The following is a 143662-nucleotide window of genomic DNA, read 5'->3' on the forward strand; positions in this document are numbered from 1 at the left end:
AATCAAGGAAAGGGTGATCTGTGGAGGCTGGACTTCCGGCTAAAGGCAGCAGGGCAATCAGGAGGAGCTGGGACCACTGAGGCACAGCACAGGGGCTAGGAAAATGATGCAGGAGGTGGGTCATACATGGAAGAAGAGAAACCAAGGAAATGGCTTAGCTTCAAGCTGCTGAAACCGGTGGTAGCTAAAAGGCTTTTAGTTCTGTTCTACCCCAACCAGACAGGCAGCTTTGGCAAGTCTAGACCTGCCTCAGGCCTCTGCCTCTGAATACTGGGCCTGAATCCATCACTGGAGATGGCCAAACTGTCATTTGTTATGCTTTGCCCACATGTCCTGGGACAATGGTCCAGTCCACTCAGACCACCCTAGTAGCTAGGACATGAATTTGGGAGAGGCTCTGGAACCTTGCTAGAACCGGTTCTCTTGCACCTTGGTCAGCCAAGGGCAGCTATGCCTTTCCCACTGCCCAAGGACACAACAGAGCCAGGTGTGATGGTCCACCTTTATCAACAACTTGACTGAATTTAGAATCTCCTAGGAGGCACACCTCCAGGCATGTCTGGGAGGATGCTTCAGAGAGGCTTACCTGAGAAGGGAAGACCCACCAAGCATATGGCCATGAATTTGAAAAGGTGCAAGGTGGGGTATATGGCAGGGTTTGAAGGGAAGAAAGAAAAGGGGAAATGATGCAATTAATCATAATCTTGAAAAAAATAAGAGATGACGATGATGACGATAATATGGGTGGCACTATTCTATGGGCTGAGGAACAAGGATGAATATAAGAGGCCAGGTGGGCAGGAACTTTCACATTATAGCCACTGCAGACTGAACCCTAGACTGTGGAAGAATAAACTCTCCTCTAATTGTCCATCCTGTCACAGCGAAAAAGGTAACTGACACCAGGCCTGGATGTGTTCTCGCACACAGGTTTTACCCATGTGGTGATCAGGAGAGTTGTATGTCCCTTGACATAATAGGATATCACTCTGTCCTAAACAAGGTGACAGTGAGGCCATTCGGAGCCGATGGCAGCACCAGCTGTGATGTCTGCTGGGCTGCTCACGAGCTGCAACCTTGGGAGGCCACTCCCCCACATTCAACACCTTTCAGCGCCCTGTGACTGACTGATAACAGAGAGGAGACTTTGGGCACTATGGCCCTGAGGGGTTAATTTGGATTTGCCTTCAGCTGCCCTGCGTGTGTAGGAGGGTAGTCTGGGAGCTTGGTCAACTTTGAGGCCACAGGGCGAGTGTGAATCCAGGGTCCGGTGGCAAATCCATGTCGGCTGACTCACCCCTCTGACCACACTGTTCCTCTGCCTAGGTCCAGTTCCCACAGTGACCACTGGGGTGGCCAGAGGTTTCCAAGGCTGCACCCTCTTCTGCAGGCCTGCTAATCCAGCCAAAACGTCCAGGACACACATCTTGCTTGGGAAGTAAACCAGCAAGGCCAGCATTTCCCACTGCAGGAACGCTCTGGGATATATATTTTTTTGAATAATTAAAAAAGGGCTAATAGTATATATTAAATGACTATTTTATTTACACACCCTATTCATAAATAATTGCATCCTCTTAGACTGCACAACGGTTCCTTGACAGCTAACAATTACAGAGTGTACATCTAAAAGTGGATGGGGGTGTTCTCTGGTTCATGACATGGTCTCTCGGGCGTACACTCACTATGCACACCCAGAGACTCAGACGTGCACCAGACGGGGCGGCTCCCAGGGCCTCCTGGGCTCCCAGCACCAACGGGGGGGGGGGGGGGGGGGGGAAGACGGACCTTGCCCACACACTGGTGAGTTCCTGACAACTGGAGAATGGAGAACAAAGAGATGCGGGCCAGGGCTCCGCCCACCCGCCGCTGGGCCCCGCCCACCACTGGAGCAGCTCCACCTTTGTTCACCCTGGAAGGCATCTCTTTGGATTGCAAATAGTTTAATTCACAGAAACTCGAGAAGGGGGTGGGGTAGAGGCTGGGTGCTATGACGGCAGGCTGCCCCTCTTCATCCAGGCCTTCTCCAACCCTGTACGTGGCAACAGCTTCCTAGGACATGCAGTGGTGTGCGAGTACCATACACACGACACACACTGGACACCACTGGCAACACGGAGCTGGTCGGTGCCCTGCCAGCTCCTCCAGGTAGTGGGCTTGGTCACAGAGCAGGGTGAGGCTGGTCTTCTCACAGAGTCCGCACAGCCACTGGGTAGAGGAGGGACAGGTGCTCGGCCCCTTTGATGGGCAGCTTCCTGGTGGTGTAATAGTGGATGACTTCCGGGACACTGTCGAAAGGGGGGCTGTTCTGACCCAGAACATACTTCTCTTTGGTCTTGGCCAGCTTCATGTGCATAAAGCCCTGGTTGCTCCTGTGGACAAAACCCAGAGGTCAGAGCATGTACATAGTCTTGAGGACCGAGGCACCGGCGCGGCCTGCAGTGCTTCTGCTCCGAGTGCCTGTGCACTCCTCGGGAGCTGGCCTTGGGCACTGGGGCAAGGGTGCCAAGTCTCCCAGCTGTCTAGATAGTGGGGTCCCAGCCACACCCAGGAGCACCCTCCACTCCAGCGGCTGACTGGGGTCCAGGGGTAATTATGTAAAGACTTTTCACCCAAAAGCTTCTGGGAGGCCCCAAACTGGCAGGTGGCCTTGGCCAGTGTAGTATATGGCAATGGCAGGCAAGCTGTCCTCTTAGACAGAGGGTAACTATCTCAGGGAAGGGGCAGCCCAGCCAGGAACTACATTTCCCAGCTTCTCTTGGGTAGTCAGCCACATGACAAGCTATGGCCAATGGGATGTGGACAGAATTATGTTCCTTATCAAGCACGTTTTAGGTAGGTGCTCTCAGGGCGGAGTGCTTTCCTTCACGACTGACTCCGTCTGCACTTTCTAGGCTGTGATGACATGTGCCCACCCCACCCGACACTCAGTTTCCCCAAGACCCTATGCAAGGGCGGGGCCAGAGCTCTCTGCCTGCTCCACCTGGTTTCAGTTCTGTCCTGGAAGAGCAACTTCTGAGAAACTGGAAAAAAAAAAAAAAAAAAAAAAGGCAGTGGCAGATCCTGACTTCTCGGAACGTGTCCTGGTCTGTGGTAACCCCAACTCTGTCAGCATGCCAGATGGGAACAGGTCACGGATGAGGACGGCCACGTGTCTCAGCCGTTAGTATTGTGCCCCAGAAGACCTCGAGGCCCCAACCTCCAGCCACACTTTAGCTCACACATAGTTCCATCACCCTGCCTTTGTGCAGGCTGCCACCTCCTGGTCACTTACCCGACCCTGACCTGTGCCCATTCCTGTGGCACTGTGCAACTTTCCCAGTGTCTGTCCTTTGTAAAAAGCCTAAGATTTCTGACACCAAGTGTGCCACATCTCGGGGCCCATCCATGCTAACTCGTGAAGAGCCCTAAGGACCCAGCAGCCAGAGCAACCTAGGGAAGCTGAGAGCCCCCTGTGGACTCTGAGGGCTCTGGGTTTCCTGGGGCCCAGGTCCCTTTCTGATCTCTTTGTTCCAATGGGGGTCTTAAGCTTTAGCTGTCCTCCGGGTGGAAAGGACCCCCAAACCCTGCTACGCGCTCCAGATGGGTGGGGAAAATGCTTAATGAAGTGCGGGCCCAGAGCAGAGCATCTGCACACAATAGTGCATTTAGAGATGTCACCCCGGCTTAAAGGAAATCGTTCAGAGAGCAATTACATTTCGAGAGAGAATAATTCTTGTGGAGAACTGAAATTTAAATCAAGAGTCTTAAGGCTGCGATGTTCTAATTACAGGGCCTGTGGCAAGCTCTGCTCTGCAGTGGAAGGGTCACTGGCCCCTACAATCACCTCTGTGCTGGGGGAGGCGGGGAGTGTAGGAGGAGTGCTTACTCAGGCACCTGGGAAGGCCGGCATGTCACACGGAAAACAAAGCCCAGTGTGCTGAGGACTCATGCATGATGCAGAGCCTGCCAATGCCAGCCAGCCTGAAAAGGACCTGAAGCTGCCGTGAAGTGACACCCAGACGATGTCCCAGAGCTTGCTCAGCCTGGCTGGAAGAGGGATGCTGAGTGCACTTAGTTCTGGAAACGAAGCGCCCTAGCTCCAGGATCCTTCCACAGTCACATCAGAGGGAGCAGAGTAGAGGATCTGTAAGACAGCACCGCTGCGGATCTGAGAGGCCGACAGAACAGCTCCTATCACATTTCAAGGGGGTCTGGAGGAACTCACAAGGTTAAGGGTTAACACTAGATTTCCACACTAGATTCTCGTGCCATCGAGGAGGCAGCAAGGTTGGCAACGGCTCTAAGGAGCCACAGGTGGAGGGAGGTGTGCCTCTATTCCCAGGCGGTGGGGGGGGGGGGGGGCAGGGGAATTGCCCCTTCATTTCCTATGCACACGAGGGACTTGAGGTCCTCACAGCAATCAGTAGCAAGGCCCAATCTTCTCCCCAAATACCTTCCAGACCCTTAGTGCTCCATATAAAATCAGGCGAGGTAGCAGGACTGACAGGATGGACTAAGCAGATGTCCTCTTCATGCAGAGCCTCCATTCCCTTGACCAGAGGGGCAGGCCGGAAGGCTACACACAAAACTGTCCCAGGAACTGTGAATGCCTTTCCCAACCAGTGAAGGCCCTACGCATGAATGAGCTTCCATGTTTTTGTGGGTTTTGAGGCAGGGCTTTCATGGAGGTCTGGATTGAACCCACAATCCTCCAGCCTCCGGAATGCTGAAGTTACCAGCCTGAGCCACTTCGCCTAGTCGGCCCTAGCCACGAAGACAGGGTGGTAATCCTACACCAAGAGGTTCTTGGCTCCTCAGTCACTTCAAAGGTCATGTGATGCCCCGTAGGCACGTGCACACATATTGAAGCATTGTGTGGTATCACAGCCTAGCTGGTCATGAGAAACATAAAAACACCAGCTGGGATGTGTTAGCACTTGCAGATGGCCCCAGGTGTCCTGGCTCATTTACTGCCTTCTTGATATAACCTGGGATCACTAGGGAAGTTTCAATGGAGAATTGTCCAGATCAGGTCAGCCAGGGCTGGGGAGGGGTCCATACTGTTTATCGTCCTCTGCTCCTGACTGTGGATGTGGTATGACCAACTGTTTCAAACTCCTGCCTCGACATCCCTCAATGATGAACTAGGACAGTAAGTCAAATAAACCCTTCTTTACCCAAGTTGTTTTTTGTCTGGGTTTCTTTTTCCCTTCTTCTAAGACAGGCAGGCTCTCACTGTGTAGCCCTGGCTGGCTTTGAGCTTGTTAATGCAGCTCAGGGTGGCCTTGAACTCACAGAGCTCTGCCTGCCTTTGCCTTCCTAGCGGTGGGATCAGAGGTGTGTGCCAATATACCTAGCTTGGTATTATCACAGCAACAGAAAGCCAACTGGAATAGAAAGGAAGGTGTTTATATCTCTGTGGTGACCCAGCTGGCGCATCAGACAAGGGTATGTACCAGAAGACCATGGCTGCTTAGAACAAGATGATTTTGCAGTGAGAAGTAGCCTGTAGTCACTGCACCTTCACCCTTTGATACACTGGAGGAAACAGGCCAGAGAGGCACCCAGCAAGGGGGCTGCAGCTGCCATCAGAGCTCTGTGCTCACGTTCAGGCAGAGCCTGTTCCTATGCCTGGTGCAGGGTGCCATGATGGTTCTGGGACCTTTCCCTGGGAGCCCTGACAGGCTCCTGCCAACTGTTCCTTTGTTGGCCCTGTCTCCTTTGATAGGACATCTTGTGAGAGCGAAGTCACAATCAGGGGGCGTCTCTGGTGGTGACCTGTCTAACGAGTCTTGTAAGGCCCAGGGAGGCGGGGTACTGGGGCTGTCAGGGCACTCAGATCGCTCATTACCATCACAAAAAGCACCTCCTTGTCACTGTCCCCAGGATTAGCAAGCGTGCCTGGTGTGTGCTGGCCTAATAACAGGCCCCACCTCGCCTTCTAATCATGAGCTTTAATAAAACATCACTCAGCCTACAGCTGGCCACTGCTGAGCCAGGGTGCAAGGCCTCACCTCTTGCTTTTAGACCTAATTGCTTGATGCATATTTCATGAAGAATCCTGGGCAATAGTTATGTTAAATCGTTTCTTTTCATGATGAAATGACTTAAAAACACTTGCATATAATATTTATGTGGGAGGAAGAAGGAAATAGCCCAATGGGACTAGCATGGAGAAACCGGGCACAGGAACCCTCATAGGAGGAGTTTCTGCTTCGCCTTGACCTGAAAAGTGATGGGAGCCGTTTTGTTGAGTCACGTGCTTCACATCCTTGAGCTCTGGACCGTCCACGGTCCCCAGTGGCAATTCAGAATGCAGGATACCAGGCAAAGCTCAGCTGACATGACTAGCATCACTTGCAGATGGGGAAGCTGAGGCTCAGAAAAAAGACCATGTGCCTTATTTCATGGGCAAAGACAAGAGCCAGGATTTGGATCTGAAGCCTTCCTATTTCTCTTCCTCCAGGGGACATAGCCCAGGCTGGCCTCAAAGTTGCTGTGTAGTCAAGGATGGCCCCTGGGCCAATGATCCTCCTGTCACTTCCCAAGTGGCATTAGGTGCCTTCAAGCATGCCCAGCTTCAGTGCTTGGTCTAAGCAGCCTGAGCTCCCTTCTCAGCCCTCAGGAACTGCAGCTACCACTGTGACCTCATCTCTGCTCAGCCACCCAACTGAACAGATTCAGGCAGGTCTGAGACTATGCTCTGTGAGACCCGAAGGTTGGTCACTCTATCTGCTGTGTGACGCTTCCCAGCTGAATGCACTCCCAGCTCTGGGCTCACAGCACCTGCCTGGCCTGTACCAGGGCACTCCAGGCTTGCCCGCCTTTCTCCATTGGCTGCCTACTCAGGCCCGCCTTTCTCCATTGTCTGCCTAGAGCAGGGAACTGAGGCCCTCTGAGTCCTCCCCTGCTGTAAGCTCCAGAAGATAAGCTGAAGAGTGAGCCCAGAAAGGCTCCTGCAGAAAGAGGGGGCTCTCAGAGGAACAACCCTGTCAGGTGGGTACAAAGAGCCTGTTAAGCCAAGAGATTTTCTACAGTGGTCAAAGTGCTTTGTTGGAGTTCAGAGCTCACGTGTGAGATCCCTAAGCTAGTCACTGCCCTTTGCAAGGGCTCACATGCACGACCCACAAATATAAGCCCAGCTTTCCTCTGAACTTGGTCTTCCTGAAGGACATAGAGCAAGCCTCAGTTGGGGAACTTCCATGCTGGGCCCTGAGGAGTTGCATTTCTTCTTGTTAGGTCATTGTTAAACATCTGAATCTGACCATGGAACCCAGATTCTGGGGCAGATCAGTGAAGGGGTGAAAAGAATGAGGCCATACTAAAGTAGTTTTAAATGCAATCCATGACTGGGGGAGAGGGAGGGTACAGAGTTCCGTCCTCTACAACAGAGGCCAGACGTACCATCTGCCCACGATGGACAGAACATTTGTGCTAAGCCGCTAAGTCCCTGCTCTAATAGCAAGCCTCTATGGCCTTGGCAAAGAGCCTGGCTTGGAAGATGGCCATGATAAAGTGCCTCCATGGCCGCACCAAGCTGCAAACAGGTAGGTCACTGTGGTAACTGCCTCTTCCCTGGCCATCCCACCTCTGAAAGCCAACAGCTTTGTGACTCAGACCTCTACAACCCTCTCACCTCTCCAGACAAGTTCCTGCTAGGTAGCGCAGGCTGGCTTTGAACTCATGATCCTCCCAAAGTGCTTGGGTTTCACAGGGGTGAGTCCAGATAGCCTCACCTACTCTGACTTTGTGGGAAATTGAGGAACACTGTGCTGGGACCACGTCTCAGGGAAACCGAACCCACACCTGGACAGCAGGTGCTCTAGCAGGTGACTTGACAGCACAGGGTCACCAGTCATCCACTGCCTGGATGTCCTGCAGGGGTCTCTATACCCTCAGAGCAACCAGAGGAGGAGAAACAGTCAGCTCAAGCTAACGGCCTACTACGTGAGACTGAATAGTAAGTCATTACTTCTGGTGACACCTTGGACTAAAGTGGCAGAGACTGGTCCCTGTGACAAGATAGCCTGATGACATTAAGTAGATAAGGCCTCAGGGTTTGGGAGGAGGAGGAAACACAGAGTTCTACTCCATGGGAAGCCATGAGGATCTCTACATGATTTCTCTATGGATATCTCCAAAGCGTCACAGCAGTCCCTTTCGATTTTTTTTTTTTTTAAATGGGCTCTTGCTATGTAGCCCAGGCTAGCCTTGAACTTGACACCCCCCACACATACACCCACACGCTGGGAATTACAGGTGTGGTCACCACAGTAGGCAGTGCTGCCCTGACCACCCGAGAATATCTTAATTCTTCCCAAGATTCATGACAAAGGTAGGGGACTGGCAGGAAAGGCAGATGCCTATGACACACATGTGAAAAGCAGATGTCCAAGTGAGGGAGAAGCAATCTTCTGGGTCACAGGTCAAGGACCCCGGGGCTTCCCAAATGTGTGAGCGAACAGGTGACCCTCACTGCGGACTGTGATCTCCAAGCCTACAAGCTGGGGGCACCAAGGCCCTTTACAGCAGAGATGTCCCAGGAGTCCAAACAAGTGGGTGGGCAGAACAGGCTGACAGAGCCACACACCGGCAACCCGCCACCTCCAAAGAGCCGTGAGAAGCTGGACCAGTGGTAAACAATGCCCAAATGGAAATGCTGACAGCTTGATTTACAGCTGAATGGCTACATTTTCAGTAAAGACACTGGCAGGGGTCAGGCTTCGGGAGGTGCCCGTGGTTCCAGCTCTAAGGGACAGCCCGGGGTCTGAAGACCTTCTGTACATCATGATGCATCAACACAGTGCCATCTTCAGAGGGACACACAGGCAGGTGGACACAGAAATAAAAGGCTTGATCTCACACACAAAGAGGAGGTAAGGCCAGATGAGACCATTATTAAGGACAATCTTCTTAAGGGTATGAAGTGTCATCCCAGCAGCTGTTGAAGACTGAGCCCTGGCAGGAGTGAGCTTCTTGTTTGCTGAGCTATGTACAGAGCAGGCTAGGTCTGACAGCGTTGCCCCCTTGGGTCAGGGTTCCCCCCACCCTCCGGTTCATTCGTGAACATGTGAAACTGCTGGAGGGCTGGCAGCGGCAGCGGGCACCAGCCCACACACTGACTCAAGTCACAGATCTTGGTCAGCGTCTAATGCCACTGACATCCCTGCTTTAGGATCCCCTCTGCAAAGGTGGAGGAGACCATTCCACTGAAGCTCTCAAGCCAGCGGGGGTGCTGCTGCACGGTGGGGCAGAAAAGAACGGGCACACTCCTGTCCAGCACCATCCACATGGCTCTCTGGGCTTGGAGACAGAGACACAACACAAAGCAGGAGTCTGAGCCTGTGCCAAACAGGATGGACAAAATCCATTCAGGACAAAAGGACAGTCTCTGCTTACATCCTCCTTAGGAGACTGCGACTCTCACTGGGCCCATCACCCCACCTTCCCTGAGAGGGATTTGCCAATGTCTGGAGGGTCCAGGGCTTAGCGTCCAGCTAAGGAGCCAAGGATGATTCTAAGTGGACAGCAACACATAGAACAAAAACCTAGCCCAGAACACCAGTAGTGTCAAGGGTAAGGGACTCCAGTCACCAGCACAGAAATCACACCTAACTTTCTGCCCAGATATTTCCAGGATAAACAAATGTGACCGCTGGGCTAACACAAGGCCACCTGGTTCCTTGGTAAAGGCTCAAGACGTAACACAGGACCTGCCAAACAGTTGGTTCCCAAGGCTTCTTCTAGACTACTTCCAAGAACCAATCCTGGCACCTTCCCCTTCTATTCCCATAGCCAAATTCCAGGGACTATATCTCATACGGGGGAGAGTACTGGGCCTGGGACCGACTATACTTGGGAGACAAGGATGGATACAAGCCAGAGCCCTGGGCCAGCCTGCCCGGGTCAGAGGCCCATGCTGCCCCTCTGAGCCCTGTGCCCCTTTATATTCGTCTCTCACCTGAACCAAGGTGTCCTGAGTTCTTGAGGTCTGAGCTGTGTAATGCAAGTTTTGGTTTCTTTGTATGTTAAGCAAAAATTATTTTATTTAATCCCAAGTGTGGGATTTTAGTTGGGTTATAGTTTGTCCACACCTGTTAAGTGTCACGTGCGGGGAGTCATCTTTGCCAGCTGGTAATGCCTTCCACGTGCCTCATGAAGGAGGGTGTGGTCTAGGACTCAAGAGTATAAATATAAGAGCCGAGACAGAGAAGGTGTGGTGATTGTGGAGTTCGGTGTTGGTGAGAGACCAGAGACAGTCTGGCAGTTTGGAGCGCACAGATGGAGAGATGCTTTGGGGTGCAGCAGCGTGGAGGAGCTGGCTAGCTGTGTCTGCGGTTGACAGAGATTGATATAGAGTCCTAAAAGAACCCCTTGATGCTAACTAGCCCGGAGAAGTAAAGGGGTCTGGGCTCCCTCTCCTCACTAACCTTTTCTCTCTCCTATTTAAGGTTGGGGTTGGTGGAAGGGAGGTAGAGGCCTAAGCACCCCAAATGAGGTAGAGTGTTTAAGAAGATGGCCACAGGTGGCTTTCCACTACAGAGCCGGCAGGTGAAGAGCAGGCAGGTTCTCTTGGTGCAAACGCAAGGCCCAGGGCTGCGCCCTCAAGTATTAGCTTCATTTCCCCTGCTGGGCAGAAACTGCCACACAACTGCTGTCCATCTGGTCTGTCTGTTGGCTCTGGTCAATCTGGGCCCAGAATCAGCATGTACCCCCCAGCCTGTCTGGTCTGTTGTTCAGGGCCAAATTGGCAGCCTCAAACCCATGATGGCCACGTTGCCCTCTGGCGGCAGCCTCCATAGTTAGCTGAGAGGCCTGGGTGTTGGCCATAGCTTTGTCACTGAGTATCAGCGGGCAGCATAGGTGATACTGGCAGGGTGTTCACTAGCCTGAGAATCACTTCCCCACACTCAAGACACTCAAAAGAACACACACTCTTTCCACCCAGCTAGTGGCTCAAGCCTGTAATTCCAGCTGTTTGGCAGGCTGAGGCAGGAGAACCACAAGTTCGAGGAACCCTGGATTAACCCTGGCTCTGTAAGGTTAAGGTCACCCTAGGTAACTTCACGGGCCTGTCTGAAAAGAAAAAGTAAACGGAAGGGTGTGGTTCGGTGAGAGAGCACTTGCCTACTTGAGGCCCAAGGTTCCCCTCCCCAGACTGCAAAACCAAACCAAACCACACTGCTGTGTGAGGCAGTGTGAAGAGTGGTGGGAATTCCTGGAATCCCAACATCTGTGAGGCAGAGGCAGGAGGATCAGGAGTTTGAGGATAGCCTGGGCTACTCAGTGAACTCAGGGCCAACCCAGGTGACCTAAGATTCTGTTTCAAAAAGCCAAAGAGATCTATTTTTTAAAAGAGCCATCTCTCCAGCACAAGATCTATCAATAAAGTCTGTCAGTACACATGCCCTCTAGCAGGTGTTGAGTGCTCGCTTGGGAGGACTACCATATTCAGAGATTCTGAGAGAGAAGACACCACTGAGAGACCCAGCAAGTGGTAGGGCTGAGTCTTATAGACCACGGTGATCCATCCAGGCCATCAGTGGTAAGGACCACAGTGACGGAGCCCTATGAGGTCAAGTAAGGAAAAGGAGGTGCGAGAGGAAGTGGTCACTTTCTCGAGGTCTGGAGTCTGGGTTAGGTTGGGCTCAACAGCCTTCTAACCTCAGGATGCTTTTCTCCTCCCTGCAAGTTCAAAGGCCCATGGTAGATTGCCAATAGCTCAGACACAAGAACGACAGTGATTGCCAGAGGGAAAAATCCCAGCTGCCTTCAGGACCAGTCCACAGGCCCTCTGAGTGTTGAGAGCTCAGGGTCCCAGCCTGCTTCCTCCTCTCAGGCCTCAGTTTCCCCAATCTGTAACAGTGAGACAGGAGCAGATGACCATGGAGGCTCAACTCATGCAAACTTAGCAGCCTGATGTACGATCAAACACATGTTGAGAAATGACTATTTCCATACAGAAAAATCCTCACAGGTACCTCATGCCCCGGGCACGAGGGCAGGCTGGGTCTCAAAAACAGTTTCTTAGGGCGTGTCCTGAAGACACTTCCCAGCTCTCTGGGCCTCTTTGGAACCAGAATGTGCTTCTGGTGTGTTTTTCTGGGGACTGGCCCACTGAAGCTTGAGACCCACCTTCCTCGTTCTCTCTGAGGAGGAAGTGCCTTTGTGGTACAAGCATTTACCGTGAGCACAGCATGCTCTCGCTGCTCACCTGCAGCCCCCGGAGCTCTCCGGCCACATACCTCACCGTCTAATCTCAGCTCTACACTGCCCTCTGCACTCTGAGCTGAAACATACCTACTCCAGCCTGCTGGTGGGAGCTCCAGCTCCAAGCTCTGCTTCCGCCAGGCCTGGAGCAGTGTTCTCCTCGCCCCACGGCGGTCATTCCTGTGTTCACAACCCAGCTGGCGTGCCCGGTGTCCCTGGTGGATTTGCCTAGCTGGGTCCTGCCATGTGCACTTACACGCCACCATTAGCGGCGGAGCCTGCTGACCTCCTGAGGGCATCTCTCTCCTCTCAGTCTCTAAGGACAGGGCTCTACTGCCTCCCCATTGGCCATTAGGTACAGTTAAGTTCTCGCCTCCCAACCCAAACTGAAGGATACATGTTCAAAACTGCTAACAGGCAAAAGTCACATCTCGGGTCACACTCGGAAGACTGACAAACAATTCGGGAAGGTCACGGTGACTTCTCAGTTGTCTTGGCTCTGGAGGGGAAAACTGCTTACACTGGACATCCACTCTTGGCAGCTTCCTGACAGCCTCTTTCCACAAGGTAGAAGACTTTCTCAAAATTAAATCTCTAGCTCTGTGCTCCCTAATGAAATTGATTCCTGCCTTGATACACAACAAAGCCTCCGTTTTATGATTTGGTCAGGGCTTGGCCACATTAATTATGTTTTTTTTCAGCATGGCTGCAGGTAATTAGTTACAGTTACTCACCATCAGAACTGCCTGCCTGCCTGCCTGCCTGCCTGCTAAAGCTTCGACTCCCACAGACCACAGAGTCAATCCTAAATGGTGTTTTTGGGTTCAGAACCATCCTGGGCAGAAAAGATGACCTCTACAGCCTGGAACTCCGAACTCATAAGGGGCATGCTGCTCTGTGGAGGCAGAACACATGGTCTAGGTATCACAGTCCAGGTGTCTGAGTCACCATCCCAAGCTTGTAATCACTGTTCCTGGCACCGTTCCACCTGCCTCAGAGGACACTGTTCATAGCATGTTCAAGTTGGTTCCCAGCGCCAGTGACCAGGCACTGCACAAGGCTTCAGGGTGCAACGTCTCACTTCACAGAGGGCTGTCTCCAACACATCATTTACCCTTTGGCAAGCTAAGATGTGGTGGAGAATTGTGCGAAGAACAGGACTATGACTGCTTGTTGGAGGTACCCTGCTGGTTGAGGTGGCAGTTCTTGCCTGGACTGGATGGCCATTACGAGCTCGGTGCTAAAGGCAGATCTCCCTCCCTTCTACAGGGTCCCCTGTTCTCTGCCTGACTTTATCTGGAAAGTGTCTTTAGACACAGACTCCCCTAGCCACACTTCACAAACGGCCTCTGACACAGCTCCCTGCTAGCTCTCCCCTCCCTGCGCCTATATTAAGCACTGATTGGAGGGTGCTGTAAAATGCAAATCAAGCATCCTTGAAGTGCCCAGTTTCAACCAATTATGTACACCTATTTTTGGAGCCTGCTCACTCACTTGCTTAGGGGTATATAGCCTTTGTTTTCTGGTATGAAAGTTGAACTAGCCATCAGCTGTTCCTGGGGTGTGTGATCTCTGTACAGTTCTTGCTGGCCATTGCAGACACACTTCTCGTCTCCTGACCCTCCTGACTTCATGGGCTGCTGAGAGGCAGCCCCTAGGCAGGAGGCGAGCCACAACCGCTGGTGGCTGGCCTAGCTACAGGTGAATAATCCGACTTCTCTGAACCCCTGATCTTGAGAGGCAAAGTGTGTGTGTGGGGGGGTGCGATCACTGGGCAGGATTGCCTACTTCCCCAGTTTTCTCCTTTCAAGTCTCACGGTTTGAGTCTAGAATTTGTCTCTCCCCACAGGCTCACGCTTTGAACACTTGTTGCTCAGCTGGTGGTTCTGCTTTGGGAGGCTATGAAAACCTTGGGGGTGGGGTGGGCAGCTGGTACCCGGGAGTCAGTCTTTGAAGATTACACCTGTCCTGGCTCTACCTGGCTGTTTCCTAATCTGCAATGATGTGACCAGCCCCCACCACACGTTCCTGCTATCATACACTGAGCTGCCCTGCCCTGCCCTGCCCTCTCTGCTCTCTCCCTCGAGTTGTTTCTCTCAGGCGATGTGGTCACAGCCACAGGAAGGCTAAGACACGCTCTGTACATCCTACAAGGCCCTGCCCACATGTTGTCACCTTCAAGGAGTCCCCTAACACCCATCAGGATTCTTCTGCCTGCTTGTTTGTGCACCCGACCCTAAGCATCTGGGCTGGGAACGTGGCAGGATGAACCACACACCTGGAGGCCATCAGCCACATGTGGATTTTCAAAAGAAAAACTTCCAAAGGGGGTGGGAAAAAAGATACTCTATTTAAAGCATTCCTAAAAGCCAGCTTTGCCAAACCTAACTGTCTCTGATTGTCCTCTTGGGTGACGTAATCTTGAAAGAAACAGAGAGGAAAAAAAGCACAAGTGTGGTTAGTGCTTTTTTGGGGGATGAGGATGCCCACTAGGGACCTACCTGGACACGAGCAGTTGGAGAGCGAGTGCCAGGATGTGCGTGCTTGCCAGAGGCCCCCTTCTCATTCATACCCATACATAAACCCAAACGGTGCTTTTATAGCTTTAGCATTTGAGCAATGGGAGCAAAGATGAGAGTTGTAAAACCTCACGTCTGATTTCATAAATCTGCCTCAAATACCAAGAACACTTACAAGGAAAACAGAAGGAAAGAGTGCTTGTGGGCTCTGAAGGGATACAAGCTTGCAGAGCCGGGAAGTGGGACAAGACCTCTAACTGCCAGGAGGCCCAGGAACAGTTAAAACCTGTACATGACCTGGCGTCTTAGTGCCTGCAGCTGTAGTTTGAGAACCGCTAGATGCCTCTAGTTAAGGCTGATTGGGTTTGCTGTGGGAGCTTTCAATCGTTTGTAACACAGTCTAAAAGAAAATCCTCTACCACACAGCCCTCACCGAGGTCGGCACCAAGACTAGTGACCCTTGCATCTGGGCAGCATCTCAATGCGAAGGTGAGGAAAATTCTATGAAGTCCCTGTATGCAAGGCCTCAGAGGCACAGAGGTAGGACTCCACTGGTAGAAGATGCCTGATCTTCTCCAAGGCTCTTCTTCCTCATGGAGACATGCTCTGCGGCTGTCCTCATGGACTCTCTTTCTATAGCATCCCATTCTCCCTGAAGGCAGCAAACAAACCTTTCCTGGATGGCTCTGGGAACAAATTTCATTAAATACATTATATTAACAAGCTGGTACAAGGGTGATTAGAAAGAAGTGTTCTGGTTTGGAGATATCAGCCAGCACCTCCAAAGGGAGGTGTCCAGGCCACAGAAGCTTCCTGGTGACGAATGGGCAGTTGGAATGCCTTCCCTGGTGGCCGAGTCACAGTCAGATGAAGCAGGCTGATAGGAGATAATTAAAAGCCTGCTGGAAATGTAATCGGGGTGGTTCAGATGCTGGGAAGGAACAAAGGGTAACACTGTGCCTGGTGGAGGGGAGGATGGAGCGAGATGGGAGGGGGCAGCCACCACCTTCTGGTACAAATGGCATGCACTGGCAGTGAGAGGCAGAATAAGCATACTGCCTCCAGGGCCTGCACAATTGGAGGGAGCAGGGAGCTGCATCTGGAAGAGAAAAATGTTTTCCTTCCTTCCCTTTCTTCTTCCTCCCCCCAACCTCAGACAGGGTTTCTCTGTGTAGCCTCAACTCAATCTGTAGATCAGGCTGGCCTCAAACTCACAGCCTCTGCCTCCCAATGGCTTGGTAGGGGCATTTTCTAAGCAGACTGTACCTGATCCCTTAGCTGCTCAGAAACCTGGACACGGCTCTCAACTCTGCCCTTCCTGCTTTGTCACCCATCTATTGACCGTCCTGGTCCTTCACTGAGCTGATGCAGCTACCTCCCAAGTGGCTAGCTCTTTCCTCCTGATCTAGCACACATCTATGCATAGAAGCACTCCTGAAATCCTATGAAGGTACTCCAGCCTGTGAGCTGGCTTCAGTTTCTGTCTGCTACTGGACACCCCCAGTCCCTGTGCAGTACCTCCACATTTAATTGGAGTGAAGAGCTAAGGGGGTGTCAGGAAAGAACAGAGCCTGGGGTCAGGCAGACTGCTTGGCCCTCCCCTAGCTACATGACTTCACAGAACAGGTTTCTAGCTTCTCTGAGTCTTGGCTTCCTCCGCTGTAAAGAGAGAACAATGGCAGCTGGTGGTTTGAAAACTGGACTCAGAAGAAAGCAGAAACCCCCATGGGTTAAGAGCCCTACTTTCAGGTTCCACCTTAAATCCCAGGACTTTTATGTCTTCAGGCTTTTGACATGTCACAAGTGCCTGGGAAAAACTGCCAGCGGATGCCTGACCTGGGTCCTGCCAGCAACATCTGGTGCAGTCCTGGTGGTAAGGAAGTGGGTGCCTTCTGCTCAGACGGACCCCACAGGGCAGAAGGAATGTCAGGCTGCATTAAAATCTGAGCTTCACTCACAGCTGTGGCATCACATGACCTCTGCTATCTGCAAGAACAAAAGCATAGTTCCTGCTTCTCTCCTAGCAGTGTCTCAGAGGGAGAGCTAAGTGCCCACCCCCTTCTGGTGCTCTCCAGAGCTATTCACTGCTGGATTTGCTCCACCTGCTTTCCTGGGGAACTCAAGCTGAGATCTGCTTGAATCCCTTTCCAAAGGAAGAGTCAGGACAGCTACAGGATGCCATCCACCCAGGGGCAAGGCAGGATTTGAACCCATGCTTTCTGAACTTGCCTGGACGTTTTCTATACTACCTACCTACCTGTCTATCCCCACATGGCTGGCACACAGGCTTTAGAACCCAGAGAGTGGCTGGCTGAATGCTGAGGGCAGTGGCCAGGCAGGCAAGTGTCTGCTGGCTGGCAGGTGCTTCTTACTCCCGAATCACAACTGTCAATGCATCCTTCATTCTGCAGGCCATCTGCACACTTCAAACTCACCCTCAGCCACTGGCGAAAGAGCGCTGAGGGTCCCTCTGCCTAAAGCAGCACTTTTTAATTATCACACTTCCTCTAACCTCCGAGAAGGAGAAAACACAAGGCACACTAATTGAGCAGAACATTTGTCTTTTCCTTTGGCAGCCTTGAATGGTTAGGGGTCCTTTGTGTATGGAGAGCCCCATCCTCAACCCAGCCCAAACCTACCTGTCTCAAATGCTGACTGAGGTTCAGGATGGGGGTGGAGAACAACTTCCTGTCTACAAACCCTAAGGATATGGTTGGAGAGCTGGAGGGGGGCCAGGGTAGTGAGGAGGACAAGAACGAGAAAGTCAGCCTCCTGAGACAGCTATCAACTACAGCCCCCAAGGAGTACAGCTCATAGAGGTCCAGTAGTGTCTCCACGCTGGCACAATCCAGAAGAGGGCAGCCCAAATCTGACCCTAGTTCTGTGAGGCTCAAGTTCTCAGTCATGAGGGTAGAGTGTCTGCTCTAGTCATAGTCACATAAACCTTTTTCCTTTCATGTCAAGATTTGTCTATTTTTCTGTGTATGGCTGCTATTTGCCTGCATAGCTCAGAAGGGGGCGTCAAATCCACGGGAGAGAGAGTTACAGAAGACTGAGCTGCCACATGGATGCTTGGAATCAAGCTCTCAACCACAGAATCTTCTCTCCAGCCCCCACACCGACTCTGCCGCTCCTGTAACAGCATGTGGACATGGGCAGAGTCCTCTTTCCCTGCAACCTGTGGCTTTACACAGTTTGCAAGGAAGACAGCTGAGCATTAACTAACAAGGTGTGCACGTGAGACATCTATTCACGCTCCAGGAAACATGTCACAGATGAGCGAAAACTGAGGCTCGGACATTGTACACTGCAGGTGCTCGAGGTGCTGTCTCCTGCATCCCTCCTCCAGCTTACATCCAACTTAGCGGCTCAGAAGACCACAGGGCACACGTGGCCCTGCGGGAAGAGCTGGGTAGGGTGGGGTCCCCAGACAAGGAGCAACTGTGCTCGGGCTGGACTGGCACACAAGCTGCCTTCCTTGGGAGGTTGCCCTTACAGGGGCTGATCATGCTCTCAGAGCCCTGCTGGGGACCGTGAAGGGAGTTCAACAGCTGCGGAGGAGCCCCGCGGCATCTGGACACAGGTGGCCTGAGAGCAGGGAAGCTTTTGGAGCCTCCCTGGTTATTTTTTTTTCATTTTGTTTTAGGGTCCCAGGGGATGAGAGTCCCAGGGGACTCTGCACAAATTGGACAGGCCCTACAACGGGAGCCCCAGGCCTGGAACTCTGATGTTGACTCCACAGAAGGCAGTGAATTCCGCACTCCCCACTGTGGGGTGCAATGCTCAGCTTCTTCTCAGCCCCTCCCTCCTCTCCTCTCCCTGCAAACATTTATTATTTCTTGCTCCTGGCTGTCAGCAGCAACAAACTAAGATTAATCACTTGCCCGCCTGGCTAGACCCGGACATGCCTACTGTTTGAAAACTCCCTCCTTCACCGTACAAATCAATGAGGGGAGAGAAGAAAGAAAAACACCCCTAACTGAAATGCATCCCTAAGCTCTTCCTGGACCATGACACCCACCTACCCTCCCCTGCAGCCCAGGGGGCATCTGCTGGTTGACACTGGGAGTCTAGCAGCTGACACAACCCACTGCTCCAGGCAATGCGAAGGGATGTCCCTAAGCAGTCGGAGGCCTTTCTGACATAAACTGCCCACACCACACCACAGGATGCAGAGGGCCCTCCTTGTCCTCAGACTCAAGGAAAGCCCCCACGGCCTCACTGCAGGGCCACAAAGCTGGAGGCAAGTGTTGTGACTAAACCTCAGGCCCTCACCTTATTATCACTGTTTGCAGTGACAGCATCTATTTGCCACCCAAGTGCTAAGCGCACACTCGCTCACCTTAAGGAACAGAGCACAGCATGTCCTAAATTCCTACTGTGTGCCAGTGCCATGCCCAGGTGAGGCTCAAGGGGGTAACCACTTGCTCAGAGCATCAGATGGCTGGTGAAAGACAGAGCCCGAACTCCCAAGGTGCCTCTGACTGAGCAGCCAAGGTTTTCCCTCTACCTCTGAGCTCCTAGAACATCCTGCCCCCAACCTGTTCACAGCAGGTCCCGTCAGTGCCGACAGTGCAGACTCAGGTGATGTACGCGTGGCATGTGGGACACAGGGGACGTGGCAAGGGCCTTTCCCTTTGGCAACACTCACCATGTCTCCAGTTCACTGACGATTCTAGAGCCTGGCTCAGAGAACATCACTGTACCCCGGGCACACCCTGCAGGGACCCCTCGATTCTCTAGGAGATAGAGTCCCATCCTGCAGCCAGGAGACTGGGGCTGTGACTCCCCCAGCTCAGTGTGGGATGCAAAAACCTGCAGAATCAAAACTCAGAGAGCCTTTCACAGTCCAAAGCGCCTGAAGAGCCCTATTACCGAGACTGCTCCTCACTCCTCACTCCTTTCCCCAGGCCTGACTGCCTTTCCAGGGAAAACAGAAGGTGACATCGAAAGGCTCAACTCCAGCTTGCCTGGCTGGAGTCAATGTACCCAGTAAACCCAGCACCAGTGGTGGGCGTGAGGCTGGTTAGTACATGTCACGCTGAAGGTGGCAAGAGAGACATCTGCAGCCAGAGAGCCTGGAGAATGATAAAAGCCATTTGTAGGATCTCTGAACTAGCTTCCAAGGTGGGCATCAACCACGGAAGGGGTGTGACAGACACATCTGAGGTGTGATGGAGGATGGGGTATACACACTGACTTGGGTCACCCACAGGCACAGGGAGCTGCAGGGAACAGTGTGGTCACAGTGGTCAAATATGCGCCCAAGAACAAAGTTAGGTCTACTGTGAGTCTCTACTGGGGCCGTTTCCTCACTTAGATAAATCCTTAAAATTCACTTCCACAGCTGACACCCTAAGCCTTCTGATCAAATATAAGGGCATGTTCATGTGTGTGTGTATGTGTATGTGTTAGCCACAGCTCCGACCTCAGCCTTACAGAGACCTTGCAGGCCATTCAGACCTCTGAGGAAGACCTGGAAATATGTCCTAACCCCTGCATGAGGCCATCCTAGCAAAAGTATCTAGGCCACAAATGCCCATCTGCTGATGAGTGAGGGGATAGAACTCTGGCCAGGGCCTCTTGGCCAGGGGTCTTGTCACCAAAAATTTGATAAGCTCTTCAACATACCACACCTTTGCCTGGCTTCCCCCTAGCATGCCCTTGTTACCTAGGCACCACTAGCGTTTTTTAAGGGTAATGGGCAGCTTCTGGCCCTTGGTGGCGGTGACCACCCCATACAGGTCACCTCTGGGCACCTAAAGCCCTTGCTGCTTGTGCTGTAAGCAGCAAGGCAGTCAGAATAAGCAGGGTGGGAAGCTCTTGGAGCTGGGCCTGGCTGTCTGTGTTGGCACTCTCTCTACAGAGTCCAGTGCCAGGTACAGAGGGTTCCCACAAAACTCTTCCAAGGAAAGGACGGGGCAGGTAGAGGGCCCTGTCCTAGGGGGATAGGCTTCCCCAAGCACATTCTCCCATCTCGGAAGGACCCAAGGTCCACTTGAAAACGGCCAGAGACTGAGCAGCAGCATAGCTGGAATTCCAACGTCAGCTTACAACTGGTGTATGTGTGGCTGTCACTGCCCACCCAGCTGCTGGCAGCAGGCCTGAGGATGTGAGAGACCACATACTGCACACAGGCTGCCAAGCTGGTGCTTGTCCCAGGCAGCAGGACCCACAGCGCCAGGGCGTTCTGGGAGATACCAACCCCCAGTTCTCCTTTCTGCAGGGAAGGCTGCCTAGGGGAGCAGAGACCTCTGACCACCACAGTCTCTAGTGGCTCTAGATGAACACAAACCAACCCAGCTCCAGCTCCCTGTGCTAGAAAAGCAGATGCTGCACAACACTCCTGTGTGACCAGACAGTACGGGTACACCAAAATAGACCCCGGGCATCTGGTGCCATGGTGGCCTTGTCCAGCACGCTGGACACCACCGGCTGCAGAACTGCAGTTGATCTAGCCAGAGAAGACACCACAAGCTAAGAGGGGCTGAATCCCGGGACAGGGACACACGGGGAGCCAGAGACAGAGGTGTCTATAGTGTCCAAAGTCTGACTCCTGCTGCTCACATGCTGAAGGCATACACGGAAGAGGGAAGGACTTGCCAAGTTGTACAGTGAGCGGTGAGCGGCAGGAAGAAGGGACAGCTTCTATCATCTCGGACCACAGAGACTCAGGATATAATCCCAGCTGGCCTGCAACCTGCTTTGTAGACCAGGTTGGCCACAAACCCACAAGATTCACTTGCCTCTCCCTCCCAATGCAAGGATTTAAAGGAGAGCGCCACCATGCCTGGCCAGGACCACAGGTCTATAAGCACTCTTCAAGGCCACTGGCAAGAAACAGGGAGAGGGTGTGAACTACACAAGGTCACATGGGCAAGGCTCTGACTGGACTGGATACTTGTTGCTTAGAAACAGATCATCATCATACCAGTGCACAGATGAAAACAGGGAGGCCTGGAATTGTGAAAGCTACAAATAAGCCAGGGAGGGAGGTGGACTCTCCCCCCCCCCCGCCCCCAGCTACCCCACAGTATCCAGACCAGCTGAAGCACAAGCCTATCACCATAAAAGAAACACCAAAGTATTACCTCCCCAATGGGTGGCCAAACCAACGAATGACACACAACAGGGATGGGGGCCACGCCTCTCCTCTGGGACCCACCTGTGACTTGGTTTCTATGCATACTGGGTAATGAGGAGACGCTGCTCAAGGGATGGAAACATGGATGATGCTAGATTCACTGGAGTCATTTCTTCAGCAACGGGTTGAATCTCCTTCAGTACTGTCTTGGTCCTCTAGTCCTGGCACATCACACGTTCTCAGTTTTTCACAGGCAGAACTGTGCTGAAGTTCCCACAGGGTCCCAGCACCCAGGAGACTATTTGCTTTAGAGGTAGGCAAGTCTCCATGTGACAAACCTGAAGGCTGGTATCTGACAAGACCCTGTCCTGGCACACAGAGCTTCTGTCCCTTCTACTGAGCATCTGACCAGGTCTTCTGTAGAGGTCTCACCAGAGTCCCCAGATAAAGGAGGTTCTAGCAGCAACAAGCCAACACTCAGTGCCCTTGACTGGCAGCAGGCTGTCTGGAACTGTGGGGAGAAGGCTAGCCATGTGACACAGAGTCCATCCTGCCAGCATGTGTGCAAGCTTTCCTGAAAGAAGTGCCACCAAGCCCTCTCTCACCGTGAGCCTCTGGCAATGATTATGGCACCACGGACGCAAGGCTTCACTCCTACCCAGTATGTCTGGATGCAGGATCTGCATTCACACCCAAATTATGTTACTAATTCTGTACTCTTAGAGAATTACCTTCCTCTAAGCCTCAATTCTCCCATCTATACAATGGGTTCTATAAGATCTCTTGGGTCCTGTCTAGCAACAGCACTGAACAATGGAACACTCAAGCAGGAGAAAACAAAACAACAACAACAACAAAAAAAACCTCTTTTTTTTTAATTTCTAAACCTGATTATTTCAACAGCTCATGGATCAGAAGGACCTGACCAGTGGGGGTCTTTCCTGTTCATCGCATTCCCTCCCAAACTTTGTGGGGCATATGAAAAGCAGGTCTGCCCTGAAGACAAGCTGGAGAATAGAAACAGGTTCTCACAGGCAACTATCTAGACCATGGAGGGTCAGACAGACACTCACCCATCACCTGCCATCTTAACTTGAGGTTCCAAGTCTACAGAGCGAAACAATACACTCCTCACCTGAGAACTGGCAAAGATGGGCAAGATGTGCCAAGAGCCAGGTACAAGCCTGGGCTTGTTGCACCTGAAAGCTATTCCTAGCTAGTGGCTACACTTCCGGGGATAAGCCTTTCCTCCCTAAGAAAGCGGCCGTGGCAATCACCACAGCTTCTCTGTGTTTCCAGGATGGGACTAGGTTAAAAACCAAGGTTGAAATAACTGGTAGAAACAAGTTTCTTGGGGGAACTGAGTATAGCCTTTCTGCAGTAGACCCTGGCAGGCATGCTTACTGTGCCGGGGCAGTGGCTATACAGTACTTACTTCAGGGAGAGGGAGTAGTCATGTTTGCTGGTCTGGCTGTTCCGGACAAGGTAGCTACACTCCTTACAGAGTCGCAGCAGGTTCTCGGCATCACTTCTGCTGATGGCTCCATGATACCATCTGGGGAGAGGACAAGAATGCAGTTAAAGCCGAGGGGGAACAGGGCCCCAGGGTGACCTCTGAGGAGGCTCCAGCCTCCTGTGAGGAGGTTCAACAGCTGCTCTGCCAGTGTCTGCCACATGTCAGATTCTAATGGAAAAGAATGAACACACCCCTGGGTGCCTTCCCAGGGAAGGCTCACATTCCATGCAGACAGTCCAACACCAGATACTCAGTGATCATCAAGTTTGCCCCATGGTGACAGGTGCTAGAGAGATGAAGGTGAGGCGGGGTCACATGGCTGGGGCACAGGAAAGCCTGTGGGGGGAGAATGATGTACTGGCAGACCTAAGGAGGAAAGAGAAGAAGCTATGAAGAACAGATAGAGGGAGTATAGGTGAGCGACGAAAGGGTGATAGATAGTCATAGGCTGGAAAGCAGCTGGAGAGAGAGAGCAGGAGTGGGAGTATTGGGGACAGGAGCAGGCAGCATGACCCAGGGGTTCCTGAGGTGGGCAAGCGCATTCCTCTCCATAAAACGGACTCCTAGGACATGACATTAGGAAGCCTCGTATGGGCGATGCCCAGGGCAGCTCTCTAAGCTGAAACAGAGCAGCTGGACCTTGATTCTGCCAAATGGTCCTGGCACTAGCTGGGCACATGAGAATCACAGCATCACATTTCTGGATGTTACATGAGCCAGAGAGGAAGGAGGGGAAATGGGTGATACAGAGGACATACAGTCCCTCCTGGCCACAGTATGAGATGAAAGCCACATTTCTGTGACTGGGTAAGCTGGAGACAAAATCTCAATGGGACAGCAAAGGCCTCAATGGACAGGAGGAGGTATTCCCAAAGCCCCTCTGTGTCTATACTGGGCCCATGAAAAGAACATTGCAGCAGAAGAGACTGTGAGGAGGAAAGACAGGTGTGCCTCTGTACTGGTGTATGTGTGTGGGGGGAACGACAATGCCATGGTATCAACTGCCAAACTGCCTTTCTACAATTACACAGAAACACAACTATGGATTGGGAGATGCCTAGGCTGCCATAGTGAGAGCATTTCCAGGGATGCCAGGGCCCAAGGCAGCCATGGAGAGAAAGCCACACTAAAACAAAGTCGGCTTCGTAAGTAAGCGACAGCAGATGTGGCGAGAGCAGGCTCAGGAGGGGTGGCCTGAGCAACATGCCCTCAGCTAGCTGACAAAACATTTATTAGGAACACACTTTCCAGCCGGCTGAAACTGAACAGTCCCCAGGGAAGTGCTGCCTGCTGTCTGCCCTCCCTGAACACAGGGGCTGGCAGAGAGACAGAGAAGGATCTCCAGAGGCCTTGTTAAGGGTAATCCCTGGCAGTAAACAGGACAGGCTGCTACATCCTTTCCTGGCTACTTCAGGTCAAAAGAAAGGTGGGGTCTGGAGTGGAGGATCAAAAAGCAGGGCAAAGAGCGCTGGTTCTGGAGCTGAGAGGCTAGCAGGCAGCCTGTTGGTAGGAGGCTGTAGGCCACAGGCTGTCTTGGGTGGTCCTCTGGGATCGGGGGAGGGGAGGTTGGGCCTACTGCTGTAAGTGAGCAGGAAGCCACCCTGGGAACACGCTGGAGCCTGTGGAGGTGAGAGCAGGAAAACACTGCCATTCATCCCATCCAATAGCAACTGTTCTCTCCAATATTTACTTAATATATGACCCTGATCTCACAGGAATGACATGGAGAGGGAGGTTCAACAAAGATACAGGCATTCCGGAGAGCACAAGTGTTCCACAGGAATACAAGAGCTGTGATGAGGCCTTCTTTGGCATGAATGGTCAGGGAAGCCCTGGAGAAAGACACTGCCTAAAAACCTGTATCACCCAGGCCAATACTGGTACAAACTCGCCATTATAGAAGGAATGCTCCTGGGAACTGTGCCAGCATTACCTATCTCTCACCTTATGAAGACCTACTCTGTGCCAGCATCAGCACTTTCTCACTTTATAAAGACCCACTCTGTACCAGGTACATTCTCTGGCTGGGAATAAAGAGAAATCCAAAAGGAGGTGACAATAAAGAGAGGTGGGGTCAAGGTTATGAGTCTGGGCCTCAATTTCCCCATCTGGGCAGGAAGGGAGACCTTTTACTGTACATTTACTTGGTAAGCAGATGATACACCTAGAGAAATTCATTGTCATCCAAATACTGAGGTGGTAAGAAAACCAAGGGGGTTGAGGCTTCATCCTGGATAATGAAGTCACGGGAGGTTTCTGAGCCGAACAGGGACCTGGTGTAGCAGGGAGCTGCCAGCATGGTCTAGAGGAGGGGTGGTGAAAGGGCCAGTCCTGGCACAGTGCTCAGAGAAGGAGTAGGGTGGCATGGGTGGGCCTCGGATTGTGATAAGCAGTGGGAAATCTCTGGAGAAGGGGACCGGGGAAACCCAACCCAAGCTTGTCAAGGCCTGAGCTGATGAACAGCAAGCAGACTTATGTAGCACAGAAGCCACACAACTGCTGGAGAAGAAATCGAACTTCCACTGAGGGCAGGTTTAGTGGAGACTTAGCAACTAGGATGAAAAATGAGGTAAAATGATAAGATTTTTTTAGTCCCTCCTGCCAGCCACTGAGTGTCAGGGTGACAATGGTGTGAATTGACCCAGCCTGGCCAGGAGTCAGGAGCCCTGACTTCCCAGAGCCTGTCATGCAGGGCCAGCGATCAACTGTGTTCTTCCAGTAAAGACCCGGAAGAGGGCTCATCAGCTAGAGGAGGCAGGGTGGCCCCTGGTGTTGCATCAGTGACTTACATCTGTTTCTCCAGTGGGATGGTGGGATCTACTCTCTCTCCCAGGATCCCACAGAACTCGGGGCTCCCGTGTTTGATGGGCTTGAAGCCTCCTCCAGGAGCACGAAGTTGGCGCCGTCGGTCCCGAGAGGGTGAGGGGGATGACTGCCGCTTCTCGCTGCCGTTGAACTGGGCTGTGGGAATGGAGAGAAGAAAAAGGCACTGTCACCTGGGGCCCAGCACTTGACACTGTATAAGAGAGAGAGGGGTGCCAAAAAAATGCTGGATTCCCCCCCCCCAAAGTCCCTATGCTGGATGAGTCATCGTTAGGTGGCAGGACCTTAAGGAAAGTATTTGTATTGTGGGCATCTCAGGAATAAATGCTGAGCCAGGCAAGGTGGGACACACCTTTAAACCCAGCACCGACAGAGGCAGGCAGGCTGCTCTGAGTTCGAGGCCAGCCTGGTCTACAAAGCGAGTCTAGGACAGCCAAGGCTACACAGAGAAACCCTGTCTTGAAAAAACAAACAATAACAATGAAAGAATAAATGCTGAGCTCTCAAACTAGATCAGCTACCATGAGCAAGGTCACCCTCTGAGCCCCCAGTTTTTCTCTTCTCTTCCACAGCTGCCAGATTACCCTTTCTTTTCCTGTACCAGGCTCTTGGAATTGCCAGCATCTGGAACTATAACCACATAGAACCCACTTTTCTTTATAAACTACCTTGACCCGAGCACTTTATTATAACATAAAACGGGGTAAGACAGCTTCCCAAGACAGGACACACAGAAGCTGTCGAGGTCTGGCTCCATGTCTGAGGGGCTGGTAGCATCTGGGTTACAGAACCAGCCCTGCCCCAGGTGAATCTTCCTGCAATTTTTAGCAAGGCTCACGGCACTCACACAGGGCCTCTGTCCGCTAAGTGGTTGGAGCAAGGATGGGGAGAGTTCTGTCCCCTTCTTTACTGGCAAACCCCACTGAGCTCCACTGGTGCCACACTGCTTCCCGAGTCTGTTCCTCTTCTTTTAGATACTGTGCATGGACCGACACAACTGAATAAACAGCAGAATGTTGCATAAAGGGACAGGTTGTCTCATACAGACCACAACCAAGGCTGTTCTTAATCTGTGGGCTGTGACCCCTTTGGGGGGTCAAGTGACCCCTTCACATGGATTGCCTAAGACCATCAGAAATACAGACATTTACATCATGATTCATAACAGTAGCAAAATTACAGTTATTAAGTAGCAATGAAATAATTTTATGGTTGGGGGTCACCACAACATGAGGAACTGTATTAAAGGGCCACAGCGTTAAGAAGGTTGAGAAGCACTGCTGTAGGAATCTAAGCTCTAAGGTGTATGTATGTATGTGTGTGTGTGTGTGTGTGTGTGTGTGTGTGTGTGTCCACACACCTGTGCAGTGCATATGCCCTTAGAAGACAGAAGTGGGTGAGGGACCCACCAAAGCTGTTATAAGCATCTCTGAGCCACTGAGACCCTGCCTCTTCCTCTAGAAGACCAGACAAGCGCTCTTAACCATGGAGCCCTGAACTCAAGCTCACTGCCTGCTCACTGCCTGCTCAGGTTCAGGTCTCATCCAACGCCACCACCCTTAGAAGCCGCTTCTCCAGGAAGCCTTCTCAGAACTCCCTCAGCCATGGCACCTTGCCTCGCTCCCGTGAGACACCGAGAATGGGCTGCAGCATAGGTACTATCTGTCCCACACTTCATATAGTACCTGCAAGGTAACAGGTGCTTTAATGCATGACTAAATGAAAAACTTAATGAGCTGATGTTTTGCTTTGCTGGGAAAAAAATATTAGGGTTTGCTACCAGATAAATTGGATAAAACCTAAGAATATCCTAGCTGACATTGTGATTCCTTACTGAATTAATTTATACATCCTCTGGCATGCTTAATACTGCAGCCATATATTTTAGTAAGAACAGGTGGTGATGAACGACAAGCTTAATTAGGCAAATCATTTCACCTAAAACACAAATATACAAACTCCAAGTGCAGTGATTCGACAGCCAAAGAGGGGAGGAGGACCAGAACAAAAGCCCTTCATACAGCGGCTCCCATCCCTTCTAATTAAGCGTCTCTTTAATCTGCAATTTAAAATGGCAATTCTTTTAATTTAGTGATTTTTTTTTTTTTTCTGCACGAGATAAAGACACAGTTCCTCAAAAGAGTATCTGCATTCAGAGGAAAATATACTGCCCCCATGAGCTTGTTCAAATGACAGAACTTAATGAGTCCCACCGACAGGCAATTAAAGAGCGAGTTGGAATCCTGAGGGAGAGACGGCAACTCGGCTGTGTAGACCAAAGCACTGAAGCACGGAGCATCTCTGACTTAGGGTCAGATGGAGACTAGCCCTGGTGGAACAGTATCTTGAGGGCCAGCAAGTCTGCACCTTACTTGACCCTCAATGTCTACCCGAGGCTGTGGCCAGGGGACAGGCCTCTCTGCTCAAGGGCTCCTGCCCTCATTTTTACTATTAGGCTTTCTTCTGGACTGTCTCGGAAGCCTGTGGAAACCTGATATCCATATCTACCGAAAGTTGTTCCCTTCTAACAACAGAAGATGCATCTAAGGTATCTCATCAGCACTGAGCTCCGTAATACTCCTGCCACGGTGTACAGAGGCAAGTGTGAAGAGAAGAAGTACTCTTTCAAGGTCCCAAAGCACAGCGGCAGGGTGAGGTTGAGCCCAGGACTATAAGTCCACAGGGCCAGGCTTACCCCAATCGGTCTTCCTTCTTTACAAGCTGAGGTCTGTGGGCAGAAGCTGTGGTCTCCCTCACCTGGCCAGCTGCTCCGTCTAAATGGCATATACAGGCCTCCCAGGATTGACATGAATGCTGACCACAACTTCCTAGAGAGCTGGCCTCTCTCCATGGCTAGTCCTTGGTAGTGTGTCTGCTGCTCCAGGAACTTCTATCCGCTCCTCCCAGCCCTCCAGTGTCCTGTGGAGCAGCACCTGAGAAGGTTTTCCTTCTGCCCTCTCCAGTCTCTCGGCTTCTCACTTTACTTCACAGTGCTTCCTGGAGAGGAAGCTTAGAAAATGCCATGGGTGGCTGCAGCTCACATATAACCAGTACATTTCCTTCCTGTCCACTGCTGAGAGCAGGCCAGACAGCAGCCTCCACAGCACAGCCCGTGACTGCCGCCCCAGCGGCTGGGTTCAAAGACAAAACTCCTCACCAGTGCTCACGGTCCTTAGCAGGCTGGAGGCAGCCTCACCACCGTCTTCACCTTATGTTCTACTCACTGGGGCTAAATCCATCACCGGCCACCTGCCTTTCGGCCTTTGCGTTGTCTCTGTCTAGCCTGTGGAATGTATTTCTTCATTGTGCTGGAAAAAAATCCTAGCTATTCCGCAAAGTACCTCCCGCAGTAGCTTTGCCCTTGGCCCCAGGTAGAATTTCTTTAGCCTCCTCCAGCCCTGAAGTGCTTTGTCTACAACCCCAGCATCTGCCCGCATTACAGGAAAGAATGTAGCAAATTTCCACAGAACCAGATGTTCTCAGCCTTGCAGCTGGCTCCAGGGAATGGCCCACAAGGCCAGCGAGGAACAGCAGCAGCTCTGCAGCCCACCTTGAGAGTCAGGGACACCTGGCTTTTGTCCTCCTGCGCCATTATTCACCATGACGCTGGAGTATTTTTAAACTATGCTAAGCCTGGCTGCCTCACCTACTAACCAGGGCTGATAACAACCTAAGTCGTGAAGGGCTATAGAAATGGTTCAGACAGGTCCTCAGTCAGTGGCAGACCCCTCTCTACGGTCACTTCACAAGGGGTGTGTGTGTGTGTGTGTGTGTGTAATGGTCACATAGTCACAAAGAGAAGGTACCCTGTGTTAGAGCCAGCTTCTTCAGGACAGCCATCTTGCTCTGTACTGTTCACCACTAAATCTTCAGTGCCCACAGGACCTGGGGTGCAGGTGATGACTAATACCTGGCGAACGAGTAGTCTTTCCTAACCACCATTCATCCCTTGAGAAAAGGCACTCTGGTGGGCCGCTCTCCGCTGGCTTGGTGCCCGGTGGGTTCTGGGGACTGACATCAGGTCTTCAGGCTTGCAGGCAGCGCCCTCACTCGCCAAACCACCTCACCAGTCCTAATCAGGTTACTTTAGACTCTTCTTGGAAATGGTTTCACTCTTAAGTATTTAGCACTTCTCCAAAAAGGGTGGACACTACAGAAGATCTGGGGAGCACATCTTCCTCTAACCTGTGAGGTTCATGCTTCTATGCCATGTTTTTACAACCCAGGCACGTGTGGCCACAGAACCTGGCCCAGTTAATGAGGCAGGCCGCCATGCTGGGCTACTGGCTAGGCCTCAGCCCTTGAGCTCTCCGCTGGGCAGCCTCCAAACTAGGGCTTCCCAGGTGGAATTGGTACTGTTCTCCCACCCCTGCTCCTTATTTCTGGCTGGCCTGCAGCCTCTGGCTCTCTGTTCTCCAGCACAGGGTTGAGCTACCCCTACCTAGCAGAAGCAGTGAGGCTGAAGAGAAGGAGACAGTGTTTAGGACTGATGGGGGCTCTCAGATACCATAGATCCCATCACCCTCTCAGTGGATAATCAGAGTTGAGCCCTCCCTGGAAACCTTCATGGGGTGCACAGGAGGGGCTGTGACTGTCCTGGGTCTGTGGCTTGCCTGGATACTGTGTCCAGGAACCTCTTTTATGCATGGCTCTGCATATAATCCCAAATGCCACAGAGAGCCAGGTGGGTGTCAGCAGAGAGAATGGGGGGGTGGGGTGGACTATCTACCCCAGGGCTATGAGCTTTTGCACCAATGCATTCAGGGCTTGTGTGCTACTATAACTTCTCTTCTGTGGTAACAGTCCCTGGAAGCTGCTCCAAACAGTGTTCCAAACCTGAGCACTACATTATACCACTGGCCCTGGCTAGACACCCGAGAGCTCCCATTTCACAGACGGCGAGACGGAGACCCACAGAGTAAAGTCCATTCTACTCTCTATGCACCCCTGGGCCCTCCCTCTAGGAGGGATATAAAGAGGGAGCCTCACAAAGGTTTGCATTTCCAGGATCATGAAGAGGGCTCTGACCTCACTTGGAGGCCCTGGGGCACTAATGCTGCCCACACAGGATGTTTGAGGACAGATTAGGAGTGGGGGATGGTGACTTTCACAGGCTCAGAGGCAGGCCTTGAGCCTCAGAGGTTCCAGAACACCCACGGCACAGCCTGGGAAGGTGAACACAGGGTGGCGGAAGGTGCTCACCTCCGTCCTTTGATTTGTGATTTCCCCTAAAGGAAGGACGGACACCAGAGCTGAGCGCTGGCTTCGGAAATCCTGTGGATGAATGAAGCAGTGAGGGCTCCACAACTGAGAGTAGCCGTCTCTTCACTACAACTCATCCCACAGACGAGAAGCATGGGGCTAGACCCAGGGTCTCCCCTGTCTGAGTCTTAGCAAGTTCAGCACGGTAAGGGTACAGGGTAAGGGGTACCCACAGCAGTAACAGCAGCCACCACCTACCGAGCTCTCAGCAGCCCGAACTTTAGTGCCTAGTGTCACCCTCCTGCAGATGAGAAAACAGACCCAGGGCCCTAGCACCTGATTCCTTCCTGGGCTCACCTGTCACCTGTTACTGGGAACTGCTGCAGGCTAAGGCCCTGTGTGATCTCTAACCGGTTCGTCTGCAGACACCCACAAGACTCCTAGAGCCTGAGGAAAGTGATTATGCCTCCGTCTGACAGTCCGAGGAGTGGCCGCACAGGCTGGGCACTGAGGGAAGTCAGCCCACAAGCCGAAGCTCCCGCCTACCGTGTATGTTTGCACACTGACCACTGCAGATAGTGAAGGGGGAGAGAGACAGGCGAGACAGGCCGGTGTTGGCCACATGACACAGCTCTCACATAGCTCCAGGCAGCGGCTTCCTCCTCAGACAGGAAGAACACACTTTCAGTTTCTTAGATGGAATTCAGACACAGGCTGGAGGGGAGGAGGTCAGGTCAGCAGCCACACAAGTGCTCTCCAACTGCAGACTCCTCTAGCCTCACGTGGCGAGGAGACAGATGTCCAGCACACAAGAGGAATGAGAACACAAAGTACCTGCAGGCATACAGCCACGGGTGGAGCCTTGCCTGGCAGAGTGTGTGGGACCTGTGTGGCCACTGACTCAGTAACTCCACAAATGGCCCAAGACTCGCTGGGCACCAGGTTCGGTGGGGGCCAGCTGTGCACAGGGCAGGCAGGGCTTTTACATGCAGCTTACAGTCTCCATCCCCCTGGGGACCTCTGACCATCCAAGCAGAAGGGCAAGGCCACTCACTGAATTCCACACAGGAAAAGGCATTTGCAGGGATATTTCTATCAGCACATAATAGAGGACCCAAAGCTACGGACATGCTGACGCTTTCGTTTTTATTTTTTTAAAGATTACTAAGTGAACTCATTAACATGTCAGATGGAAATTTACCAACCGGAGAAACCTGTCCCTCAGTAACGTTTAGCCAAAGAAGGGAGAGATCCCATGGCTCTTGCCGAACCCCCGCTTCCCTGGGTAGACCTGCTGTTCATGCGCATGTTAAACATTAATTACGGCTGTTACTCATTACACAGCAAAAACCTCCCCGTACAAACACAACTGTTAATTTCCTCACAGGCCCAAGGCATTCTGGGAGGCTATGAAGAAGACAGGAGGCATTGTGGGACTGAGGGGAGCCTGCCGTGAGGCAGCCTGTGGCTGGAGTGCGGGGACCCTCCCTGTGGGACCCTCGGCAGACTCTGGGCCTGTTTACTCCGAGGCCTCCCCTACCCCAAGAGGCACAAGGAGCAGTGAGTGTGAGCAGCGCCCACACAGCCCCACAGCACTAACCGCTGGAACCTGATCTCGGGGCAGGAGTGGGGGTAGGGGCAGTGACCAGTACTAAGGCCAAAGAGCAAGCGGAGGAACTGCCTCTACGCCAGGAACCTCCCGAGCTACCCCACAGCAGGTTCAAGAAAACCTTTTCCAGACGAGAGCAATGCAGCAGTGGGGAAGGCAAGCTCTTTCCACTCAGACAGATCCAAGTTTACGGCTACATGTCTATAGGCAAGGCACTGAACTTGAGAGTTTTCATTTATGTTATCACAGTGAAACAATGCCCACACGGCAGGGCTTCACAGGGTAAATTTATCCAGGTTCCTAACTCTACTCATTAAAAGCTAGCGCCCTGTCCATTCCTTCCAATTACCATCCTGGGGTTTTCTTAAATAAATAAGCCAACTGAGCTGGCTGAGGTGGCTCTCGACTGTTTAGGGAACAGACATACATAAAATGCTACTTTTCCTTTTTCTGTCCTTTCAAATGCCCTTGATAATGTTGAGATGTCAAAGCTTCAGAGGGTCTACCTATGGGGCATGGCACTAGCACCCCATGAGAGGGCAGTACAAGTGCGTATCCGGCTGTTCCAGAACGTTGACAGGAGGCTCAGCCCAGTCTGGAGGGTGAGAAAGAGCTGTCATGTTAGGGTAGGCTTTCTGGAAGGGCCGACACTGGTGTCACCTGAGATGAGCTGTGATGCCCTCCCCGGCTCCCTCAGCCCCTCACCTGTTACACAGTATGTCATGGGTACACGAGGTTCTCCTCATGGAGTCCCCCAGAGAACCTGTGAGTTCTCACACCGTGCCACAGTCAGTCAGAAGTGGCACCTGGTGCTGTGACACTTTCTGCAGTGGCTTACTTGCAACTCAAGCTCAAAATTCCTATTCTCGGAAGCCCAGGCACATATACCCCGTCTAAAACGGGGAGGGCGGAGGACCGCTCCCTCTCATCCAGACTGCTGGCCTGAGCCTCAGCAGGGATGAGCGGGTGGGGGCTGGGTGGGGGCTGTGGACACTGGAGTGGAGGTTAGGGTCCCGACAGTAGTCCTGCTCTCCAAGCCACCTGACCCTGTGTCCCATTGCCAGGCAAAATCAGGAACAAGCACTGTAAATGAGGCCTCCAGGGCTGCTGAGCGCCCCTTCATGCAGCACTGTTTTTCTTTTAAATTAAGCTTTATTTAATTTAGCAAGCCCTTCCAGAACTCCAGTAATAAAACCTCACAGGCACAGCCCCTTAGGACTCACAAAGTCTTTCCATCCAAAGGTCCAGTGGGCTGTTCAAGAAGCCCACACTGCATGACAATCACCACTCTTCAGACAGGAAAGGTAGAGGAGCAGCCCAGGTCCAAGCTGATGAGCGAATGGAGAACATGTCTGACTCCTGCCACTGGTCTTCGCAGATAAGACACACTGTCCTAAACTTTCAAAGGCAGATCAACGTGCCAAGGAGCTAGTATGGGGTACAGACAAGGGCCCCAGGGTAATATACGTGATATGCCCACCTGAGTCAGGTGTCTGTTTTCCACTTCTGCCTTTGGCAGAGCCCAGGACACTGTCTGCAAAGTACCTTGAAGAGAGACGATCTTGAGCTGGTGGGTCACAAATGAAGTAACTGTTTCTCACCAGCCCACTGGGATCCTTCTCAGGCTTGCCCACCAGCTGGCTCCCGCTGCCAGACCCCAAGCTACAAAGTGCCTTCATTAATTCTCAGACCCAACCACCGATTTTCCATTCTTAGAACTGAAAGGGCACAGATCTCCCACACCCATGGACTGCCTAATGGCTCTGCCACAGGGTCTTTTTCAGTTTTCTTCCCCTCTGCCTCAGTTTCTCTAGGACAGGGAATGAGACTGTGTAACCTTCGGGACCCTCCCTGTGTTGAAGGAAATGAGGCATGCAGAGGGTGGCCAGGAGAATGCAACAAGACAGAAGGTGTGGTTGACACTAACAACGAGCCCACATTTTTCTGGATGGGAGGCTCGGTATGCTTACCAGGGCTTCAGCGGGGCCGCTAAAATCCTAGAACAGGAATACAAGCCCTTCAGAGGTGTGGCAGCAGCAGGTGTCTGCCATCCAACTTGAGTGATCCTCATTCCCAATCCTTGGCCCTGGCCACAGGCCGCCTTCTGCACAGGGCCTGTTCATCTTGCAAGCTGTCACACTAACCTCGGTAGTATAGGGTTTAATTTCTTTAAAAATTCAGCTATGTTATGTAAACAGGTTTTCATTTTAATCCCAAGTGTGGGATTTTAGTTTTGTCCATAGCCGAAAACAGCCTAGTGCCACTCAGAGGGGGGCATGGTCTTTGCCAGCTGCAGTTGGTCTAATTCTGAGAGAGTATAAATACCAGGGAAAGGGAGGGAGGACGCTTCAAGGAGACGGACAGAGAAAGAAGAAAGCTCGCTGGTTCTGATGGACTGCTGGCTATCCTGACAAATGAGATTGGTATTTTCCCCAAGAACCAATGACCCCAACCAGCCGGAACTAAGCCTAATGAGGTCTACGTCCCCTGTTCCTTTTAACCTTTCTTTCCTACCTAGTGTTGGGGTGTTGGAAGGTATTGGGAGAGATAAGGGGTGGAGAAGGGAGGTAGAGGCATTAAGGAATCCCAAATAAAATAGTTTAAAAAACTAGTGCCTATAAACCTACACTACCTCAAAACACTTGAAAGGAAATAAACAGCACTGGCTTGCTAAAGAACTGGTAGGATCATTTAACTACCCAAGTCCTCATCTTTAATGAAATGTGCTCTGTAGACTTCTGCTAGTCCCTGGGATCTAGGGCTCCCTCATCCTCTCGCAACAGCCTCTACACAGCTGCAGAGCAACCATGGAATCTTCCTGTGGCTTAAGTTCTTAAGTTCCCGGTGAGACAGGCACAAGAAGGAACGAACACGAACACACACACACACACACACACACACGGGGAGGGGAGGAGCAAGGTGGGGGAAGGAGCTGGGGTCTTGGCTGAAAAGGGCCTCCTGTCACCAGCTCAGACCAGTTTGGCATCCTACAGGCTATAAAGCACCTCTGTTTCACAGACTGGGACCAGCAGCCTATCTGCCTACTCTCACTGGCATGCTGGGGTCCCAAAGGGATATGCATGTACCCAGAACGGCCTACAGTCCATGCTCCTGTTGCAGAGTAAGTCTCTGCCACCCACCTTCCTCACTGCAGCCACAGCAGCCTCCAAGACTTCAGTGTCCATCTCCACGTCAGGTTCTCCAGAATGCTTACCACTCTCTGGATCCCAGCCTCAGTCCCTCCCCCTTCAAGGGTCCAGTTCTACGCCATTCTGGAGTTTGAAAGCATGGAAAGTGGTCCCCACTCAGGTTTCTCCAACCAGGCCGAGCATGCAGAGTCACAAAAAATAGAGCAGTGAAGACAGAAAGAAAGGGGCAGATTTGCTCAGCAAACTTCATCTTACTCAGCTGTTTCCAGCAAGCTCCTGAGAAAAACTAGGGCTGTTTCCGGAAGACACCACAGCAAGGACAGGCCCTAGGAACACTCCGTGTTCTCTCTCTCCGTGCTCCAGGGACTCGCTGAAGCATGAGCGCACACACTTGTACATGCAGACCCATACTGGCACTCCCGCTCTGCACATGCACACTGAACAGCCACTCAGTGGGGAACTGTACCCTCTATTCCAAGCAGCCACACTTGAGGGATGGCAAGTGGAACCACGATGACTCTCAGCAATCCAATCAAATCGATGCAAAGCGTCATCACTGCCTGAGAGGTGGCCTACTGGCCTCCCACCCACTGCTGCGTGGAGAGCCTCTCTCAGGCTGAAGGTTGGTGCTCACAGCATCCTCCAGCCCTGGGATGATGCAGCCACCTCCTCCTTCATCCCAGGAAGTGAGGAGGGAAGCCAAAGCTGCTTGGGACAGGGATAACCAGCATCTGCTCTGGAGGGTACATGTAAAGCCAAAATAACAGTGACAAGAACCAAGACCTAAACAGATACGTGTGGGTCCGGAAGCTTCCTGCCAGCTCGCTCTATCTGAGGCCTTATGAACAATGACTCATACAGAGTACTCAAAGTGTCTCCAGGCATGAGTGGGCAGGTTCCAAACAGACAGCCTTCATGTCCTATGGGTTAAGTGCTCACTGGAACGTCAACACAGATCATATGGGGGCTGGCAGAACACACTCCAACTGTGTACGGCTGGTATAAAGATGGCACGTTTCTGAGCAGCTTACAGGCAAAGCCAACACTGCTGGTCGGAGAGCACGGTGAGGAGTGAGGTGCCAGACTATACCAGAGCATCCCAAGCAACAACAGCCTTTGAGGTCCCTGTGAGGAAACCCCAAAACCTGCCACGGTGCTGACTCACGGATGCACAAAATTTCTCTGAATAACTCTTGTGTCAGGCATTCCAATGGCCCCAATTTCTCATGAGAGTGAACTGTTTTTCTCAGTTTTAGAGTCTCCGGAGTGGAACTGAAGTCAAAGGGCATGAGCAACGGGATTCTGACTTGTGACATATGGACACACCACTCTGCAGAAGAGCTTTGGTGGGGCCACTTTGTTTCTAGAAAACCAGGCGAGAGGAGCCTAAGCTCTGAGCATGCTCACAGCACAGCTACAGATGGGAAACACAGTAGCCACCTAAGCTGTTCAGGACTGAATGGGACCACAGGACTCCAAGAGGCCCCCGGGGAACCAGCTCTGAAGGTGGGGAAAGTGGACTGGGAACCCTCAGTGCCAGAATGGAGTTACTCTTTGACCTGGCCTCTTTTTCCTCAGGAACCCATGTCATCTCTGCAGTGCTTGGCCAGGCTAGACCCACTTGTCTTCAGTTTACCTCAGGTGGTGCCAAGTGCTCTCCAGCAACTGCCTCCCAAACAGGGGCGCTGCTCCTACCTGCCAGGGCGGGGATGGTGACCCGGTTCCATTCCCATGGCTGGTCGTACTCATCGGCTGGCCGGTCATCATCCTGGGGCAGCTTGCTCTCCCGTAGCCGAAGGCTCACAGTGCTCTCTGAGTCTGAGTCCACGCTCTGGCCTTCAGGCTCATAAGGGGTGTCATACAACTGGATGCCTTTGTGTTGGGACCGGACACTCTCTTGCCTCTGGAATTCTGCAGGCAACAGGGAAGGAAGGAGACACGTCATGGATGTGCAGTCCCCACCAGGAAACAGTCTGAGGTCAGAGCTACTGGCCAGGGAGGTGGGGCTGCCCTGCACTGAGCATCTCTCAACTATGTGGGTAAGGACCATGCTTCCCAAGACTGAAACTTTCAGCCTAACAGCAGCTTCAGACGCACTCTGTTCTCTCACTGTCTTATCCGTTCAAGGACTTGGGCCAGTTGTGTGCAGAAAATGGCAGGTGTGTTCTGGCCCTGCGTAGCCCTCATACTTGGCCATCTCACCACTGCCACCTTTCCATTTGCACAGAGCCACATTGGGCCAAATCACCCTCTGTTCCCACCCAACTCAGAGATTAATTTAAAGAACCAACATGCAAAGATTCTCCTGGAGAGGATCTGGCCAGGCTACTCTTCAGCCCTTGCCTCCCTGTACTACTACACCCCAGAGCCCATTCTTTCAACCCAACCAAAAATGTCGGGGATTTGAAGGTATGGGAATCGGAGTTAGCTTCTTCTAGAAAGGGTGACAGGAATGATCTAACTAGCCATCCCTGACAGTTGCTGCTATTTCCAGGAGACAAAACACCTACATTACCATGACACTGACTTGTCGGTAAGGGAAACCAGGCATTGGGGTCTGGGAGGACCAGGACAAGAGGAAAGAGCCAGCATTTGAACTCAGACCCCAGGTCAAGAGGAAAGAGCCAGCATTTGAACTGACAAATGGAAGCAGAAGAGGATGGCATGAGCCAAGGCTCCGTGTACAGAATAAGCCCACAGTTTGTTTGCTTTTCCTTTTAAGGGTCTCACAATGTGGCCCATGAAACTTCGATGTGGTCCAGACTTGCCTTGGACTCATGATTCCCTGCCTCAACCTCTCCAGTGCTAGGATTATAGGCCAGAGCCACCACACCTGTAGGTAACAACTCTCCATATCAGCCATTATTGCCTGGACAGTCCAGCAGCATTGAGCACATGTACCCTTGTGCAGGATCACCATTTTTCATCTCTAAAACTTTCTCGTCTTCTCAAACTAAAACTCCGTACCCATTAAGCACTGCTCCTCACTTTCTTCACCCCCCGCCCCCAGCCTTTAGAAAAGTCCATTCCACCTTTCTCTCTGAGCTTGACTACTCTGGCTGGCTACCTCCCTCAAGAGATCAGCATTTGCCTTTTGTGGCTTGCTTACTGCACGAGTCACTGTGTTTTCAAAGTGGAGTGCAACTTTCAAGGCAAAGGAATGTTTCACGGTGTGGACATTCACTGTCCCCTTCTGCTGTGGTCCCAGGTTCAAGGAGGGAGTAGGGGTGAGGGTGGAGGCAGGGATGTGTTTCATGGTATGTGTGAAGCACACGCCAAACCAGGGGTCAGATGCATAACTACGGAGGAGGCCACGGCCTGCAGAGCAGCTGCCTGAACATGTGTGAATAGCGGTGCCTTCCCAAGGAAGAGCGGCTCCTGGCCTCTGCTTTACAAGCCTCCTCAGCGACACAACAACGCTGCTCCTCCTGTGCCCTGATGAAACAAGCCAAGGGCTGTGCACTGTCCTTCAGTACGCATTAAACCCTTAGGCCCGTATTTCCTAACCTTCACCGAGTCCCATCCTGACCTCACGACTTTGGCTCGTTCCAGTGCCATCACTGGAATTGTTGTTTTTATTTTAAAAGGAAGTTTCTGTAAACATCCTAGAAGCCATTACCTTACCAAAACAAAAAGCAAAGCAAAACGAAACAAACAAAAAACAGCTGCTAACACACAAAGACTGAATGAGAAACAAACCCATGTGCCAAAGGTTAGTGTCCTCCTGTGCAAAGGGGGGAATCTGCAAGTATTAAAGGGAGACAGGCACAAACTACTAAAAATAAAAATGTTGTTCTCTAGAAAGAGAGAGAAAGAACAGGGGAAAAGGAAAACCTTCTGATTGTGGTTTGTAAGCCATGTAAAGTTATCTCCCAAGAGATTTTTACCACACTTTGGTAAAATGTGGCTTTTGTTGGGTTCTGCGAGACTGTTAAGTTCTTCCCCTTTTCACACAGTGGGGAAGGGCACCGACTGCAAAGCACCACAAGCAACTCTGTAAATCACCTCATGAACCCAACTACCAACACTACTTACTGCTTTGCAGGGGACCTTGACATCTCCTTCTGGCTCCGAGGAGGACACAGAGCCGGGGGACACGGGGGTGCAGCCGATACAGCTGACCTGGGAAACCACCCTTTCCGTCACTGGCTCACACCAGTGGTTGCCACTCAACTCTACGGCAGGGCTTCTCAACCCTCCTAAAGCCGCAAACCCTTTAATGCAGCTCCTCACGCTATGGTGACTCCAAACCGTAAAATTATTTTTCGTTGCCATTTCATAACTGTAATTTTGCTATTGTTATGAACTGCAATATAAGTACCTATGTTTTTCGATGGTCTTAGGCAACTCCTGTCTAGGGTCATTTGGCTCTCCAAAGGGTTGCGACCCATAGCTCTACGGGCATCAAGCAGCTCAGATACACTTCTGTGGCAGCACCTTGCTTCTTCCTCCAGACCTTCCTCCAGACCACTGCAGACATTCACGTAAATGGGGAAGGTATGTGAACAAGAACTGACAGGCACACACCACTCTCTCCCCAAAATTCCCATTAACTTGTTAAAATCCCAGATTCTAGTGATGAAGTGCCTCGAAATGGCACCTGCATACAGTTTAGTGTCAAGAAATACGGATGAGAAACAGGTACACGACATAAACAGCAGCCTTAAGGAAAATGCACTGAGAACAGATCAGCGACCCAGTCAGAGACCTGTATGACAACCCTCATGCAGGATTGTTCCGGAAGCACCTACACCCTACCAATGCTGAGTTCATAACGGTAGGTAAGGATGTCGGGATGCCCCCGTGGTCATTAAAACCACAGTGTACAGCTTCCCTCTGCATTACAGATGGGTTCAAATTCTCATTAGGGCTCAACAATAGGGAACAGTCAAGTAAATTATCACATGTGAACTGGATGGGATATTAAGCAGTCATTAAAATAATAAATAGGAAGATAATGTAGCTACATGGGAACACGCACATCAAATTATGTTGAGCTGAAGAGTAAAATACAGAAATGTTACGTGTTGACAGCCAAGGAGTGTAACTGAACTTCCTAAACAACTCCTGGCAAGGTGAACACTGCGAAGGGAATTCTGCTCCCTGCTGAGGAATTGCTCAAAATGAGCATGGCACATTTTGCCCATAACGTCTAAACTGAGATGACAGCAATGTCCCAAGTACAGACACATAGGAATAAAGAGCTCAAAACCCTACAAAAGAAGGTAAATAGCTGCTGTGGAGAAGGACCATTGCTTAATTAGTTTTCAAAGTTGTTGTGAATAACGGATAAAGACGCTAGTAAAGAAAAAGATGTAATTAAGACAGGAGCATGTGAAAGCAAACACTGACGCGTTAAGCAAACTGGGCTCTTCAAGGCTGCCTTGCCTGGAAGCAGCCATCGGCCCTAGCCCCTGGGACTGGGGCTATGGGGAGCAGTCCCTCTCCTGAGAGGCTGCCAAGAGCGCCAGCAAGTCAAGGGTCACCACGCCAGGCCACCTGGCAGGACGTTTTGTTTCCTGCCTAATGACCATGGCACCTCCCTCTTATGAGCCAGGCCCACTGGGGACAGGCCCCAGAAGAATCTAACGGGGGGAGTCGGTGCCCATATGTTCTAAGCCACACGTTATCTAGACATCACCCTCCAGTCCTTTGAGGAAAATGACTTTTAATACTGGGTGGCAGGCTGTGATTTCATGCCTTGTAGGCACCAAGTAGAAAGAAACATTAAATTGACAGTGTGGGATTTCTCTTGAGCTCTAGAGTAGAAAGGGTTAAGTAGAACCAGGAGAAAAACAGAAATGGAAACAAATGCATCCTATATGCCACAGAACCTGAGAATGTCAGACCTGGAAGAGACCTTAAAAATTCACCCACAGCATTTACAAAGAGGGCCGGAGATCATAACTGCTAATCAAGGAAGGAAGAGAGGCAAGCAGGACAGGCCGAGTTTGCTCAAACCACAAGGCCCTTGGAATGGATGTGACGAGGGTTAGATCTGAGTGCTGGCTGACAATCTACACTTCGCCCTGTACTCAACAACTCTGCCTCCTACCTTTAAAAGTAAGACTATGTAGGCTGGGCGGTAGTGGACACCATTAATACCAGCACTGGGGAGGCAGAGGCAGGTGGATCTCCTTTGCGTTCACAGCCAGCCTAGTCTACAGAATATGTTCCAATATAGCCAGTGCTACACAGTGAAACCCTGATCTGAAAAAACAACAACAAAAGCTTTAGATCTGCTCACAACTGCACAGAAGGTGGCGACATCCCATGTATCCTGCGCCCCAATCACACAGCCGTCTCCATCATCAGCACAGCCCAGCACAGCCCAGCACAGCGGTTGCAAGAGCTGATGATGCTAGACTGATGCAGAGACCCCAGCTTACGTGTGGGTTCACGGCTGGTGGCGGACCTGTGGATTTAGACAGCCGTACAATGCAGTACAGGAGGCATTGCCACTGACACTGAATTATCTGTTCTTTGCCTGGTCTCGGCTCTTTCCCCCAACCTCTGGAAATCATCTATCTTTCCCGGCTCCATAGTTTTGCCTTTTCCAAAATGATATATGGCTGGAGTCAGGCAGTATGCAGACTCCTCAGATCTGCTTCTTCCTCTAAAACACATTTTAATTTCCTTTATGTTTCTCCCCCTCTGAAAGCTCATTAATGGCTTGCTTTTTTTTTTTTTTTTAATTGAACTGGCTTGCTTCTTTAAAAGAAAAAAGATTTTTAAAAAGTGTCTCTGTGTGTGTGTGTTGCGTATGGACGTCAGAAGAGGGTACTGGATCCTTTGGAGCTGGAATTACAGGCAGTTTTGAGATATCTGATATAGGTGCTGGGAATTAAACTCAGGTCCTTTGCAAAAGCAGCAACTGCTCTTAGTGGCTAAGCCACCTCTCCAGGCCTTCCCATTTCTTAATACTTCAAAAGCATTCCACTGTCTAGATGGTCTAGAGTTCATCCAGTTACCTACTTTATAAAGGACATCTTGCCTGGTTCTGGGCTTTGGCAATTATAAATAAAATAGTTGTAAATATCCTTGTACAACTTCCTTTGGTAAGGACTGCGTAGTATGATTGCTAGATTAAGTAAAAGCATGTTCACTTTTGGAAAGAAGTGCTAAACTTCCCCCCCAAAGTAGTTGTATCATTTTGTACTGTCACCCTAATTTCTGGTACATACATCTTCCTTTTGCTTGGATGCTACTGAAGGGCTAAAGAAGCCAGGGTCATAAGAGATAATAAAGGAAGGGAGGGGACGACAGAGAGAGGGAGAAGCAGGGAGCAGGACCTGCCAAGCTGGGTGCAGACAGGAGCTTTGTGGAAAACGAGTGTTTCTTGATGTGTAAACTCAACAACTATGTTCATATAGGTGATGAGCAGATGTGCTCATGTTTTCTGTGTAGACTTGATTTCTAGTATAGTCATGATACATGCATTCCTTTCTAATATAGACAGCCTTTAATCTGTATATCAAAAGTAGACATATCTAAGTAAAAAACCCTGAGGGATATACTTTGTAGTAACTTATCAGTTAGGAGACAAGAATCAAATAATTCTTTTGTTGTTTGTGGGCAACAAGGTCTCACTATGTAGCTCTGGAAGGACTGGATCTCAGAGATCCGTGTGCCTCTGCCTCCCTAGTGCTGGGATTAATGGCATCCCAGACCTAAAACAGTTCTTTTCACTACCTTTTCCCTACCCTTGAAAAGACTGAGTAGCAGCTGGGCATGGTGGCACACACCTTTAATCCCATCGCTGAAGGAAGGGAAGAGTCAGGGGGATCTCTGTGAGTTCCAGGCCAGCCTGGTCTACAAAGAGTGTCCAGGACAGCCAGGATTACACAGAGAAACCCTGTCTCAAAAGCAAAAAAGATTGAGTAGCTTCACTTTTGAGCTCCCATCTCAGATGAACCCCACCTTCTTCAGCAGTACCAGCACCCACCTGTCTCCAGTGTGTCACACTCAGTGTCTCTTGATCCTTAGTATGGGAGAAGATAGTGCCTGGGGCGGGGGGGGGGGGGGCAGATGCCCAATCCATTGAGGCAAAGCCCAAGTCCTAGTGAGACCTGATGCTACAGACAAAGAACAAAGAAGCAGCTTTTGGCTGAGACAACCTGTAGAAGCCTTGAGGAATTCATACCTTCCCTCATACACAATGCTGTGGCAGGGAAAACGAGCACAGGATAGAGGAGACAAGCCCGGGGCCTGGAGAGTCTACAGATCTGCAAGGGTAGATGGAGCTGTGGGAAGGCGGAGTGGCTTCTGGGGGGCCTTGAGTACCAAGTCCAGCAACCCTGAGAACAGACATTGTCTTGGAGCCTCTGGACAAGGTGGGCTGGACAGAGTGGTGCAGGCTGGGGCCTCCCTGAAAGAACAGGCTGGGCAGCATCGCTCGTCTCTCAGCTTTTCCACACAGGCCTTTCTGAGAATCCACAGCAATTCTCAAGTCATAGGATGGCAGAGCTCACTAGGAATATGGTTCTGAGAGGCCTACACTCCTCCCAGCCTAAGAAACCTTTCCTCTGCCAGAGATGGGGACACCGGACGTTACCAGCACCCTCACCATATAACCTCTCTTGGCTGTATAGCCACGGGGACACAGCCGGTGTCCTGAGGTGCTGGGGCTGAAAGAGGGTGAGACCGAGTCTCAGGTAAGGTTAGCAAAGGCTGCATTACTAGAATGATATAAGCTGCTATGGACCAAGCTGCCCCACATGGAGCCCTTGGAGAGAGGTAAACCTTAGGTTCAGGAGTGAGAAGGCCTGCCACTTAGGCTGGAAGACAGAACCAGAGTCAGACTGCCTGGACTGACAGAGGCCTTGTTTTTAGCACTTGCTTGGCTTGGGACAAGCTGTGTCAGCTTCCTCATCTCTGGGCAGGAGACAACTGCACCAGCTTGGAAAGATGTCATGAGTATAATAAATCTACATACCCCAAATGATGCCTGGTGCAAAGAAAGCATCCAGGACCATCGCTGTTTCAGTTACATGGGCTTCCTTGGAGCCCCACTCCAAGACCTCTTCTCCAAGACTGCCCTCTGCCCCCAGCTTCAGCAATCCGCTTGCTGCAACTGGACAGTCAGTCCTACCATGTAATCTTGAAAGAAATGCTTCAACACCAACCTCTGAACCTGTTTATGACTCCACAACTTCCATTTTTCAGCAGTCACTTTGGTCATCTGAGGGCCCTCCCCAACCCCTGTGTGGAAGCCAAGCTCCTGAGGCACTGTGTGAATGGCATGAAACATACACATACACAGTATGTCTCGGTATATCCAATGATCACAGTGCACACAGGGAATCGGAGGCCCAGAGAAGCAGAAAAGAGGCCTGAAGAACCCATACTCCTTGACCAGGGTTCCTCCTGCCTCTCCCAGACGCTTTCTGACATCTCTTTTATCGGTTTGTCTAATCTCCAGGAAGCAGGGCAGGCCTCTGAGGTGTTAAAGCACACTCAGTACTTCCAAGTGAGGTCTATGGGAGTGGCAGGCGGTTGCTCCTAATTACACACGCAGCTGAAACCTGGCCTGGTCCCAGGGTACCACATCAAAGGGCTAGAAGGCTTCCTCCTCACCTGAGCTGTGTAACACCTGCCAGAGAAAGACCCTCCCCCTAACTGAGGCACTTGCTGAGGCGTTTTGAGCTCAGGTGCTCTTTGGAGGCTGCAGGTGAGCAGCCTGAGTCTTTTGGGGTGTGAGTCAGATAGGGCAGGCGAGCTCAGAGGCAGGGCCTGAAGACAATCTAACCCTACACACAGGTCCTGCATCATCCTCCTCTATCTCGTTCCATTTCCAGAGTTGTACAGAGCCAGGAAGCTGATAGATAATTAGGCTTCTTTTGGCATCTCTTTCATAGGTGTGCACAGAAATACCCAGCCAACAGAGGCTGGGCTTTGCAAAGCAGGGGTGTGGACAGAACAATGACCTCCATGCAGCCAGCAAGCCTCTACGTGTTCTTTTGTGCTCATCCCGGAAGAGCCAGGGTGAAGCCAGGAGGAGGTCCACTCTGCTCCCATTCCTTGGCTTTGTCCAGGGACAGGGCCTTTGTGTAAGCCCCTCTAGAGAGGGCCTGAAGTACTGAGCGTGTGTGCCAACATGCTTCCCCTTACAGAGTCACATGAACCTCACCACAGAACTCATGGGTGTTCTGTGTCATTTCTGCTGTGTCCTTGAGCCCAGTCCATTGCTCTGTATCTTCTAGTAACTGCCTTTATGGGTAGAGCCTATGCTAGAGATGCACGGGGGAGAGGAGAAATGAGAGATGGGATTCCTTTTAAATGGACCACTGTCTTAGGAGATAATGCCTTCGTTTATTTTTTTTTTTTTTTTAAGATTTGTGTTTGTGTGAATGTGCATGTTCATGCATGAGTGTATGTGTGTATGTGTGTGTGGAGGTAATGCACCTGTACCGGAAGACGGTATTGGCTCCCTCTGAGTTATGAGTTACAGCTATCTGTGGAACGCCAGAGTTGTCACATGGGTGCTGGGATCCAAACTCTGGTCCTTATGAGTGTGTATCAAAACCTCTTAACTGGTGAGCCATCATCACCCCAGTGAACACATTCATCCGGAGTCTGCTGTGAGTTCACACGCAAATAGCAAGCCTACACCTGCTTTTCTTTTCCCAGCACCCACTGACACCCCGTTATGCACACCACCTCCCCCTCCACCAGAAAGGTGTTAAGACAGAGCTGCCAGCCCTTGACGAACCCATGGCTCAGCAGGGGAATCAAGATACTACCATCTACATTATTTAATTGAATAAAGGCTATTTGCTTCTAGCCCCTGCTTAGTATTACGACGGGCACTACCCTGGGAGTTGGGAGCAAAGCGATCCTCACCCCACGACACAGAGAAGAGCAATACATGTCCAAATCTAAAAATTCAGAGTCCAGAACTTTTGAGCGCTGACGTGACTCCATACCTCGGCCTCACGTTATAGGCTGCAGTCAAAATGCAGGCACACTGAAGAATCCTGTACAATCACCTTTTGACTATTGCCAGTAGATATTTATAACACTTGTAACTTCCATGCTTACACATGGGTCCCAATACATGGAAATATCGCCAAATCCAAAAAACATCCCGAATCTCCAAACTTTCGAGTCCCAAGCACTTTGAATACTCAACTCACAGTGCACTGCATAGTGCAGGAATGGAGCCTCAAACTGATACAAAGGTGGTCCACACACAAGGCCTAGGGTCAGGTTGGTGGGGTGACTAGCATCCTCAGGCCAACCCTGAGAGGATGAGCCGGGCATCCCCAGGTTCCCCATGCTGTAAAAAAGAGGCCAGGGCCCAGCAGGGACTCACCAGCCTCTGCCAGCAGAGGCAGACATAAGTCCATCAGGACTGTCCTGGTGCAGAGGGCCTGTGTCCCTCTGGGGCAATCTTCCAGTCTGCTAAGCACAATGAAGTCTGGCTTTCTCTGGGACATAGGGCCACTTGCTAATGTGATAAAGCCATGGGGGATGGGTTTTAATGCCAGATCAGTCAGAGCTACAGCTCTCACCCTTATGGAGCAGGTCCTCACATGTCATCAAGGAGTCTCAGAGCCAATGTTAGAAGAGCCAAGGGGCCATCCTGAACTGACCAGAAGTCTACAGCTTCCTGTGGAACACCAGGGCGGGTGTGGAAGGCAACGTGCAGTTACACAGTAATGGCACTCCGAGTCTGCTGATCACAGTACACTCAGCTTCTCTTTTAATTCTAACAACTAGGAGGTAGTAATTCACAGACGTGCCCGTTGTACCATGGCCATGGAGTGAGGGGTAGGTAGATGCAGGCCAGCTACCAGAGCTCATGGTCCCAACACTTGGTCATTTATACAACCCTTTCAGCTAACGTCAGTGTCCCGTGTGTTTACTCCCCCACCCGGCCCCCATTCCACTAGGCATAAAAAGAGCATGAACTGAAGTCAGCAAAGGCCACAGGCCCCGGAAAGCAAGGGTAGTGTCCTGAGATAGACCTGTCCATCAGGGAGCCACTCACTACATCCTGGCTGCCACACAGGCGGCCAACCCATGTGCCAGTCCCCAGTCCTGCAGCCCTAAGCTGGCAACCACAAACTGACAGCAGGTATGGAGGCCTCCTTCCCAGGGCTGCCAGGATCCTCTCCTGGCTGCTGGTCCCAGTCACCTAACTGAGGCACCCTGCCAGGCTTCCCAGGCACACTGATCAAACCCCAACTGCCCTTTGGCTCCTTATAGGGCCATTGCCTCATGCTGAGGGAACATTGCTGGCACTGTGCCCCATGCCCAGTGCAGCTGTCCAGTGGAAGCAACCTGGTGAGACCTGGCAAGAACTCTACCTAGCCTTCCTCATGAAAGAGGACTTAATCCCTCCTGGGACTGACAGACAACCCCAGCCTTCTGGACAGAAGCAATGAGGCTGCTGGCCCAGGACCAGCCTGGCCCCTGCTCACCAGTCCTTTGAAGCTGAGATTCCTCTCGGGCGAGGCAAGAGAGATGAGCAGACGATCTTAGGGCCTTTCTTACTTTGGAGTTCCTCCGCCTGGTTTCTAAGGGTACCAGAGGCTCACAAAGGATTTCCTACTCTAGAGCTTCAGCCCAGGAGACCACCAGCCTACCTACCCAGTCAGGATCCTCACCCAGCCAAGGTTCAACCTAAAAGAACTTAGTAGAACAGGCTATGGAGAGCCCCTTGTTCTATACAGCACTCAGCTCAAAACAGCCTCTGCACTGCTGGGTTCTTACAGCCACCACCACAGCAGGATCCTGGCAGGCAAAGCTGCCATGCAAACTTAATGGGGAACGGTGAAAATCAGAACGAAAAGGACGTGCAAAAGTCCCACGTGAGGTCACTTTCTGAGTGAGGGGTTTTACTCTCCCTTCCCTCGGCTCCTCCAGCTCTGCTGTTACCTCTCGTATCTGTCAGTGTGACAGCACAACAGAGCCAGTTGTGCTGGGAGGGGAATAGGGAGGTGGACTGGAGAACCAGGAACCTGAAAGCTGCCACTGGCCAGTTATTCACCAGTGGGCCCAGCTTCCACCAATGGCTCATACAGACCACTCAATACACACAGCCATCTGAGAAAGGAAGAAGAAACCAGCAGCAGCCCAGCTGTGTGTGTGTGTGTGTGTGTGTGTGTGTGTGTGTGTGTGTGTGTTAGGGGCGGGGCTTGAGACTGTTGCCATCTTCTAGCAAAGAAGGAGCAAGCTCAGATCCTAGCCCCTTCTGCTTCCAAGGGCTGGGTTCAAGTCTAACCCATCTTGACAGGCCCCCGTGATTCCCAACACTGAATCTTGCTCTGCAGATGCTCCAAAAATACTAGCTGAAGGAACAACATAAACAAACAAATCTGCTACAAATTCAGAATTTAGCACAGAAAAAAAATTTTTTTAAATTACTTGTCTATTCTGGAAAAGAAATAGTACTAACAGATTGCTAGAGGGAATATAAACTGAAGATGGCCTCTACAGAGGTAAGCTTGGTAGATTTAACAAGACTCCAACACCATATGGCCTGAAGTTTATTTCTAAAAATACCTAGACCTAGAGGCAGAAAAAAATGGACTTGGATGCTCACGTGAACAGAAAAATGGAAAGCACTGCATCACCTGATAGAGGCATCTACAGGGACTAATCACCCCAGGACTCACGAGCTAGGGGAGAATCACTTGCAAGTTGTCCTCTGACCTACATATGTGCACATACATGGGCACACCCATACACGCACAAATACAGGCGTATGCACCTAAACACACATACAGATAAGTAACAGTTTTTAAAAGTAAAAATAAAGATTTTTTTTTTTTTTTTTTTAAAGAAGATAGGCTTAGACTGTAGAGCTGGCAAAGAGCATTTGCTTTGCAGGCGTAAGGACCGCAATTGGAGCCCTTAGCACCTATGTGAAAACCGTGCTTGTCACCCTAGCACTAGGATGCAGACAGATGCACCCCTGGCCAAGCTTCAGCTTCAGTCACAGACCCTGTCTCCAAGGAATAAGATGGAAGATACCCTCCTCTGTGCTTCTTGCGCTGCAGAGGCATGCACCTTGTCCCAGAAGACACAGTTTTCATTTTTCACTCTATGTCTGAACTGAATTTTTTTACAATAGGCACACACCATTCTTTGCCCACCCATCTCTGAGGCTGAATGCCACCTGTGGCTGTGTTTTTTTAAACTCTATTTTATTTGGGGTGTTCAGGCCTCTACCTCCCTTCCACCAAAAGGTTAGTGGGGAGAGTGGGCCCAGTCCCCTTTACTTCCCCAGGCTAGTTAGGATCAAGGGGTTCTTTTAGGGCTCTATACCAATCTCCATGAACTGTGGACACAGCTAGCCAGCTCCTCCACGCTGCTGTGCCCCAAAACATTTCTGTCTGTCTGCTCCAAACTGCCACACCATTTCTGGTCTCTGGTCTCTCCAAATTGCCTCATGCCACAGGCTAACACCAACACCAAATGTCCATACCTTCTCTTTCTAGGCTCTTACTTATACTCTGAGTCCTAGACCACACCCCTCTCTGTGGGACACATGGGAAGGCCGTTACCAGCTAGCAAAAGCCATGCTCCACACGTAACAATTAACAGGTGTGGATAAACTATAGTCCAACTAAAATCCCACACTTGGGATTAAAACAAAAGCATTTTTACATAACATGACTGAGTTTACAAAGAAGCCAAAACTTCCATTACAAATCTGTAGGCCTAGATCTTACTAGGCCTAACTGCCCAACCGGCTTAGACACAATCCTCCTGCTTCAGCTTCTTGATGAAGCAGTCTTCATTACTGGTCCTGCCAACACCTGCTCCTGTCTATACTGAGACAGGTACTGTTTGTTGTACCTGAGCCCTGAGGCAGATGGAGAAACTGAGGCCAAGATAAGCAAAGATGCCCAAGCTTGCATGTGGCAGCAGGAATTTCCCACATCTGCTTTCATCAGAGTGCCGTGGAATCCCTCCTCATCTACCATGTTCTGCTGGGACAGGCTTTGGACCAACAGCTTCTGTCCTGGTGATTATTTCTGTACAGTTTCCACTTCATCTGTTTACATGTCCAAAGCCTGAGATAGGAAGCTTGAAGTGACCGGTTTTGTCTTTATTTACATTTGAGTTATTTTCTGTGCACAATATATTGCATAAATACATTATCTGTGCACCATGAGTATAGCTGCCGGAAAACAGCATTGGATCTCCTGGAACTGCAGCTGTTACAGGCAGTTGGGAGCTGCCACTGGGTGCTGGGAATCAAACGTGGGTCCCCTGGAAGAGCAGCCAGTGCTCTTTACCTTTGAGGTATTTTCGGAGATGGGGTCTCTCCCTGCACCTGGAGCTCGTGATCTGGCCTGGCTGCCTGAACAATGCATTCCAGGTACTCACCTCTCTCTACCTTCCCCACTTCACCACTGTAACAGACAAACATCATCGTATCTGCTTGTTACATGAGTGCAGGAGTCTACCTCAGGTAGGCTGAGCCATCTCCCTGGCCCTTGCACTTTTTTTGTTTCTTTGTCTGAGACAGAGCCTCCTCGTATAGTCCATGGTGGCCTGTACGGTGGCTCATTTTAACTGTCACCTGGGATAACACCTGGAAGAGAGTTTCAGTGAGGGATTGTCTACACTGGGTTTGTATGTAGGGACTGTGTCAGTTAACGGACGTGGGAAGAGCTAGCCCACTGTTCGTGGCGTCAGTCCCTGGGCAGGGTGTCCTGCACTGTCAGAGTGTAGAAACTGCTGAGCAAGAGCAAGAGAGCAAGCAGGTAAGCATGTGTGCTCAGTTCTCTCAGCTCTTGGTCAGGAATATAATGCGATTAACTGTCATAATTTCATAAATTATAATTTTGTCTTATAATCTGGAATTATAAGCTAAAATAAAACCTTCCTACCTAACTGCTTTTATCAGGGTATTTTATTACAGCCACAGAAACTACAACTTTTTCTGCCTCGGCCTCCCCAGTGCTGGGATGGCAGCATGTGCTACCACACCCTGCCCCACAGTTCACACAAATGAAATGACGAAATGTGATTAACTCATCAACTGTGGTCTGACGGCAAGTGTCATCTGTGGACTGCCTCTGGCCAGAATCAAATGTCGTGAACACCAGATAGGTTTAGGGCCTAGGAGCATCATCTATGCACACACAGGCTAACTCTAGGTTCTCCAGCAGCCACTGTATGCACTTGTACTCAGTTCATGTAGAGTGTCTCAGACCAGAACTAGAGGCAGGAAGGGGTGGGTGACAGGTGAAGAGACTCATAAACAGACAGCGGTATGCAGTGCAAGCTGATCCTCAAGACATGCTGAAGCCACTGCCTCTTCCCTTCTGGAGTTAGACGAAGCTTAGCACTTGCCTCACGGATGAAGTCCTGGGACCTAGTGAAGAACGAAGGGTAGGGTGGAGAAGAATGCCTATTTGAGTATTTGAGAGAGAGTGTGTGTGTGTATGTGTGTGTGTGTGTGTATGTACGCGCACACGTTCTAAATTAGAAGAAAAGGAAAGTCAGGGGGAAAAACAAGCTATGCTAAAAATAAGGCAGCTCCGGCACCACTGCCAGACAGAAAACATATGCTCAGCTTGGGGAGGGGGCAGAGCGGGATGGACACAGAATAGGAAGTTCCCACCTAAAAATAACTGTGTGGCTGGATGTGGGCTCAACACTGAGAAAGGAGGCGTTCCGGCTGTGAGGTTGGGGCAGCAGTTACTGGCTCCTTCACTCTGCAACCTCAGCTTCTCCTCCAGCTTCCCGGTGACAGCGAAGTGGGGTCAACTGTCAGGGCACGCCAGGACTTACAGAACCTCACCACACGAAGGTCTGTCTGAGGCTGAGAACTACTGGGTGGAGGATGGGCTGAGGGAACACTGTGGGAGTGCGGGCTGGAGGTCAGGAGGCCTCTAGACAGCACCCTGCCCTCAGGCAGGTATCTTCAAAGTGACCAAACTTAGGGACCTGCTAAGCTCCTGGAGCACTCATTTACTGAGTGGTCCTTTTTGAAACTCTCGTGTCTACATGTCTATTGACTGTACCAACGCCACAACACAAGCAGGCAGAAGGGACCGGACACGTGGATTGACCTGTTGGCCAGCCCCCTTCTAGCTGGTGACCCTGCAAAATCTTCAACCTTTCTGGGCTTCCAGGTACATGACAGGCCTTAGCAACTAAAAAATAAGGCACAAGAGGCATATAGGCATCACTATCTTCCGTTGCTGCGTCCTCACTGGGTATGTTCTGCTCTGGGATCTAAGCCAAGGAAGGCCTTGAGCATGCTAGGCAAGCACCACTCCATCCTACCTCTCATTCAGCCTTCAACCCTGTTCACAACAGAATGAAATACAAATCAAACAACTAAGTACTCTCTCTCTCTCTCTCTCTCTCTCTCTCTGATTTCGGTCATGGACTATGGAGGCAGCTCTACACATCCGTGGGCACACTCTGGAGCTGGGTTCAACCCTTGGCTCTGCCATACACCAGCTCATGACTCATGACTGGCCGGTCCCAGCGGAGTCCTGTCGGCTCAGTTGTGGAGTGGGGAGAAAATTAATATCGACTTCGCGGAGCTGTTATAAAGTAAAACCAGACAAAGGATATAAAAGAGGCTTGTAAACCATAAAACCCCGTGCAGATGTTACACGTTAGGGAGGGATACACACACACGGGCAGGGTCCCACAACCTCATTCCTAGCTGACATCTGGTACACATGACTCACAGGCAGTCGGGTTGGTTCAAGTCCACAGGAGAAGGCATGCCATTCTATACTGGACAAAGTCAGCTTCAAACACACAATTCAGTATTTTCCATAACACCTCCCTCCAGAAAGGCAATTCCGTTTGAGCCTAACAAGACACACTCGTTCTATGGATTAAGAAGTTTGACAGTCCTGCACCAAAGCAGCCACCAAGCCCACAGGAAATAAGCACCTTGGCGCGGCACCTCAAACCTGCTGTCTGGAGCCAAGCCTCTTCCTGGGTGCTTCGCTAAGTACATCATCTGCTGGCGTTTGGCATGTTTCCCTGAGCTGGAAACTACAACCACTTATGTACTTTGACAGCTGAGTGCTGCTGCCAGACAAGCTTCCTCGCAGCACTGGGGGAGGCAAGGGCTGGCCAGAGCCCGAGGGGAGGGCGGCAGCTGTCATGGTACAGCTGCCACCTCACAGACACTCACAGACTCACTTCAGATTTCACTCACATCCCCCTGACAAGGAGGCACTGCCCAGAAGCCACATGACCTAAGGCTCTGGCTCACCTCCCTGCTGCAGAGACAGAGGTGAGACCCCCTCCCCAACACACACCCCTCTGTCACCAGGAGTCTTTAAATTCCTGGGTGCAGAATGCCTTTTATCATGGGTACTTGCTGCCACCAGACCCAACAGCTCAGCTATCTACCTCTGCTTTTCCAAATCTTACCTCCAGCCCTGACAGAGAGCTGGCTGGGCACCTGCCAGCCCGCATAAAGGCAGTGGTCATGGCATGTGCCAAGCAAGCTTCAGGGACAGGCAGAGCCTCAGAGAGCTTGCTGAGGAGCCTTCCAGCATCCCTCCTCCACTGGGGAGGCCCCTGTCTACTTTGCTTTTATCAATGATAACGTCAAATACGTTAACAAAAGAAGGCATCACAAGAGAAGCCAGGGAGCCAAGAAGTGGAGGGGGAAGGGATCTAGAAACCTCACAAACCCATGCAAGGGGCCCACATCACAGGCTGACCGCACTGGCCAGTGCCCCACCATCCCTCCCCACCTCACAGAGGAGGTCACTACTACCAGGTTCCCTGAGTGCACTCCTCTCTATCCTCCAGAAGGAATGGATCAATTGCTCTAAGACCCAAACCTACATCTCAGGCAGATGTCTTTCAAAATTCCAGTTGGTTCCCATCCAGCTGTTCCACACAATAGGTCAAATCATTCTGGTTCCTAGGGCTTTAATTTGCAACTAATTCCTCTTACAGGCTCAGCAGGAAGGTCCTACTGCTTAAAACAGAACCTATCCTCCCACCCCCACTGCCTGGAGATGTCTGTAAGTCAGACAACCCGAAATGGCTGTTTTGAAAAGTGTCCAAGCTGCCATGTTGTGTGCCCAATGCTAGCTAGGGAGAAAAGACCGGGACAAGGCAGGGCGGCCACCCAATGAAACTGTGGGTCCCCAAGTAAAGCTTTCTGAATTTTATAGGCTCAGCTGGACTCATGTTTAAGTCTGCTCATAAGAATCAGTTTCTATGGATAGTGGTCTTGAAGTTTTTCTAATTCATACATGGAGGGTCCCAGATTCCAAACCCCAAATCATGCAGAATCCATGAGCAGACTGCATGGGCCTGTGTAACTTCAAAGGCAGTACTTATATAACATGGCAGTTGGCTGAAAATAAATGTTAAGTCAGTAAATACTTGCATCTGAATCCCTTATCTCCAGGACACTGGCTGGCTCCCCAGCCCTTGACACTGCACAGATTAAAAGTGACAACTTCAGGGCGGCCACTGATGGGCTTTCTTGCTCTAAGTCAAGGTCAGCACCCTGCTCCCACCCACCGACAATGACTCTCCTCTTTTCAACACTCCAAGGCTTCCAAAGCCAATTTAGACTTCACCTCCAAGTGCCACCCCTGACCCTCTTGGGGAAGGCCAACTGGCCCTTTGGTTCCAGAACTAGCACTGAGAGAACTGTTCCATTTAGTGCCACTTAATCATCCAAGGTTCTAAGACGTTTCCAGTGCCGGCTTTGAAAGCTGCCACGTGACTGACTAGGGCGGGGCTGCAGCTTGCAGTCCTGGACGAGTTCTCCACGTGGACCTCGGCTCTTTGGGAGTGGAGGCTCTATGTGATGATCGTGCCATGTGGCCCAGAGCCCATCTGCTATCAGCAGGATTCCAGTGAGCTTAAGAATGCAATCCAGAGAGAGATTAGTCGAATGAGTTGTGGGAGTAGGGCAGAAAGATGAAGGTTCAGCAATTTCAGACTACCTCAGGGTAATGCCCAAACTTCTGTAAAGGGGAATTGGAAAGTCCTACTCACTGGACATGCTGGCAGCCATATGTCCTCAGAAACCTGTGATGCGATAGCCACACTGGCTCCTTGGGGTGGCGCAGTCCACCTCTGGCTACGGCTAGACTGCTGTCACTCCTACAAACCTATCAGTTTTCTTCTCCCGTATCTGCATGATGCTCAAGACCCAGCTTTGAAACCAGTTCAGTGCCTATGAAGACAAGATGAGTCCTGATGGTCACCATGCTGGTCCATGGAGACCCCAGAAAACCGCTTCCCTTTTACCTGTTTATCTTCTGGGGTTTGATTCAAATTCTGACCATTCAAAAGCCTTTCATGTTCCCTCTTTCCTGGAATTTTGGTGACCACACATCATCCTTGCAGGGCTCCATGACCAGAAAAACCAAACTTAGAGCCATGCTTGACCCCCTCCTCCCTACACAGGGGCACGTGTCTCATTTATACCAGTCCCTTGTGCCCAGCACAAAGTACAGTATTGCTGCAGAATGAACAGTACCCAGGCTGAAGAGCTGCCACCCCACCCCTGTGGCTCTCAACCCCGACAGTCCAGCACCACCATCCTCAGGCCTCCTGCAATCCACCCCTCTATTCCAGGATAGGCAGCCGGGCTATCAAACAGCAGGTGTTCAAGTAGACAGTAGCATCCAAGAGCTGGACAAAAGCAGGGGCGGGGGGGGGACACGGACAATACAAGTTGGGATCTGAATTGCACACAAAAATCCTAGCTAGGGGAAAAGGCCTTGGAACAGAATGGAGACAGAGAGGAGCCAGAATCACAGCGCCAATGGGGACAATAAAGCAGGTAGGGGCCCCGGTGACTTTGCTGCTATGGTGGAGCTACATGACCTATAAAGCAGTTGCCTGGCTCATCTGCCCCATAAAGGTGAGCACAGTGGAGATTAGAGCATTCCTGCTGATTGGAGCTTTTACTATTACAATTCCAAGGCAAAAGGAGCAATAATGACCAGTAGCAGGGCAGCTCTGTGGGAGATGGTAGGAGCCAGGGCCCTAATAGTCAAAAGACCCTCATGCTGCTGGCCAAGGGTTCCTCACCACAGCCGACTCCACTTCTGTAAACTCCCCCAAAACACATACACCCCAGAGCCTCAGGACACCCCTCAGAGCCAGACAAATGGTCTTAGTATGGCCTGTTTTCAAACTGCTTGGATAGTCTCCAGTTTTGGGATGCTCATTTTTTTTTTTTTTTTTTTTTCCCCAGGACAGAAAAAGAGATCACACAGTTCAACTAGTTACTGTTTGTAGCAATACAACAGACTTCAAAAGCAGGCAAGGCTTGGATGGCTGAGAGAAAAAGCCATAGTCACCATGCTCCATAGGCCCTCTGCCGTGCTGCTGGAGAAGCCCTGAGGATGGGAGGGCATGGCTGGAGGGAGACCTGGAAGTCTGTGGATCCGTGGCACAAAGCAAAGGCTTCCAGCCAGTGAGTGACAAGATCCATGAGATCACAGACCTGGGAAACTCCTCAGGATAGTGAGAAGAACCTGGAAGTCCAAACTAGCAACTTGAGTCGGGCCACTCAGCCCTCACGCCCTCCTTCCCTCTCCCCACAAGGGGTGGGAGGCAGTGAAGGGCAGCCAAACCCCAATGGCTTCACCCTTCACCTCTTCTTGTGCTCCACGCCTGTGTGCAATTAAGTACAATTAAGAACAATTAAGAAGCCAGGAGCAGTGGTGCATGAAGGATCTCTGAGTTCCAGGCTAACCAGGGCTAAGTATGAAACTCCGTCTCACAGAGAAAACACAATTTATCCCCTAGGGAAGCAAGCGTGTCTTCTGTTCACAAACTGGTTTCTGAGGTGTTGAGGGGAAGCTGCTGACAGCACGCATCACATGTTACGTGGAGGTCTGATAGCAGCTGGGCACCCTGGAGACCAGCAGCCAGCCCCGGAAGGTATCTGTGTTTGAGAGATGGGTGTTTCTGAGCTTGGTAGGATCTGCATGCGTCTAGTGCAGTGCATCTATCGCTACCACCACTATTCTGGGCCTCCTAATACTGCAGTCCCCTTAGGGTCAGAGCTTTGACTGGAAAGGCAGGGAAAACTGAGACCCCAAGATAAGCAATGCAATGTGCAAGTCAGACCAGGAGAAGGGGGAGGGTTGAGCCTCCTGTCCTCTTTCCAGGCTGGCAAGGTTCTCTGTGTCAGAACTACAACTCTGCAAGGCCCATATGTGGCTGGCACCACCACACTATGGTAGGTGGCTTCCATTATTCTCTCAGCCCAACTAGGTCCTCAGACATACATGAGGATGGCAAGGAGGCACGAAAATAGACACACACACACACACACACACCCCGCAGCAGAGAGAAAAACAGGAGGACAACAGGGAGAACTCTGAAGCTTGCTGACAGAGCACAGCAAAGCCTGAGATGTTTCAGGAGACCCTCTAACCATAGAATCCTGGTCTCAGAACCAGAGCCATGCACCAATAGGGGTCTTTGAGGAAAAGGGCCTTAAGGTGGCTTGCCCCTCAGTATGACCTGGAGTGACTGTCAGAGAACCTAAGCAGCTAGCACAGAGTTCCTCTTTGCAGTGTGCAGAGTTAAGCCTATAAAGTCTTTGTGCTCCCCAGATCTAAAAAGTATGTGGCAACCAGCCCCCAGCAGCCTGGGGCTCAGGGGCTTTATTTGCCACAAGAAGGTCAGAGCTCAGAAAGCCACTCACCCAATCCAGCCTGGACTGCTTTGCCTGGAGCTGGACTCCAGTCTTGTTTGCCTGTGAGACTTCCACTTCCAGGAAATCCTTTCGTTTCTCCGAGCCCTGGAGACATTGTCCTCTGTATATGCACTGTTATGAAAGTCAAAGGAGCAGGTATGTGTTCAGCGTGGAAACACGGAGGGGCTTTCTGACCCCCGCCCTGCTGCTTAGTATCAGGAAAAAGCTTGTTCTTTTCTCTCAGCTTCTTAGACTGAGCCAGCATGCAGCAGCAACAGCAATAAAGCTCTTGCTTGGTTCTATGTGGCTCACCCTTTCTCCTAGCGAGGAAGGCAGAAGCCCTGGGGAAGGCAGCTCTGAATGGCCCTTTCACAACAGCAAAACCTCAAGTGAGCATGTGTTCCTGTCGTTGCTTACACTGGAGCCGGAGCCACCCTGTCAGGAGAGGTGATTGCCAAGCCTGCCTCCCTGGCACAGCAACGCAGAGTAATTAAAGACGGTAACTCCAGCCCTGAGTCTAGTGTCAAAGCCAGGGCTCTTTCCAGACACGACTATGACTCTCCTCTCCCTGAGTGTGCCAGCGTGCGGGCTCTGGGGACTGGGAAGCCTGGCTGCTCTGTGCTATGGCTGCTGTTGCTGGATGCTCTCACCTACTGATTCATCCAGGTGGGCTAGGCTGCATGCTCCCGAACTGGGTCCTCTGCAGTCCTGCCCGACAGGTCCACAGGCAGCCCTGATAGTGGGAAGGTGGGCGCTCTGTGGGTTCCAGCTAACTCCAGTACAAGCTACACATTCCTGGGCCTGCACACTGGGCCCAGCCTACTTACTGCAGAGCTTCGCCTGCCTGTACTTACTTCTGTGGCCTCGCAGACGAGAGGTGGGAGGAGACAAAGAAAGAATAGGAAAGTATCTGTCTCCCCTCAGCCTTGAGTTCTGAAGGACAGGAGTGGTGACAAGCAACCCCTCAACACAGGACCCGAGGCTTAGGCAATTGTCCTGGGTAGACAGACACTGCACAGGACTGAGATCCTATAGCAAACCATGAACAAGGGCTTCTGGGGTTGCTTTGCAGGACAGACCCTCTGGTGACCTTTCCAACCCTTGCCAGCATATCACTTGCCTCTGAGCCCAGTATTTCCTACCTGTCATCAGAGGAAAGAGTCCACTGTCATCCACCACAAGCAGAGTGGATCACACCAGGCCCTGCAGACCCATTCAAATGAGGCAGAGGTCTATGTGCATACTGAATACAACTACAGGCCAGCCACACTGGACTGCTCCCCTTCAACCAGGGCCCAAGTAGGCCACACCTTGCAGCCTAGTGCCGCAGCTCTCAGAACAGGAGGATGCTCCACAAAACCAGAGCAGGCAGGCAGCCCTTTCTCTATCTTACTGTATTCTCATACTGTCCCACTCCATCTGTCCCAACAGCAGCTCTAGGTTCCCAGGACACACCTCAAGCATTTCAGCAGACTCTTGGAAGAAGCCTGTGGCTCCTGTCCTCATTCATTCATTCATTTAACGGAGACAGGAAAGGACTGGCCCCAAGGGTCCACTCAGGCTGACCTCACAGCTACCCAGCCCCATCACTACTACCCCCAGGAACACAAGCTCCCCTCAGGTCACTGTGGCCTCCTTGTCTTGCTTCTGTACAACCCCTGGAACAAAATTCACGGTGGATTCTCTGGAACTCCCACAGCCACACAGCCTCTGCTCCAGGCTCTCAACAAATAAAAGAGGAACTAGGCCTTAGGGACAGAGGAGGGAAGCTGTGAGGTGAAGTCAGTGAGCACACCAGAGCAGGTACTAGAGCAGCAGCTGTCAGAGGACTTGAAAGACTGTGGGAAGCTAGGGAAAGCTGCAGTTTGGCAGGTGGAGGGCTTCAAGGGACAGTGAGCCTAAACTAAGCAAGCCATGAATCCCAACCCCCAAATTCAAGTCTAGAGTGAAGGTCCCAGACAAGAGCACAGCAAGGAAAGTATCTGTGTATCTGCTGAGGCAGTAAATTCTCCCCCAGACCCTTCTTGTGCCGGGCCACAAACAGGGGGTACTTGGGAAGGCCAGGTAGCATAAGATTGTCCACATGAGAAAGATGAGGACCCATGCCCATGGTTAAGGGGGAAGGGCAGGATTTGCCAAGGGCTGGAACACTAGGGAGGGTGGCTTCATGAAGGGGACACATAAGTAGGGGAAAGGGGACATGAGGATATGTGCTAGTCCCCACACACACACCTAAAGCCTGGTAGGATGGCGAGCCCTCCAGAGCTACAAGGCAGCCTCAGAGAAGCAGAGTGGACACTCGCAGAGGAATGAGGTGGCTGGAGACCATGTGGCCTCCTTCCGGGATCGTCTACTTTCTTATCATCCCATGACATTCCACCTAAACCAGCTCTGACCACCTCAGATCTTACCTTCAGTATGGCAAAGAAATGGGGTGAGGGGCTGGGGAAACAGCTCAAGGTTAAAGTGTCAAGAGTGAGGGCTGAACTTCAGGTCCCCAGAACCCACATGAATGCTGAGTGGGCACGGTGGCCAGCCTGTAATTTTAGCCTCAGAACGGGGGGTGAGGGGTGAGGGATGGGGGGTAGGGGGGTAGTAGTCCACAGAGCAATCTGGCTAGGAAACAGGGCCATATTGAGACTAGCCCTGGTAGCGGCAAACTGGGTTTGACTGAGATACTGCTTCTCTGACTAATGGGGAGTTGTGATTTGAGGACAGTTCCCAGCATCAACCGTGGGCCTTTGCATGCATTCACCTATATTCATGAGCACATGAAGATGGAAAGGGGGCAGGGTGGGTGATATTTAAGTGCCATTAAAACCTGCAGTGGGGGTGGGGGAGTGGTGAGGTGACTCAGCAGATAAAGCTCTTGCTATTCAAGGCAGTCAACGTGAGCTCAATCCTCAGAACCCACGTAAAGGTGGAAGTCTAGAACTGACTCCAGAGTTGTCCTCTGACCTCCATACGTGTGGCAGGAACACGCCCACCTTCAGGTGTCACATACACATATTTCACATAAACAAACAAAAATACCCCAAAGCAGGGTGTGGTGAGGCTCCTTCTCAACATCCAAACCCCTGAGGGGTGACAAGCTGTCAGGGAGCCCCCCACATCATTTTATGTGTTCATACTCAGGGTGCCTGCTTCAGGAAGACCCAGAGGCGGTATGCTACAGTGAGACAGACCCGAGGGAGAGAGCCAGAGCCAGAGGCAGGTGCAGCGCCAGTGTATGCAAACAGCCAAACTTGCTGCCCCCTGTGTCCATCACCAGCCAAGAGAGCCCTCCCTCAGAGCCGCCTGGAGAAAACTACTGTCCCTGTGACCTGGCTTTCTCGTCCATACAATGGAAAAAATCCTCCCAGCTTCCTCCCAGAGCCCTAGGGAGGTTCCTGGCCAAGTCTATTAAAAAGCACCCTTTAAATACAGACCTGTCACCTCCAAGTTTCCAGAAAGGCCACTTGAGCCCTACTGGGGCGGGGGGGGGGCAATAATTACTTAGTCAAATGATAGGGTTTAGGGCAACCATTGATCCAACCCTTCAAGCTTTAGTGGGGCAGAAACTGGCAGTGGTGTTCTTGGTGAGCCCTGTGGAAAACCTTCTCTCCCCAAACCACGAGCCCCATCCTCCCTGCTGGCCCAGGCTTCTGTGGTACTTTGACACCTACCTCCTTCTCCAATATACCAACATAAACTGGTCTCTCTAGCCCCAAAGGTGTCTACATCTGAACTCTATGACTCCTGCCAGGAAAGTGAAACTAGCATCCTCCCACTCACAGAGGACCCACTGACAGTCACCTGGCTTTCCCTGTCCCTTCTGCACTGAGCTGCAGTGGCCGGCAAGCTCTCCCAAGCCACTGTCCAGCAGTACCTGCACGGCCACTGCCAGGGTCATGCCTCAATTCTCTGACCTAGATAACTGACTGTCCTGCCACAGAGCCACAGAACCAGTCCGCCAGCTACTGTTCCTTGCTGCTCTAACCAGTCCCGTACCCAAGCAGACACATTATCCTAAACAACTTCCGAAACACGTCTCTCCCCTGCAGGGTGTGCCCAGGGTAGCAGGAACTCGGCTGCAATGGACCTGAGTTCCTGAGAACAGGACGGGTCTCCACTCTGCTCTTGATTAAGAAAAACCCCAAGTTGCCGGCCTCAGGAACCATGGCCAGGTGACAGTGGCTCCTGCCCTCGTCCTGAGCTGCCTCCAAGCCCTAGTACTCTGAACAGTGCCAGCACCCAGCAGTATTTAGAACCCTTAACGACTAAACTGATAAGGTGTGCCTTCACCGAAGCCCTGTGGTTAAAGACAAGCAAGTCCTTACCAAACGGGAGGAGCTATCCACAATGATTTGTTTGTTTCCTGTTCTTCCATGTAGTCTCCATTCAGACTTACATTCCAACCTTCAGTCATCCATTTTAATAAGTGACTATCTACTGAATCCAGATGAGAAATGAAGATGGGTTCAGACCAGCCCCAGGCCCTTCCTCCGAGGAGCTTTCAGCTCAGGGAGGCAAACTGAGGGAGAAGAGGTGTAATTGGGCCTGATACAGTCTGCCAAGAGACAGAGCTGGCCAGGGAACACCAAGGGGCTCTTCTCACCTCCCATCAAGAAGCTGAAGCTACCCACAGCCTTGTGTGTGGCAAGGCCTGAAACTCAGACTCGGCAGACTTGGCACTCCTCAGAGGATGGGTCACTCAGCTCCGAGGGGCACCCAGCGCTCTGTAGGCTAGGTCCCCTAGGACACTCACTCATTCAACCAGTATGTACCAAGCACCCACTTCACATCAAGCGTAACGGGGAACACAGATCGCTCCCCCAGAACACGATAAGAGGTAAGTAAAAGAGAAAGGGCAATAACGCTAGGTGTTGAGACGATGGAGCAGAGAAAGAGGGGTGAAGTATCAGACAAGATGCAGGGGTCCTTGCTGAGATGCAGCTTCCCTCCAGCACCACTCTCTGCGGGGCCGCCCTGTCCTCTCAAGACCAGATTATCTCTCCACTGTCACTTTTTGCTTGTTTTACAATAAAGATGATCACGTGCTTGCAGGCAGACACACTGCCCCCAGGAAGACAGGGTCTTGCTATATCACTGAGACCGGGCTCACACTTGTGAGTCTTCTGTCTTGACCTCAGATGTTTGGGGTTACAAGTGTACACCTCTGGCTATGTTCTGGTCTCGCTGATCTTTCCTGAAAAAATCTGGATGTACTCAGAGTTGGGGGTTCCATGGGAAAGGGCGGTGTGGGAGAGAGCAGAAGAAACAGTTCTGGAGGGTCCTATCACCATGGAAACCCAGCTTCCCACCGCTCTACCCACCCTGCAGCTGGGCAGATGAGTCGTACCAGGCTGGGTGTGTGAGCTCCACTCTTTCTCAAGAACAGGGAAGTCATCGCTGACTAATACAGAATCTATTTACACTTGATTATCTCCTTCCTGTCCGGTAGGTAGGTTATTCCAGTAAATGACAGACCAACAGAGAACTCTGTGCCATCCCCGACAGAGCCCTCCTGCCTACCACATGGGAGGAAGCCAGGCCAGGCTTCAAACATTTCAAAACAAGGCCCAGGAGTGCTGTTCTCAGACTTGTTCTGTTCTGAGTCTGTTTCTGTGTGTCGCTGTAGTGTGACCTTGGCGGGTGCATGCCCATCTGGGTCCCAGGCAGAAAGAATGTTCTTCATCCTGTTACACTCGAGGGAACACTGTGACCACCAGGGCAAGCTAAAGCATAAACCCACCTGGGGAGCTGGGGACAGAGGGGCATGAGCAAGTCCAGGGACATTCTGGGAAGCAGAACTGTATAAGGTCAGGACGGGTGAGAATGAGTAGCAAATGAGGACATGCTAGGAGTGGAGTCCACAGCCCTGTGAAGCGTGGGCAAGGACATGAAGGCCCCGAGCTCTCCAGAAACCAGACCAGCTGCCCAAAACAGCAGATGACTGTGACTCTCAGGAAAGGCCCAAGGCTCTCCTCTCAGAAACATTTACTGAGTCTAGACCAGATAAACAGGATAAACAGCAGGGCCAGGGGTGTTCTACCTGTCTGCCGCCTGTCAGAGACTTGGGGGTGTTGCACAGGAAAGGTCTGGAGATTCGGGACTCTCAAGGGCAGTGCCTAGAGATGACTCCAGAAACAGTACCCTAAAAATTTATAGGCAAGCCAGATCTGTTACCTTATTTGGCTCCTTCTGACAGCTGGTCATAAGAAGCAGAATCCAGCTTTACGGATCAGAGAAGCAACCTGCCCAGGGCCACACAGCCAGTCAAGGATGGAGCCAAAATTAGAAGCCCCGATGTTTCCCCCTTTTCTCACTAAAAACACCATTTTTGATACATCTGCTATTTCTGCAAAGCACACCGCCACCAGAGGAGGCTACACAGGAGGAGGCAACACCACAGACGTCCCTCCTAGCCTCTGGACAGCACAGCTACTGCATATGGAAGAAGAGACAGGGCAGCAGGGCTGTGTGGAGGACCTCTCTTAATCTCTCTTATTATGCCATAAAGCTGATTTATTAATAACAACAGGCTAAGGGTTTTTAATGTATAATTGCTTACACATTAAAAAGTATGTGAAAACGCTTTCAATTAATACTGAAGTGAGTCATCTTATGAGCAGACACTGAGCACTTTCTGTAAAGGGTGCTGAAGGCAGAGGTTAGAGATGTTAGATCTGGGTGCTCCACCAGCCTCCACCAAATGCAACCCATGTACCCTTCAAAAAGCTCCCAACATCAAGGCCTGCTCCCTCATTTTCTTTCTTGCTCTCTGTCTTTCTCTTGTCCCTGCTCCAAGGTGGCCTGTCACTGCCCCCTACAATAAATCTCTTTCATTGTGATATCTGGTGAAATCACGGTGTGATTTCTGCAGCATCCCTGAGCCCCAAGGTACTTCTGCTGCATAAGCACTAACAAGAAACACTGGGAGGGGGCCCAGTCTACTTCCTCAGACCCTCTGGGAAGAGCTATGAATGGTGTTGAGTTATGTGCTGTTAGCAACCATGCAAGGACTGGGGAGGTGGGGAAGGGGGCAGGATCCGGGATCCTGGAGCTTCTGCTTTGGTCACTACCACAGACTCAGAGTGTTCTCTGCAAATGGAGAGTGCTTGTACCTCACAGGCCTCAGCAAGGCTGAATGGGTGAAGTCTCAGAGAGTGCAGGGACAAAAGGCTCCTATGAGTGCTTTGCTCAAGTAGTCCTCCATCCCCGGTTTACATGGAGCTACAGTCCCAGCCTTTTAGAACTATTATTTTAAAACACTTTGTGTGTGTGTGTGCATAAGGCAGTCACAATGAACCACAGCATCCTAAGGCTTCAGGGCTAACATGGACCTCAGAGGTCACTGGAGCCAATCACATGTGCGATATCTAACAACCCTCCACATGGCTCACAGTATTCTCTGCTTTGGTAACACTGAGCATGAGCAGATTAGTGATTCATGAAATAGCTTCATATTTAATCAGCAGGTGAAAAATAAATCTCAAAAGGATTAAGTTGTTTTTGCTTTCTTAGCCTCAATTTCCCAGTTCACCAAGAAAACTGTTGAACTGGTCTCTGGCTCTCCAGCTGAGTTCTTCTGTTGTATGGAGCGTGGGGAGTGAGGCAGGCTAGGGCGTCCCTGGGCTAGGCAAATGCTCCCTTACTGAGCTGCATCTTCTGATTGTCTGTAGTGTTTAAGGAGTCCCGGAAGCGATTTGAGTAGTGTGGTAAAGAAGGCTCAGACAGAAGGCACTTGAGCACAGAGGCCATGAAGCTGAGCATCTATCTTGGTCCAGACCACGGTTCTTGCAGGTGACACAGCTACAGCTGCACCTGTGGAGACACTGGGCTGAGGCAGTCAGAGGAACACACAAAGGCTCACTTCTCCACAGGGCTGGGCCAGCTGTCTGCTCACACAAGCTCTCCATGATCAGCTACCTGGAGCCAGGGCTGCAGAGGAGCAAGCACCACCATCAGTGAAGCCTGAACTGGCAATGCTGCCTAGAAACTGAAAACTAAGCCATAGCACTCAGCCCGGGGAGAAAGTGCTGGATGATTCTGACCCAGAAAGCTGCCTCACAACCATGTAGCTGGGTTGCCTGGACCTTCTCCTCCACTGGTAAAAACAGACATGCTCCCCATTCCTCCATCCCACGTCAACTACAGCAAACGAGGACTAGAGCATCTGGCAACTTCCACTGTCATTGTTACTGTCACGGACACAGGAGACACCAGCATACAATGTGCTGCCTCAGTTAGCACTAGTGAGCAGCTCAAAGCAGCCTTGAACACTGTCAACTGCCTCATTTAAGGTTCTTGCTACACAGGACAAATTGAATCCCAGAGGTTGCTTGGGTGGCACGTGTCCACTCCAGATGTGCTTGACCCCTGCCCAGGGCCTGCGTCACGTACACACAGCACAGAAACAGAAATAGTACATCCAAAAGGGACACAAAGTGGGTAACTCTCAGAGCTTAATTTGATGGGCTGGGAATGTGGCTAGGGCGAGAGCTTGCCTCTGGCCCAAGAGCGGATTCCCAGCGCCACATAAACTGAGCATAGTGGCTCATAAAGTTAGAGTCAGGATGAGAAGTTCAAGGTCATCCTTAGCTACACAGTTCAAGACAAGTCTGGGCTAGAGACACAGTCTAAACAGTTAAACTTCCTGGGCCACCCTGTTCCATGGCGGCCTCCAGCACCAAGGAGTTTTGGGTCTGTCCATTGATCTGAATCACCCCGACAGCACACCCTGGGCCACAACCACACCATCAGTCGCCATGGTAACGGTACACACGAAGAATCCACTGTCACAGAAGCCTTGGCAAGACCCTCACAAGCAGAACACACACACACCCCCATTTTTTGTTTTTGTTTTTTTCTATACAGGGTTTCTCTGTATAGCCTTGGCTATCCTGGACTCGCTTTGTAGACCAGGCTGACTTCGAACTCCCAGAGAGCTGTCTGAGCCTGCCTCCCTGAGTGCTGAGATTAAAGGCATGCACCACCACCGCCGCCAGAAATTTCCTCTTTTTAACTGCCTATATTCTAAAAAAATAAAGATAAACAGTGTGGATAAAGACAATCGTGGTCTCCAAGTGAGGAAGAGGTCAGGGCAGCAAACACCAGGCACTTTGCAAAGAAGCCCATCGCTCTAGCAGCCACAGAACCACTTTCTGTTTCAACAAGGTACCCTCCTCTTCTGCCAGTCAAGAGTGAACTGGTCTGCTTCTGCTTCTGCCCTGGTCCTTAGCTCCAAGGAAGGTTTTGTGACTACCTCTCTACATTCAGGGGTTTCTAGGCCAACCAACTCCCCTTTTCCTCTTGTAATTCTGGGGTCTCTGGTAACTGTAACTGTGTTCTCAGGGAAAAGCTTTTTTTCCTGATGTTGGTGAAACACAAACCAATAAAATCTGAGGAAGGATGGGGCAAGCCAAGTGACTCCGCAGGTAAAGGCACTTGCTGCCAAGCCTAATGACCTGAGTTCAATCCTTGGGACTCACATGGCCGAAGAATCAATTCCTGCCAATCTGTCCTCTATCCTCCCCACATACACACGCGTGCACACATACACAATGAGTACATTTGTTTTATGGGTGTAAAATAGCTCACTGACCCTCAACTATCACTGTGAACATGCACACTTCTACAGTGAAGATAGCGAGATGTCCAGCAGACCCTGCTCTTCCCTTCGTGTTGAGCAGTAAGCCCTCTGTTATGGTTTAATGTGTTCTGTCCTGAAGAACTGGCTTAGTGTTCACTAGCGGCTCCATGCAGCAGTGTTGGGAGGTGGGATTTAATGAGAGTTGTTTGAGTAGTAAAGATGGAGTCGTCATAAATGCCATCTAGGAGAAGTGAGTGGGTTCTTGCTCTGTAGGGCTGGCTTAGTCACTGTGAGAGCAGCCAAGGTCTTCCTTTGGGCTCTTCTGTTCAGGTTTGTTTGCTCTGTTTTCAGCCACAAGATGATGTAGCATGAGGCCCTGGACAGCATGTCCACCTGATCTTTAATGTGCCTACTGGTAGAATCACAGAAGCACGCCTCTTTTAAGTTACACATCTGTTATGAACTGCCCAATCTCGGGCACTCAGAGTGTTAGGAAACAAACTAGGAGTCTGTGCCAGCACTCCACGCACCTGTCATGATCCTTTGGGCTTCATAGGGCTCCATGTAGCCAGCACTCTCCCCCTTTCCCGATTTGCTCTTGAGGTCATTCTTGGCATCAAAGGGATCTGAGTAGTCATCAGCTATGGTCACCTGCAGAGAGGAAGAGAGTGTGAGGCCATCTTTGGCTTTGTTTCATCACTGTTCACAGCCAGGCATTGCTCCAGCCAACAGAAACTGCTCCTGGGCTAGCTCAGCAAGGAGAGGAGGGGATCCAGAAATGTGAGCCCACCCTGGGGGAACTAGAGGAGCGGCTGGGTAGAGGTCTGGTGCATCCAAAGTGCAGAGATGAAGAACTGGGAGTCGTGGGGAATGTGCTACTAGGTTTAACTGAACAGCAACGGAGAAAAGGTTGGGAGATGACAGAAAGCCTAGAAATGCTGGCAGGCTGTTGGTGCTGGCTTAAGCACAAGGCCTCAGCCGAGGATAGTCGCACTCAGCATCCCATTTTCCTCCAAATCTGGAACACAATCATGCTGTGGATCATCACACAACAATTTGGTGAGATCAACACACTATAAAAGATGAGTGTGGCCACAGACAGGCCAAAGGAAAACACTAAACTCAGCAATGTACAGCCACCGGGGTCAAAATAAATGAGCCCTGGAGCCCAAAGGCCAGCAGACCCTTCTTTAGCTGATGGGCCACTGAGGTCCAGGGTGGGCAGCAGTGCCCCCAGATCCTCACTCACAAGGCCTATCCTAGTGCCCTCACTCGGCAGCCAGCCAGAGCCCTGCCAGCCCTTTGCCGAATGAGAGGAAGAATGAGTCACCAGGGCAGCTCTTGGGCTGGGCGAGGTCTCTGCGGAATGCGCATATCGGCATCTCTGCAATTCTGCCGCTCTACAGGTGACTCCACACTTCCTGGTGAAGGGTGACAATTTTTAAGTGAAGACTTCAGGAGAACACAGCACCTCCTCTCTCATTAATGACTCCCTAGTCCTCACAACAAAAGAAAAGGACATGAACCGCCCCCTCTCAGCCTCACCCTAAACTTCAGGAGCCCTTCCCCCTCACCCGGCGGGTCAGGTGTCTAGCAATGGGCAAATAAGTCCTCAGTCTCCCAGCTGCTGCCCCGGGGAGGGAGGAGGTTAGCACCCCCCTTTCTGGATTGTTATTTAAATTGTGGGTTTAATTAGAAACCACAGGAGCCGCTCTTCTCACTGGGCTCCTGGAATGCAAGGCATCTGCAAGGTCTGTGAACCGGGGAAAGGGAAAAGGCCCTGCATCTGCCTGGTGAATGGCAGCCCGTGGCAGTAGCCCTGGCAGGAGGTACAGTGACCACCACCTGCCTGGAATGTGATGCCTGCAGAGGGGCAGCAAACACTTGTCCCTGATCACTAAACTAGAAGCACATCCATCATGGAAGACCTAGGCCTCCAGCACCCAGCACTGGGGGAGAAGAAGCCAGGTCACGCTCTGGTCCCAGGGGCTCCTCCAGATGAGGATACAGCGATCAGTGCCTTTCCGGCCACTGCAAGAGCTCACAGGACACCAAGCCAGGAAAGAGGTTTGGGGAGAGCTAGGCTCGCTCTGTCTTTCATTTGATATTTGCACTCTACCATTTGCAGAATACATTAAGAGTCACGGATGGGAAGTACCGTCAGCCGACACAGTTCAGATTCGGGTCTTTTGGGCAGAGCTTTGAGCTCAAGAGACCACAGCTGCTGCAGGTGACATCTAATATTTGCTGTTCCGGCCCTATACTCCTCCTTTGTCTTTGCAACGTGAAAACCCTCCTCTGTCTGCAGTGAAAGGGGGGGGGGGAATGTTTCCCAAGAAAACAAGATTATTTGGGGTTTCTGCGGGGGACCATGGGTGGGGTAAGGTGGCGGCGCCTAGCCTGGCTGCAGTCTCGGCAATCAGCATTCCAGGCCCTCTCAGAAGCGCTCTGTAATTTGCAAACACTAAGGCTCGTGGGATATAAACCAAATCTTTGTTCGCCTTGGGATAGGAGTACTGGGAGGCCTGTGATAAAGCAGGTGCTATCTATATTTTCTAATTAAAATGAGATCTGTGCTCAGGCTGGCTGTCATGGGCCCCCAGCTGCCTGCCCTGCTTACTTCCTTTTCAATAAGAATCCTAAAAACCAGGAAAACCCCTTAGTCTCTGATGACATGTGGTTCCAGTTATACCTGCTGACAGCTGGAAATCCTTCCGTTTAAAAAAAAAAAAAAAAGTTTAGAATTCTGTCAGTTTAAGAAGCAAATCGGGAAGTTCCTAAAATGTATATTTAATCAATTTGCTTTTGAACTTCAAAGTGGTGGAGGGGAGGGAAATGAAGGTTTAAGCAACCTGAAACTTGGCAAACACAGGCTGACCGGTCAACCTTACGCAAATCACGTCTTAGTTGGAAGTAAAATTTTAACCAGGTGTTAGGAAGTGGAGCAAGCAGGAGGTGGCAGGGCCTCTTGTGAACAGCCGTAAGCCCCTGGCCACAGAGACTGGGTGGTATGACAGGTTAGCAGACAGCACACCGCTGCTGGGACTGGTCCTGGTGGAGCTGGGGGCAGGAGACGTGCCCAAAGGCTGTCGTAAATGAGTGGCTTTCCACAGATGTGGGAACGCTGGAACCGCTTTCCTTGAGAATGCTCCAGGTAGCAGAAAGGTGGTGGAAACCTAAATGAGCAGTTCAACCGTGGGGACCAGCATTTCTCCGCAGGCTACCTGACCACACAGCATCACGCTTGGGAAGCAGGGCCACTGGTCTCTGTTAGCAAGCAGGCTCTCTACCGCCGGGGCCCCTGTCCCAGGGACCCGGCAACAGCAGGATATGCCAAGGTGCAACACAGTCCCACTGTCACCCAAGTCACACACCTTCAGCCCCTCCTCTGCCCACTCTTCCTTCCACCTCCCCCACATGAGATCTGTCACATGGTGTGACTTTACGGCGTCTGTCACTGAGATCACAACATTTGGGGCCGTGACTCCACAGGCTCTCCTGGTGCCTGTGCTCCAGTTTGTGGGTCGAAGTCGCACCCCAAAATGCTATTTCCAGTCCAGCTGCAACAAGCTCACTTTCCAGCTAACCAATGCCTGGGTGCACCATGCAACACTGAGGAGAATAGTAAGTACTCCTATCCTAGTCGGCGTAAACGTTTCCCTGGATCCAGGGGACTGACTGACCGCTGATTGTCCGGCACCCCGCTAATATTCTTGGAGATGGAGGTGGCCCAGCCAGTCTTGAAGGCTACAGCTGACCCTCTTGGCCGGTCCCCACTGCTGGCCTTCTCCCTTGGGAGAGGCTTGGTTTTCTCTATCAGCACAGTTCCCCCGCCCCCATCCCAGTACAGGGTGGCATCTGTTTGTGCTTTTAGCTCTGGTCCCTGGCCAGTTTTGTAACGACTTACTGGTCAGTTTGTACCTTCTCATTTCAGCCCTCCCCATGTCCTTGGGATGCCTTAGGCTCAGGCCTGTCACTCCCATCCTCACCCATGGGAACTATGTCTTTCACAGAACCTTTAAGCCCCCCCCCCCCATGCCTTTTGAAGAACCTCAGACCATTGGATTTCTAAACTCATACACATTCAGCGCCAAACTTGGCCCCGATACCTTTTGGATAGCGAACGCAAATGGCTGCCTGATGGCAACTTAAATCCGTTTATTATAAAGGACTTTTACAACTACTGCATTTCTTATCCCCCTCTACTCAGCTACTTCTCACTATGAAGTCTCAACCAGAAGAAACCTCCACTACCCTCTATCCTGCTAACAAACCCCTCCATAACAGCTCCAACCCATAGCTCCCTCTCCTTCTCTGGCTTCTCTTCTCCCTCTCCAGCAACAGGCTGCTTTAACTATCCTACTTTGGCACCCACTTTCACCCCACCAGCAGCCTTTAGTCCTCTTCCTACTTGCTCCCATTCCACAATGAGAATGTCTCTTCCCACCTGGTCAAAACCTTTACTGGAAGCTGCTGGGGTAGACGCTCTGGTCCAGGTACATGTCCCCTTTTCATTAAGTAAACTCTCTCAAATGGGGGGGGGGGTGTCCTATACCTCTAACTCCTCTACTTTCATTAAAAAAGTCCAACATATTAACCAATCCTATAGTCTCAACTTCCATGACACATATATGATTCTAACTAACAGCCTACACTCCCCGAGGAGTGCAGGCAAATTTGAGAACAGGCTAGAACACATGAAGATAAAATAAGACAAATGAATGCAGGACACCTAGCTGGGACTGAGAGGGTCCCTGAATAGGATCCCCAGTGGGACTACAATTCCCCAGGAGGCATTCTAGCTAGGGATCAGTTTATAACCTGCCACCTGGCTCTGTAAGGCTGCCCTTAAATCCGTCTCAATTCCTAGACCGCCTTACAAAGGCCCTCTCACATTATACTACTCTAGACCCTGAAAATCCAGAGTGGGTAAACAGCTTCTCATGACCTTTTTCCTTTCAAGAGCTCCCCCAACAATAAGGGCCGAGCTTACATACTTGGAGAGAGGACCCCTAACCCTCAGGCAGGGGTCTTAGTGCTGGCCTTGAAGAAGTGTACCATGGAAGAGATGAAAAAGCCCACAGCAAAAATACCAAATGCTGGTCAAGGCCTTTCAACCAGCTTCGGCAACTGCCCAGGCTCCTCTGCCTCTTCCGGCTCAGGAGGCCTGTCTAATGCCTGCAAGGCACTATCCAAAGTGCCATCAAGAGGGACATTGGCTGTTGATTGCCTCCATTTCCCTTGTGGCACAGGAACATCACTCCCAGACTGCCCTCCAGCAGATCTCCTAGGCCTGGCCATGGACAACTGAACCCCGAGCTCCCTTGGCCAGACCACTGTCATCTCTACAGGAAACCCTGCATAGTCATTATGGTATCAGGGCAACCTATCTCCTTTCTCCTGGATACCAGGGCCACTTACTCAGTCCTGACCTAGTTTTGGGGACCCACCTTTCCTCATTTCCTTATTGTCCGGGTAGGGGGGACAGCCTTAGCAGCCTTGCCAGACCCCACTACTCAACTGCATTTTCAGAGGTGTTCCTCTCACTCATTCTTTCCTAGAGGTGCCAACCTGTGCCATCCCCTTAATGGAAGCCTCTATTTCCTTTCCTCCCTCCATTCGGCTGACCCTAAGCTCAGCAGTAGCCCCTCTCCTTCTCCTAGCCACCCAAGCTACTGGTTCCAACACATCATTTCTTTTGTCAGCCTCTCAGGTGGAGGAGGATTAATAACCAATGCATAATAACCAAATTATGGTCATGCTAAAAGCCTCCCATCTCCCTGTGGCTACTGCAATTGTCCATGTCAGTCCTACCAGAATGACAATTCCATCATCTCTAAGGGAAATAACTGAGCCGTCGAGGCAGCTAGAGCTGTGGGCCCTTGGAGGCCCAGATTCTTCTCACCCACCACAGAACAGCTTGCACCATAATTCACATCCTCACTGTCATCCCCTGCCACTCGTCAAATTCTGTCCTATCTGCACCAGCTCTTTCATCTTAATAGCCAAGCCTTGTCTCACTTTGTTAAAACCCAGCCGCAGCTTAAGCCTGAGGATCTGTGTTTATTACTGTCTCTTGTAAAATCTCAGATGTCAGACCCCAACTTTAGATACTGCAGCCCCTTTTCCCACTCGCCAGGCTAGAGGCTCTCTCCCCAGAACGGAGTGGCAACTTGACTTTACACACATGCCCACAGTCAAACGTGTTAGGTACCTCCTGGTCTTGGTGGACCCTTCTCAGGGCGGGTGGAGGCATTTCCCCACCACCAACAAAAGATCAGTCCTCAATTTAGAATTCCCACCTCTTTCCAGTTGGACAATGGTCCTGAATTCACCTCTCATATTTCCCAAATCATATCTAAAGCCCTCAACATTCCTTAGTATTCTCATGTCCCGTATCACCCGAAGTCCTCAGCGAAGAGAATGAACTAACTGCTCCTTAAAAAACACCCTTGTCAACCTGTCACAAGAACCTCACCTTGACTGGGTAAAGCTCCTGCCCGCTGGCCCTTTTCAGGCTACAGGCCCTCCCTAAGTGACCTACTTCCGTATCCCTGTTTGAGCTCATGTACTGACAACCGGCTCTGGCTCTGATTCCCAGTCTTTTACCCAAACCCTCCCCTCTCCCTGACCACCTACTCTCCTCCCTACCCTGTCATCTCCGCTCCCTTCTCTGGAACTTTACTGACCACAGTCCACTCTGGCCACACACTTAACTCATGTCCTCCCACATCAACATTAGAGATCAGGTCCTTCTCTCCACTACAGGCCAACATCCCTCTCCCTTTACCCTAAATGGCAGGGCTCCTTCGAGGTAATTCTGTGACTCCCATGCTACTAAGCTTGAAAGCCTCCCTCACAGGACTCACCTACCCCACCTCAAGCCCTTATTCCCCCACCTCAAGATAACTTCCCTTCCTACATCAACCCCATCAGGACCCTGCTTCCTTAAGCTTCAGAGGATGCTGAGATCAACCACCCTGTCCCCAGTTCCAGAAGAGTAAGGCCTCACCCCAGCAGCCCTGCTCAACTCTACCAGACCAGATAGATATACATTCTTCCTCTCTTCTCTCTTGTTGGCTTCTGTCCAGGGTAACTCTTACATATGGAGAGTCAAGGTTCAAGAAACCCTCGCTTATAACAAACTGTCCCTCCACATAGGGTCGGGAAATTGCTCTATAGCAGGTTGTCAGAAGCCAATTAAAATTCCTATCCACCCCTTTGTCCACCTCCTCTTCATTTAATTGTCGGCCTCCTCTTTGATCAGGCAGAAGGTTATTGTAAAGAGTAGCCAGACAGATATGAAGGCTGCCCATACTGGTCTTGGCAATACTATTTACCACTCATTAAATCTCGCCCTGATTTTCTCCTCAAAATCTACAAGGTAAGATTTTCTACTTCTATATCTGAGACCCATGGAATCCCAGGTGGGAAATGGCACTGTTGGTAAACTCTACCCTCACTTCAACTCCAGACACCTGGTAAGCACAATTAATACCCAGAGAAAATATTATACAACCCCTAGAGATATGGGAAGTAGAGAGGTAATTAAACACTCGTCCAAGGTCACTGTCTCTTTAACATCCCCTCCACTAATGCAAACCTGTCTCCTGCTTCAGACTCTTTCCTCCTCCTATTGGCTCCTTATTGCCTCCCAAGATGGCTGCTTTGGAGATTACTAGTCCCTTCTGGGACTAGGTCACGACTGCCACTTACAGCTTCTCCTCTTGCCAAATAACCTTACCTCGCTATTCAGCAATTGCCCTGAGCCTGGTGTTGCCACGACTCCCTACCTTTTTATATCACCTTCTTTGGCATGGCGAACTGTTTTCAAGCATATGGGACACATTCTAGATTGGCATTTTAAACCCCCCAGACTGCAACAAAACCATACCTCTCGCTACCTCATTCCAGCCCCAGTGCCCTTCCGCCCTCAAGCCTCCCATCACCTATCTGCTGGTTGGCCAGGCGTCTGTAACTTCCCACATTGGGGGTGAAGCATGGTTAAGAGTTCCTACCTTTCCCGGCTGTGGACTCAACAGCTGCCCAGCATAGTGAAAGGGCCGTTTAAATCTTGATCCTCCTGCCTGTTGCAGGAGTGACTGCAGGTGTCACCAACGGGACAGCAGGACTGACGGCTTCCCTAACCTTGTATCATCAGTTTTTCTCCTGCAGCAGGTTGCCCAACCCATACTCACTTTTCATGGACAGAGTGACTCCCAGGCTGTGGTGGTATTCACAAACTAGACCGTCTGATGGCTGAAAAAGATGGCCTTTGCCACGTTCTCCAAGAGAAACAGACAATGCTGCACCACTACCAACCAATCGGGTACGGTAAAAAACTAAATCCAACAACTCCAAATAGATCTCCAAAAACATAAAGAATAACTCAATGACTCCAATCTCAAGGTCTCTGAAAACACCACATGGAAGTGGACATCGCCCTTCCTGATCCCTATTCTCAGTTTTCTGTTTATACTAATTGTGCCCTGCTTTATCAGTTTCTTCTCAGCATTTCTCCAAGGACAAATTTAAAAAAAAAAAAAATTCTAAGTAATTCTAAGTAAAATTCTAAGTTACTGTTACAGGACTACCAACCAGGAGCCACAGAGCCTGAGGCTCACAACTACCAAGTATGCCCTGATGGTGAGGATGAACAATGCTCCAGTGATGATGATGGCCACAGACAGCAGTAAGTAATCTAAATATCTCTCCGTCCTTATCCCCACCTCACAGTCACCCCTTCCAGGTCCTCCTCTTTTGTATTGTAATAAACAAAAGGGATCTCCACTGCTTGGGGTGCCTGCTCCAGGGATCCAGTGACAGCAGGGACACACATTCCCACTGTCACCATGTCCCCTCTCCCCCGCCATGGGCTTCATCCCCTTACAGAGGCCAGCCCCTTCCCTTCCCCTCTCTTTTTCCCTCCACCCTCTCCCCAGGCAGCCTCTGTATACCCTCCACCAATAAACCTCCCACATGAAATCTGTCACACAGTGTGACTTTATGGCATCCGTTGCTCAGATCATAACAGTCTCTACAGTAAGGGGCTTTGATGTAGCAACAGGGCAGGGGGCCAGGCCATCTCTTCCTTTGGCTCTCTCTCCACTAGGATGGGAGCTTTCAAACATGGGTGATCCCAGGTCACCTCACAGGCCCTAAAGGATTTTCACAAGCTCATAACACAAAACCCCCTGGACCAGCCCACAAAGCCTCTTTTCCACACTGGGATTTAGAATCCACCATACTCAGAACCCTCACTGTGGCTCTCTGGGCTCCCTACATGTTGGGTGCGGGCTCTACAGGCCCCTGTGTAGTATACATGCTGTGGGTAGAACTCAGTCTTTTCCAGCAGTCAGAGCTTGCTGTGTTTACCGTGAGGATTAGCTGTGTGATAGGAAGCAGTCTTCCTGCCCATCCCCAAGGGAAGCGCTAGAGGAAGGTGGGCGTTGCCACGTAGCTCCTCTTCCACATGCCAGGGTGAGTGTTTTCGCTGTCCCCGTATGGAGAACTGGGACACTCGGTGGGGTAGCTTTTAGCAGACTCGATGAAAATCCCCAAATGCACACAGTCTGACACAGCAATTTTACATCTCAGTATTTATTCCTAAATGTGTACATGGGAACCTGGGCAAAGATGCTCACTGAAATAAGTAACAATGACAAATACCACAAAACCTCTATATTCATCAACAGGGAGCTGCTAAGCAGGCCATCTCATCCCACACTGCAGATCCTGAAAATATCTATCCACGCTCTGACAGCGTTCTCCATGACTTGCTTACCCTGAAAGGAAGGAGTCAAGATGGGATCCAAAACACAATATATCTCTTCATGGGAAAAACAAACAAACAACAACAACAAAAACAGGGACCTGAACTGACCAGCTGGAGAAAAAGTCAGGGCGGAGGTGGTCCCTAGACTGACAGGTGTGGGGAGAGAGTCAAAGCGGGAAGCAAGGAGGACTTACTACAGCCTGTGACATGCAAACCCAAACTTGCTACAAACTCTTCTACCACAGGCTATTTTTGGAACAGCAGACAGACTGCTTCCGCAAACCTGTCTGAAGACAGAAATGGCCTGGAATGATTGTTAAGACAACAGACTCCGGGCCTCAACAGTCTGTGTATTTAACAAGCAACCCAGGTGATTCTTATCAGGGATCAAAAGGCAGCCAGGCCCCTCCGCCACTAGTCTGAAGGCAAACTTCCAGTCACGATCTGGAATTTCACTTTTCCCTGAGGTTTCCCAGCCCTGCTCATGAAGTTAAGCAACTGTGGCTCTCCTGCTCACCCTGAGGGGCAGCGGGAGCGAGAGCTGACCCAACATGCCTTCGTCTGTGGTCCAAGAACCACTTTAAATTCAGAAGGCAAGGCATCATGGGCAATCTTGAGAGCTGGTTCCAACTCAGCAACATGACCTGTGCAGAGTAGAGGGTTCACCAGACAAGCTCCCCGTCCTGTCCCCTCCCCACTCAGCAAGGTTCAAAGACCAGAAAAGGCCACAAGGCTCACTGTTCAGGTGCTTTTCAGTCTTGTCTAACAGGCTCTCAACATGCACACATCCTAGCTCCAACTTGCCAACAAAGAGAAGAGAGCAGCTGCCATCTTCTAAGAATAGGACCCATGCACCATCCCGTGCCCACTGCTCCACAGACAGCTCCCACCTGCCAGTCACTCTGAGGTACCTCCTGCTTCTGGGAACTGGTAGTACATAAGTTCCAGTTCAGCTGTGGGCTTGCAGGAGTTTCTATGCTGCTTTCCCATCCCTGGGAAGTGAAGTGGTAGCATCCATAATGGCCCAGACTTGCCATGCCATTTTTCTGTTTACTCCCCATGAAGACACTCGAGTCTGCCATCATGGTCCCAGTCATACCATCTCTCACTGGCTCACCACTAACACTGACCTTAGCTTCAGTAACAGTTTGAGGCCATGGATTTCTAGAAAACTGAGGAAACCCAATGTTTACACAATCCACAAAGTATATTATAGGTACACAGTGAACCTCAGATCCATTCCAAACCAATACCTCTCCTACTTTGCCCAACACTGAAAACAGACGCGCGCTTTTTGCTGTAATGAGGTGGCAAGTGGATGGCCATCAGGAGCTGGCTCTACGGTAACTCACCTGGCTAAAGATGCACAGTGCACACAGTACAACGTGACAGGGCCTGCCACTCACTGATGGATGGTGGGGGTGGGGCACCACAAGCATGGCCTTGGGCTCTTTAGCTAGCTTGGGAGCTTTAAGTTCAGGGGTCACTGTTGTGGCTGTAAACATGGTTTCATTTTGATCCCAGGTGTGGGATATGGGACTGATTCAGATGGTCCACAGCAGCAACCTATTTGCCTATTGCAGGCTCTGAGAGGGGCCTTTTGCCAGGTGCAGATAGTTTAAATCTGAGGACTCTGGAGAGGGAATAAATGCCAGGGTAGAGAGAGAGAGGAAGTTCTGAGAAAGAAGGCTGCTGGTGCTTCCTCCATGCTGCTCTCAACTGCTGTTGATGCACTGTGACTAGAAGTTGGAGATCTCCTGAAACAAAAACTGGATTATTCCATAAAGAACCTGACAACCCTATCCAGCAGGAAGCAGCTAGAGAACTTCGTCTCTTCTCCCACTAACCCTTTCTCTCTCTTATCTGGTGTTAGGATGTTGGAAGGGATTGGGATGAAGAAGGGAGGAAGAGGTATAAGAACCCTCCCCCCCATGTATAAAAAGTATCAACATCAAATGGTGCCCCATGTTACCCGCCACCTGTGGGCACTAATTTTTCAAATGCTACTTTGTGTGTGTGGCGGGGTTCCTTAAAACTTATACATCTCTTCCAAAGTCTTAACCCCAGGTAGGGGATAAAGAAGATTGTAAGGGGAAAGGGATGTAGCCCTTTTTGCTTCTTCCTGCTGGGTAGAGTCATAGGGTTCTTTTGGGGGCAATAAAAATGTTCACTGTCAGGAAATCCAGAAGTCCAGGTAGCGAGTAAACAGCAGCAGGACAAACCAGCAAGTACAACAAGCATTCTTAGTCTGTCTCCTCCAAGCTACCACCACCTTCTTCCTCTGGACTACCATATTTATGCCCCTCAAAGTCCTCAGAATTCAACTAATTCCAGATGGCAAAGACTACGCTCTGCATGAGACAATTAACAGGTGTGGACAAACTAAAATCCTCCACTTGGGATTATAACAAAAAACATGTTTATATATCAGAAACCAATCCACAACAGGCCATGATACTTTGTCATTTGGGGCGCAATAGGCCTCCCTGAAGATGAGCACAATCAGAGGAAGCATTACATTCTCACGGTAGTAAGAGGGTTCTGTGACCCCTTAGGAGACAGACAGGCTTTGGGACCCACTGTGATCCAGGACCTGGCCGGCCTGGCATCCACTGGAGCCCCTGCCAGGGCAGTGGGGCTGAAATGTACCTGCTTGGGGCCACCCAGACAGATGCATCGAGACGAAGGACATGGTTGAGCAGTGGCAGTTCAAACAAGCAGCACTCTGGACCAGGCGCCGCTAACCAGATCTGGGTAGCTGTAGGCAACCTACTACTTTATTTCTCTGTATTCTGGAGTTCCCCTGGGAGCTGGGACAGAGTGGTTTTCTTCTCAGCTTCACGGAGGCATTGTAAGGAGCAAGTAAGATGATTCTGGGATGTGCCAGTACTTATGAAGAAAAGGCTGATGCTTACTCAAAATCAGGAGGCACCTTCTGTGTGCGCGCACAGGACCAATAAACACGGGTGGGCCAAAAACCTGAAGACAGGACCTCAGCCCAAGAGAAGCCAAAACGAAGACTTGGGAACCCCTCCAACACAGCTCAAAGCCCCAGAAACTACACAAAGTAAATGACAGTAATTAAGCACGACAAGAGCTGTCATAGTTCTTACTAACCCTCAAAAAGAAAGCCTTGAGGAACAAGCCTTTCTTCTCTCCCTTGGCGACCCCTACAACTGTAGCAAACCTCCAGAGGTTCAAGGCTACCCTTGGCTGTGCAGTGTGCACCCAACGGCCACCCTGTATACAGGCCTACATGTCCACAGGCCCAGCTGTGACACCCCATGCAGATATGTAAGCAAATGCCCTTGCCGCCCCACGTCCTCTTGAGGTCTGGCTAGCGTAGACCAAACCCCGGTATAGGCACGCCAATAAATCATTTCTGACACAGTAAGGAAATTAATTTGGGAAAGAGTAATTAGCTGCATTCATGCAATCAGCCACGGCTCCTGGAAATAAGAAGGTGGGAGGGTAGTCTTCAGCTCGGCTTTTAGAATGGACTCCCTTTCTTCCTCTCAAGATCTGACTCGGTCTGGAGCTCTCCACACCCGAGGACTCCCTTTCCTCACAGAAGGGTACCCGCTGAGTGCTTAGTCCTCAATTTGATTGCATGATTCTGTCAGGCAGGGTGCTACCATCTATCCTAAGCTGAGCTCTGCCTCCCTCAAGGCCTGCAAGTACCTTTTGGTTTGGCATTCTACCACGATGTCCTGTTACTGACTGTCCACACCTGTCCCACATCAGGAGGCGAGGAGAACAGATGCATGCCCCGGTCTCCTACCTTCTAGTCCTGTCTCTGGCATAGCCACAGCTGCCTGCCTAGACGCCTGCAGGTTCCAGCTTGTCAGGAAAAAAAAGACATTCCAAACCAGCCTCTGCTGCCTCCTGTCAGGCCCACTCACAGCCCTTCCTCCCTCTCACAAACCCGCACTACCCTCTTTCTGCTTAGCACCCTCTAACCAGGCTGTTAATCTGGGTAGGAGGCTGGAGAATAGCCGGGCCCAACCCTGTTAAACACAGAAACTCACTCAAAATTAGGGACAGGCCTGCCGGCATCTCTCTATAGTAAGGGTTCTATTGTGAATTCAATAACCCAATCCCAGAGCTTCCCAACTGCTGGCTGCCAGGGTCTCTGGACATCTCCCTCAGGACAGACTCACCTATCACCCAGCCATGTTTCACACTCCCGAGAGAACACAAGGAGGTGGTCTGGTTAGTATATTGGGTCTTAACTCTTGTGTAAGATTTGCACAAAGGAAACCTTACAGGCTTTACATATGCCACTACCTAAAGAAAAAAAAAGCCACTGTCCAGTTTAGAAACCAGGAATCCACTGAAGATGGAAGTCCCAGAGAGGGGATGAACTAACCAAGGTCAATGCCAGAACAGGTAACCAAGCCCGTTTCCTAACTTTCAAGTCCACATCATTTCTGCGATTTCTATAGTTTGTTTTTCTTTTAAAATCATCAATAATTTTTTCAAAGAAATCTCACCGCTGGTTAGTGGTGGCGCACACCTTTGATCCCAGCAATCAGGAGGAAGAGGAAGATGGATCTCTGTGAGTTCAAGGACAGTCAAGGCTATACAGAGAAACCTTGCCTCAAAAGTAAGTAAGTAAGTAAATAAATAAATGGATGGATGGATGGATGGATGGATGGATGGATGGATGAATGGATCACCACAACCACCTTTTAGGAAGCTCCTCCCTCCCCCAGTCGTAGAAAGCTCTCTGTTGGAGGTGGACACCAGGCTGGGCAGGGTCTATGTGTTTTATCTGACTATAGTTCCCTAGTTCTCCCTAGCAGCCTCCACCATGCTGGGCCAACCTATCAGAAGATCCTTCCTCCCAGGCTTGGGAGGCTGGGGTTGGGGGACAAGGGGATGGGAGAAAGGGGGGTGGGGGAAAGCAAGCACAGTCCAATACTCTGGTCCACAAAATCAAAGTAGGGCTGTCACTTTTCGCCCAAAGAGCTAAGGATGTAGGGGGTGGATGGCTCCCTTCTGTCTTAGCCTCCTCCCATAAAAAGACAGCGGGCAGAGCTAACAGCTTTGCCAAGGTCACCTGAGCCAGCCCTCTCCATATGGACCAGGAGCAACGAGGCTTCCATGCAGCCAGAGGGAGGCAAGCAAAACTCTCAAGAAGGTAACAAAAGCAGACCTTCTAAACCCGAAGGGTAAGAGACACAGCCACGGTCATCTCCCTAACAGCCTCCATCATGCTGGGCCAACCTACTACATGATAGTGGTATTTATAAGCTGTCTACTTCCAAATAAACACTACCCAGCTTCCAGGGGATTTTCCTGTTCCTGATAGGCACAGCCCACTACCACCACTCCCCTCACAAGGAAAGACCAGAAATGCCAGAGAGGCTTTCTCATGGTGAGTGCAGGCCCCAGGAAGTCATAACTCCCAGTATGCTCACAGGGAAGGTATGAACAGCAGTGCCTGGAAGTCTGTCCAGTGCAAGGTAGTACCTTCCAAACCCGGCATCCATGCCCCATGAGAGAAGTCGCCAAGCGGATCCCGTGTCTCCAGTCATCCCCTCTGTCCCGAAGCTACCAGAAAGGGGAAAGGCTGCTGGCCTGGTGCAGCTCCTGGGTACACAGGGTGCATTCCAATAAGTCGCAGAAATGACCAAGTAAAGGGTCATTTCTCTCCGAACAGAGCCCATTAGGATGATTCATGCACAGCTCCTGTCCAAGCCCAGAGGCAGAGCAGGGCATCGTTAGGCACAGGCAGCAATAAAGAGCTGCCCTCCCCCAACAGACACACAGCACCATACACAACTACCACCACATCTGAGATTCCCAATTATGTTCAGCTTAATAGTGAATGCTCAGTAAATGCTGATTTACTTTAAGAGTAATGCTATCTTCTTGTCATTATGCCCAGCACACTGTACTGGCATGGCAAGGGCCCTGGAGGATAAAGAATGCCATCCTCTTCCCTCACAGGCCACAGGCCTGTGTGAACGTCCCCAGACACAGACCTTTCATCAGGGACTGCCATGCAAGCAGTGTTATTTGGGAGAAGACACTTTTGAGAGGACAGGGAAATGTAAAAAAGAGAAAGTGCCTAGGAAAACTGGGCTGCAGGGTCAGCTGGGCAGCTGGCTGTGTTCTAAGAAGGCAACAACAATAAGAACCCTGAAGCAGAGATGGAAAATACCAGAAGGGAGGCAGGGAGGGCCCCTTGGAGAGAGATTGACAGGAGTCAAGAAGGCCTTTGAGGTCAGTTCATCCCAACTGAACTAGAAGAACACCAGGCATACCACCCTGGAATTCCTATTTGTTTCTCCCTTGCTCTGGTCACTTCTTTGATCCTGCCATTTATGGCTTCTTCACCGTGGAAAGGGGACACCACTATCCATAATCAAGCTGCCTCTGGGATTCTGAGCAAATTCTTAAGAGACTGCCCAGAATGAGGAGTCAGGCTCCCCAGAGATATAGAGCCATAGGGCAGGTACTGCAGGCCACATAAACACAGAGCCCTACCAGAGGCGTTGTCTCTACAGTTTCCCCTGTGGCTTCTTTCCAACCTTAAGCTGCAGGTCTACAGGGAGCAGAGAGCAGAGGAAATGTTCTCTGGGGGATCTTGGGTGTCTAAAAGGCTGGTTCAATATACTTCATTTCTTGGCTAAGTACTATAGGATTTTATTTATAAGAGGCTTTGACATTTATGGTCCCTGACATATGGCTTGTGCTGTCACACAGGCCCCATACCTGCTGTGTCTTGCTATCACCAATTTGAAAATTCTTTTCTTCCAGTGTGAGGGATTGAACGCAGGGCCTCAAAAGTTTTATGCATGGGCTGTATCTCTCAGCTATATTCCCAGTTTTCAGTAATTTTTTTGAATGATGGTATTTACATTATTTTAGGAGGGGTTGGCCCTTGCATGTTGCTGATTCTGTCTTCCACATCCAGAAATTTCCATGGAGCACCTGAGGCTCAAATTCTTTTTTTATTTTGTTTGTTTTCACAAGACAGGGTTTCTCTGTGTAGCCTTGGCTGTCCTGGACTTACTTTGTAGACCAGGTTGGCCTTGAACTCACAGCAATCTGCCTGCCTCTGCCTGCCTCTGCCTCCCTGAGTGCTGGGATTAAAGGTGTGAGCCACCATGTCCTCTGCTCCCCAGCTTGGCAGCATTTGCTAAGTTACAAGACCGGTGTCTTAGTTTGCCCATCAGTAGGACAGATGTCATTTTAAAATGAACAAAAACAAAACACAAACCAAAATAAATCTCCCCAACCTGTGGTTCCACTAAAGCACCAAGCCTTTGGGAAGCATTACAACAAATCAATCACCTGCGTGCATTCCACAGTGATGTGTATGTGTGGCTCCCTGAGGTCGTGGCCTAGGCCAATCCTTTCCCCATCTGCCCACCCCCAGGACTTCTCCTAGACCACCTCTGAACCATCTCTAGAAAACGCCACCACAGTACTGAGCTCCAGGCCCAGAACAGCTCTTATTTATTAATGGACATCATAAAATCTGCTTCCCAAACAGTCGTAACTCACCAGCTACAGGAAACAGCTCATCCTTAAACAGAGGCAAAGCTATGCTGAACGGAATACCAGACTTATCATTTAAAAAAAAAAAAAAGCACTGCTGCTAGATAAATTGGGAGCTGGAAAAGGGAAGGTCCCTTGTTGATAAAGCACTCCCCTAGATGTCTGTGATCCACCGCCTACTTCCTCTCTACTGAGAGCAGGCATGACTTAGTGGGTTCAGATCGCAGAAACTCCAAACCGCTGGTGCCAGGACACAGGGCATAGACCAGACCTTGAAGGAACCTATACACTGAGGATGAGAACTGGCTCAGGATGAATCGGCCATGGAGTACTGCTGAGGGAGTGCCCAACACATGCCAGGCTCTTGGCCCTGGGCTTTCAGATAACATCTTAGTTTACCATCCTAACCTCAGAGCCAGTGCCTCACCCCCAGTGCTGCCACCCACTTCTTCCCAGCAACAGGAAATCTCCAAAGAAAGGTTTGACAGGAAGTGGAGGAAGCTTTGCCAATTTGGCTCAGATGTGCCAACCCTGGGCAAGGGCCACCTGACACTCCCTCAGTCAGCCAGGACTGGAAGTCTCTCTTCCTCAGACAGACGCCCTTGGGACTGACTACACACCTGTCACCTGCTGGGGCCACACCTTGGGAAGCAGGGCTTCCTCCTGAGGCCTGTGCTAACAGGCTTCTAGCTCTCAGCTCCCTCCATCCTCACACTCACCCTCATCCTGCCTAGGAACCCCAAAGCCCCACCCAAAGTAGTACACTGGCACAGTCCTCATCCTTAGCGGCAATGAATGCAAGCACTGTTCTGACCACAGTGTCTGGTGAGAGAGGTCCTTGAATCCTCTCTCTTGATCCCCAAACCTTGGCACACAAAAACATCATCTGAACAAGAGAGAAGGAAACTAGGAGCTTGCTTCCCTCCCTGAGTGGGGAGCCAAGGAAACCCTGAGTGAGTGTGCAATGTTTGGCACACACAGCCCTATCAAGGATCCCAATGCCTCCAACCCTTGCAAATGGTAAAGCCTTCCCTGTATGGCTCAGGTGAAGCAAAATGGCAAACCCTCTTGTGGTTCAAGCACTAATGTTGGTAGTGTGTGCAAAACCAAGGAACCGCAGCTTCCTCCTCCCCATGTCTGCCGTCTGAAACTGCTCCCCCACAGGGACCTTCAATGGAGACGAGTTAACCCACTCCCTCAGTGCTGCACAAAAATCAAAGTTCTGAGGTTCCTACTTGTTGTGAAGTTGGTGCTGCTCCTCCAGAGCCAGAATGCTCAGCTTTTCTACACATGAGTCTATTCTTCCTTTATTCCCTGGCCGCTCCAATCAGGTCAAATCCCAGGTTCAAGACACTTGGTGAGTAGCACTGCAACAAACGTCATTCACGTCTTACACACTCACTCAGGGCGCCCTCGGCTTCCCAACTTGCTGGAAAGGTATTCCAGCTAGCTTTTGCTATCCTGTGCTTTTAATAAAAGGAAGAAGGAAACTACATTTTCTTTTTAGAGCCACCAAGAGAAGAGAACAACGTTAAGGTAGATTCAACTCACTGTTCTTGGTGCTAAGGTTTGAACCAGCTGGGTTAAAAAGGCAGGTATCCATTTTTGTAGTGGAGGCTGTTAGATTCTAAAGGTGCCAGTGGAAGTTCAGAGGAACAAGTGGGCCTGAGAGGACCAAGCAATGACTCAAAAGCAGCACTCTCCAAGGAGACAGATGAGCCCAAGCACCCTGATGGGAGCCTGCTTGCCCATTCACTGGGAGTTGTACAAATGACCTGGAGTAGCCACAGGTCTCCCTGTGGGCACAGCCATTTTGGAGGGGCTCAGACAATACAGTGGCTTAGTGAGAAACGTCTCCGAAACGCTTTTGCCGGCACCCTCCGACCAGTGGGCAATGAGAACAACAGATGGCTTAAAATGCCTAGTCACAGTCTGAGCCTCTTAGCCTGTAGACGGACTTGAGGGGGCTTTCTTGCCGAGTGAAGCAGGAAGGGGCTTTTCCTCCTTGTAAGAGTCCACTGTGAAGTCCTGACACCTCTCCTATACCACCTCCTGCACTTGGGAAGGGAGCGGTGGTTCAGGCTTTGAAGAGAAACTGAATTCCCATTCACGAACTCCCAACACCAAGGCACTAACAGGTATAACAAGTTCTGCTGATGATGAATGAGCTCCGGTAATAACAGGGCTCACCCTTCACCATTAAATATTAACCTTGTTCCCAATGATGTCATAAAACCAAGGCCCAGGAAGCGCTCTCATGACCACACTCCCCATCTGCTGAGGGAGGGAGTCAAGTATTCACCTCTTTCCTGGTAGCAAGCCAGGAGGACCTAGGGCTCTTTGGTGGACAAGAGCTTCGACATGTGTGCCACACCCAGGGCCCCAGCTACTTGAGACACCTTTATTAAAGGGACAGTGCAATTCAAGTGTTATAACAGATGTGGCCCAAAGCAGACCTGATTTCAAGCTGTGTTCACTTGGGGACTTCTACCCCAAAGGGGACATCGCCCTCAATTCTCTCCACAGAACAAGAGGTCCCTGGAAGAAGCACTTTCCCTCTGGACCTTGCTCTTTCGTTAGGAGCCATCACAATATGACATCTGGATTCTGCCTCACGCACATCAGTGGAGGAGGAACCAAGGAATGTACTCTGGAGAGGATCTGATGTGTGGGGGCTGCCGGATGAATACCTAATCCCTACAACAGGACACAAAAGTGTTCTGTGGGGTCAGAAAGGACGGGATGAGCACCAATACACACAAGGTATGAGAAATATTTTGACTCAATTTCAGGATGACCTGACAGCTGTTCCACACAGAACAAGGTGCTCTTTGAAGCAGCAAGCTCTCTGCCATGGAGGACTCCAAGCACAGAGTGGCTAGGACTGGCACACAGAAACACCTAGACTGCTATCTTCTGACACTGTAAGCTCTATGCTCCTCCTGAGATCTCCACAGCACTGTGAAGCATGGTATTGGGAACAGGATCGCTGATACAGGTTAAGGGGAGATGAAGGGCATGAGACTAGGCCCAGTGTCTCTAGATGTAGCTTCAGGGAGGGTGCCAGCAGCATCAGAAAGGCTGGGTGCTATGGGAGAGGCACCGAAGCTCCCAAAAGCCCTGTGTCCTGGAATTTTGTAATGTCTACGATATATAGAGAAACCAGACAGCTCAGGGTCTCAGGGATGGACCTGAGAAGTGAGCACACCTGTTCTCTGAAGAACTAAATAGTAAAGCTTTGGGCTTCCTGTGGGGTAAAGTGTGAGGTTCCCATGGTGCTAAACTACTCAGTTACCAGTCATGAAGGACACAGCAAAGTAAGAACAAAAGCAGCCCCAGATCGACCTACCCTTGGTCCAATCTCTGCTCTGAAGTTTTCTACCAGATATTATGACTTAAGTGCTACCAGGCAGGACCTGGGGCCCATGTTTTCTAAAAGCTCTCTGGAAGCTTTGGCATAAATATCCAAGACTGAGAATCCCCAGTAATAACAGACCTGTGCAAACACCTCACTATTAATCCCATGATTTCACAAACCCAGGGGAAGTGATTTGCTCAAGGTCCCACGATGAGTCAAGAGGCAGGGAATCTGGACTTGCAGAATGGCAGCCCAGAACCTTCCCCTTGCACAGAGCAGATACAGATGGGTGGAGCTTGGAACACAAGAGTCTTCCTGGCCATGTCCCTCCACCCCAGGAAGCTGAGGACCCCAGAAAAACATCAGCCATGTTTGTGCCACCCCACCCCAATACAGGAGCCACTCCCCTCATGATGACCTAAAAATACCATGGGAACAGAATTCTCCCAAACATCCCTCTTTCTTTCCAGAAGCAGCATTTAACCAAAGTTTGTAACTGTTTATTAGCATCTGGGAGGAACAAAAGAAGGCTGTAAAAACTGGGTCTCTTCAGTCCTAATGAGCACACAGCCATAGGAAGCTTTTCTCCAATGACACCACCAAAGACCTGCCAAAACGTGCTGCCTGCCCAGAGCTCTGCCCACGCAGGACTCAGCACAAGGAACCCCCAGGGCCTTGGAAATGCTGCAAGAACTTGGCTGAGGTTGGGCGGTCTCTGAGAGATGACCTCAATGTCTGCAGAGAAAGGAGTTCCAGCAGGAAAACCCTGGCGTCCTACTCTTGAAGGGACTCTACCATGGCCAAAGGGCCTGGTTCCACTGACCTCAGGAAGGCAGAACAGACCCAGCGAGGGTGAAGAGTAGTGTGACCCACACAGCTCAGGGACACTATCCCTGAGTGTCCACACACTATCCAGCACCACACACTATCCCAGCCAGGCCAAACTCTATTCTGCAAACAACCCTGATACCTCATGACATCTGCCAATGGACCCAAACAAGAGGCCAACAGCCTGCTGAACAGGAAACAGCCAGCTTCCAGGACTCTGTTAGGTTGTATTACAGACCAACTGCTAAGGGACCAGTTCCAAAGGAAGTGTCTTTTTCCTGGGGCCCTGGAATAGTATCCCCCATCCTCCTTATGCCGAGCCTCCAGCATCTTCCAGTGGCGTCCAGTCCCCATTGTGCTCTCCTGGGATGATAGCTGCTCACGTTACTACACGCTCACATCTCCCTGGTCCCCACAGCAGAGTTCTGAAGACAAACCTCCGAGTTCAAATCCTAGCGGCACCACCCTGAGAAGTCCCTCAACCTCTGAAGGCCTTAGTTTCTTCCCCCACCCAGCCAGGATAAGAACAGCGCCCACGTTCAGTGTTGGGCAGCAGCAAGGGCTTGACTGGGGATGCCATCATTCCAGACCCAAGGCCACATTAATACTGTGTTCCAAGGCACCCCTCCAGTACATGCGACGTGAGTCCACAGCTCCATCTGCTGCTCCACACTACCCCCCCCCACCAGCACAGAGCCCATGCTGGGCTCTAGACACAAAGCAGAATGGGTCAGAATCCTGGACCCTCGGGTTCACAGTCTAGCCAGGGGACAGACAACAGTTCACAAACGACAGTGACACAGCAGCGCCTCAGATAGAGAAGTGAATTTTCACATTCTGTCATACACTTAACAGGATTTTTTTTAAAAAGTCTGGCTCTACTATCACTAACTCCTGACAAGCTGTACGTGTTTTTTGGTTTCGGTTTTTTTTTTAATCAAATAAACTATGTTTAGAAAACTCAGTACATCTCCCAGAAGCCTTGTCTCTCTGCAGCCTGAGCCAGGCTGGCTGCCTTGTGCTCCCCCTGACATCTCAGCCTCAGACATGCAGGCCTTGTTCTAGGTGTTCTCCTAGCCAGAGGCTGATGGCCAGAGACAAGATGTGCACATGGGCATCATACTTGAGGGGACCTCCAGGCTTGAGTGCCAACAGGGCAAATCTTTTAATACCTTTGTGATCTCTGCATCTAATGCAGGGCCTGACAGAGAGAACACGAAAACTGAATTCTGTAAAACAGGAAATGGGCTCAGAGAGGCTAAGAATCATACCCAGGGTCACAAAGAAGAGCAGCAGGCCTGCCTGACCCCTGGACTCCTTCTTGCCTCAGCCTACTGCCTGTCTTTTGACATAAGGGCACTGTCCCCACTCTTACCCCACTGGGTAATTCATTAGCCAGCCCCTACCAACCTGTGACCTACCTAGGCATGGGAGGTCCAGAGACCAAGGCTACCCATCAGGGAGGTGGCTGGAAAGTGACAAGGAGGGGTGGGGACGGACAGATACGACTCAGAGGGAGACTGTCTGCTAAAGACACAACAAAGGCAGGGATGGGATGGGCAGGATGGGAGGCTGAGGAAGTGAGGGGATGGAAGCTTCTACGCTAGACTGGCAACTGTGAAGAACACAGCTTATCAGGCATGGCTGGCGAGATGGCTGGCGCCTAGGATAAGCACAGTTCAGCAAAGTGTCCATCCCAGACTTCTTTCTTTCCTTGAAAACAGCAGAGAGCATGCTGTTGGGAGGATGAAAAGCATTCTCATGTCTTCTGTCAAATACTGCTGTCTGGCCTTCAATGACACATGCTGGACTTGGGAGGGAGCGAAGCCAACATTGTCCCTGCAACAGACTGAAATCTTTAACGATCCCGGCCCTTTCCTGGTTTACCACTGCAGCTCCACTAGAAGAAACAGATAAAATGGGCTTTTATAAAACAAGTGCTTTGAGAAATTCTAAGGCCAAGAGCAAGTCATTTGCTAAACTTTATACAGGGTGGTGACTGCTGTCCTTAGCTGGTTTGTGCTGCCTCAGACTGCAAGGAATGAAACATGGAAAGAAAGGGGGTCATGGCTCCTCACTACACACTTTACCTCCCATGGGGATGGATCCCATAATTCCTGGGTTTTACTATCCTCTCCTTTCCCTACTGATCTGCCCACTAACTACAGAACAGAGCTCACAGAGTCATTGCAAGGCTCCCTTGCAATCCTACTTCCCATTGATGCCAGGCTAGCTTTCTGATGGAACCTTTTAACTATGCAACCAGTTTAAAAGTAGAGCAAAGGGGTCACCCAGATGCAGCTTAGACTTGGGCCACCTCCTGGAGGCTTAGCTCCCTCCCAAGTCCAGCACATGTCATTCCTGGCCCTTGACTTCTCTTGGTAGTGGCTGTGCAGAACCCCAAGGGCAATGAGGTCTCTGGGCAGTTCTTGATAGGAGTCTGGCAGCCCAGGCTCCATGCTACACAAATCCCCCAGGCAGCTTCGCCTGAGATAGTATCACTGCAGAGCGGGGCCGTTTACAACTGCTTAATTCTGACAGCGTGGCTATTTGAAACAACAAGCCTTGTTATAGTCTCAGAAATGCAAAGGCCACCCCACAGCAGGGTGCAGACCCTGGCTACAGGGAAAAACCACTTCCTCAGCGGCTGTAAACTAGCTCTGGGAGGGGATGGGTAATCCTGCTGAAAGAGGCACAAAGATGCAAGACTAGATGAGGTAAGGCTACTTATGGTCCTGCCTGAGCCATCAGCTGGAAGGTGTCTAATCTCAGCAAGTCTCAGCCGCCTCATGGTGAAACAGGTGATTGGTCCACTGGTGCAAAGTGATCTCACAAGGGTCAGGTGTAACCACTAAAGCCAGGCTCCTCACATGGAGGCGCAGGATGGGATGCAGAGGGGTCATGGGACCAGACCACAGGTTGTGCTATGCTAATGGAGGGCAAGAGCACTGCTGGACCCAATGCTGAACACCAATGCTGGGCTGTACTAGAGTAGTCCGAGTACTTCCTGAAGGAGAGGGAACTAAGGTGATGGAGGTCTGCATGGGAGTCAAAAGACCAGCTTGTCATGCCAGAGGGTTTATTACAGGTTCCGGGAACCTGCATACCAGGCCTTTTAGAGCTGATTTTTATTTTATTTAGAGTTGTGTCACGTGCATATTTGTGTGGGTGCATGTAGATGATGGTAACGTGTGGAGGCCAGAGGTCATCTCAGGTATTGCTCATAAAAAAACTTTGGTTTTTTAAAACAGTCTCTCATTGGCCTGGAGTTCACTGATGGGTTGGCAGTGAGTTTCAGGCATCCTCTCCACCTCCCAGTGCTAAGAGCCCAGTTTTAGACAGACACAGTGACAAAGAGCTGAAGTAAAGGCATAGCATGGGTCAGGCCCACAGCCAACCTGTGGAGAGGGAGCAGGCAAGTAGAAAATATTGTCCTGGGGTTCTTAGCAGGGAGGTTGCTTCAGAGAGCTTGGTACCTAGGAGAAGGCATTTCTTTTTGCCTGAAGTCATTTTTCTATAGTTGAGAAAGTTCAGTCTCCAACTGGCCTTCTTTGCAGAAACCAAAACAAGTCCTCTAGACTCACACAGCCTTCTTTCCTAGTAAAGAACCTTTCTTTGACTTCTTGCAAGTCAGTTAGCTTTAGGTACTATGCCCAGAACCAGTCCAAACTGTGAGTCCAGCAGCTGAGAAACAGCTGTAGAGGCACTGTAAAACTGTTAAGGCACATCTTAGGTCTGGAGTCACCAGCAAGGCTCCCAGGCAAGATCCACAGGTGTGTGAGGGTAAGGGGAGCCAGAGTTACTAAAGGGCAGACAAGACATGAGGAGCAGGGTTCACTAGGAAATGAAAGACAGGCCTGCCCCTCCTTCAGGAATGGGAACAGGTAGAGAGGACAAAATTCATTAATGCAGGGGAGGGTTGTTCTTTGGTGAAGTGGCAAAAAGCCAGACTAAAGTAACTCCCTGATAGCCCAAGGCAGGGAAAGCCAAGTGGCTGATGCTTTTATGGGAGGGAGGTGATGTGGCCTGGGCGGGACCAAGCTCACAAAGACAAGCAGAAGCAGCAGAGATGCCTAGAGTGGCAGTGGCCAAAGTCAGCTTTCCCACACTGCTTTCAATAGGTCTTGAGCTCTGGTTCAGACCACCTCAGTCTCCTGCCTTTTCTTCTTCAGTTTCCTGCCGAGTTTCTGAATATTAATCTCACAGTAACGTGATGAGCAGAGCTGCAGGGCTGATGACGGGCTGTGCGGGAGCCTGGCTCTCAGACACCGGAGCAGAGCAGCAAAGCAAAGAGCACAGGCCCTGGGGAAGAGCCAGGCATGGGTCTGTCTGAGCAAGGTTACTGAGTAGTGAGCAAGTTCCTAAACACCTCGTGCTTGGGTCTCAGGAGGAAAACAAAATTACTTGCCTACAAAGGCTGTCACAAGAATGAAGGAACATTCTTAGCACAGTGCCAAACAGGCTTAGTATATTTTAGAAAATCCAGTCATGGGGCTGTGGACGTGGCTCAGTAGTAGAGTGTGGTTTATGCCTAGCTCTGGGTTCTGCCTAAGCGAGGCCTAGAGATGCGTAACTGTAATCGAGGGGTGCAGGCAGAAGGATCAGGTGTTCAAGGTCATTCTTAGCTATGTATCAAGTTGCAGGCAGGCCTGTGTTACATGAGACCTTGCATTAAAAGGGGAGGGGTAGAATTCAGATATCACACACTGTCTTCAGTTGTCGTTTAATTACAAACCTTAACTCCAAAGTGTGCACACGCCCTTTAATTACTGAGGGGCGATGCTGTGAGTAACATACTGGCCTCGCACTCACAGCCTCGCTTGGAAGTTCCCTGACTTTGGGGTGACTTGAACCTTCACTTCTCCATCTCTCTGCCTTCTGAGGCAGTTAAGACAATGTGGAACTGATGGCTCAGGGCAAAGCGTGAAGTGCCCCCCTGGGGCCAGCACACCCTGCCTCCACAGGATAGCCATCTCCACCCTGCCATTCTGCATCCCTCAGAGTTCACTTGTCAGGGCTCTTGAAAGGCCAAGCCAGGAAAACAGGAAGGCAGCAGCAAGAAAAGGGGCCCAATTCCAGCCTAGCCAGGCCCTGGCTCTCCTGGACCGAGCTTAGTAGTTGAATTCCCCATAGCTCTTGCCAAATGCCGCCCCCCCCATCCAGGGTCTCCCCTGAGTCTCTTCAGGGACAGAGGCCCAAGCAAAGGCCACCCATAACCATTTATTACTACATGACTGACCAGCTCTAGAAGCCATTCATACGCTCCCCTCAAGCAGGCCCCAGACTCATCCTTACTTCGCCAGCTTTCATGACTGTGGCAAGCTGTGTCCTGTGCCGAGCATGCTTTTCTTCTGCCCCCAGCCACTTTGCAGGGTCAGATGGAAACTTAGCCCACTTCTTCCAAGGATCGCCCACCCCACCCTGATTACCTACGTGGACTTCCCTTCCAGAATCTGAACATCACTCCATTTCCCTTGCCACCACACCACTTCCATCTTCTCTCTGCCTGGTCTACAGGGCCTGGTCCTGTCTTCTGCATCAGCACCAGAGCAGATAAGCTGATAACTTCCTCGCCCAGTGACTTCCCCTCATACTTAGATGCTGGCACTGAAAACAGCAAACCAGTATCTTTAGTTGGGAAAAGCCGGAGGTTACTGGGCCCTGGGCCAAAGCTGGAGTAGAAGAAACCAAGAGTCAGTGGTACCTGCCCTCCACAGGCCACAGGAACTACCAACTCTGTTGGCCAGTCCTGGGAAGAGCCAGCACTACCTTCAACCCTCCATGGGCAAGAAAAACTCAGGGAGTCTGGGCCTCATCCCCTGGGCTAGAGCCAGCAAACTGAGTGGTAATCAGCAGAGGCGGGCAAGCCCTGGCTCTGCCTGGTGGCCCACTCCAACCTGACACTGCACATAAATTACAGGGAAGAGGATGGTGGCCAGCTGGCTTCAACACTGGCCCTGCCTCTCTCCAGCACAAGGAAGCACTTTATGTAGTCCAACACCTCATTATCTGGCATCTCAGTCGCACCGGAAAGAGCAAATAATGGGCTAAGAGGGACACATGCTGCACTATGAAGTTCCTCCCTGCACAAACCTGTCCTTGAGTCCCCACTGCCTATGTGGCAAAGGCTCAATTAACTCCTTACAGTGATATCTGCAGCCCTTCAATATGACCACAACAAAGCAATCTCTCTCAACACAGAGAGCAAGAGAGAGAGCGAGCGAGAGAGAGAGAGAGCACGCACTCTATTTAGCCTAATTTATTCACAAAATATTTACTGAATACCTCTGATATGCTGGGCACTATGCTAAAACAGCAGAAGGGCCTCTCGATCCCACCCACCTGGAACCCTGAGCAGGTAACAGACAAGTCCCTAGCTTTTCCCCCAGTCAGGGGTACTTCGTGGTTGGCAGTTGTTATCTTCTCTCCCACCTGCCACTGAAGAAGGAAGTTGCTCTCCCCAGATGCCTACCTGACACACTCACCCAAAAGTCTCTGCACCATACAAGAAAAGCAGGCAGCCCAAGCCAGCTACGCAGCCTGTTGAGCCATAGATGCCTACAACGGGGCGTGTCTTGGCTCTTCCACAAGACCCTGGGTTTTTAGGTGTTTTCCCAAGTTGGAGTTCCAGGAAGCCTGGGGACTGTCACTAAGTCTAAAGGCATTTAACTGACAAGCAGCCCTAGGTCCACTGTGGGGTCAACCTGTATGAGGTGTGGAGCTCTCGCTGTCTCTTTCCAGAAACCTAACAGAGACAACAGACACAGGAGCAGTGATGCAGACATGTGCGCAGAGAAAGGAAAGGTGACAGGAAACTTCCTGGGTGTCATGGCAGCTGAGTGGACAAGGGAGGTTAAAGGAGATGAATGTGATACAGAGGTATGCAGGTAAACACTGCAACTCTAGGCAAGGCAAGAGGTTTTCCAGCTGGCTGGCCAGAAGCAATGAGGCAACAGGAAGCCTTTCTAAGAGGCAAAGGGCAGCTAGATTTCAAACTAGGAAGCTGGACATAACCGAAGTCACAGAGAATACTAGGCAATTATCTAGAGTCACTTTCAAAAGACAGAAGGTCTGACCAGAAAAAAAATCAACTAGAGGTCAACAAGATGGCTCAACAGGTAAGGTGCCTGCTAGGCAAGCCTGATGGCCTGAATTCAATTCCTGGATCCTACATGGAAGGAGAGAGAACCAAGTCCTGAAAACTGCGCTGTGACTCCCACATGTGTGCCATGGCACGCATGCACCTGCATGCACGAGCATATGCATGCACACTTTTGCACACTCATAGTGAATTTTTTACAAAAGCAACAAGGGCTATGAGGGATAGGGCTTTTCTTGTGACAACATTTAACAAAGCTGTAACAATAAGCATCTTATTGTTGATACGTCCATTTCTTAACCCTTTACAATGAACCAGACTGTATGATGAGAGGCTTTACCCAGGACAACAGAGTGGCTGAAAGACCAAAAGATGGTAGTTTTAAAAAACATATTTTTGACATGAGAATGTGGGTAACTTAGGTGCAACTCAGGAGAGATCAAAGACCTTCTGCATGCCTGGGCCAGAGGTGGCTTGCAAGGAACCAAGGGGGTGGGGCGGTTGGGGTTCCCCACACACTCAGAAGGTCAAATGGGCTTGGATAAAACCCAGCAAGAAGCAGCCAATATGGGCTGTGACTATGAAGTGGTAACCAATACTGCAACGTGTGATGAGCAACTCTTTGTTTGTGTCAAGGGTGTTATTGGAGCCTAGCCATACCTATCATTTGTACACTATCCACAGCAGAGCCGAGCTGAGTAGCTACAATAGAAACGGGTCTGCCAAAAAGCCAAAACTTCTTCCTCGATAGCTTTGCACAGAAAGTTTGCTAACCCCAAAACAACATGTTGCCCCCCAGGGAAGCAGACCCATGCCGGAAGACCCCGTTGGTCCCTCTCATCTGAGCAATTTCCCCACGTTCCTTTGACGCTCTTGGCCTGGTAAAATTTCCTCTGTAGTTTTGGAGGTTAAACACCTAATGCTTTTCCAAATCCATTCAGGTGATAGCCCAAAGAACGAACAACCAGGCCTTCAAGGCATGCCTTCCGCACAGGAGGACTGGAAATCACAGTGAGAAACGTGGTTCCCCTGTGAAATTGTGCAACTTCTTGTGTCTCATTAATTGAGGACAACAACAGTCATTTGATGCTTGGGCCTCGGCTTGATGGTAAAAAGCCATCACTCACTTGTGGTTTGTGACTCCCTCCTAAAAAAACCAACTGCATTCCACAGGAACCTGTGTTCTGGAGATGGCCGAAGCCTTTGAAAAAAAAAAAAAAAAACTTATGAACAAGAATAACACCTGGCCCACCTGGCACAGTGGCCCAGACAGGACGGGACTTGCCAAGTCACCTGGCTGGGGAAGTTCAAAGTTCAACTCAGCCCAAGTGGCTTCAGTGTTCCAGCTTCTGTGCCAGCTGTGAAGGGGTCAATAATCAAAAATGTGTTTTCAAGGAGCCCAATCCCTCGGGCTCCTTTATTGACGAAGGAATGTCAATAAAATTAGAGAAGCATGGCAGGCCTCGGGCTTGGCCCTTGACCTCCAAGACACGTCCCTTAGAAGAAAAGTAGATGAGATGGTACTTTTCTTTCACATCCCTATGGATCACAGTGGGGCAAGGCAGGCAACTCATGTGACAGAGTACAGTATGCCCTGGGAATTCATAGAAAGCAGCTAAAACCCCTGGGGCACAGCTGAAATGTCTTCTCCCCATGAGGCTCAGGGCTCCTCATCTAGAGGGGTACCCTGGGAAAAGATGGTGGCTCTGAAACGTCATCAGGCACCTGTCATGTGCTTCTGCCTGCCTCCTGCTGAGAAGTTAGGGGAGGGGGGGGAAACTGTCCCTGTCTCTGGAGCAGCAACATTCCACAGCAAGATCACAGATGTCACAGCAGGACAGACAGACAGGACTTGAGAAATAGAGGAGATCAAAAAGCAGGCTCTTGTTTGGGCAGGTAGCCAAGATAATCTCCACCCCTTCCTGGGTCAGAAATAATAGCCAGGCGAGCCCTCTCCTCCACGGTGGCTTCCCTTCTATTCTGGCCCACTGCGCCGGAGGGAGTTAAGCAAGAGAGGGTGTGAACTTCATCTTCCTGAGCCTGACAGTGCAGTTCCCATATAGAGCTAAGCACAGGCTGAGGCCACCGATACAGACAGATGTCCATCCGCCTCTAGCACCAAGGGCTAGCACTAGCTCGGATGAGCAAGCCTGGTGAGCTTATATAACAAAGGGCTTGTCACCACCTCCTGTGATCACCAGCATTCCAACACAATGAGACACAGCTCACTGGCTTTGAAGCTCATCAGCTCATTCAGATGGCCTCAGCACAAACTTCAGCTGCGGGCTGCCTACCCTTCCTTACCTTACCATTTCCTTCATGGGGACCTAGGGATAGCATTGTTTTGTTTTTCTCGTTTAAGTTTGTGTGTGTGTGTATGTGTGTTTTTTTTAATATGCTTTTGTGATTAAATAATCTGCATTTGTTTTTGAACCTGCAAAATAATCCAACCTTCCTATGACAACCACTCTTAACATTTCGGTCTACTTCCTTCCAGCCCCTTTTTCTACAAGAGCAGGAGGGGGAGTGGGGGAGGGGCGGGGACTACAAACACAGGGCTTTTCATATCTTGCTTAAGCATTTCATCTGGAGCTTCTCTCTCCACAGTCCCACTCTAGTCACTTAATTCAGTCTGTCGGCTGTGCCTTCACTGCAGGCATGTGCCTTACATTAGCCATTTCCCGTGGTGGGGTGCCCAGGGAATTCCCAGAGGTTATTTTCTTCCCCAAATGCGGTTAAAGGACCTGTAACTAAAGCACAGTAACTCTCTTCGTTCTATTCTTAAATAAATTCCTCAGACTCACCTAATACCTCTCACCTATGCCACTTGGTTCCCTCATTGTTTCTGGTCATTCTTTTTGACCTGACACAAGCCAACAACTTTTTCTGTTTGTTTGCTTGTCTCAGACAAGGTCTTTCGTATCCCAGGCCGGCCTAGAATTCAAACCATTTGTGCACCACCACACCCAGTCTCTGCCTTACTGGAGAGTGAACCCAGGGTTTACACTATGTGTATGTGTTGTTCATACGTGTGCAGGAATGTGGGTGAAGGCCAAAGGTCAATCCTTGGTTATCATTCCTCCCTTGCTGTCCACCTTGTTTTATGAGAGAAGAGCCCATGCTGGCTTGTCAAGTACACTAAGGGTGCCTGGCCAAGGGAGCCACAGGAATCTATCTGCCTACCTCTGCCTCCCTACTGCTGGGATTACAAGCAATACCGCTACACCACACAGATTCCACAGGACTCTGTTTTTAAAGCAAGGACACAACACATGACACTCTGCAGCACACACAGCTGCTCCCATATAATCTCTAAGTCAAACTCATGATTCCCAGTCTAGCCACACATGCCAGTCAGTGTTTGAGCATCTCTGCACAGGCACTGGTAAATGCCAGAGCCCTTACAAAATGGCGGTCTTTCATTACGGAACAGGAAATGTCACACACAGCTACAGAGGCAGACTAAGGATGGCAATCTTACACAGGTCCTCCAACTTCTAGACTCAATCCGAGGTTACTTTCCATGTCCTATTCACACAAGCCTTTGAAATTCAAATATACAGATCTTCACAGGAAGGCAGGTCTCTCTACCAGAGAAGCTGATTCCTGTTTGAATGTTTTAAAAGAAAAGTCTGGGGAAGGCACAAGAATGTAGGAACCGGGTGTGGTTACAGTACCCTTATACCACAAAGTATAAAATAACTCTAAAGAGGAGAGCGCTCATACCATCCAAGTTCGCCTTCCTGGTAGGAAAGGCTGGAGGCTGATGGAACCACAGGCTGCTGAGCTTTAAAGGAACCCTACTGAGGAGATTCGGAGATGTAAAGAAAGAAAAAAATGACAAGACGACACCCATGGACTATAAACTGACCATGGAACTGCTTCATCAGCAGCCCCTGGTGAGTCTTTAATATCAGCAATTCCTGCTGCCACCAGAGGCTTCACGGCCTCCAAACAAAAACCCTGCCTGGATGGAGTTTCCTGTTTCAGAATCAGCCCCGAAGCCACCTTACTCCACAGGGACCCAGGGTTAGACCGTGCCATGAAGTAAGGGCGCGTTCCCAAGACCCAGCCATACATCCAAGCTCAGTGTCTGCACTTGAACAACCTTCAGGCCCAAGTTCTGGCAACGCGATCCAAGCTGTCAGAGCATTCTCAGTTGTCCTACGGGTGACTGGCAAGTGATGACACTGACTCCTACCATCCTGTCACTTCATAATCACACCACAGATGGGTTTCAAATGGATCCAGGCCCTGTAGAAGCCTACTGAGAAGTAGTGAAATTCCTAGACCTAGATCTTTGAAGTCTTCCTTCTGGCTTCCTAGCTGGACAGAGTGGCCAGTGTCAGAACTGCAAAGGCAAAAAAGAACCGGCTAGGGACTCCTCAGGGTCCCCCTGAGACCAACAAGCATCTCCAGAGGCTGCTGTGTTCCTCTCATGACCCTAAGGGCTCTGAGCACTTACTGTTTCTCAAAGATCTTATCTCCTGAACAGACACTGGCCACAGGCCACAGGTCAGCATGAGCTCAGAACCCCATCTCTCTGTTCCCTTTGCATTCTCCTCTTCAGAGGATATCAAGGACGGCAGGGTGGCTTCACCTTGGCTGCCTTCTAGCAGTCCCCATTGGTCCTGTCACTCAGGGAATGCCCCCAACTCCATATGATGTCCGATGAGACAGCCGAGTCTCAATGAACAGCTCTGCCCATCCTCCAAACATACATGGCTGTCTCCACCAGCTCCTGAGCCCATGTGGATTAGCAGGTCAGTTGCTCTGCCCTTTCTTGCTTTAGGTTCCTTCAGAGCGGAGCAGTCAGATCTGTTGGGCTTGACAAGTGCATGGTCGATTTCCCTCTGTTGACCAGTGGTATTCTGAGAGCTGCCCAAATGGCCAGGCATGTGTTTCACAGCTTAAGGTTGCAGGTCAGATCAGGTCCTTGCTGCCCCCCCCCCTTACAGACCTGACATTTGCTTACCTGAGGTCCTCACCTTGGGGCTCCACTGAGGCCTCCCGGCTCTAGCCCATCCCCCCAGGCTGCAGGCACACAGGTTTTCTGAGTTCACAGTCCTGACCACGTTACTTCCTGGTTCCACTGCCTTACATCACCCTCCACTTAAGGACTAAATGGCTCTGGCTGGCCTCACAGTTCTGAGGCCACTAGGAGATAAAGAGCTGGCCTCAACACCTCCCCCACCCCTGCCCACCACATCTGCAAACAGAGGTTAAGGACAGACGCAGGGACTCAAGCCCCAGGTCCAGCTCTGCCTATTACCAGCTGCATCACCTGCATGCCTGTGAGCAGTAGCGCGCGCGCACGCGCGCACACACACACACACACACACACACACACACAGCTCTTGAACTCGGGCTGGTTCCAGAGAAAGTGTGTCAGAGAAAGGATAGCGTCCTTTCTGAGGACAGTGGAGGCCTGAAAGCCAAGCTCTGCATGGGTGTACTGTGGCTTTAAGAATCCCTGAGTCTAAAGCTGGGAAGGACCAGGACAGACATTGTCAACTTAATACAAAAGCCATAAGGCTCTTCCCACAAGCCAGTCCCTGCGCTCTGCCACAGAAAGCAACAGCTTTCCTTAACCCTTGTAGTGACTGGCACACTTTCCCTGAACATCTCATTTCGCCATCTGTAAAGTGGGGGTCCTTATGACAACCCCTCAAGGACCAACCATGAAGCTCAAATACGGCAGTGTGAGTGGTCAGGAAACACCATTCTCACTAACCCCATGTGACAGGACATTCCAGACCTAGAAAAGCTAATTACTTACTCCAAGTTACACAGCTTCCAAGCCCAGGGACAGCACATGAGATCAGGCCCTCTGTTCTCAATGCCAATGTCAGTTTCAGGCCACAGTCAGTGGACCGCCACTGGCATCCTGCAGGGTTTAGATCAACAGGTTTGAACCCTGTGATATGGCCTTACTGGCTAGCCCTGAGGACAAAAACAGAGAATGTCTAACCCCTAACACCATGTCACTCAGCCAGGCAAGTGCTGCCTCACCTGCTGTCTGCTAAGTGCTGAAGGCCTGTTGGGGCTCTCTGAAATCTAGTCCTGCCTGCACCTTCTAACTTTGACCCCGCCCCTCCTCCAATCACTGTCTTTCCAGAGAACTTGCCGGCACTTACCTTAGCCCACACACACTCGAAACTTGCTCTGACCACTCTCCTCTTTATAGCAAGCTCCTGAGAATGGGCTTCATTAAGGGCCTCCGCTGTGATCCCAAAGGATCCTGTCCTCCGCTCCTGGTGCCCTGGCAGGGAAGCTGTAAGAGGGTGTTATAACTTGCTTTGAAGGGATACTATCACAGACACAGGTCACTGTGTGGAAGAAGCAAGGCCAGGCTGGTTCTGTTTGACCTCAGGGTTTTACCAAGAGGTGTATGCCACAGAGACGGAAAAGGAATTCGGCCAACAGAGCTCCAGCAGATACAATCACAACCCAGGGGGAGAGACAGCTCCATGTTGAGAGCACTCGCTGATCTTGCACAGGACCAAGGTTCAGTTCTCAGTACATACCACGGTGGCTCACAACCATCTGTCACTCCAGCCCCAGGGGATCCCGCACCCTCTGCTAGCCTCCTAAGGTACCATGAATGCATACAGTACACATATATACATACAGGCAAAACACCCATGCACATAAAAATAAATAAATTACAAAGGAAAAAAACTCAATCCAAGCTGTGCAAAGGTGGCTGGCTGGTCTGGGTGGTGAGTGACAAAAAAACTTGTCACTGAAGATTTCAGGGGTGGATGGGGACACAGACCAAGAGATCCCTCAGTGTTCCTGGGACCCTATGAATCTAGGACAACAGGTTTGTGCCTTGGTTGCATGTCACACAAACAATCACCACGGGATGCTTTAAACCACCGCTGTCCAGGCAGCTCCGTCATCAGAAATCACTGCTTAGAAACCAGGCACGCTATACATCTATATGTCTGAGCACTTGGGAAGCACAGGCAGGACGATCCTTACAAGTTTAAGGTCAACCTGATCAACATAAGTCTGTTCCAGGTCGGCTAAGGCAACACAGCAATACCTTGTTTCAAGAGAGGAAGAAAAAGAGAAGAGGAGGAGGTGGTGGAAGGGAAAAAGGAAAGAAACAACACAACATACAACGCCCACACACATATGCAAGCATACACCCATCCACTCTCAAAATGGGTGTGTGCATACACACACACACAGGTGAGCAAAGGTACATTTACATGTGAGCACACGTGTACACATTCACACACATGTAAGTATATGTGAACATACATGCGATCACACAAAAGGAATCACCGCTTAGTTATCAAAGATATGAGCTGAGCAAATCAAACTTTAAAAGCCTGTGTTCCGGCTGGTCCTAATGGCTACCATGCTGGCCTAATAATGAATGGCAGCATTACACATATCGAGTGCACTGAACTATAGAGATATTGCTTGGCCTCTTCAAACTGCAGAAATTGTCAGTGTTCAAACATCTGTCCTTTCCTGGGTTTATTCCTCCAAACGTATCTTGTCTTAATCTGGCCCTCCAGCACCAACTCATTAATGCCACAGTCCCCCAGCATGGCAGGATGTAGTAGGTGTTGGCTGGAGCCAGGAATGAGACAGGCCAGAGCCATCTAGCATGGGCCTCTGAGTGACGATGGAACACCTGGGCTGAAGGGCCACTAACAGCTAATACTGATATGCACCAGTAAATCCAAGAAACTGCAAACGAAACCAAGCTGCATCCAAATCCCCAGTTCTCCAAGAATAATCAGGCCTGCAAGTGGAAATGCCCTTCTAGAACACACTCTAAAACCAAGTATCAAACATTTTACCAGTGTATCCAACAACTCTCCTTCTATCAAGCCAGGGAATTCAGTTACAAAGTCTGCTCCTCAGAATACTACTAAGTTAGTGAAAACTAGTACATGAAAGCGATGTAAATGCAACCATTAATATAAACAGCACAATATAAACATTAATCACTGCTGTTGCACGTCTGAGACAATGTAAGCACCATCCCATGTCTTTGGGCAGAAAGGGTTTTTTGTTTTGTTTTGTTTTGTTGTTTTCCAGGACAAGGTTTCTCTGTGTAGCCTCTGCTGTCCTGGACTCGCTTTGCTGACCAGGCTGGCCTCAAACTCAGTGATCGCCCTGCCTCTGCCTCCCCTAACGCTGGGATTACAGGTGTGCTGCACCTGGCTAAGAATTTTTTTTTTTTAATGGCAGGAAAATAGATACATAACACTGAAGATGGTGAGGCATAAGAACACAAGAAAGAAAGAAAGAAAGAAAGAAAGAAAGAAAGAAAGAAAGAAAGAAAGAAAGAAAGAAAGAACACATGTAAATTAATAACAGTGGCCTTCTCTGAACTGTATGGTTAGGGTTGGCCATCTGTTTTGTTTTCTTTATATTTTCTCTATCAAACTTTAATCCTGTTGTAACAGGTAAAGTGACCACTCAGACTGACACTACTGCACTTCCCAACACCTCTAAGAACTGGTTCTGGGCACAGCTAGCTTACAACAAAAGGGCAGGTAGGGGCTGTGCCACCCCCACTGTGCCATGCACTCCCCAAAGCCTATGCTGCAGCTTAGAATGCACCAGAGGGATTATGGGGCTTCTGGCCTTCTGAGAGTGCATAGCCGCCAAGATGGTGAAGTGTTACTGGGGGTTGAGGGAACTTTCTGGTCATTTCTGTGTTTGGGTTTGCTCCCGTAAGTACTTCAAAAAGATTCCCTTTGACTCCGAGATGCAGAGTGGGGGGACGAATGGGAGGCCACTGGAACTTGAGTGCCCATTGGCAGCTGATGGGAAGAGATCCCAGCCTGGCATGCTCTGAAGTACAGACCATGGTTTCCTGACAGGTGAATAGCAAGAAGAAAAGCCAACATGCCTGCTAGGTTTTGGCCTGAGTAGCTGGGAGGATGAGAGGCCACTGGCTTTGCTAGGGAAGCTCTGCTAGGGTTCCTGAGGACACAGGAGACAGGGCTGACATTTGTCTGGGACTGCAAAGGAAAACGGGAATGCTGGAAGAACAGGAGGCCAGATGAGGGACAGAGGTAAGATGGGCACCCAGACAGAAGGGAGCTCCCAAGCCATGGAGCTGGGGGGTGAGCTTATAGCAGAATTCTACAAGGCCTCTCCATTGGTAGGCCAAGTGCTCCACCACTGAGCTACAGGCTAGCCCTGAAACCATCTTCTTTAAACCTGCACCCATCCACGTAGCAGCTCTGCTCAGAATCTTTTGCTGGCTTCCTATCTGGGAGTTCCAATGAAAGACCTTTTCTACAGCCACAAGGCTCAACATCTCTGCCTGTTCCACCCTAGTCTTCACATGCCCTGACCAAGTGTGTGGACCCTGGCACTGCCCCTGAGCACCCTGCCAGCTCCTGCCTCCAGCCTGGCCCTTCTTCTGTGAGCAATTCTCTTTTGGAGAGGTACAGCTCATACCATCTGGCCCTACGATAAAGGCCCTTCTGCACATCTGCATAAAAAGGCATCCAACACAAACATAGCCATCTTAGGATCTCTATCCTACATAACCCCAGGAGGAGTGAGGTATTCACGTTTGGTGCACAGCTCCTTTCCTAAACAGTACCCAGCATGTAGCCCCTCTACGCAAGAGATATGGAGTAAATACAAGAGAATACATAATCGAGGCCATTCTCATTCCAGTTTTCCAGTTGGATACTTTGAGTTCAGCCTGCAAATCCTGCTCATAGAACCTCCACCTTCCGACACACGCACACGCACACGCGCACACACACCTGTCAAGCCACTTCTTCTTTCTGGACCTCGGGAAGACACTTTGTGACCATTAGTTACTATAAGAACCTCCCCAGGGTCAGGACTAACCCGTGTCCATCCCCAGGACCTTTCCCTTCCAGTGTGATGGGAAATCCAGAGCTCCCCTTGGAGAGATCAGAAAGGAACTGAATGACCAAGAGGAAAAGTCAGTCCTTCCTGGCTCGGCACTGAGAAAGTTCACGCTTCTCAGGAAGTCAGCACATCTGAAAGTGAAACATTAATAGAAATATTACTGGAAAATACCAAACAGGAAGCGAAGGAAAATTCCATTGTGGAAGTAAGGCTCTCTGAGCATGTGCCTCAATGGTCAAAGCGTTTCAGAATCAAAACATAGGAAGAAGTGGAACTCAATCAGGTTGTCACCCTTCCTGCCCACTCAAGCTCTGACCAAGCCGCCACCTCCCCACCCTGCTTGGAAGGTACTACATTCAGAGAGGCAGGGCAGGCCCTGCTCCTTCCAGAGCTCCAGCTCTCCATTTGCAAATTCGGACTTCGACACCTTCCCCAAAGCAGATCTGAGAGACCAAGGATTTTCAAGTATAAAAGTTACTGTAGAGTAATTACAAGAATATAGTAGCAGTCGGGGAGATTACAAAGAGTAAAACAAACCACAGACAAAGCAGGAAAAATTCCTGTGAGATTATGCAACTTGAGGCAATATAGCACAGTGCCAGTTTCAAATCTCATCTCTGCCTTGTACTAGACAGCAGCCCAGCTTCAACGGTAAAGCCACAAATCTCAGGGGTGTGTGTACGTGTGTGTACAGGCAACCGTGTGGACGCCACAGAACAACCTGAAAAGGTTGGTTCTTTCCTTTCACCATGTGGGCTCCAAGGATAAAACTCAGGTTGCTGAGCCATCCCCTGGGCCCCAAGCCCAGTTTTTTGTTTTTGCTTTTTAATGACCAAAGCTGACCTCTGTTTCAGTGATTCTGCAACACAAGTTGAACTCACCAGGGGAGGGTCTGGCTGCAAGACCAGAGGAAACCACACCTGCTTCAGATTTGCCTTTTAAAGCCGAGGTACAGCCCAGCAATGCTTTGGGAGCAGAGAAAGGACAAGGAACAAGTCCTGAGATTAAGTCCTAATCAGGCTTATTCCCAAGAGTGCCTAATTAGAGGAGGCAGTCAACTGATCTCCTTTTAGAAAACTTAAGTTCTTTCTAGAGTGTGCAGAGGTACCACCAGCTTTCATCTTAAAGCGGAACACACACGGCCGAGCCAATCCTTTGGGGGAGGGAAGGCTGGTGTCAGCATGAGAAGACATGGCAGTTACAAGACGCACGTTTTGTGTCTGTCCTCTGGGATGCGCCCACTGTGTGTGCAGAATTTCTCTATAAAATAACTCAAGTGCCGCACTAACAACTCCTTTATGGAACTCAGCAGCAGACAGGGCAGAGGCAACCCAGCTGTGGGGAAGAACAAAGGGAGGTGAGCCGCACAATGTTCAGAAGAAGGGAGGAGAGACACAACAACCATCACAGTGAGCAGCAGGGCCTTCTTGTGGCCATTTAAGCTGGGAAACAGTGAGATAAATTGGGGAAGGCACACGGGTGGTGGGCTCAGAGCACACAGGTGTGCACCTTGTCCTGACACCTGGAAGCCGTGTCATTAGGGCCGTCACTAACTTCCCTAAACCTCAGTGTCTTTCTCTGAGGGGCTGACAGTACCTACAACAGCTGAACAGCCCTGAAAGCCTAGAGAATGTCTTGCCCTTTGCCCACAACAGTTCTAAGTCGCTTCCTGAATCTTGGCCTTGTGTTGTGACTTGCTTTGGTCAACAGTATTCAGAAGAAAGAACAGCATCCCAGACTCAAACCTCAAGAAACCTCAAGGGCTTCCGCCCTTTCTTGGAATCCTGCCCTGCCATGTGAGCATGGGCTGAAGAATGAAGGGCCAAGCCATACTGACACAGAGCTGAACGGCACAGCTCAAATCCACCCAAACCAGGAGGGGAACCAGTGAGCCCCACCAAGACAAGACAGAAAACTATAACCGATGGGCCAGATGCCTGGCCTTGAAAATAAAGTTTTATCAGAACACAAGTATTCCTAATAATACATTCTCTCAGGCTGCTTTTAGCTACAATGGCAGAACTAACCTGCTGTGATGGAGACCATCCAGCTTTCAAACCTGAAAACATTTACTACTTTAAATGCTCTGGCCCTTTAAAAAAAAAAAAAAAAGTTGGCTGAACTCTGGTTAAAATCCAGGAGGCTGGAGTGACTTGTGATGGAGCAGCAGCTGATACAGTATCTGGACCTAGTACCTAGAATGACTGTGGGGGCTTTGTGGCCATGGAAGTCATCAGAATAAAGCCTTCTAGGGAATTAATGCCGAGAACAGCTTTGCTATACATCATTTCTCTCGCTCTACTTTCAAGGGGAATGGGGAACCTGTCCTCAGCCATCAACTTTGGTCCTAAACCTTTTCCTAAAAGGACATTTTAAGGACTAGAGAAGATGGCTGTTAATCAAACAAGATTGGCTGACATTCTGACCTTGGCCTACACTGATCCTGACTTTATGTGATTTTATGTGAAAAAGACCAAATGACAGGTCAACTCTCCCGCAGCAAAGTCCTTAAGACCCTTTCTGACAACCATGGGGACCCCTGCACCTGCTTGTTGGGGCCACCACCCTCCACATGGCAGCCTTGTTCCCCACTTTTCTGTCAGGCATTCCCATTCATCCCTCAAGCGTCTGCTCACCGGCACCTTCCGGTAGCCCTCCTTCACCTGCCAGCATCTAGGCCAGTCCAGCCCTTTGAGAACCTAGTGGCCTTGTTCATTTCTCGATACCTAAAAGTTTTCAGAACTTTCTTTGGATACTACACAGCACCATGCTTAATTCTCCTATATAAAATAATATAGTAGACCAAGTGTGGTGGCATACATCTTTAACACAGCCTTGGGAGACAAAGACAGGATGATCTCTGGGAATTCAAGGCCAGTGTAGTCTCCACAGTGTCCCCCCCAACCCCTTCCCCTACCCCCCTCAAAATAAGCAAAAGGAAAAAGTGCTATTTGCCTTTCATGTACCTTAAATCCTGTCTAGCAACTTATAAGACCTGATACAAAGTAAGATTACATACATAGTTACATAATTGTTTATGGTTTAGAAAATGAAAATACAAATCTATGCATGGTCAGTAATTTTGTTTCAATTCGGAGGCAAAGTACTGGGGATTATATCTAATCTAGGGCCTGGCTCCTCAGGGATTGAAACGTTCCATCCTTCAGGAAGCTCCTTGAATAGAAACATAAAATAGCTTCAGGAAGTCCCTGAAACTGACCGTATTCAGAGTAAGCAATAAAAGCCAAGAAGCTGAGCTGTAAAGACTCTGAGAAGGAACGCTGCAAAGACTTGCAGGTTGCATCTCCCCAGGAAAAGTTTTGTCACACAACACTGGTATATGCTGAACAAATAAATACTCTACCACTAAGCAACACCTCAGCCCTCTCTTCCTTTTTTCTATTTTTTTTCATACTTTTTATTTTCTATGTTTTGCCTGCATGCTACCAGTGTACCATGTATATGGTATGCCTGGTGCCCACAAGGGCCAAAAGTGGGCACTGGACACCCTGGAACTGGAGTTACAGGTGGTTGAGCTGTATTTGTAAGCTCCATGTGGGTGCTGAGAATTGAATCCAGGTCTTCTGAAGAGCAGCAAGTACTCTGAACAACTGAGCCATCTCTCCAGACTCAGTCTTTTTACATCTGACTTTGCCAGGTTTAAAGTGCCCAGACTGGCCTTGAACACTCTGTAGCCAGGGTAGGCTTTGAATTTGTAATCCTTCCGGCTTTGTCAGCCCCCATCTGAGTGGCAGGTGGTTATGGTTAAGGCCACAGACAGCTACAGATGCAAAGCTCCTCAGCCACAGTTACTTTCCTCTGAATTCCCCCAGCCTAAAGGAGAGCTCAGAAATTGCTAGGTGCTTTTGTTACTGTTTTGTGTTTTGTTTTGTTCTGTTTTGTTTTTTTAGGTTAAAATTTATTATTATGGAAAACGTGCTATATAACTCAACTCTGCAGATGCCAACACTATACCAAGTGTTGAACCACATTAACATGTATTTAAAACCTGGGAAAACTGATGTCATGATGCATCCTTTTTTTTTTTAAGTTAACTTATTTTTATTTCATGTGCACTGGTGTTTTGCTTACATATATGTCTCTGTGAAAGTGTTGGATCCCCTGGAGGAGGAGTTACAGACAGTCACAAGCTGCCATGTGGGTGGTGGGAATTGAACCCAGGTCCTCTGAAAGAGCAGCCAGTGCTCTTAACCAATGAGCCATCTCTACAGCCCTGATGCATCTTGACTTCCTCAGGTGTACTGGAAACACCACTTAATTATGACAAAAGAAACAAGACCAGCAAAAAACGTAACTGGATGAGACCAGTTTGGCTGCGTCCAAGGAAATCCAAAGAGACCCACAAAATAACTGGGGTTTTTTTGGGGGGGTGGTGGTCATCTTTTTTTTTCCAGCAGCATGACTAAAGGAATAGTAGCTCCACCTACTTCAACCCACCACAATTTTTTCTCTCCCAGGTGCACTTATAACACCTGAAGTATATTACAACCGCCCCCTAATTCTGGGCCGTTTCCCCCAAACTATCCTAAATAAGGCTCTAAGCATCTCCCTTCCCTAGCTCACCAGTATGGACTCCATTGTGCAAACACCCACCTGGGAGACCCACACTGAAGCCACCACCCCGTATCATCGCCTCACCACCCCACCTCTCCTCTATTGTCACCCCTTATTTTTCAAGTGAGACCTACTGAGTATGAGCCCTGGCTTCCGGAAACACATCCTCAATCGTGAGGTTTTAGTCATGAGCACATGACTAAAGCACTCAGCCTGACACACAGGCCCCGTACACGCCGCGGTCACCCCATCTTAAATCCCACCTCTGCCTCTAGGTTCACCCTGAAATGCCTACTTCCTACATGAAGACCTCGCCAAGACAAAAACATTGTCCTCTCAAGACAAAAACACCATGGGGGAAGAGGATGAAAGCTTACATCCACTTCTTTCACAAGCTCAGACCAAAGACAGCTGCATCCTTAACCTCTGCCTCCTTCCCCACCCCTCTCACTCTCATACACCATCTCTGGGCACAAACGCTGGTTAGCCAGGTCATGCTGGGGGAGACTCTGCAACAGTGAGGTGTCTTTCCCAGGAGTCTGTACGGGAAAACGTCGGGTACTAGATGCTGTGGTGGTGGAGGGGGTCGTGGCCAGGACGTGCCCCAGGAGCAGTAAGGGGACCCCAAAGCTGAATCACGGTGTGAGCAGCACAGGAAGATGACTGCACTAACCACCGGCTCCACTGCACACCACAGGAACTCTCAACTCAGGTCTGAGGTTAAAAGTGGACACTGGCACCGGCCAGTTCCCTAAGGTTGAAACAGGAGGCCAGGCTGCCCCGGGTCATGTGGATTTTCCTGAAGCCATTGGTGGGGACTGCAAACAGCTCCAGGGGAGACACAGGTCACACTCTGAACTGGAGATGGGCACCTGCAGCCTGTATCCAAAGCAGTCCTGGGCAGAAGACTTGGGAGTTAGGTGGACAAGAGCCATCGTGGCATCCTGGTTCCTAAAGCGGGACCCAGGACAAGGAGGACTCAGACACTTTCCAAAATGCAAGTTCTCAAGGTTCCCACCAGCACCGTTGGAGCCACAAGTCTCAGGGTCTGAGGAAGAGTTAGAACAGTAAAGCGAGAACACAAGAGAGGATGGGAGGAGTGCTGTACGTAAAATACTGTCTTCCGGCCAAGCATGGCCGCTGTATTCATGGCCTCCCAGCAACTTCCGTTACCAACACAAGACCTGTACAAGATCAAGCCAGATGGGAGGGGCTCAAGAGGCTCCACCCCTCTGAGGAGCTGTTGGCAACTGACAGCTGTCAGGGGGGTATTCCCATACCCATGCCCATACAGGCAGCACTAGCAGGATTCAGTAGGTGATTTTTAAAAATAGGAGATTAAGTATTTGGGAGCGGGACAGAGAGGGCACGGAAGCTAAGAGTGGATGTGATCAAGACACATTTGTAAATATGTATGAAACTGTCAAAGAGCCAAAAACAAATGTGCCTTGTTGTTGTTTTTTAAAGAAGTTGCAGAGGGTTAAGGAGGGAGCTTCCTCAGTAGAACTTGCTTAGCTTGTACAAAGTACTGCATTCAAGCTCCAGAAGTACATAAAACTAGATGTGGTCCGTAACTGTAGTCACCACACTTGAGAGGTAGAAGTAGAAGGATCAGAAACTCCAGCTTGGGCCGAGCACACACCTTTAATCCCAGCTATCAGGAGACAGAGGCCAGTCTACAGAGTAAGTTCCAGGACAGCCAAGGCTACACAGAAAAACCCAGTCTCTAAAAACTAAAACAGATGAACAAACTCAAGCCCGTTCTTGGCTACCTTGTGAGGTCAGCATTTTTTCAGCCTTGTCTCAGAAAAGAAATACCATTGCAGGGCTAGGTCTCAGTAGTGTTTTGGCCAGCCTTCTAAGGACACTTAGGGCCCCACACTAGCTAGTCTGCTGTCTTGCAACCAACCAGTCCCTGGCTGCCTCCTTTCCTCCTGATACAAGGAACATCTGGTAACTTCCTGTCTCCCAAAAAAGTCAACTCTTAAAAGATCAAAGCTTCAACGTAAGGGAGGAAAACCAGCTCAGAGAGAGAGTTTCTTAAAAAAGTGTATCTCCTACCACCACAAAACTTGGCTTAGAAGTCTTTGATGCCGGCCCTGGAGGCCCTTTAGGGTCCTGTCCAACCCTGACCTCTCCATTCCAGCCATACATGACTTAACCTGTGGTTCTTTAGAGCCCATTTCTCCAGCCACCCCACGATCAGTACTGGCTCCAGCTCAACAATGGGGCCCCCATTTAGTGTCAGTACCCATCACAGGATGGCCTCTGTCACAGCATTCCACAGGGTCTTCCTTCCAGCACCTACCTGGTAGAGAGCAAAGACCCATGGGAAATATCTGGTGACAATGAAGCCAGTCTTACACTTTTAACATTCCAGCTACAAAGTATGATCATGAAGCATTTCAAAGTTTTAGCTCTAATTGGGGGAAAAAAAAATGTTTACTACAGTTTTGAAAGCCACGATAAACAATAAATAAATAAATAAATAAATAAATAAATAAATAAATAAATAAATAAATAGGACTTTGAGAACAAGATGAATCACTCGCAGGAAGACAAAGACAGTCTGCTCCCTTGGGGGATGGTGGTCCTGGGTAATGATGGGATGCTGAGTCCATGGCTGTGAGCTTCAAACCTTTCCAGAAAGCTAACTTTCATATGCAAAAGCTCCAGGTTCTCCCAGCAAGCACACCAATCTGACCTTGAGCCACAAATGAAGCTTCAGGAGCCTCTTGTCTTCTGAAAACATTGATCACACAAGCCAAATAGCTCAGCCCTCATCAGGAACACCTACCCTCCCGCCCCCTTGGTGGCTGTGTAAATCAACAGGGCTTCACTGTCATCCAAGTGTGGCATCTTGGGTACTTAGGAAGCCCAGAGTACAAGCTTCCGAGGCGGGTGGCCACAGGTGCCAGGGGCACTATGCTCCTTCCTACTGCACACACCATTCACCCAGGGCAGACAAAGCAGGAGAGAGGACCCCAGGAAGAAGACCAGGCAGAGAAGTTAAAGGAGGGCGTCCCTCACTCATCTCTTCCATAAAACAAAAAGAAGCCTTGCCAAGCACTGGCTGACAGGCAGAAAATGTCTCCCTGTTAGGATATCCAGTCTCTATCAGTCCGGGCAAAAGTTCGAGCTTGCAAGAAGAATGTGGGGGAGAACCCGGAGCAGGAGCCTGACAGACAGGCAACCCTGCCCTGTGGATCGAGATCTCTCACTGGGCCTCAGATTTAATCAAAACACAGCCTCCACCAGAAGTAGGCAGAACAAGTATTTTATGGGGGAAGGGAGGCTAGCTCCGGAGTGTGAAGGGAAGGAGTAGAGGGGCCTGGCTGTAATTAACTCCCTTGCTATGAAGCAGGGAACAACAAGATGGCCTGATACATTGAGCAGGGGATTGTGACAAAGGCTTCTCATCCCCAAGACAGAACTGTAGGGATGAAGTCAGGAAAGAGGACGAACTGGGCAGAGGTGGGTCTCCTTTCAGCATACCGCCTCCGGAGTTGGGTAGACGTAGCAACTGCCGGGTGGGTGAATTGTCTGGGTGAATTGTCTGGAAGGACGGACAGGAAAAGCCTGCGCGGGGGTTCCCAATACCGTTCCAGTGCAAAAGGCCGCTTGGCTTCGGAAACCTGGCACGCTCAGTGCGACGTTTATAAGCATTTACATATGCATATTCAGGTACAGCCAGTAAGGAACAACTATGACCCAGATAGTCTCTTTCCCAATCCAGACCTCAGTCCCATCTGCACCTGGAAGGGGGAATACCACACGACCCCGGGGATAAACAAGAGTAAGTGCTCTTGTAGGCACGCCGCAGCTTTTCCCGGGGGAGCCGGAAAGGCTGGCTGGGTCTGTCTCCTGGGCAAAATTAGGCGGGGTGCTCTGGCTCAGGCTCTCTGGGCTCGGTGAGGGGGCGTTTGGAGGGCAGAAGCCGAAGAGACCGAGTCTGGCCGACCATCTGGTAGAAGGCGCACGTCAGCCTAGACCCCAGGGTGCCAGAGCCGAGTTGATGGAGGGGCTGGGAAACCTGGCGGTGCCTCAGTTTCCCGTGCGCTCGAGCAGCTTCGGGTTTTCTCTTACCTTGTCTTTCTGGCCGGCTCCGCTGTCCTCGGCGGCGCACTTGTTGAGCAGTTTCTTGCCTCCGCAGGTCGTCGGGCTCCAGGTGCGGCCGCCCGAGCACACGCCCCCCGGGGGGTCCCCCGCAGCGCCCGCGCTCTCCACTTTGATGAGCCGGTGCTTCGGGGAGATGTAGCGCACCTCGGCCGGCGTGGCGGGCCGCCGCTCGCTGCTGCTGCGGTAGAGGTGCGGGGAGCCGGAGGACGAGGACGAGGACGCGGCGGCGCCCGCCCCCGCCGCCGCGCAGCAGCAGCCCGCAGCGCCCGCCGCCGCCGTGAAAGCGCGCTGGCCCCCGCCGGGCTCCCCACCGCCGCCGCCGCAGTAGTCCAGGCGGCACATGGCGCGCAGTTTGCGCAGGGACGAGCCCGGCCCGTTGTATGGGTCCTCGAAGTCGCGCTCCTTCTGAGCGCGGTAGGCACGGATGAGGTCGCTCGTGCTGCCGCTGTCGTCGGGCAGGGAGCCCGACGAGGCCGAGAAGCAGGCGGCAGCGGACCCGCAGGACGCCGAGGACGCCGAGCAGGCCTGCGGCACGGCCTGCGGGGGCTGCTCGCGCCGCTCGCCCCGGCGCCGCTGCTCGCGGTAGTCGGGCCTCGGCGGCTGCGGCGGACTCTTGGTCTTGCTGTTGCCCAAGCTGAAGTACTTGTTCAGCCACTTGGCCATGGCGAGAGGCCGCCTAGGGCCGCGGCGCGCGAGCCCAGTCCGCCGCCGCGGCCATTCGGGGGGCAACGCTGCCGCCCAGTCCCGCAACGCCCCAGCCCCGGCGGGGGTCCGTGCGGGGCACCCGTCGCCAAGTTCAAGTTCTCGAAGCTGCCGCCTCCCGCCGGCAGGCGCCCGGCTCCGGCCGCGGCTGCGCCGCGCGCCGCCCGCCCGAGCTTCGGATCTCGCGCCCCTCACGGACGCGTCTCATAGGGGCCCCGGCCCCCAAGAGCGGAAGGCCGGGCGCCCCACGCAGCGCTCGCCCGCACCGAACGCCCTCCGGCGGAGCGCGCCCCTGCCCCGCGCGAGCCGCGGCCGGCTGCAGGCTTCCCGGGGGCGCCGGGGCGAGCCCGTCCCCGCCGCGGGTCGGAGAACAAGCGAGCGCCGGAGGGAGGTGGCCGGCGCCCGGCAGAGCCCGCGCGCCCCTGCCCGTCCCGGCGGCGCCTGCCGCCGAAGCCGCCTCTGCTGCCGCCTCCCGAGCCGCCGCGTGTGTGACACTCCGCAGCTAGAGCCCGCCCTGCGCCGCGGCCCCGCCCCGTCCCCCAGGCCCCGCCCCGTCCCCCGGGCCCCGCCCACGCGTGCGGCCGGGCACCTCCCCGCCGCTGCACGAGCCGCCTCCCGGGGCTGCTCGGGCGGGCGCCGGCGCCCGTGTCCTGCTTCTCTTGCGGTCCCTGCCTCCCTCCAGCTGAGATTGCAGCGCTTGGAGGCCAAAGCCGTCAGCGCCGTCCCCGGGGACCCGCGCGCCGTGCACCCCAGGGATGAATGTCCACCATCGAGGTGGTCGGCGGGGTGAACTAACGCGCGACCTCTAGTTGATCAAGAGGACCGTGCGGAGGAGATGCCCTTAACGGAGGAGTGCCTGCCCTTCTTCTCTTTAAAGGGACAGAGACTCCGGTTCAGATTTTCCGGCGCCGGGTCTTCGAGAGGCTCTTTATGCTAATGAGTGTATTAGCGAGCTAGATGACGGATGCGGACGCGATAGGCGGCTGGGACCCGGCGGGGCACCAATCCGGGTGCAAGGCTAAGGAGAGGTCGAAATGTTTGCTTACCTTTTCACCTTGCAGGAAGTGGGGCTTTAACCCTGTTTGCTGCCAAGCTAGTGGAGCCAGCTAGGTAAACATTTAACGCCACTGTTGCCGGAGCTGGGGAGGCTCTATTTAATCAGAGACGGTTTTGCAGGTAGAGAAACTGAGGCCCCGAGATAGATCACGTGGATGGACTTGGATACGAGTCCTAGGATCTGGTGACACCATAATGATGAGACTTGAAACAGTGTGGTTATTATCTAAAAGTGAGGAAACCCAGGCCAAAGTGGGGTACTTTCCTAGAATTCTGCTTTCAGAGGGGGTTGCATGATCCTTGTCAAGACCAAAATCTTGCCTGAATATAAGTCCCCTGCTTTGTAGACCTTGGTTCTATTTGGAATTTGACTAGGCAACCCCCCCTACCCCAGAGAGATGAGTACCTAGGACTCGAGACATTCCTTAAGAATGCTGATTTGCCAAAATAGCACACTGTGTCCGTAATTTCCGCCTGTCGTCCGAACATTATATATGAGTTTGGCACGCTGCTTTTCCTGTGTCCTGTAGGAGCGGTGACCTATTAAAGTGGCTGGAGGCCAGGCTCTCGTCCTGAGACTTTGGGACCCTGTGGGCTACCATGTCAGCTCTTCCCAGTGACTGTCCATACTCAGGCCCTGCTGATACCACAGTGGAGAAAGGCAGGACTCAGAGGGCTGTGCTCTGTCTTCTCAGCCACACAGTCACGTTGCTTGCCTCTCCCATTCCCAAGCCCCACTGTTATCGGCACCCCAGCAATCTCAGATAACATTACCACTGAGACCTATTCACTAAGCATCCCTAGGAAAGAGTGCTAAACTGTGCGCACACAACGCTGCACGGTTGGTGTCTGGAGCACAGGAGAGGCCCCAGAAGTTGATGCAAAGATGTTTATTTTGGGTATCCCTGGACTGAAATGTCTCAAATTACCCTTTAAATCCTTGCTCTGCTGCATAAGCACTTAATCATCCTGCATGGAGGGAGGCCCCAATTAAGGAAGGAAAAAAAACCTGAAAGGCCAGGACATCCCCATTTTAAGCCACACCTCCACCCAGCCCCCTCCCTTCAGGAGGGAGGAGGAAGGGAAGGAGGCCAGATCCTGGCAGTAGGCCAAGCCACCTGGGCCAAGAAAGTCCTCCCCAGGATCTGGATGTCTGTTCCCTGTTCTCTGCATGTGGGCTGCACATGGAAACGTGATCTTTGCTTTTTCTGAAGGTTTAGGAAGAAATGTTACATTTCACAACTCACTTTTTACATTCTGCTTTCAACTGGCCACAGAATCAGAGATGTTTCCCCTGTAATGCTTCTTCTGGGCTATAATTTGCAAGCCGGAATTATTGTAATGCTATAGTATTATGCCAAGAACTTCCAGAGTCCCTGTGTAACTGCCCGGCCCCTAAACACTGTATATAATTAACCCTGGCCACTATCCCTGCAGTCTGATGTTATTCCTGGTTTACAGATGGGGTGGCTGGCCTAAAGTGGTATTTACTTGATTCAAGCAAGAAGTATTTTCCTTTGGGAACATACAGAGATACACCTTCAAAGATGGAGTCAGAAACAGTAATTATGAAAAGAAACAGAAAAGGTTAAGGAAGATAGTGGAGAAGCATCATGCCCAGTGTTTCAGGAAGCCAGATGCTGGTAGGAAAATCATCAGAGCACCAAGATGGACACTCTCTTCAGTCACAGCTACCTGGTTTTACAGAGGAGAAACTGGGACCAGTGACAGAGATAAACTGAGTCAAGAGGAACAGCTGCAGTTGATAAACACTCTCTTGATATCACAAACTCAACCCTATGTAATGCTGTAAATAAGGCCTCTCTCTCTCCCTCTTCCTTTCTCTCTCTCATCAGAGATCCAACACAGAACTTTGCAGGTGAGGACTCTGCTTACTGTCGAGCTCTACTCCTAACCACCACTCTGGCATTTGTGCTGTTTAGTGCTGTTTATGGCCCCCACCCTGCTCTGCCCCAATCTTCTTATGTGGGGAGTATAGATAGCAATGTTTCGGTTTCTGCCCTGTCTCAGCTTCTTCCTTAGACCAAGGGCAAAGGGTCAACAAACGGCAGCTGCTCTTTCTGTGCCTCCTTCTAGTACCAGGACAAAGAAAATGCCATTTGTAGAGTGCCTCCAAATTCATCTGCTTGTATAAAACACCATTTGGTCCACTTTGTTCTCTGTTTGTGGCAGGGCCTCATGTAACCCAGGCTGGCCTCAGACTCATAAACTCATTATGTAACTGAGGCTAGCCTCAAATTCCTGATCCTCCTGCCTCCATCTGTCAAGTGCTGGGATGACAGGTGTGTGCTATTATACCTGCCTTTCTCTCTTTCGTTCAGGGTCTTGCTGTGTAGCACTAACCTGGAACTTTCTATGTGGATCAAGCTGGCTTGGCACTTGAAGCAATCCCCCTGCTCTACCCTCCCTGTGCTGTGGTGTGCTCCATGCTCAGACAGTTTATCAAATATTTTTGTCCACCTCCTGTCTGTATAGCAGGCCTCTGAGGCACCGGGACAATTCAAATATCAGTTGTGTCTCTTCCCAGTAATTGGTACAAAAGGCAAGACAAGGGCAGGACAGGAGGACAGTTAAAGAAAGAGGCATGATTCTATGGGGAAGACTGTGGTTGAGAGAGAGGTCTCTGAAAAGATACCTGGCCTTACCTCTGAAGAACAAGTGGACTTTTAATTTTTTTTTTTTTTTTTTTTTTTCAGACAGGGCATCATGTATTTCAGGCTGGCCTCAGACTCACTCTCCTGAGCCTGACTCTGAACTGTTCTTGCTGCCTCCACTTCTCAAGGGTAACAAGGGTAAGCTACAGGTGGTCGCTGTCTCTGTGAATGGCCCTCGAGAACCTCACTCTTCACTTGATCAAGGTGGAACCCATCATCTTTCCATCTGTTTAAGCTCACTTGGGCCTTCTAGACTGGCTCTTGCTGAGGTGAAGGCTGGAGGGTCCAAAGTTCAAGGTCATCCCTGGCTGCAATGTGAGTTCAAGGGCTGTTTGAACTACCAGAGACTTCATCTCAAACAAAAGCAAGACCAAAATGAAGCAAGGGAATTTAGGCAGAGGGCTCAGCATTAGCAAAAGCAGAGAAGCAGGACATAGGGGAAGCCACTGGGCAATGGCAGGTGGCGGTGTGTGAGAATGTGAGTATCTGAGGACGTTCGAGGGCTGGGAAATGGCAGATAGAAGTACAAACATGGGCTGTCCGTTAGAAAGACTTCCAGACTAAGAAAAATAGAATTTCATCTTTAGGTAGCAGGGGGGGGGGGGGGGGAGGAGTGTCACTTGTGATTTTTGCTAAGATATGGAAATTACTTAACTTTTTCCTGTATTTTGTTAAAGATCGTTTGGGAAGCTGCCTGCGGGATTCATGGGGGAGCCATAAGGTAGGCAGAGCAGTCTCTTAGCTGCTCTTCTTGCTCTGTCGTTGCATTTTCCCATGCATTCTTTTAAATACTCAAAAAAAAAAAAAAAAAAAGGTGGCAGGCCGACATTCAGTACAGAAAACATGCTCCATCTCTTTTGTTGAATAAGTAACACTGGAGCAACATTGGTGTGATGGGAGAATGTTAGGTAATGGACCCTGCATGGCTCCCAGAGCGCTGGCTTGGGCCACTTGCCAAACTGACCAGCCCTTGCCTGGTGACAGGAAATCCTGGGGCAAAGACAGAGGAGTAATGTTTACAGGGAGGAAGCGGCATGACTCCAGTGTATTAGTTACTGTTCTGTGGCTGGGCTAAAACACCATGACCAAGGCGACTTATAGAAGGAATGGTTTATTTTGTCTTATGATTCCAGAGGGATAAGAGTCCCTGAGGAGGTGAGGAGGCATGGCAGCAAGCAGCAGGCATGACAGCAGGAGTGGGAAGCTGAGCGCTCCTTTCTTGAACCACAAGCACAAAGCAGAAAGCAAACTGCTAGTAGGCGAGGCTTTTTACTGTCAAGCTTGCTACCAGTGGCAGGCCTCTTCCAGAAAGGCCTCATCATGTCTACCTCCCCCAGCCAGCATTCCGAATTGGAGACCGAGTGTTCAAATGCCCAAGAGGGACAGGCATATAGTCGAAACCTGCATAATAAACACAAGAAGTTTAGGGCCTGAGTTTGGGCTGGATGTGTAGATCTGAGGCAACTGTCCAGCCTGCTTGACCCGTTCTTCCACGTATGAAGCCCATGAGCAGGGAGTCTTTGGCCCGGATTACTACATAAGTTTTCCTCCTGTCTCAACACAGCTGCTGCCATCCTATAACACTGACCTAGGTTTGCTCTGTCCCTCCTCTGCTCAAATCCCCCCTGCCAACGGAATCCCATTCTCCTAGTAGTAAACGCCAAAAAGCTTTACAGTGGCTCATGAGCTCTCACTTGCCTGAGTTTCTGCCCTCACCACAAACTCTCCTCTCTGCTGCAGCCAGGATGCTGCTCTGCTGCTTGGACCCTTCCTCTCTGCTTAGAGTGTTTTCTTAGCGGCATCCCCATCCCACGCTCACCCCTCGTGCCCTTTGGGTGTTTATTTAAATGCCACATGCTCAGTGAGGCCTCCTCTGAGAGCATGATGTCCTTGTTTTATTTGCCTGAGTACGGCTCACCCCATTTCACCCACTGCGTATTTATTTAACTTTCTTGTTTACTTTTATCTTGCCCCACTATGGTTAGGGATCTTTGCCCTTCTGTTCACTGCCATTTCCAGTGTCTAGAAGAGTGTCTGGTAGACAGGCAAACAATTCCTATTTGTTGGACAAATGAGTGAACGTGTGCAGTTGAGATCACGGAAGGCAGAAGGGCAGGAGGGCTACAGTTTGCTATTTCTGTCTGTCCTCTAGTGGCTGTTCTTGGCCTGGAGGTAGAAACTTGGAGGGATAAGGAAAAATATATTTAAGATACATAAAATGATATATCTCCTGGACTTATCGTATGCAATATGGATACCCTTTGATCTCATTCTCCCACCACTACCCCCACCCTGCTTATTGTTTCCATGTATTTTACTTTAAAAAAAAAAAAAGATTTCACATAAATATGAGATCTTGTAACATTTGGGTTTCTAGTATGTTCTCCAGCTTCATCGGTGTTGTTATAGCAGCTGGCAAGCTCTCTTTTCGTATTTCTCTGTGTGCCTGTTCCTGTGTGGGCACATGTGTGTGGAACACATGTGTGCTTGTATGTGGGGTACATGTGGAGGCAGGAGGTCCATATGGGGTGTCTTTTTCAGTCTCTCTCCATTTTATTTTTTGAGACATGGTGTGTCATTGAGCCTGGCCAGCGAGTGCCAGGGATCACCCTGTCCTTGCCTCCTCAGCGCTGAGGGTTTAGGGATGCGCTGCCGCGCCTGGCTTTTAACGTAGATTGTGAGAAGCCACGTCTCAAGTCCTCGGTGTTTCCACAGCAAGCGCTTTACTGACTGAGCTCCCTGCCCCCACCTGTACCATATGTCCCCATGGTTGGTCTAGAATTACCATGCAGAGTAGGCAGGCTGCCAACTCCTGGACAACCCTCCTGCCTCTTCCTCCTGGATGCTCAGATTATAGGCGCATGTTATAACTTTTGTTTTGTTTTTTTGAGACAGCATCTCAAGTAGTCCAACCCAGCCTCAAACCTTGTTATGTGGCCAAAATTGGCCTTGAACTCCGGATACCTCCTGAGGCAGAATATCTTACCCCATGTCACAGTTTGTTCCTTATCATCATACACTCAGGCTATTTCTATACCATGGCTTGTTGTGAACAATGTTGCAATGAGCATTGGAGTGCAGACGTGCAGTGACATTCCTAAAATTTTGATTTCTTTAAAAAACACAGAGATATTGTAAGAATGCATGTTTATTTTAATCCCAGGGGATATGGGGCTGCTTTGCAGCAGCTGATTATGATTTGCCTTGTGCTCTGGCAGAGGCATGGTTTTGCCAGCTGCAGATAGATTCTGCGAGCGTGTGATGTTTGGGATTCTGGGGACTTTTCAGGGAGTATATAAATGTTAGGGCCCCAAGAGGCATAGCTGATGGTATTGGTCATTCAAGGGGGTTGGCTGTGGTTTGTTAGTAGTTGTGCTCAAAGCAGAAGCCAGAAGAAAAAAATAATTAGAGTCAAGGATCTCTATGTCTCTCCCCTCTATCCTTCTTCTCTCCTATCTAGTGATAGGGGGCGTGGGGGGAGGGAAATAAAGGGTAGGAAGAAGAAGAACCCACAAAGTAGCGAAGACCAGCTACAAAGATATTTTTACAGAGTGATTTCATTTTATTTGTGTACATACCAGCAAAGGAATTGTTTGACCATATGATAGTCCGAATTTTAAAATATTTGGAGGACCCCTATGTGTTTTCCATGATGGCTGCACCAATTTCATTTCTATCAACAGCTCAGAGCCCCCTTCCTCTCACCCTCACCTGCACTTATGATTTTTTTCTCTTTCTGATTATAGCCATCAAAACAGTATGAAGTGGCATCTCACTTTGGTTTTAATTTCTATTTCCTTGTTGATTGGTGGTTTTAAGCACTTTTTTCTACTTACAGTGGTCTTTTTTATTCTTTTTTCTTTTCTTCCTCTTATTTATTTATCTATTTATTTATTTATTTATTTATTATTTTTGTCTTTGAAGACAATATGCAATATGAGCCTTTGGTCCTTTTTAATCCAGTTATTTGTTTTTGCTACTGAGTTGTGTCGGGGCTGTGTCTATTTTGGACACTAATCCCTTATCAGGAATATGGATTGCAAACATTTTCATTGTGTGTAACTGTGTGTGTGTGTGTGAGAGAGAGAGAGAACACATGCATGTATTTGGCGCGTGTGCCCTATGTGTGCAGGTACACATGCATGCGCATGTGGATGCAGAGGTTATTTTTAGGCATATGAGTGTTGCCCTGCATGTGAGTCTCTGCACCATGTGCATGCCTGGTACCCTTGGGAGACAGAAGAGACCATAAAGTCCTCTGAAACTGGCATTGAAATTGTTATGAGCTGCCATGTAGGTGCTGAAAACCAAACCCAAATTCTCTACAAGGGAAACAGGGCTCTTAACAGCTGAGCCATTTCCTCAGGTCCCACCTACCTTTTTTCTTTCTTTCTTTCTTTCTTTCTTTCTTTCTTTCTTTCTTTCTTTCTTTCTTTCTTTCTTTCTTTCTTTCTTTCTTTCTTTCTTTCTTTCTTTCTTTTTTTTGACAGTCTCATTGTGTAGACTAAGCTGGCCTTGACCTCAGAGACCTTCCAGATTAAGGGCCTTTGCCACCATGCCCAGCCTTCGACCTTAGTTTCTGAAACAAGGTCTCTCACTAAACCTGGAGCTCACTGATTGGTTGGGCGGATGGCCAGTGAGCTACTGAGAGCCGCTTGCTTCTTCCCTCCCCACTTCTCCAGCGCGACAGATGCAACCTAAAGAGGCACTTGGTTGCTATTGGGTTCGGGAATCTCGGGAACCCAGGTCCGCCTGTTTGCGCATGGGCATTGCTCACGGGGCATTGCTGCAGCTCCGCCTTTGCCTGTTCTTTCCTTCACGGTGGAGCAGCTGACTTTTTGGTTTGATGTCATCTCTTTGGTTTATTTTTGTTTTCATGGTCTGAGCTTTTAGAGCAGAGCTTCCCCACCTTCCTACTGCTCCTGCCCTTTAACACAGTTGCGGTGACCCAAACCATAAAATGATTTTCATTGCTACTTCATAACTGTGATTTTATTACTGTTATAAATTGTAATGTAACTATTTTGGGGGATGAGGTTTGCCAAAGGGGTCACAACCTACAGGTTGAGAAATGGCTGTTCAGAGTGATATCCAAAGACCACATTACCCAGGTCAATATCGATACCCTTTCTCTTAAGCTTTTTATAGCTTCTGGTCTTACATTTAGGTCTTATTTTGAGGTGTGTGTGTGTGTATGCATTAAGAGTCTAATTTTATTCTTTTGCACATAGATATCCAGTTTTCCTAACACCATTTATAGAAGAAGCTGTCCTTTCTTCACTCTGTATTCTTGATGCCCTTGTTGAAAGCTACTGTAGCTGCTTTTTTTTTTTTTTCCTGGCTCTCCATTCTGTTCCCTGGTCGGTCGATGTGTCTGCTTTTATGCCAGTACCATACTGTTTTCACTTGCTGTGATTTTGAAGCAGATGCATCTGGGTTCTGTTCCCAGACCCTGTCTCTTAAATGGAGAAAGCAGACTGTGACTCATCCCTACCTTCCCGGCGTCGGGAGGGGGTTCGGGGAAGGTTGTGGCTTCCAAGTAGCCCGTTCCCGGGAGTCCAAATCCTGCTGATTTGCAAGCCTTTCCCTAGCGGTATCAGGGAGCGAGCCACTTCTTCCACATGAGGTACAGCTAATCTTAGGAATCTCATTACGAGTCCTAAGATAATCCTCTATATCTAGATTAAAGGCTGTGTTTTGACCATTACTGTGCATTGAGCATTGAGCCGACAGCTTAATTGAGCTGTTTATGCCGATGCCTTGATCTCTTCCCAGAGAATTTACAACTAATTCCAAGTGTCTCTGTGAATTAAGTGGGCCTCTCCCAACATGCTTTGCCCTTTGCTTTGCCTGTGCCAAATCCCACTTGTCCTTGAGTTACCTAATTATGGGCTCTCCCTCGCAGTTGTCTCTGGCCAGGGCCACTTCCAGCCCGTCCCCTCCCTGGGATGACCATTAATGACACATCCCTGAGAATGGCCATGCCTCAGGACAGCGTGAAAGTGGGCAGTGGAAGACTGAGGTGCAGCAGAAGGTGCATAAATCACACTGGCCCCTTTGAAGTCACCTTCTGGCAACAAAATGACAGCAACCCTCTATTGAAGACTACTCGGCACAGCCCTGCTAAGTTCAATAGAAGGAAAGCATTCCGGGCTTGGCTCAGCACTGCGGAGTCCTTACCCTTGATCCTTATTCTGATTTCCTATGGGACTACTAGACCCCAGTTTTCCTATCTGTAAAATGGACGCTGAAAGGCCATTGCCTGCCTTTCTTTAGTCTTATTTTTATTTCTGTGTGTGCATGTGTGTTTGTGCAGGCGTTCACATCCCAAAGGAGGGCATCCGATCCCTTGGAGCTGCAGTTAGGGGCAGTTGTAAGCAACTTGGGTCCCCTGCAAGAACAGTATGTACCCTACCAGCTGAGCCATTTCTACAATCCAGGTTTTCCATTCAGTGTTTCAGAGAGGTCACAGAGTGAGGGGGAGGGAATTTAGAAAAGAATAGACAACAAAGGACTGCCACAGACTAGTTGGGACATGCTTAGAGTCACCAAGCATTTCCTCTTTGTCTGAAATTCAAGTTTTACTGGGTGCTTTTTATTTTTTTCTTCTGACCCAACCTCAGGACCACGCTGAGAGATAGGGAAGATGTGTTCCCTTTGCCAGACTCTCATGACGACACAGACAAAAGAAGAGATTTTTTGGTGCTGGCTTAGGGTTATCTATATAATTTTTAAAGCATCCAGAACCAGTTTTAATCCAGACCATTGGATTAGAATTTGTACGGCTTATCTCAGGTGTGATTTGCTTCAGATAAGGTATCATGTACCCAAGGCTACCCTCAAAGTTACTATGTAGGCAAGGATGGCCCTAAACTCTTGCTCTTCTTTATTGCAAGCTTGCATCACCTTGTCCAGCTTTGAGTAGGGGAGGGTCTTCTCTTTCTCTCTATCTATCTATCTATCTATCTATCTATCTATCTATCTATCTATCTATCTGTGTGTGTCTATCTTTGTTTTATACTTCCTAAGTGAGTACAGTATACTATCAAATTTGAAAACAAATGGATCAGAATTGCTTGATGACTTCCAAACTGAGGACCTTCAATCAGTATATTTCCCAACCCCAGACAGATTAGAAAGGAAAATTCCTGAAGAGGCTTCCAGGCCCTCAGAAGTAGAAGCTGGAGTCTCATGGTCCTGTAGGTCATTCTGGCATATGACGAAGCCTGAGCATCAGTGGGTCAAAATATCTTGAAAATCCCTTGTGTAAAAATGGGGTTCTTAGAGCCAGATCTCAGAAGAGCTGGGGAAACAAATGACTGGCAGGAACTGGCAGGGAGGCATCTTTATGAGCAAACTGCCTGCCACCTGAGTACTGCAGCAGAAACTATGAGGTTGCCAATTGGCCTGGCATAGCACATGCCTTTAATCCCAGCACCTGGGAGGCAGAGGTAGGTGGATCTCTGCAAGTCTGAGACAAGCTTGGTCTGTGCAGTGAGTTCCAGACCAGTCAGGACTGGAGTGAGACCCTATCTCAAAGAAAAGGGGGGCAGGGCCATCTCTGGGATTGTAAGTCCACTGAGAACAAGTTTGGGCTTTCAGTCCCAAACATCAGTCTGATGGCAATCTTGAAGGCTACCATGGGCATCCAAGGCTACTGAGAGTAAGGAGCTGGGCATGTTGGTGCATGCCTGTAATCCCAGCACTCAGGAGGCAGAGGCAGGCGAATCTCTGAGTTTGAGGCCAGCCTGGTCTACAGAGTGAGTTCTAGGACAGCCAGGGCTACACAAAGAAACCCTGTCTTGAGAAACAAAAACAAAAAAAGAAGGAAAGAAAGGAAAAAAGAAAGAAGGATAAGGAATAAGTTAATTTAGGCCAGAATGGGTAGATTGTGCCTGTGTGTCAGACAGCATGGAGGTGTGGCACAGGAAGCTGTGGAACCCGTGGGCCAAGAAGTAAAAGTGTCCGGAACAGAACCAGGCCCAATGGAGGCAGAGAGCATACAATCCCAGGAAGTCCCGGGGCGGGGAGGCAGAGACAGACGTTGCTTCTGTCCTGTTTCAGGGTAAGCCAGTGGAGGTTGACAGAAGGCAGCTGTCAGAGTGTGACTGCTAAATTTGTCTTAAGAAGCAATCAGGAACAGAACAGCTCTGTTCTGCCGCTGAGACAAACATCCACAACTATAGAGACCAGCACTAGTAGGGTTTTTGTTTTGTTTTGTTGTTGTTTTTCTTGTATGGGGTCTCAGCCACAAATAGATTAGGCAGGGCTACCAGGTGCCCAAACTATGAGCCTCCTGTCTTCTAGAGCTGTCTGGGAGGCTAGGCAGTGGGGGCTTCACAAGATTCATTTCTATCCACCCCGGGGATTTTCTCAGTGCCTGCCAAATGCTAGGCCCTGAGTGATGGTGTGTGGGACTGAATCCCATCGAGAGCTATCAAATCCCGGCTCCTAAAGATGAGCTCTCACCTTGGGCCTCGATAAACCACACCACCAAGAATCCAGATGTTCTGCATGTAGAACCCTGCAAACACTCTCCCCTCTTTCTGCCCTCCCACATCCTACTGCTGAGCATCAGAAAGAGTAGCCCAGATACCGGACCCTCACCACTTCCCACTCTAGGTTAATTGTGAATACTGTCAGAAACAACTGAAAGCCGCCTCCAGGCAGGATAGCACACACCTATCACCTCAGCACCGAGATACAGAGTTAGGAGGACCAAGGAGTTCAAAGCTGGCCTGAGCTACACAGAAGATTGGGGGCAGCCTGGGCAACATGAGCTCCTGTCAGAAAGAAGGCAGGAAGGAAGGAAGAGAGGGGGGAGAAAAGGAAGGGAAATTCAAAACAAAAGCATATAAACAAACAAACAAACAAAAAGAGATGTAAAGACATTGCACAAGCAAGACAGCGAGATGAAAACATCTGTGCTTACTTGTAAATGGCAGCACGTGCTGGGGTACAAGGAAAGCGCCCTGAGGTAAAGAGTTTCATCTGATTCTCCTCTTTTCTAAACTAAACATCTAAGTTCCTGGAAAGGTGAAATTTTAAGGTCTGCCTGGGGCTGGGGGCTGGAGAGTTAGCTGGCAGTTAAGAGCACTTGTTGCTCTTGCAGAGGACCTGGGCTTGATTCCCGGCACCCATGCAGCGGCTCACAACAGACTATAACTTTAGTCCCAGGGGATCCAACACCCTGTTCTGACCTCCGAAGGCACTAAGGTATACACACAGTATACACACACACATGCAGGCAAAGCACTCATGCACATAAATAATATGATTTAAAAATCTAAAAACATTAAATTACAAAAAAAAAGTAGCCTTTGGGGCTGGAAAGACGGCTCAGCTGGCAACAATGCCTGACAAAGCCTGGGGAGAAGGGTTGGTGTGTTCCTATGACCCAATGCTGGAGGAGAGACAGCTCTCTGGAAGCAGCCAGTACCCACTATAGCTGTATCAATGAACTTTAGATCAGTGAAAGACCCTGCCTCAAAAACTAAAGGGCTGGAGAGAGGCCGTGCAAGCTAGCTTCTGTCACCCTGACCCAGACTAGAGTCACTGGGGAAGAGGGATCCTTACTCTGAGAAGATGCCTCCATCAGATTGGCTTTAGACATGTCTGTGGAGTATTTTCTTAATTAATGATTGGCGTGCACAGGCCCAGCCCGGGGCAGCTAGTCCTGTTGGCGTATAAGAACGCAGGCCAGTTAGCAGCGCTCCTCCATGGCCTCCGCTTCCGTTCCTGCCTCTTGGTTTCTGCCTTGAATTACCATCCTTACCTCTCTCAGTAGATGGACTGTGATCTGAGACTTTTGTGAAATGAAATGAATCCTTCCTCCCCATGTTATTTCTGGTTAGTGAGTTTATCACCACCACGGAAACCTTACTAGAACAGGTGGTGACTCAGGAGGTGAAGGTTTGCCATCAAGCCTCATGACCCACGTTCGAGTCCCAGGACCCACGTGGGGGAAGGACCAAACTAACTTTCAAAAACTGTCCTCGTGACACCCACACTCATGCTGTGGCCATGCCCGCGCCCACACATATACACATGTACAAAATAAAAATGATAGGCAAATTGAGAGTCATCAAGGAAAGACATCAGACGTTGGCTTCCACACAGGCAAGCACGCACGCACACACACCTGTGAGAAATTGATTTCTTCATTGTTTACCCATACCTGAGCAAGTCCTTCTGATGAAATTTCCATATTCTTTCTTTGGCCATAATTATTTAAAAACAATATTTAAAAGTCACTTTTTAAAAAAAATTTTTTTTTTATTTATTATTTATACAGCAATCTTCCTGCATGTGAGCCAGCAGGCCAGAAGAGGGCACCAGATCTCATTATAGATGGTTGTGAGCCATGATGTGGTTGCTGGGAATTGAACTCAGGACCTCTGGAAGAACAACCAGTGTTCTTAACCTCTGAGCCATCTCTCCAGCCCTAAAAGTCACTTTTCATGAGTGATTTTATCGCACTACTCTTTGCTATTTATTTGTTGAATTAAACTTTTTATTTTATTTTTACTGTGCTGCCATCTGAGGTTTTGCTGAATGGATGGGGAAAAACAAACAAACAAAACAAAACAATGCACTCAGATCAAGTGGAAAATTCACAATTCCACAAGGCTGTCTGCTGGCCTTCAGTTGGAGGTGGGGTGGGTGAGTGGAGACAGCCCAGTTTACCCTCCCTTCTTCTTTCTAGAGTGTGGTGCTGGAAGCCAAGCCAGTCAGAATAACTCAGACCCTGGGGACAGATGCCTGCTGTGAATGAGCAGAGGCTGGTTTGAAACCCACTTTTTAGGATTCCAAGGGAACTCCCTGGACCACACGGAATGATGCTGAGGCCGGAAGAGCAGGGAGCCTACCCACCTTCTAAACCAAATATGCACACAGAAGCTGGGTGTCTCCTTCAGCATCCCTCATCAAAGTGGCTTCTGATGTACCATACATCTCAGGAGTCCTGCGGCGCTGCTGGACACTGTGGAGAGACAGTGTGGGGACCAGAAGCGATCTTCAGTGAGCAGGTGTCTGGCGCTATAGAGTGGATGCCTGCTCCTGTCCAGAGAAGGCAGTTGCTGTTTTTGTTAGTTTACTTGCTTTGATTTTGCTTTCCAGCCACGGTGGGTGGAAGGACTCCTTAAGTCAGGCTTTAAGTTTTAGTGTGTGTTTCTAAGTGTGTATGCATTCGAGAGAGAGAGAGAGAACAGGTGTGTTCAGGTCCTGCCATGACATGTATGTGGAGGTTAAAGTCCAACTCTGTGGAGTTGGTTATGCCCTTTCACCTTTACATGTGCTCCAAGAATCACCCTGAGGTCATCAGCCTTACAGGCTTTATTATTTATTTATGTTTGTTTACTTATTATGTTTTCAAACATTTGTTTTTATTTTAAGTATTTTGTCTGCATGTATGTCTGTGTATGCAGTCCTCATGGAGTCCAGAAGAAGGTGTCAGATCTCCTGGAACTGAGTAGTTATGAGTTGTCATTTGGATGCTGAGAACTGAACTTGGGTCCTTTGCCATAGCAGCCAGTGCTCCTAACCTCCGGGTCATGTAGAGAGAATATCTTCCATGTTGTATGGATGTATTGCCTGCCAACTAAAACAAACAAACCATGGCTGATAGGAAAGGGTATAAATAGAACATGGGACATCTGGCAGGAGGAAAGGATTCTGGGATAGAGCCAGGTATGAAGAGATTCTCTAGTGTCCAAAGGCGCACAGAGTCTTTAGATGTCGTATGACAAAACTTTTCCTAGGGAGACACTATACCCGGGACTATTCACCCCAGACTGGGAACCTATGACAGACCAAGGTTTAGATGCCACCAAAGTCCAGCTTGGCTGACCAATGACTTTTATTGGGGTTACTTACAGGAATATGGTTGAGGGGTTACTTACAGGTGCAGAAATGACTCAAGGACAGCTGTATCACCAAAGCCCACCCCAGCGTGGGTGATAGCTCAGAAACGCTGGGAGCCTGGAACACACCACGTAGCCTGCAGGCCGCTCAGCAGGTTGGAGAGAGTCCTTTCCAAGTGGCTCTGGTCTAAACCTTTTCCAGGCAGTTCAGCTGCTTTTTGTTTCTTCCAGGCAGCTGGTCTCAGCGTCCTCTTTGCAGGTTTTCTCCTCTGAAGGTCGTCTTAGCTGAGCTGAGCTGAGGGAAACTCTCAGCTTTTATTGCTTACTCTGTTAGGGAGGGGCCTAGTGAATCTAGTCGTTTACAGGAACTTCCTGATGCTATCTTGAGTTGTTGAACCTTCCTCCTTAAGGAGTTTCCCTGCAGGATGGAATGTTTGAATCTCAGGAGAAACTGTTACACAACTGTCATTAAGTGCCTTATTTGAATGCCTTGGTAGAATTTCTCTGATATTCTATTCAGACTCAGCTTTGAGTCTGAGTTTCCAAAGCCCAGCTTGAAGCATTGCTTTCTTCCCAGGCTTTCATTAACATGTAAACTCCATGGCTATTTCCACTTGCTCCCACTTGCAGACATTTTTTTTGTGGTAGGTATGGCCTTTTTATGTTATTATTAGACATTGACCTCAGGAATTTGATTTTCCAACATACCAGTTTTGCTATTATATAAAGTGGCATATCTACCTCAGCCCACAGTGTGGGTCAGAGGTGTCTAAACCACCCCAAGGAAGCTGGCTCAATGTAGCTTGATGGGAACATGCATTTTCACACAAACCATGGCAGATCCCGCCCCAGGTACCCTAGAAACAGGTGATGGCTTCCCTCAGGTAGTAAAGATAGATTCCATGATGGATCATTTGCAACCTGGGACATAGCTTACGTGGCAAGAGAGCATGCATGAGATGTGTGGACTCCGTGGTAAATTACTCAAGATGCAAAACGGCCAATCCTCATAGAGATCCCGTCATCCTCCACCCAGGTCCCATCATACGAGCCGGGCTCCACACTTCTTCCTTCCTCGTGCCGCCCGGACTCTCTAGGGAGTTCCTAGTCACCTTTCAACAAATCTATGCTCACTCTGCTCACTCCTTGTCTGTCTTACTCTTCCTGGGAGTGATACAACAAAGTGGCTTGGAATGGTGTCTCAGTTCTATTGCTGTGAAGTGACAAAGGCAACTCATTTATTTGTTTATTTATGTATTTGTTTTTGAGACAGGGTTTCTCTGTGTGGTCCCCGCTGTCCTGGAACTCACTCTGTAGACCAGGCTGGCCTCAAAGGTCTGCCTCACAAGTGCTGGGATTGAAGGCACACACCACCAGCAGCAGCCAAGGCAACTCTTAAGAAGGTATCTGACTGGGGACTTGCTTACAGTTTCAGAAGGTTAGTCTATTACCGCCTTGTGTGGTGGTAGGTAGCAGGCATGGTGCTAGAGAAGTAGGTGAGAGCTCACGTCTGATCCACAGACTGTAGGCAGAGAGAGAGTGTGTGAGAGAGCAAGACAGAGCGAGAGAGCAAGAAGGAGGGAGACCGAGAGAGAGAGGAGAGAGAGGTGAGAGAGAGAAACCGCTTGTGCCTGGCTTGGGCTTTTAAAACCTCCAAGCCCGCTTCCAGTGGCTCACCTCCTCCAACAAGGACACACCGTTGGGGGCCATTTTCATCCAAACCAACACTGGTGGCTTTGGTGACTTTTGATTATACAGGTGGCTGGTGAACTTCTCATTATTCTGCGGTCTCCACCACTCTTTTTCCCATAGGAGTTCTGGGATTATAGACGCCAGTTTCTCCCAACCCTCCCCTAAGCCCAGTTTTTCATGGAGTCTTGAGCTTCATGGAAGAGGGATAATGGCTTTCTTTTTCTGTTGCCCCAGCACCGCCTCTCAGGTTTGGATTGAGTCTGGCCTTTCACACTATTAAAGGAACCTGTTGAAGAAGAAGAAGAGAAACCTTGGGCTGGGATAAATGTAGGCTGTGAAACAACATTGTAAATTCAAGCCCTGACTTTCATCTCTGGTTCCCTTGAGCATATCAATTACCGGTCCTAGGGCCTGGTCGTCTCCTTTGTTAATATAGGTGCTGTCAGCCTTGTACAGTCATGTTCAATGTAAACCAAGAACCTCCCAGATCACCAGCATAGCTTGGCAGCAGTTGCTAAGTCAACGACAATATACCAAATGCCTTGTTCTTCCTGCTGCTCTCCCATTCACCTTTCTCCCATTCCCCATTCGGGGCTCCTCTGTTGTTGCTGCCTCTCTTCTGATATTTACTTGCCAGTGTTATTCATGTCGTTGGCTGGCATTTCAACAGATAAATTTCTTTTGCACCTAAGCTAATTGAAACTGGGTTTCTGTCATTTGCAACAAAAGAGCCTTATGAGTGGCAGGAGGAGGAACATATAGGGATTAGAGTCAAACTGTAGGCAGAGCAAAGGGGATTGACAAAGGGCTCAAATAGGCAGAGGGTGAATAACAAGGAAGTGATCTTTTGTTATTTTTTAAATTTTTTTTTACTATTAATTACACTTTATTCATTTTGTATTCCCCCATAAGCCCCTCACTCCTCCCCTCCAAATCCCACCCATGATCTTCTTTTTATCTTCTGTCTTGGGGATGTTACTTTAGCCATAGTTGGTTTTGGTTTTGTCATCCTGGGGAACAAACTCAGGGCCCTAAACATGCTAGGCAAGTGCTCTACCACTGCGCTACATCCCATAAACCATCCTTTTCATCTTAGTTCTAATTTCCTGTGGATTTTGTTGTTTCTTGACAATTGTTTTCACAATACTTCTTGCCTTCCAAAGACTGAGTCAAATATATTCTCTCTAGGGGCCTACCAACCTTCACCCCTAGCTCTGAACTCTTAAAGTTCTTGGTATGGGATGGTCCAAGCTCAATTGTATCAATTAGCTTTTTATGCTATCTATCTATCTATCTATCTATCTATCTATCTATCTATCTATCTTCAAGACAGGGTTTCTCTGTGTAGCTTTGGCTGTCCTGGACTCACTTTGTAGACCATGCTGGCCTTGAACTCACAGAGATCCACCTGCCTCTGACTCCCAGAGTGCTGAGATCACAGGTGTGCAGCACCACACCTGGCTTACCTTATTTATTTTTGAGATAAGGTCTTGTGTAGCCCAGACTGGCTTCAGATTTGTTGTGTAGCTGAGGGAGACACTGAACTTCTGATCCCTCGGCCTCCATCTCCCCAGTGCTAGAATCACAGGTCTTTGTGGTATGCTAACTTGGTGCTGGGGTTTCAACCTGTGGGAGTGTTTTGATTTCATATCGTGAACTACAACTTACATCCCTTCTGTGTCCCCATTGCCAGATTTATCACCCTGGACTGATGCTCGGGCACTGCTTAGGAATTGATAGACTGATCCCTGGGGATGCTGAAGTTGCCGGGGCAATTAATCAGAGGAGTAGGAGTGAAGGGAGGGGTGCTTCCCACTACTACCAACCAGGAATAAGGAAGCCTTTCCAGCAAAAAACAGTCAAGAAAACTCCAAATGTGTCTGGCACATGTGGGCCTACCATCCCAGGCCATGATGTTCTCTTTGTGGACACGAGGAGGCGGCAGGGGGCACGTCCTAGTGCCAAGCATCATGTGGCAGCTGTGGGTGTCCTGACAGGCAGAGTCCTTGGTTTGAGTGATTTACACAGGAAATAGTTAAGCCTCTAGTCAGAAGGCTTGCGTAGTGCTTGGACCAAGAACCATGAAGGCTATTGCCATCTGAGAACATGAACTGGACTCGAATAACGAAACAGTATGGGGCTGGGGGACAGCTCAGTGGGTAAGAAGCAAGAAGCCGTGAGTTCAAATCCCCACACCCATGTAAAATGCAGGGCATGGCCACACTTGCCTAACCCTAGTACCACGGGATGGAGACAGGAGGGTCCCAGGAGCTAACCAGCTGGCTTTGCAAAAACTGTGAGCTTCAGGTTCAGTGAGAAATGCTCCTCCCCCCCCCCCCAAAAAAAAAAATAAGAGGAGAATAATAGAGGAAGATGCTCACTAACATCTGTGTTCACGACACCTGGGCATGCTTGCTAGCAACACACATGTGTAAATATATCACAGAGCCCAAATTTGTTTTTAAGAAGTGGTAAGTGAGGTGCACACCTGTGATCCCAGCGCTCAGGGAGGCAGAGGAGGTGGATGGATCTCTGTGAGTTCAAGGCCGGCCTGGTCTACGAAGTGATTCCAGGATGGTCGAGGCTACACAAGATGTCCGCAATATAGCGGGACGGGCAAAGACTCGGGCATAGGAATCTTGGAGCCTCGTTCCTGAGCTTGGAGGTTCTGCACCCTGTGTCCGTGGTAGCCCTATCCTGCTCACTTCTTTGCAGTGTGACCTAAGCAATGACCTCATGTCCTCTGAGCCTCAGGTGTCTCATCCTCCTTATACAAAAAGGATTGGTGTCTGGAGACCCAGATGCCAGCCCTACCTTTGAGTGGGACTCAGTGATAATCAGGGTCCTTCTAGCTTAAATGGTCCCCGGGGTGGCATGAGTAAGTCAATTCAGTTGCTCACAAAAGCACTTCTTCATTACCCCTTTCCGTGTGCACCTGTTCTCCTTGAAACTGCTGATGGGCCCTGACTCGTTGGTCCAGTGTTGCTCAAAAAGCTTTGTAACAGCCGAGATTGACCAACTTTTAGACACGCTATGACTCAGCAATGCCCCACAGCCCGCTGCAATTAATTTTTCTCTTGCATAGGTTTGAGGGCATTTCTGTAGTTCATTTTCAAGATGGTTTCGCTAATTTAATTTTCAGTGGTTATGATTTCTCCTAAGTCATTTGGAAGGGTGGGAATTCCTTGATGCGGATGGGTCTGCTAATTGTTGTTTTCAAATATAACGACTAGAAAAAAAAAATCATGCCCCCTAAATCGAACAATTTCTAGAGCTGACATAAGATTGGATTTCCTGGACCTTAGCTGCATTTCATTTGGGAACTTTTGTTCTGTTTTACAGAGTCAATAAGGGTGCAAAAGTCCAAAGGATGTTTCTGAGCATCCTGTGCGGCCTCAGCTCTTACAGGCAGCTGGGATGGGTTTCTGTGCATGTGGTATTATTTCTCTCAGCTATTATGACTGTCTAGTGTTTTCTGGCCTGAGCCTGGAAGCTTTGAATGCATCAACAAGAAGAGAACCCCCCGAACCCCCACCCTTGAATGTCAGAAAATCCATTTTAGGAGTGGTCCCACTCTCAGGCATTGAGGTGACAGAATCTCCCCTCCTCTGGGGTTGTTTCTAAAGCCACCTTTCCCTGGTGCTTTCAGGCACTCCATGTCAGGCCAAACCCCAGTCTCACTGTCAAGGTTTCCACAGAAAGAGATACCCCACAAAAGAGAGCGTCTCACTAAGACGTAGTTTTCTCCTGGTGATAATTCCTCTCTGTAAATATTTTCCCCCATAAACATTTTTGAGAGAGAAGAATAGGTGTACTTTTCTGGAACAGTGCATAGACCCTGGGGCATGAAATGACTTCGCACGACATGTTTTATGGATGGAGGGAGGATCTTGAGCACTGCCTTCTATTTCCCCAGCTTCTGGCTTGCCTGTAGGTTGTCAGGTCCTTCTGCTGGTGAAGCTTAAGAAACTTTTTTTTTTTTTAATTTGAGACAGGGTTCCTCTGTGTAGCCTTAGTTGTCCTGGATTCGCTTTGTAGACCAGGCTGGCCTCGAACTCAGAGCAGTCTGCCTGCCTCTGCCTCCCAGAGTGCTGGGATTACAGGCATGTGCCACCTTGCCCAGCTAGCTTAAGCAACTTTGCTTGCTGTGGCTGTTGTGAAACTCTGATGGTTCAATCCAGTGTGGTAGGAAGCTAGAAAGGTGCAGAGAATTAGCTGCTGCTAGCAGGGGAGGGAGGGGCAGGTGTTGGGGTTGGAGGTCAGTGATAGGGCTCTTGGACAGATGAGGCCCTGACTTTGATTTCCAGTACCCCGAAAACCCACAACAACGAAAAATAAACACGAAACACCTCTAGCCTATGGCAGCTCTGGGTCCACCCTGAAGATAAGGTCCCCTCGGCGTGCCACCACAGCCCTGAGATCCTAGTTTTCAGTACGTGATTTAGCTGGCATCCCCCCTTCCCCCAGCTCTGTCTCTACTGAAGCCATGAAGAGAATGGCTTCCTCCCATCCTGGTGCTAATCAACGTCAGGTTTCCTGTGTATGGGGAGATTTGACCTCAAAAAGATAAAGAAGCCAACGTAAAAATGGAAGACACTGTCACCTCGCCCATGAACAAAGATAGCGTTTTCCCTTTCATCTCTGCCTGGAGGATGGGGAGGGTGATTGTTAACAACACAGTGGCCCTTCACAACCTGCTGGCATTCCTCAAGGTCCCTCTAAGCCCGAAGCCAAGAAAGCCAACCGACTCTTGAAGGTGGCAACCCAGAAACTGGGTCAGAGGGGACACAGAGCTCAGGCTGGTGTCTGGCTGGGACCGGTTTCCCTCCACCTCATAGGAGGGTGGCCAGATCCAGCAAGTGGACATGTAGGAGCCCATTTATGTTTAGTTTCTTGTGTGCAGTTGCTGCTCAGTGCATCTGGGAAATAGTAATGCTAAAAATGCACTTGGTGTTTATCCGAAATTCAAATCAGACTGCTGTCATCATGTATTTTCTCCACAGAAACCTGGGAGCTGGTTGCCTCTTCGTTCCCAGGGGCTCCACCGACTTCTGCACCACCTGGAGAAGGCGTGTCCCAGCCTCAGCTTCTTACCTACTGAGATCTGGTGTCAGGCCACATTTCTGTAATGATGTTTTGTTTTCCCCATGAATCCTTTCTTTTTATTCTCTGCCCTCTTGCCTCACAGTATTTTATTTTCCTATTTTGGTTTATGTTTACTTGTTCTTGTTCTGAATTTTGTTTCCCCTTGTAGACTGGGAATAACTCATCAAAGGCACTAGCTTTGCCTTGAACGTCCAGTCTTCCTAACTCCACTGCCCAAGTGAGGGGATTCCAAGCCTGTGCAAGTACACCCAGCCTCCTGGGCCCTTGGCCATACTTTCTCCAGCCTGGTCTGGCTCCATCTTCCTCTATACAAAGCTTAGAACTGCAAAGCTCAGAAGCTACCGTTGTCTGCTGGGGCCTCTCAGCCGAGAGAGTTAGTCTCCTCAGCAGGCCACTTTGACTGTGGGGCCTCTGTGTCTGATGGACTAGCCTGCTCTCGCCACAGGTGTGACATGGTGTAAGTGACATGATCCATGCAGGGTGGACGGTGCCATTGAGCCAATCCAGAGCTGTAGTTCAAGTCCACGGAAAAAGTATACCATTCATTCGAGCTGAACTTTTTGTGGGTGGGGATCAGAGAGGCCAAAGCCAAAGCCAGGGCCTCTTGCATGCGAGGCATGCGTCGCTGAGCTACTTCTCTAGCCCTTTGCAATTGTAATAGAAAACTGCGTAATGGAGATTTAAACAGTTCCTGTGTCCTTTGTTTTATTTTCTTGTGTTTTTGTTTCTAAGGCAGAGTTTCTCTATGTAACAGAGCCCTGGATGTTCTAGACTTGATTTGTAGACCAGGCTGGCCTCAAACTCACAGAGCCGCCTGCCTCTACTTCCTGAGTGCTGGGATTAAAAGTGTGCGCCACTACAGCCGGAGGATAACTCAAATTTTTGTTTTGGTTTGGTTTTGGAGACAGGGTCTCACTATGTAGCCTTGGTGGGGAACTCTTATGATAGACCAGGCTGGCCTGGAACTCAGAGATCCGCCTGCCTCTGTTTCAAGAGTGCTGGGAATAAGGGTGTGCCCCCCCTTACCTCAGGATTCCAACCTTCTTAAACGTGCAGTGTGGTGGCTCGATGTCCTTACTTGCTAACCTGAAACAGTGTATCCATTTTTAAAATCTCCCCCTTTTTTTGTCGTGTTTTTCCAGACAGGGTTTCTCTGTGTAGCCCTGGCTATCCTGGACTCACTTTGTAACCTAGGCTGGCCTCAAACTCTCAGTGATTCGCCTGCCTCTGCCTCCCTGAGTGCTGGGACTGAAGGCCCAGCCAACGGTGTATCCATTAGATGACATCTTCTCCCTCCAGAACCTTCCTGGGAACCACCACTAACTCTGCTCTTATAGATTTGACTGCATAAGAGGAACCATTCAGTACTTCTTATTTCTCTCAGCATAATGTGCTCAAGATTCATCCATGTTGTAGCTCGCAGTGTGAATCAGAATCTCGTTCCTCCTCCTACCTAAGGCTTGCACGTGCTGAGGTTACAGCTGTGACTACCATGCCCTCTCCTTTCTACTGCTGAGTGATATTCCAGTGGGCACATGCCATCTCTTGGTATGTGTGAACACTGCTTCTGTGAACATGAGTATGAGGATACCTCTTGAGACCTGGCCCTCAATCCTTTGGGAAATACACTTAGAAGAGGCATCGCTGGATTATGTGCTACTTCTGGTTTTTAATTTGGGTGGGGGAGGATTATGACATTGTTATTCACAAGGGCCAAAACATTTTATATTTTCTCCAACAGAGCACAAAGTTTTTCCACATCAATACCTCTCTCTCTCTCCTGTGTGTGTTCTAATAATAGCCATCTCAGCTGAATGGGAAGCTGTTGCCATGCACTGATTTTTAAATTAGGAGACAGAGTTTCTAGAATGGCTTAGAGCAGTCTCTGGTTATTTCCCATAATTAAGCCGTACGAAAGTAGAGAACATTCTAAGGACAGGTAACAAGGTTCCCTAGAACCACACACAACAGCTGTAATTTTGCCAGGACTGTGACCATGGGCAAGTTGTGTAACTTCTGAACTCAATGACAATCTCCTTCTCCCTCTGCTCTGATGTCCTTTCCAGAAAAGATGTGTGTGTGGTGGTGGTGGGGAGGAATAACTTGTTAGACATGGCTGTTGACCTCATCATTCACCATCCTCTGTACTGAACCCCTCTTCCTTATAAAAATAACACATGCTTGTATGTTTAAAAACAGAAAGTGTGCTGGGGGTGTTGGCACATGTCTTTAATCCCAACACTTGGGAGGCAGAATCAGGTGGGCCTCTCTCAGTTTCTGGACAACGAGGAACATAGTGATACTGTCTTTGTTAGGGTTTCACTGCTGTGAAGAGACACCATGACCACAGAAACTCTTAATAAGGAGAACTTTTAGTTGGGGCTGGCTTACAGGTTCAGAGATTTAGTCTGTTATCATCATGGCGGGAACTTGGCAGTGTGCAGGCAGACATGGTGCTGGAGGATTCAAGAGTTCTACACCTTTTTGTTTGTTTTGTTTTGTTTTTCAAGACAGGGTTCCTCTGCGAAGCCTTGGCTGTCCTGGACAGCTTTGTAGACCAGGCTGGCCTTGAACTCACTGAGATCTGCCTGCCTCTGCCTCCCAGAGTGCTGGGATTACAGGCATGTGCCACCAGGTCCACACATCTAGGTCTGCAGGCAGCAGACAGGGGCTTGGAGAAACGGTGTAGCTTGAGCATATATAACGTCAAAGCCCGCCTCCACAGTGACACACTTCCTCTAACAAGGCCACACCTCCTAATGGTGCTACTCCCTATGGCCAAACATTCCAACACATAAGCCTTTGGAGGCCATTCCTATTCAAACCACCACAGAGGCCTTGTCTTCAAAGAGAAAAATAAAAAGCTCAGAAGAATATTGGGCTCACGAAAATATTTGCCCACAATTCTGTCACTCAGAGGCACCCCTGAGAACAAGTTTGGCCTTTTCTTGTATGGTTTTCTTTTTCAGTGAAGAAAAACCTCGTTCATTATTCATTGCAGGGACCTTTGTTTTGTTTTGTTTTGTTTTAAAAGATGAACCACTTGCTCCACAGCATTTGGAAGCAACGTTAAGTGAGCTCAGCTTTTAAATGTACCTTTCTGTGTATGAGTTTGTATCCTCACCAGGTCACTCTGAGTGAAAAGCAATTAATTACAATGGAAACAACGCTTGGGGATGCTGTATGAAATTACGTTAATATTCAGGGAGTGGGAGAAAGGACGGGAAGTGTCCCGCTGGGTAAAACAACTGAAATCTGTCAAGATGGATAATCTGCTGTCAAGTTTTCAAGTCGCAGGTCTATATATAGGGGAGAGGACTACAAAACTAGGGTTCTGACTCCAATTTGGTCAAACCAGTAAAACACACCTGGAAAACTGGAGCAAACAGAAGCAGGGAATGAAAGAACTACTCTGGGAAATGTCACGTAATTCTTATTTATTTATGTATTTATTTATTGAGACAGGATGGCCTTATAATTGCTGTGTAGTCCAGGATGACCTTGATCTCCTAATCCTTCTGTTTCCACCTCTCACGTGCTCGGCTTACAGATGTGTGCCATCACGCCTTGGCAAGCAGTCTTCCAAATGGGCTGTGCCGCAGCTGCTGTTTTCACACTGCTGCATCCATGTGGGAGAATGAAGATAAGAACATAAAAATTTGAGAAGGTACAGGAGTGCTGGGCATGAAGGTGTACTTAGAGGAAGCAATGCTTGAGTGCTTTAGGGCTGGGACTCCCTAAGGGGGAGGACCTTGGGGGCACAGGAGCCCAGAAGGCACCATCTTTTTGGCTCAGGCTGGTTGGGTCCCCCGAATATGGCCTGACCTGGCTTCCAGGCCGGAGTCTGGTCTGTGAGAGGCAGTTAGCATAGCACACGGCTCCAACGAAGTGCTTGATGGTTGTTTGATGTGGTTGCTGTGTTCTGGAGTTGGGGGAGAGAAGGGCTTCTGGGGTTCTCTGGAAAAGTGGTGGGGAGTAAGGAAGAGTACCACATAGACAAAGAAGCGGGGTGGCAGGGGGAGAGGACTGGTCTCTGAATCTGCCCTGTTATTCCCATTTGGTCTAAGCTTCCTGGGTCCTGTCTAGAAAAGGGTTGCATGTGAGAGAGAGAGAGAGAGAGAGAGAGAGAGAGAGAGTGTGTGTGTGTGTGTGTGTACGTGGGTAGAGTATGTATGTGTGAGTTGTGTGTATGTGTGTTGTGTGTGGGAGGGGATGTCATAGAACATGGGAAGGCAACAGTGTGAGGAAGTGTCAGCTAGTATTTATTGAGTACCTACTGTATACCAGACACCATGCTAACCATTTAAGGGAAAAACTTGAAAAAGAAGGTATGTACCCTCACTAAGTATGTATACACTCACTGGACCAGGCTTCCCTGCCTGAGTCCCAGGTTGGAGTGTAAAACCTGTCCATCTCAGCAGCCTGTAGAAAGATTTCCTCCATCACTGTTCGTCAGAGCCAAAGGTCAGCTTTGTCTTAGGTAAGGTTTCAGGAGACCATGCTTCTCAATCCATAAAATGCAGAGACTCTCTCTTGGGGTGCCGAGGGGTTTCCTGTAGTGGCAAGAAGACCTCCCATCTCTTCTTCCCACATTTCAGTTGGGGCTTTAAAAGGACATCCTTCAGGGGCTCAGCTGGCCTCATCAGGCACTCTCCAGGCCACCTGGACATCCAGGAGCCCCATGATTCCTGCCTGGTCTCACTGAAGCCCTGGGTAGAAGGAAAGCAAGCTCCAACCTGCAGGTCAGCACTGGCACACAGTGGGGCTGAGGGCAGACTGCCATCCTTGGCACCAATGGAACTAAAATTTGCCAAATGGGCTTGAGTTTGAACATGTTGGAGAGCAAAGAAGCCTGTGAATATAATGTTGCTGTCAACTGGGCCAAAGAGGATCGCAGTGGCCAGCAGCACAGCAGATGGGAAGATGGGCATGAATGCTGGGCCCAAGAAATGGCCCTCTCTGGGGAAAATGGCATGCTGTTTAACAGCAGGGGCCCTCGCTGCAACCAGGCACAAGCTACCCAGGGAATGGAGGTGAGCTTTCATCAGAGGCTTCCCCTTTGAGAACTCAGGACTTGGCTAAGGGGCTACAGTACCTGTTGTAGTCAGCTCCTTTGATCAGATGAGGGAAGGAAGC

General features: G+C 50.1%; 1 protein-coding gene across 2 annotated transcripts; it reads right to left on the reverse strand.

The window, feature by feature from the left end:
• Window positions 1–1523: 1523 nt before the first annotated feature.
• Shb (SH2 domain containing adaptor protein B) lies at window positions 1524–116335 on the reverse strand. Of its 2 annotated transcripts, XM_055605353.1 has the most exons (6): window positions 115402–116335; window positions 68829–68949; window positions 37790–38005; window positions 26101–26272; window positions 23231–23350; window positions 1524–2372 (listed from the first exon to the last, which is right to left on the reverse strand). In XM_055605353.1, the coding sequence occupies exons 1-6, from the start codon at window positions 116095–116097 to the stop codon at window positions 2189–2191; spliced, it is 1509 nt and encodes a 502-aa protein (XP_055461328.1). In that variant the 5' UTR covers window positions 116098–116335; the 3' UTR covers window positions 1524–2188. The 2 variants fall into 2 exon arrangements, with proteins under 2 accessions (XP_055461328.1, XP_055461327.1); XM_055605352.1 differs by lacking the exon at window positions 37790–38005 and having other exon boundaries at window positions 115402–116176.
• Between the last annotated feature and the right edge of the window lie 27327 nt (window positions 116336–143662).

The sequence above is a fragment of the Psammomys obesus genome, unplaced genomic scaffold, assembly GCF_907164565.1.
Source record: "Psammomys obesus unplaced genomic scaffold, mPsaObe1.curated_primary_1811, whole genome shotgun sequence".
NCBI lineage: Eukaryota > Metazoa > Chordata > Mammalia > Rodentia > Muridae > Psammomys > Psammomys obesus.

Coding starts and splice junctions, on each gene's coding strand:
- Shb (XM_055605353.1), bottom strand. CDS start 116,097: ATGGCCAAGTGGCTGAACAAGTACTTCAGCTTGGGCAACAGCAAGACC. Junction 68,950..115,401: donor GAGCCGGCCAGAAAGACAAG/GTAAGAGAAAAC, acceptor TCCTCTCTGCAG/GTGACCATAGCTGATGACTA. Junction 26,273..37,789: donor CACCATCCCCGCCCTGGCAG/GTAGGAGCAGCG, acceptor CCATTCCCACAG/CCCAGTTCAACGGCAGCGAG.